General features: G+C 38.3%; 2 protein-coding genes across 3 annotated transcripts; one reads left to right on the top strand and one right to left on the bottom strand.

Moving 5' to 3' along the window:
• The first annotated feature begins 32383 nt into the window (after positions 1 to 32383).
• LOX (lysyl oxidase) lies at positions 32384 to 45639 on the top strand. 2 transcript variants are annotated; one of them, XM_056513472.1, is made up of 7 exons: positions 32387 to 33448; positions 33843 to 33951; positions 35244 to 35381; positions 37694 to 37850; positions 40158 to 40253; positions 40399 to 40514; positions 41943 to 45639. In XM_056513472.1, the coding sequence occupies exons 1-7, from the start codon at positions 32737 to 32739 to the stop codon at positions 41947 to 41949; spliced, it is 1335 nt and encodes a 444-aa protein (XP_056369447.1). In that variant the 5' UTR covers positions 32387 to 32736; the 3' UTR covers positions 41950 to 45639. The 2 variants fall into 2 exon arrangements, with proteins under 2 accessions (XP_056369448.1, XP_056369447.1); XM_056513473.1 differs by lacking the exon at positions 41943 to 45639 and having other exon boundaries at positions 32384 to 33448; positions 40399 to 40518.
• Positions 45640 to 48911: 3272 nt separating this feature from the next.
• Positions 48912 to 113328, bottom strand: SRFBP1 (serum response factor binding protein 1). The gene is made up of 8 exons (XM_056513474.1): positions 113080 to 113328; positions 92887 to 92975; positions 91855 to 91927; positions 71994 to 72065; positions 52478 to 52559; positions 50819 to 51560; positions 50380 to 50417; positions 48912 to 49686 (listed from the first exon to the last, which is right to left on the bottom strand). Exons 1-8 carry the CDS (start codon positions 113107 to 113109, stop codon positions 49496 to 49498), a joined length of 1317 nt encoding a protein of 438 aa, XP_056369449.1. The 5' UTR covers positions 113110 to 113328; the 3' UTR covers positions 48912 to 49495.
• Between the last annotated feature and the right edge of the window lie 19473 nt (positions 113329 to 132801).

The following is a 132801-nucleotide window of genomic DNA, read 5'->3' as shown; positions in this document are numbered from 1 at the left end:
AAGATTATGTTGCAGCTAAGAACACAGTTCAAACATGTACAACCAGATTTCCCTTTGAAGCTGGAAGTTTTCCCAGGAAGATGGATATGGCTGCAGCTGAAGCAACAATCGTTTTTCATGAAGTGAAATACTGCCACACATTCCTAGGCTGGACTACTCCAAGCAAATTACACAGTGTTAATGACATTTCCCCTTGTGACCACCTGAACATACCTAGTGCTTTTTTCACCAGAACTGTGTTTATCTCACTATTATACTCCCACAGTACCTTTGATAATATTTGTCAGTAACAAAGATTGGTGGAAAAATTTCAGGTCCTCTGAATTATTGACTTTAACAAGAGGAAAAGAAAATCTTCATTTGAAACTCCAAAATGCAGTAAGAAGAGGAAGGCCCCTTGTGTTTGAACAGAAAAAAAACCAAACCCAGTATTTAGAAGAAGTAATGGAAGAATAAGTGGCAGCATGAAGATTTAAAAAGCATGAACTTCTCAAAAAAAAAAAAAAAATCTTCTGGAAAGAAAAAATTTAATTAGTGCATTGAATTTCTCTCTCTTGGCAAGTTTGATTGAATAACCAAATCATTGGTTATTAAAGACACCTATACATGAACTATTCCTGTCAATGACTGTGCAGTGCTGTAGCCATTAGTCTTACATTTCTCAGTCCATCACAAAGGAGGCATATTATATTGCTCTGTACACTGCTATTAGTTTATGCTCCCTCTTCAGGACTGTTGTTGCAGGACATGGTAGCCACGTTTATTGGCCTGCCTTCCCAGAAGGCAGCCTGAGAATCATCACTCCGCACACACCAGAGCTCTCTGCTGCGAGTTTCCTCCCCTGACTGCCAAGAATATCAGAGGAATTGGATTTGCAGAAACCTGAGCTCCTCGCCTTCAGCTGAGGGCAGCCCAGGGCTCCTTTACACAGACTATACATTTCTTCCAGCCCCCTTGGAGTGGCTGACTCATTGCAGCCTCACACAGTCTGCCATTTTGTGTTCTTTCCCTTCTTATTACATCCCACATAGGCAGCCACCATGGCCAAAAGCTGTCCCAAGAGCTGGAATCACCTTGTCTCCAGTGCAACCCCCTTTACCCTGCTGTCACAGTTTCTAGCCATCAGCGAGCTTGTGGCCCAAGCATCAATACCTAGATGCATATTGGAACAGTGCATCAGCTGCAGGGGAGCCTAGCTACATACAGACGGTATACTTCAGGATGAGACAGTTTTCTTGCAACAGATGTTCACCATTCCAGTAACTCATATTACTGCTACCTGGATGCCCTTTTTTTTCACATATCTTTTGTACCTAGCATACACTTTTCATTTCATGAGCGTCTTTCACATCAAGAACATAATAGATAATGAAGTCTTCTGACAAAGCAGAAAAAGCTTAACAGCAACAACAACAAAAGTAAAAATAAAAAAGAGGCTGAACTGTATAAAGTTGAATATAAGATCAACATTATAAACAAAAAGGAATAAACTACCAGAGGAGAAATTTTACCATGCATTGAGTTAAACTCTTCAAATCTCCATATCAAGCCCACCTGACTTCAGGAAATACAGGCTTTAGGCTAGCTGCAAAATTAGTTGGATGAAATACTATGGTCATGTTACACAGTAGGTCAAACTAACAATCTGTTGATCCCTTTTGGCTCTAAAATCTATGAGTCAAGTAATTCTTCCTAAGTGGCCCCCACAGGGATTTGAGCCTCTGTGTCTTAAACCCCTACCATTTCTTTTTGCATTTGCATACTAAAAATTCTTATTTTTTTTATTTTACCAGCCTTTTTCTTCCTATTTTGTCACAGTAGCCCCACACAGAAGAGCTGAAAGTGATTCCTTATCCTCTGTCTTTTTCCCTCTATTCTCTGCATTGGAAATAAATAAGCCAGAAATAATGGCAACAGAAAGGACTGATTTCCAGTTCTTCCTTAAAAAATCTCTCACAAGCAAGATCCAGAATTTAATTACATCCAAAAAAAGTCAAGAACTGCACTTAGACCAGTTTTTATCCTATGCTTCTAAGCCAAGATGTCACTAAAACAACAGCTGCATATTATAAATGGCACACAGAAGGAGATCAAAGGTTTTCCAGTCTTCACATGGGTTCTGAAAATACTTGAAGGCCTCCTATGTGCAGTCTGTCAATGCATCAGGTACCAAACATGTCAAACATCCACTGAGCCTCTCTTGAAAATCTGGATTTATCTTCTGAAAGTGACCAAGCAAAATCTCAGTGTGAGAAGCAGAGTGGCCACTTTGCAAGATCAACAGACTTTTTGTATTAATAATGAATGAAAGAATCTGTCACTGTCTCATTGGTCACTATCTCCCTTTCCTCTGTCTGCTTCTTCTTTCCCAAATTTGTATCTTCCTTTGTCTTTTACTTTTTTTATTTTTCTACTCTTTATTCTCCTAGCACTTGACTTTGCTAATGTTTTGTTCTGTGGCAAACCTGCCAGTGCCAGCTTCCTTTTTCATCATCTTTCTCTTTTCCCCCAGTTTGCTTTCTCTCTCATTACACTTTGCAGCATGCTCACCTTTTTTCTTCATTGCCCAGCTGCACTGTTTGAGCATTTTCTCTCTCCTTTCTAAGCCACTTACCTATTTCAGTCATATGTTCATGTCCCCAAACAACTACACCTATCAACTTTCTTTGTCTGTGATACTCTTTTAATTGTTTGTTTTATGCAGGCCCATATACAGATTTACTATTCAATATATGTGAGTAACTTGTAACTTGCAAGCACTGTGTTGATCTCCTAATTTGCTCTTGTGAAAAACACTTCCAGTTCTCCTCCAGTATTTCTTCTACTTCCTCTGAATAATCTTCTAGATCTCCCTCAGCCTCTCTAGATACCACCACAGGCTTCAAGTTCTCTAGGATTTCCCATCCTTCTCATTATTTTGTAGTCAGTTTTTGCTTCTGAGGAGAAGCAGAGGAGTTGAAGACAAGGCATGTTAGCCATTTCCAGTTGTTGTCACCTGCTAAAGTCATCCCTCCTGTTTGTGGGAAGCAGGAGCAGCAGCAGCCACACCCTTCTTTGCAGCCTGATCAGGAGAACAGGGCAACATGACAATTTGGCTAAGCACAAGGAGGGGATCTGCAAGGAGATGGCAGGAGAGATACAGTCTAGTTTTATGAAGAGATAGGGGCCAAGATTACTGCAGAAGAAACCAGAGAGTCTGTGGGGAAATAAAAGCATCCACAAGATGCTTCATAAAATCAGAAAGCTGGGTGAAGTGAAGGGACATATATCCCTTTCCTGTAGGAGGGGCGCCCCATTAATCTTCTTGCTATTTATTGGATTTCAGATCATTACAATGGAAGACAACAGAGACAACCTTTCACCCATTTTCTCCTCTGACATTGATCTCCACATAGTGACCCCTTTGTGTACCTTTTTGAGTATTTTCTCTTTCTGTATCTTTTCAGCTGTCGGTCTGCATGTCAAACTCTGCAGCTCACCTCACATTCCCTAAGCTCAGAGAATTTCCTCAGCCCTTCCAAGTCCTGTATGATACAAGCATGCCAGACAAACATTTAGCCCTCAAATGTACTTATGTAGTCTCTTGTTTTCCCCTTGTGTGGCTCTGAAGGGTTATGAAAATAAAAGGCCAAAAACTTCATGCCAGCAGTAATTCCAGCCCCACCCTGCAGAATGGGCAGACACCACATGGCCCAAGGAACAGCCAAATTTCATGATTATATTTAAATAAATGTTGACAGTTGAAAAGACTGCTCTGTTTCCCCTAGTTCTCACTCTCCTCATGTTCTTTCACTGCAGGGGGCTATCAGCACCTTGGCTAACTTGGCTGCAGCTGGACACGAAGAGACTTCACTCTGTAGGAACAAAAAGTTCCTTTGAAAACTTGAAAATACCCACGTAACAAAGCAACACTGGTAAACAGGATTTCAGCAAGGACTGCAAGGACTACAAGCCTTAGTGGTTTTGGGGGTTAAGAAAAGGCACAGATGAGGTGGGAAGACTGAACTGCTTTTCCAAATAGTTTAAGTTCAGTGTTTGCCAAGAGCTGCAGGAGGGAGAAACAAACAGAAATATTAATAACAAGAAAATAAAGGATTTAGAACAGTATTTCACTTAATTTAGTAGGCGGTTTGGGTATTTTGTTTGTTTGCACTGCTTTTTTTTCATACTTGGCTGAGGGTACCTGTGGTATTATCTAGACACACCAGACAGGAATTTATAGTTGCCTTTTATTGAATTGTCCACAAGCAGTATGGACAGCGTGTTTCTTCTAGTTCTTCTCATCCTTAGTTCTACAACAGGCTTCTATGCTCTGCTTCTGGCTGTATGTTAACAGGACTTTTTAATGTTATCCAGAATTAGCAGGAGCTTTAATGAGCCTTTAGAAGAGTGAAACCTTTGTTACCTGATTCAGAAAATAAAAGGAAGATATTGTATATACGTGAAACTAGTTTTTTAAGAAAATAATTAGGAAAAATATCAAGATTATTCTCAATCCTTTTGCTTTCTGACAACTGAGAATATGAATTGTTTGCACTTTAATTTCACTGTGCTCTGTGATTTGAATGCTGTCAATACAGATTAAATAGGGTATATGAGGTTATTTTTAATGAACATTGCATCGTCAAATAATTTAGAAAATTACAGTGACTGGAAATACAGCTGAAAATTTTGCAAAGCCTGTCTCCATAGTTTGTTTTACATTTTTTTGTTAATGGCAAATGCTGAATTTGATTTTTTTTAACTGTTACAGAAGAAGCTTGAAGTGTAGCTCAGATCTCACTGAGGGCCTTCTTGAGGTTGCCTGCGTTACAAAGAACAAAAATATTAACAGCCACTTTGTAATAGGTAGTTTTCAACTGTAAAAATGCTGTGACATATTTGCATTTCAACTTCAGTATTTTTTCAGAGGTCAGAATCGGGCTTATGCTGTTATTTACTTGGCATCAGTTATAATATCAGTACAATACCATGATTAAAAGTTTTGAGTCTATTAATAAACTGTGAGATCTTTGACTGCTAAAGATAATGTATAAGTTTGGCAGTTTCGGATATGCACTAAAGGTACATTACTTGTATCATCCTTTCATGCTTGTTTTTTCCTTTTCACCTCCCCTAATTCTCTTTGCAGGTATTGCCAGTAGAAGACTCTTGCAGATTTGCCTATAAGATGCTTAAGGATGTTGTTATAGGTAGTAAGAGAGCAATAGTATTGTGTAAAGGTTTCATGGACAACACAGTGCTGTTTGACTTTCATATCCTCCTTGCAGGTGGCAAGACAGCAAACATCAAGAAATCAAGTGTCACAAGCATAACATATTTCTCCATATATTTCCTGCTTGACTATTTGTCGGTAGTGGATCTGTGCCAATGATTGTGTCACAGAAGACAAGACAATGCTGGCTCTAGAAGAACCTATCCAATCTCCTTGGGCTATTATCTTTGGGCAAAATGCAGTTTATGCAGAGTGTAGAGTAGGCTTGGACTGGGTTTATCTCACTAGAGAGAGCCAGATTTGTTGTCTCTGCAAAGCACACACCAAACCAGTACTGTGGAACCTTCTGAAACTGCATCCAGCAGGCTCTTCTTTGCCAGCACGACACCAGCAGATTTTATGCACTTGTGTTCATGCCATATCAGGCATCATCTGGCTCCTACTGTGCTGCAGAGCACTCTGTATTCCTAGAAAGCTTGTTAGCTCTGTTGAAATGTGGTGCACTTCGAGATCAGTTAAGGTCAGGTGCTCTGCATGAATGAATGCACTACTCCTCCAATTTGGACTGTCAAGGGGTAAAGTGAAGGGATACTCCTAAGTCTGGCTGGTCTTGTGAGAACTGGTTTCTTGACTGCTCCTGGTATTTGCATCATCTATGTTTTTTTGCTATGTTTGTTTTTTTCCATCAGATAATGGAGAATTCACCATAATTACTTTTGGCTGGAATACTGCCATTAATAACTATTTCAAAGTGGTGTAATGCAAAATGGTCTCATGCCAGAGAATGGTTTCTTTGTTTTTGAGAAAATGGTGTTACTGAAGGTTAGACTAAGCGGCCAGAAAACCCAGTAAAAATTAGCATGATGCAGGAAAATGATTGAACCTACTTGTCACATCAGTGTCCCAGCACAAGGACTTAACCTGCTGTTCTCAAAATACATTGACAGCTGCTGGGAGAGAAGGATTCTGCAGCCTGGAGGTGAACGTGACCAGCTTCTGTGACAAAGCAACATCAGGCCAGGGTCTTTGAGAGCTCAGCCACCACAGTATTTCCTGGTTTGCTGAACAGGTCGTTCTTCTTCACTTCAGAATGTTCAAACCATAACTCCCATGACCCGAGGGAGGCATCGGATCTGCATCCTGCATATCACTGAATGCTCTGGAGGCTTCAATAATGATTAAAAGCACTGCTATTGGCACTCACTGTCTCAAAAACATGTGGACTACTTGCATGATTTTTTTCCTGGATGGGCAGTCTATATGCCTGTGGAAAGAGTGACAGAAAAAAAAACCAAAATAAATTACTAAATGCAGTTGATCTAAAGAATGCTTACATTTTTGCTTTTTTTGTTTAACTGAAGGAAAAATACCTTTTTTACACAATATAATTAATGTTTAATTGGTATGGTGTCCATCACCTTTCTCCTGACATGAATTTCCCTGCCACTGTATTCTTAAGCCTAAATGTAATAACTTTTGCAATCACTGCCTCTCTAATATGCCACAGGAAATGAAATTTACTTTTGCACACTTTGTGAAATAAGACAAAACCCCATTCTTTTTAAAGTTCAGTCACTGGACTCTAGCAAGGTGCTTTGGAGGAATTCTGTTTCAAAAGAATGCTACAAAAAATGTGAATGCACTGGCATAACATGAGAAGACCCTACAGAAATTGAAATGCCAGACTAGTGAGCTGGAATTTGCCTGCGTTGCTAGCTGGGAAGGGAGCAGGGGGAAGAACAGCACACATTCCTACTCCAGAAGGAAAAACCTGGTTGTGACTCAGACAGGGGAGAATTTTTTCCAAGAACAGTTCATCCTAGTGAAACTAAGACACTCAGGTTATGTTGCCAAGGTCATTGCCATTTTTGTTTATCTGATCCTTAAAGGGAAATTACCAAGTTAGAAGTTGTGGGCTATATCCGCCATAAGGCAAAATGTTGCACTCCACTGGAAGCACGTAATGAATGGCACTGTAGGTTTGATGCTGTCTCTTAGGAGTGCCTTTCTCATGTTACATCAGTTTGTATTATGTCCAGTTTTCATAATCTTTTCACAGTTGATTTCTGACTTTTCACAGTCTGGCTCCCCTATGTGTAATCCTATAGCTGCATGGTCATAAACAGAGTAGTGGAATGAAAACTTGATTGAAATCAAAAATAGTGTAACAAACATGCCGCTTTAGTGTCTAAAGCAACACTGGACCATAACTCCCTGCCACTTGCTGCCTCCTACCTCCCCCATTCCCAATCAGCTCTTGCTAAATGTCTGCCTTTTTCCTCCTTTCATGTACTTTCTGATAAAAAGCAGCTGTCTAATCCTCACAATTAAGCATCACATTTATTAAATGTTGAGCCCATGATCTCCATATAGAATAAGCTGCACAAAACCATCACCATTGCTTTTACAAAGCACAACTCCTTGCTGGAGGCAAGAATTTGAAAATAATTTCTTGCTCTAGATAGTGCCACTTTTGTTATCTCAGTGTGATGAGTTCCATCCATGGTCTGAAACTGTGGGATTTAACTCTAGCACAATAACAATGCTGACCTCTTCTTACTTGTCTTTTGAATATACACTAAAGCGACATTACTTGTATCATCTTTTCATAATTGTTTTATCCAAAGAGTGGACAAGCACTCTTTGCTGGCAGGTAAAGGATATGTAAGAGTAGTCCCAAATTCACTGGGTATATATTAGACCAAAGGCCAACATTTCTTTCTCCCTATTGCTTCAGCATTTTGCAGGTGTACAGTGAGCCAACAGGTCACCAGATTCAGCAGACTCCTGGGATCAGGAGTTACTTAACTTTTCATTAAAAGTAGTGATTCTCACGCTCTCAGACAGGTGGGGTTTTAAGAGCAACATCTTTCTCTGCCAAGAGTTCTCCACTTGTACTTTTTGTCTTTAATCTCACACCCAAACTATGAACTTGACAGGGCATGTCTTCTCTTTGCTATGACCAGGGTATGCAGGGACCTGTTTCTCACTTGAATCTGGTGGATGACAGTGATGTGATGCCATTAGTAAAGTATTAAATGTCTGTCAATAATGAGTAACCAACCTCCTGTGCAGCAGTCTGCCCGACCAGATCTGTGAAATCTGATGTCCCTTTAATGAGGTTCTCTAAAAGTGTAATCCTCCCAGGCATCATAGGGGACACTGGCATATACACTGACACGACAGAGAGTGTCAACACTACAAACATATTTCATGTTATAAACAGATCAAAGGAGTGGTTTATTCTCTGTGTCTTTGAGTCATTTATCCTACGGAGTGCAGTATGATAGTTCCTGGCAATACTCCTCAAGGAAGAGTTTCATGTAGGTTATCACTTCATCTTCTCATCAAGAATAGAGTCCAGATTTCCTCAACCACATAAAGCCAGTCAGTCAGAAGCCACTGTAATTTCATGTCTGACCTCAGCATTGCTTAACAAAACATTTTCCTGTTTTGGAAAACACTTGTCTATTCAAAGTACAAGCAGAGACCCTAGCAGTCCCTTCAAGCAGCCTCACTGTGGAAAGAGTACTCAAGAGAAAAGAACTGAAGGTTCAATAACAAACATATTTAGAAAACAGTAACTAATCAGATGGGAAACCACATATTTCAGCACATTACTCTATGCAAGATACTTTTCTTAAAGAGGAATTACTAAATCAAACTGTTGTTTATTAAGAGACAGATTTCTGTTATGACTAAACATTCTCCTTAATAAAATTACATATAAATCTACATGAAATACAAACTTTATCAGACTTCTTTGTCTGCAAACACCCTCTGCATATCCCTAAAAAATTCAATAAATTCTTGTCTGAATTTATTAGAAGGCCATGTCCATTAAGAAGTCAATTTTTGTTGTTCCCCTGAGAGACTGCTTGCGGCAAATTTTACTGTATTTCCTTTCCTCCTGGTATCGACTTATAATAAAAGAAAAACATTTTTCCCTGTTTAATGCATATTCCAAAATTACATCAGTATCCATCCACTTCAAACAATTTCTAACAAAGGCTTGGTCCAGCTGGATAAACAAAACGATTTTACATATATTTCATTGTGCATTTTAAAAGTTTTTATTGTGAAATATTGGAACAAAATTTCTTGCCACTACTCAGACAAAAACTGATTTACATGTTTAAGCTGAGGTGTAGGTGTTTTTGCTATCACAGTGAAAGTTAAGAAAAACATCCCAGTGTCATGAACTTGCAACCTCACATGAAAATAGGGCTTTAGTACGCAGCAAGGATATCTCTGGAACAACAAATACTGACTGAAAAAAGAAAATAAACGTCTCATGCTGGTACACCTGTAGTAAAGATGAGAAGCATAAGATATCTGAGCTTGTTTTCTTTTTCAGCAGATTAAACACAAATCATTACCAAAGCTGATGGACAGATTTCCTGAGTGCAAAACTATTCCCAAACAAGTAGCAGCACAGGCTGCCTACCCAGTGCCCCCTAAGATAAAGCTGTTTTCATCCCCAGCTGTTGAGGGCATGCACTTTGAATATGCCTAGAATGAAGCTTTAAGCACAAACTTTTGCGTTTTGTTTTCTTTTAATTAAAAACATTAAACCCAAAGAAACAAGCCCAGTATGAGACATTCGTCTTTCTTTGGTGCTCTAAGAAGATTCTGTTAAAGCTGCATTGAATTCCATTTTATGTTAAGGAAAGGAAAGCCTGTTCCTGAGGACAAGCTGAGTGGCAGGGTGGGCATGGCATGAATGCCACTGTTTCTGGAAAAGTTTAGGCATCTCTGGTCCTTTTATTTTTCCTTTTGTTTTAAGGACATAAAGATAGCTAAATATTAGTTGACAATACAGAGGAGTTTTGAGTTACTACATAACCCTGAAATATTCTTCAAATCAGGCCTTCGCTTCCATTATCATGATCTCAGTGGAGTAAAATTTTCTTGGGATATTCTGCTATTGACTAGAGAAAATTTAAGATAAGGGATTCTTCCTGTACTGATTTTTAAACTGAATGAGGACTCATAGCTGCCAGAATTATCCTGACTATAGTGTCTCACCACAGAAAGTCCATGGAGTCCAGTTTGTTGAAAGTAGTAATGTACATCAGTAATTACTTGTTATATGATGTACCAATTAAGAATGTTTTCTTTATGTCAAGGTTTCATTTTCCCCCAGTGACATGTATTTTAGAGCATCAGAGAAACTGGTGACTGTGTAACTGATTCACAAGCTAGTGACATAGGAATTCTGGGTTTTGCACTAGGGTGGTCTTCCTGCATAATCTTTACAGTCAAGGGTCATTCCTTGCCTGATGACAACTGTGACCTCTGCCTGCCACCATAACACAGTAATGCATTGTGGTGGCCTAGCTCTGGATAGCAGCCAAACTCCCACCCAGCTGCTCACCACCCCTCTTCAGCAGAACAGGAGAAAAAGTAGTTTGAGAAACTTCATTGGTTGAGATAAAGACAGGAAATTGCATACCAGTTTGCTGTCACGGAGAAAACATACTTGGAGGGAAAAAAATTTCTTTCATTTTCAATTAAAATAGATTCAGGTGGTGAGATACAAAGACAATCAGTGGAACAACTCTCCTACCCTTCATTCCAAGGCCCACCCTGACTCCTTCATTCCTGATTTCTCTATCCCACCCTGAATTGTACAGCAGGGGCTGTAGTAAATACACAGCAGTCAAACTTCCACCCAGCTGCTCCTTCCTCCTAACACTGTTCCCATGCTCCTGTGTGGGTAGTCTTCATGGACTCCAGTTCTTCCAGATAAATCTGGTCCAACATGGGTTTTCCAGGGTCTTCAGGGAATTTCTGCTCTGCTGTGGAGTATCTCCTTCTCCTTGTCTGACCTTGGTTTTTCCCTGTGTTGCTTCTCACTTTTTTTTTGTTCTCTCCTTCTTGTTTTATGGCTTTTTCTGCTCTTTTTAAAACAAGCACTCCCAGACACACCAGCATGGCTGAAGGGCTCAGCCATGTCCTGTGGCAGATCCCCTGGAGCTGGCTTGAGCAGCTGTGGCCAGCATGGGGCAGCCCCTGGTCTCCTCTTGCAGAACCACTCCCAAACCTTGCTTGGACACTGTTCCAATATTGTATTTCCTAACTGTACAAAGAAGTGCCTGCCATAATACGTGTTTTATCATATCACTCTATTCTGTGACATTAATGTAAGGCAAAGTGACAAAAATTTGTGACTAGAATGTGGCCTTAAGTGTTGAAGATTTGTGTTCTTTTTATTTCCAGCAAATTTCATTGCTCTGCATCCCTCTCTCAGCTTCCAGAAAACTTTATGAAAACTTACAGCTTCAACCAGGTGGGAAGACTAAACAGAATGAAATACTGTACCTACAGCAATTTTAATCATCCAAACAAAATTTGACAGCAAGTTATCTGTCTGTGTGCTTGTGTAAAAGAAAAGAGGGATGATAAAAGGAAAACAGAGATCATGAAGAGGAAGAACTTGGACATGAAGAAGGAGAACTTGAAAACATGTACACTCCAGACATTATGAGGCATTTCAGGCAGTCACAGAGTCACAGATCTATGGCAAAAAAAAGATCCCATGCACATGCGCATGAATGGGGCTAGGCTCAAAGAATATTCACCTGCCTGTAACTTAGTCAGTAAATCTGTATCATACAAGATCCCCCCATTTGTCTGCTGGAGTACCAAAGCTGGGAGGAATGTAGAGTTAAAATAAAAGTAATTAATGGAGTAATAACAGCATTTTAGGCATAGAAAGCGAGTTGTGGTGTCTGATCTTGGCTGAAAAATCAATCTGTTGAGGACAGTGGTAGTTAAAGTGTATTTGATCCAAGCTGCTACAATACATTTCAGAAAAATCGGCTTCTGTTTAATATTGCACCAATAATGAATACTTTAAAGGAAGAAATTCTGAAGGCGACTATAGAAACTGCAGATTTTAAAACAAGTTCTGAACTCTCTGTGTCAGTAATCCTTCCTGTATCAGCTCTGCAACACTAAACAGCCTGAACTTTACACAAATTATGAGCAGTAAAACGCAGTGTATCATACGGGCAAGAAAGCAGAAAAATCTGCAACTGGGAAACTTATGAAAGTTAAAAATTACATATTCAGTGTGAACACACTGTGGCTGCACTGGATCCTGAAGTATGATGAAGTAAACAAGGAAATGCTTTCACATTTAATTGCCTTTTTGAAGCACTTTAATGTTTTCAGAGGAAGAGGTTTCCAGTTCTCGTGTATTTGATTCTAGGAGATATTTATTTTTCCTAGTCTCCTTTTTTCAGAACTCAATATTTCTCAAAACAGAAGAGCAAAAAATATTTACAAGAGGAGATGAGAAAAAGATATTTCTGAAAAAGAGGCTATGTGTAGCCAATATGTCTCTAGAATGGTGCTGTCTTAAAGAAACTTCTCTGACAGTTTCCTGCTGACCCATGATTTGTACGTGGTCACTCAATGTATATATAAAATAAAACTCTCCTTTTTTAGCACTTACCGGCACACAAGGACTCATGCAATGGATCAAGTGCAAACTATTTTAATTCAGTTTTATAGATGGCCTGAAGGTCAGGACTGAGATAGATTAAGTAAGCATTGAGAGGATGCTGCTATGAATTCCTCTGCAGTAGGACAAGACAATTTATATGGCTGTCAATCTTTTAAATTTCATAGCAATAGAGATGCTCTTTGTCTGTTTTGCTGGAATGTTTACAATCAAAATAATTTCTTTATTAAAATGCCATGCTGATAGCTTCGGTCAGGTTTCTTGTGCCACCAACTGTTGCTGAAACTCTAACATAGAAATAATATACATAGAAATAATTAAATTGCTAAGTAGTAGTTTTACTTAGCAACTGAATTACTGTCTAATGTATAGAATGATTATATAAGATTGGAAGGGGAGCAAAAGGATGATCTGGCCCAACTTTCCTGGCAAAAGCACAGTGTAGACAAGATGACCCAGTACCACGTTCAGCCAAACTCCCCAGTCGTGCTGGGGAATTCATGACTTTCCTGGGGAGATTAATCCAATGGCTTATTGTTCTCATTGTGAAAAACTTTCCTCTACTGTCTAAACAGAATATCCCCAGGAGTAACTTGTACCGTTTGCCCCTCATCTTTTCCGTGTGACTCCTTGTGGAAAGAGAGTCTCAATTTCCTTTGTAGCCACCCTTTAAATACTGGAACATAAGGATTAGGTCTTTCCCTAAGTGTTTTCCCATCTGGCAGGCTTCCTGGTTCTTTGTCTCCCTTCTCTGGACTCTCTCCAGTCTGTCCATATCTTATGTTTTGTGTGGCAGGGGCCAAAATTGAACACAGTATTCCAGGTGTAGCCTGATGAGTGCTGAATAGAGTGAGACAATGACTCCTCTGTCTCTGCTGGTGGTGTCCTTGTTGATGCAGCCTGGCATCCCACTAGTTGTCCAAGAATAGCCAGGTCCCTTTCCACAGAGCAGCTCCTTAGCCGAGTTGATCCCAGCCCCAGCTGCACTCATGGATTGTGTTTTTCCGGGTGCCAAATCTTATACATGTCTCTATAGAAGTCCATAAGATTCTTGTTACCCCATTTTTCCAGGCTGTACAGATCTGGAGTGCTAGGGGCAGTTTTGAGCACCACAACACAAAGACACTGAGCTGTCAGAGAGTGTCCAAAGGAGCCGTGAGGGTGTGAAGGGTTTGGAGGGGAAGCCGTGTGAGGAGGGGCTGAGGGCACTTGGTCTGTTCAGCCTGGAGGAGACTGAGGGGAGACCTCACTGCAGTCACAGCTTCTTGTGAGGGAGCAGGAGGGGCAGGCACTGATCCCTGCTCTGTGGGGACAGGGACAGGGCCCGGGGAATGGCCTGAAGTTGTGTCAGGGGAGGTTTAGATTCTTCACCCAAAGGGTGTCTAGTTACTGGAACAGGCTCCGCAGGGAAATGGTCACCAGCCTGACAGAGATCAAGAATCATGTGGTCAGTGCTCTCGGGCACATGGTGTGATTCTTGGGGTGTCCTGTGCAGGCCCAGGAACTTTACTTCAATGATCCTCGTGGGTCCCTTCCAACTCAGCATATTCTGTGATTCCATGGTTCCTGAGGGGAGGCTCTTTCTTCCAAAGTGTCCCCATCACTCAGTTTAGAATCATCAGCAAACCTTTTCAGGTCACTCCTGGTGCCATTTTCTGAATGACTTACTGAATAGAGCACTGGGGCCAGTATTGATCCTTGGGGACACCACGAGTGCCAGCATTCCGGTTTCAAAGGGAACTATTTGCCAGCACCCCCTTGGTGCATTCAGACAGTCTCTCACCCACCACATGGCCATAACCTCTCCATCCTCCTCTAGGAGTAAGTGAGAAAGCTCTAAAATCTATTCACTTGTTTTAGATGTAAAATGACACCTACTTTAATAAAAACTGAGCATCTCATTTTTTCTGGTTTTCCTGTTTTTGTCTGGTTTACCTCTTTTTCCCTTATGCAAGGAAAGAAGTGAAACTTAGCCATACACATACAGCATCATGTCCTGTCCTAAAATGAGGTTAAGAATGACAGCTATGTGCAAGACTGTGTGCTCCAACATTTCTTGCTTCATATTGCTTGCTGGAGAATTTCCCCATCTCATCCTTGTAGATCTAGCGACTCATCCTTTACATCCAGCTGAAACAGGTGTGCTTTGCTTCACAAATAATAGCTCAGCTTTACTTTGACTCTAAATTGCAATGATATTTGGGAATAATGTTCTCTCCCTGTTAAATTAGGCAGGCCACTGAACTGAATACTACTTTTGTTTGTATTTTGGAAGTGGTTCATACTGACTAAAAGTCTGGAATGGCAGAGCGACCAGCCGCGGCACCCTTCATTGTCAAATTGTGGGAATCACAGCAGTACAAAAAATTAAAAAATCATGTCCATTTAGCCAGGACGAAGTTGATAGAGGCTTAACAGAGATGCACACTTGGAGTGTGTTATTGCAAAGAATAGCAATAAGTAGGAAAAAGAAGTGGTGGGAAAGCATAAAAAACATAAAATATGCCCCCCAAAAGATGAATAGTTCAGAGCAAATTTGTATTTTGAGCCAGGAGCGTAGAATCATCTTGATAAGAAATCACAGACGATCTGATTGACTGCAGTTTCAGAAAAATCTTAGTACCATTTACAGCTATAATTAAAGCTTTATATAGAGTTTTGTCTGGTTTCAACTGTATAAAAGTTCTTGAATTTAATTTGGACTGGGGACATTTCATGATAGTAATTGAGAGTAAATATACTATTCTGCTAACTTATTCATTTGAATTGAATAACTTTGGTGATGATTTAGGAACACTTGTTTGAATTTAGTAATTTAGGTGAGGACTAAGTGAAATATAAATACTACCATCACATCAGCTTTACAAAATTCCATCTGTCTGCTTATACCTGAAAAGTAATGTTTTATTATATACATATTATTTTGATGGGAAAATAAGTTATAAATAGTTTTTTTTGCATCAATTAGTATGATGCAAGTATCCAGGGGAATTTATGTGGGTGTAGTTAGTCATTCACATTATCACTTGGCTTTTATGCCAAGGCCAACATCCTTTCTTTCTTGAACACTTCTCGACATATAATGGCTGCAAGTTATTTAAGCCCCAGTTCTCCCCTCAACTCTCGTAACATGCTGTACCTGGAACAGCACAGCACTTCCTACCTTTGTGCTGGATGACAGGGTCAGTTAGCAGTGGTCCAGAAGAAGGCTGTCACCCACTGGGCTGTGACCACCACACAGTGCTAGTCCTTTGGAGTCTGAGAGCTGACCATATATTGTCTGCCTTCTTCTGGACTACATTTAACATATCTCTCCTCAACTATTCTCTTCTATTGTTTTGGCTAATCTTCAGCTCTCTGTTTAAAATTGGTTTGTGTTTGTGGTTTCTTAAGTACATTTAAAACACTGTTTAACAGAAAAACATTTGCACCCTTCAATCTCTAGTGGGCTTCCTGGTCCTAGTTAAATAAATCATAACACTTATAAATGAGCCTAGAGTACAAAATTATGTTAAAAATGTATTTTTAAAGCATGTTGAAAATCTCTACCTGAATATTAATTTGGTGCTACTGCTTGAAAAATCAAATTAGTTGGTCTTATACACACATGTGGACCTAGAGTTATAAGGAGACTAGCAAAAATCAGTCTGAAAAAATCAGGATGAAGGAGTCCAGAAAGACTGGGTGAAAGGAACTGTTAAATAGTCAGGAGCAGGCTGTCCAAATGTGTAGAAAGACAAGTTGTCAGGGGAGAAAACCAGCCTGATTAAACAGAGAAGTTAGGCTAGCACTTAGGGGCAAAAGGAGAATCTACTGTGTCTGTAAGGGGACCAGGTAGTTTGGGAGAACTATGAGGACATCCTGAGGTCATATAAGGAGAAGATTAGAAGGGCCAAAACTCAACTAGAATTTGATTTGGCAGCTACAGTTAAAGATAAGAAAAAAGTTTCTATAAATACATTAGCAGCAAAAGAAGGCTCAAGGAGAGTCTCCCTCATCTGTTGACAGCAGAGAGTGCTGTAGCAGGGTATGAGGAAAAGGCAAAGGAGCTTAATGTCTTCTTTGCTTCAATCTTTAATATCAAAACCAGTTGTCTTCCATCTCCCTGAGATGGAAATTGGTGATTGGTGATGGTGAAACTTGCACAAGTCTGGGAGGAGATGGTAAGTGACCTCCTGGAAGGAGGTTGTGGTGAGATGGGGATCAGTCCCTTGCACAGTGCCTGCAGGGAGAGGATAGGTAGAAAAGGCCTTAAATTGAGACAAGGGAGATTCAGATTAGATATCAGAAAAAATCTTTCCCTGTTAGATGGTCAGACATTGGAATAGGTTGCCCAGGGTTGTGAGGGATTCACCATCCCCAGAGGTGTTTAAGAGGGCTCTGGATCTGGTTCTGGGTGTATTCCAGAAGATTTACTAAAGGAAAGACAAAGTAATACATACCTTTCTAACCAATTTCATGCATTAAATTTCCGTAAGAGTCATGTAGTTTGTCATGGATTTGGATTGGTCTGAAGCATGTAGTCATATAACAAATAATCTACACATAACCACTGCTGGAATAGCTCTCTATTTTCAATAAAAACCACAAAACTCTCTCACCTTGGATGCAAAGACACTAGTGTGCCTTAAATAACCACTCCCTGTATATGGCACATGATACAACCTCTGTTATACTCTGGCTATGGATCTACCTAGAACAACATAGGATATGATGCCTTGTGGCTGGTATGCTAATAGTCACTGTGTATCTTTAGCAGTAGGACAACCAAAAGTTCTAACCCCTGTTAGTGTTACCATGTTATATAAAAGCCAGATTCCAGGATGTGGACATTTCCACTCAAACCTACCAGAATGTCTGTTAAATCTGGCAGACAGAGTATTTTGGGAGTACTATGAAGTTATTTTAGACAAATTCTTTAGTCTAAACAGTCAGTTTAAAGTCTCATCCCATCAGAAGTTAAAAGACTTTTCTTATTCCTGGGAGGTCCTGGAACTGCCAACATACCTCCTGGACAATTTGGGATCTGAATGGAATTATCTTCAAATGTAGATTAATACATAACATAGCTAAAGGAAAGGTAAAATTTCAGGAATGTCCCAATATTTTGGCTTTCACAACAACACTGCCTCTGCACATTTGTGAGAGTGTTTGAGTTTGTGAGATCCAAAGCTTTGCTTATGTAATTGTAGATGTTCATGGAAGTTTTCTAACAGAGCTGAATGATTGGGGATTTGATAAATTAAAAATGCTGATTTCACATCATAAAACACAGGGTCTTACTGTTCAAAGGAGCAAAATGTGGGATGATTCACTGCTATGTCTCAGTTACACACCTAGGCTTACTGCTGGTGTGACCCTTGTGAAGCTGCCCTTGGAGACACTGGTTTGCTCACTGTCACACTTCCATGCTGGGAGAGTTCCCTCAGGTGTGGGCCTTCAAAGCCTCTTTTACTACTTCTGCATTCTCATTTCATAGGAACAGGACAGAGAATAACTTTCTGAATGAAATGTACTGATTGGATTTATATTTTATACATGCACACATGCACTCATAACACACACACACACACAAAAGGAATGTGTGTAGAAATAAGATAGCATTGTGCCCTCTACATTACTCAGAAGGAGCAAGTTCACAAGGTAATTATATGCTAGTGTAAAAAAACTACATTAGCAATGGTCATATTTTTTAGTACTAAAAAATATCTCCCTATTTCCCTTCTCTGCACAGGTCATGACTTTTAATTTGTATTGTTCCTCTGAACACATCAGTTTTTTTCCTCTATGAAATGAAAGGTCCTATTCTAAGGAACAACCTCATCAAATTAAAACACAGGAAACTTAATATTAAGAAAAGCTATCTACTGCAAGGGTTCTGAAACAATTGAACAGACCCATGAAGCAAGAGGGGTGTTCATCCCTGGAGATACTCAGAACCAGTCTGGGCACTGACCTGAGCAAGCTGCTGAGACTGGGCTTCACATGATTCATGAAGAAACAGACACCTCTGCCCTCTGTGGAATCCCTACCTGGGATGAGCTATGATCTCACAACAGCTTCCTTTTGTTAAAGCATTTAAGGCAAGATGTTACCAAAAGCTTTTCTTAAAAAAAACAAAGAAATCAAGAATTGCCTGCATGGCCCAAAGTAAGTGTTGCAGACAGGTGCTGCAGCAGCATAGTGAGCAAAGAGCTCACAGGTGTGACTCCAGTGAAGCCTTTTAGCCTGGTATCTGCACCCTGATGAGAGGAGCTGTTTGTGCTCCCTGAAAAAATGTCTTCACGAGTGATACCTTCAACTGGCAAAGGCAAAAGATCTGTCCAAGAAGTGCTTGATGTTTTTAGGAAACCCATTTTGGATATATTAAACCTGAAAACTTACCAGAGGAAACCAGGAGAGGGCAATGATCACACAGAATATTGCTGATAGCTAGAAAGGCCCAAGTTACTGAATGGTATGCCATTTTTCTCTTTTTTATCAAAGGATAAATATGTATTTGCACCATCACTGGCCCTGAAGAAGCTGCAGTTCTGGGGTTAATATTATAGGTCTAAGGGTCTCAGAACAAACCAAAGGTTTCCTCATCCATCTTGCTAAAATAAAAAACAGTTCAGAGCTGTTGCTGAGAATTTCCTCTTGCGCTAAATGGAAGAATGTTTAACTGGAAAAATTCCCAGAATTAATGCCACAGAAATTTGCATTAGAAAACAACAAAAAAATCCCACCCCAACAATCAGCATTTAGAAGTGGAAAACCCATTGAAAAAGATCTGTTCTAAGAAATTGCTTTCACAACAGTCTTCACATGAATGCACTCTTGAGTTGCTTCTTTCCCCAGCACACATTCTTTTAAAGAAACCTATTTAGTTCATTTTAGTCACTTTCAGGAAGTTTAACTTTTGGTGAACTCTGAAAAATCTATGTATTCATTAACAAAAGGAGGACAGCATTTGTTTGGTTTCCCCAGAAAAAAAAAAAAAAAAAACAAAAAGCTTGCTGCTCTATGTATTGCTGTTAAGTCCACTGCAGACATAAACAACAATAAATTGTCCTGCTAGTTTGAGGCATATAATTTTTTTAGTTTAAGGAGACAGGGTAACTGTTAACTTCAAAGATGCTGTAATAAAAAAATTTTAAAAACCCCGAAGTTGCTTCAGCAGAAACAAAAATAATCCTCTCCAAAAGCAAATGAATAAGGTACATCATTATTCTCAGGTATAAACAAGTGCAGGGGTTTAAACTGGAGGCTTTTTATAGCTGAAGTGGAAATGTGCTCCACCAGAAAAATATTCTTCTAAGCTCAAGCCCTGATTTTTTATTTTTCAACCTTAGTAATTTAGGTGGCATGTGTTGGATTCCGGTTTTGTCCTAAAGGTATTGGTTTAATATTTTATAACATAATATTTAAAGTCCTGAGCAATTCAGAATACTTTTAGTATCCACGGGAGCAAACAAACACATATGCCTGCATACCTAATAGTCTAGTGATTTACTGCAGTGAGAAACTGCCCACCACATTTTATGGTTTAACCTCCGTGCTTAGATTTTTATGGGTTCAAATGAGTTGAGTTCATGTTTCTCCAGGATATTGTTTTCTCACACTCAACCCACATAGTTTGCTCACTGCTTGGAAGGTCCTTCTGACACAATGCATTTTAAATACCTGTTTATAAAAACGTGCTTTCACGGGATATGAAGAACAAGGTGACCACTTTTTTGATCACGGAAAATGACTGAATTAAATCTTGTACTCTTCAAGAGGACACACTTTACTGTTAACAAGAGCATTACTTTTACAATTGAAGTGCTGCCAGAGGGAGCAAAATAAAGATGAAGGCAGATTTTTCTCAGTGGTCTTTTTAAACCTAGGATAAGAGATGCTCTCCAGATGCCATACAGCCACCAAAAATTCAAAAGAATGGGAAAGAATTTTCCAGTAATCTCTATTTTTTTTTTTTTTTTTTGAGAAGTACTTTTCAGTAAGGGTTTTGTCACAAAGAGGTGGACGTGCAACAGACAGGTGCACAGGACTCTGTGGGACAGGACAGGACTGCCTGGGTCACACTAACCACAGTGGAAATCTGTACCTTGTTTCTGGCCTCTGTTTGCTTTTGGCCCCAGAGAAAGGAATCTGATCAGTTTATTTAAGTATGGGATATAGTTTGCCTGACATCTTTAAAGCCTGGGCAAAAGCTGCACATCATTATGTGCAGACTAAACATGAGGAGCTCTGTGGTCCCCCAATACCAGGTTTTTTATGAGAAGTCCCTCTCCCCAGTGTGCCTTTTGACTACAATGTAGATCCTAAATGTACTTTTATAAGCTACATTTATAAATGTGTCCTGAATATAAATTTTGAATGGTGAAGGAATTTGATTTTTTTCAAGTGATGCAGTACTTATTCTGATCCCAGTGTTCAGAAAGAAAAAGCCATGTAGCAAGAGAAGACTTAACAATTTATCCTAATTAATGTGTTTGATGACTCCTTGCGAAAAAGACATCAGACTATCTTCAGGTGCATGGATATGTAAACTTTCCAAAATGCTCCTAGGGGATAAGTGGATCTTTTCCTCCCAGCTGATAGTTACTAGTGGTTTTCTCAGCCCAGTAGCACTCCATCATTTGGCAGAAAGAATATAAAGTTAGAGAAAACATTGTCAGCACAGCAGAGTCTGCATCCAAAACTTCCTTTACAGCAATGTGCCCCTTTCTCAGTTAGGAACCCAGGGAAGGACAGTCACTCCAAAAACCAGATAATGGCAGGGGTCATTTTAGAAGGTATATCAAAGCTGCTGCAGCTCTTCAGCTAAAATCTGATCCTCCCTCATGAAGCAGCAGACAAAAAGGAGGGAAAAGTGAGGAACCTTATAAAAATGAGAGAACATGAACTGTAAATAAAACCTTGCTTTCTTTTTCTTAATTCCCTAGTCAACATTTTTCATTCATGCTTGTGTTAACAGAGGTTTTCTTAGTCTAGGTGCTGGCCTGAATGACAACTTCCGTGGAGGTGTTCAAATTATAAAAAAGGCATAGTTTGTTTTGTTTTGTAGGGAAGGGAAAAGAGTATTGCATCAGCTGACTTTGGGCTGTGGTGTGCTCTCTGTCATTTGACCTCTTTAATCCAAGACTGTCTTTCTAAAAAAGATATCTTAGCTCAGATAATTATGATCTTTATGCAGAAATTACTGGGTGAAATTCCATTGCCTGTGTTATGCAGAAGATCAGACTGTACAGGTCCTTCTTGGCTTTAAAATTTCGTAAATCCAAATTCTAACACATATAATCTTACTTACAGATTTCCCAAGGGCTTTCTATAAAAGAATATTTCATTTTCTTTCTGTCCAACACTGCTCATTTACAATACTTCAGCAGAGTTAACATGCTCCTCCTCAGTGCAAACATCAGTCATGGGAGAGATTTCTGTAACCTGCTTTTGAATGTTTCATGACATGATGCAAACCGAAGTTTCTTCATGCTGGTTTTCAGTCTTTGGCAAATACTAACCTGCAAGGAGAGTGCAGTAATGATGGAAGGGCATGTAGTAGTTTGAGAAATATACATTGCTGTTCTTAACTCAGGACTTTTAGACTGTGCTCTGATTTGACTTCCTATACACTTAAACTTAAGTTAACCAAAGTTTTACACCAGAATTTAGCTATTAACCGTCATAGTTTTAATGGGAAGCAAAAATCCAAAGCCAGATCTACAATAAACATTTTTGGGCACCACAATATAAGAAAGACACTGAGCTGTCAGAGAGTGTCCAAAGGAGCCGTGAGGGTGTGAAGGGTTTGGAGGGGAAGCCGTGTGAGGAGGGGCTGAGGGCACTTGGTCTGTTCAGCCTGGAGGAGACTGAGGGGAGACCTCACTGCAGTCACAGCTTCTTGTGAGGGAGCAGGAGGGGCAGGCACTGATCCCTGCTCTGTGGGGACAGGGACAGGACTCAAGAGAATGGCATGAAACTCTGTCAGGAGATGTTGAGTTGGATATCAGGAAAATGTTTTTCACCCAGAGGGTGTTTGGGCACTGAACAGGCTCCCCAGGGAAGCTGTCACAGCACCAGCCTGACAGAGCTCAGGAAGTGTTTGGACAATGCTCTCGGGCACATGGTGTGACTCTTGGGGTGTCCTCCTGTGCAGAGCCAGGAGCTGGACTGTGATGATCCTTGTGGGTCCCTTCCAACTCAGAAAATTCTGTGATTTTATGATTCTGTGAAGTAAGTGGAAAATACAGTACCTGAAGCAATTTTCATTCTTTTAAAAGTCCATCACAGGACACATAAAAACATCTTAAATGCTCTACTCTCAGCTGCAAAGTCCCACGCTGGTGTAATTTCCACAGGAGCTTTTCACTAGAACTCAGTATTACCCACAAAACTTTTAAAGGGAATCCAGACATACCATATTCCTTTCATGTCTATGGGGGAAACATTTGCATCTGGAACCAGACATGCATTCTCCTCAAGCAACATCTTTGCTTCTTAAACCTGCCAATGCTTAGTCAGGTTCTATCTTTCTACATGGTCTGTTCTGCTGATTTGATTCCTGCAGCAGCCCTATAGCAGTTTCTGTACTTTCTGCTCTTCATTCCTCAAGAGGTCCACAACAGTGAATAAAACAATGCCACCAAGTCAAGATCTTTGTATTCCTTGTGACTCTTTGGAAAAACTCTTTCTGGCTCATGCAACAGCAGCTTCACTGCAGCAAGCAGAGAAACTTCCACTTGAAAAAGCAGAAAACCTTGGAACAGGCACATCTCCCTCCAGCCCTGCCAGGCTGTTGTGCTGGAAGGTGTAGTCTGTCACATTGACACTGATAAAACACCCCAGGCTGCACTCCTGAGCTCCCCATAACAAAGGATGGAGGTGATCAGAAGTACAAAATCTCCTGAAGGTTAGGATTTTACGTGGGGTTTTTTTGGTGGCCTGTGTAGATCCAAGAATTTGATTTTGTGCCATCTGTGCTGGGAAATTGTGCTTATACCTAGATACAATGTAATATAGAGAACGTTGTATTAAACAAGAGCAAGCACAGAAGGAAATGACCGTGGCAAAACTAGAAAAAGAAAAGGCACTGCGGGTTTAACTGTAGATTTACTGGGGAGGATAACTAAGGCGTTTAATTGTTCCTGTTTTTCCCCATCTCATGTCCTCACATCATGCTTCCATGTCAGCACACAGATAGCTCATACAAACCCAGCCCCTGTGTGAAACCACAGCTTTTCCCCAGAGCCTTCCAGCCCAGAGGAGTGAGTGCTGCAGCGGAGCCAAGGCTGCTGCCTGTGCACTGCCTCAGCCCACTGCCTGTCCTTCCGTGGGGCCAGGGCTGGCCTGGGGCTGTCACACCACCCAGACAGCCCAGGGACACACGGGGAGAGGGAGAAGGGGCTTCCCTTTCCCAGGTAAAGGCAGCAGCCAGCCCTGTCGCTACAGGGGACAGCTGAATGTACACGCTTCTGGATAAAGTACCTCTTTTCACTGAGTTTGCATGGCATTGGATGTTGAGACAATCTTGAATACTTTGAAATGACACCCATAAGAGCAGTTTAAAACAATTACTGTGTGAGACTTCAACTCAGCATAAACCTAGTGAAATCAGCTTGGCCTACCACACAGGTTGTGAGCTTGCCCTCAAAGAATGGTCTGCAGTTAGGAGCTGCTTGAATCTGTTCACTGTGAGAGAAAAAAGTATTTAACATCAACTTTATTTCAGCTCATTAAAGTCAAACTAGTTCTTTCTAAGTATACACTTATCTTCTGCTCTTAGTTGGTAAAGCAAATATTGCAGTCATTGCCCTGATATACCTTCAACATATTTTTATAAACATTCCTTTCAATTTAACTGCATGACTTAATGTTTTACTTCAAAAAAACTTCCCCAGTCACTGAGAATATCTAAAGCAAAATCTGATAATTATGTGTGGATGAAAATAGGGATTAGATAAGGAATGTGTTTCAAAAAGGATCTACTATAAAGCAGAATAGTAAAAGAGTTCATAATATTGGTATGTAAGACAAAATATTATGATGAAATTTAGACCAAAGGGAAAACCACCATCGGTGTTTTATTTGAGTCAGAATTGCTGAGTGTCAGCTCTGTTCAATAATTCTCTCAGCTGCATGAGGGTTTTCACAAGTTCTAAAAGTTGCATTTGTTCAATGCAGCATTCTGTATTCAGGGCTGCTCTTCATATTGCAGCAGTGGCCAAAAGTAATAGTCAGACTCAGTGCCCAACTGTGAGCATCACTGAGCTGACACAGAGGAAGCCATGGTCCCTGCCCTGGGGAAAAAGGGACATAACAATTGGGAAAAAACAAGAGCAGCGAGGAGGAAAGATAACAGAACTGAGATCTTGTGCTTGATAGGATGAGAATCTGAACAACAAACAATTTCTCAATAGGTTCAGTGTTCTCTTCATCTTATAAGGAAGGTAAATAAATAAAGTCAGTTTTTCCCAAGACTTATTCAATTAGATACTACTTATTTCAATCTTCCTAAAATAGTTTAATTAGTTATGCCTAGACAAAGGAATGCTCAGAAGTCAAGAAATGCTCACCAGTCCAGGCCATCACTTTAGGCAAACTGGCATATTGTACTGTCGAATGTGCGCTGGTTTGTTTCAGGATTGGAAATGTGTCTGCTTTCACAGACTCTCATGATGGTTTGGATTGGAGGGGACCTTCAAATATTGTTGAGTTCCAGCTGCCCTGATGTGGGCAGGGACACCTTCACTTGACCAGGTTGCTCCAAGCCCATCCAATCTGGCCTTGAATTATTCCAGCAATGGGGAATCCACAGCTTCCCTGGGCAGCCTCTTTCCATGCCTCACCACCAGCACTGTGAAGAAATTTCTTCCTTGTATCTAACCTACATCTACCTGCTCTCAGTTTAAAAATACTCCTTGTTCTGTTGGTACAGGCTTCAGTAAAAAGCCTTCCTCCATCTTCATTGGAAGCCACTTCTATGGACTAAAAGACTTCTAGATGTTCTCCCTGGAACCTTCAGTTCTCTAGGCTGAACAACCCCAACTCTCTCAGCCTGTATTCAAAAACAAGTCCTCCAGCCCTCTGATCCTTTTGCTGTCCCTCCTCTGGACCTGCTCCAACAGGTCCATGTCTTTCTTCTAATGGGGACCCCAGAGTTGGACACAGTTCTCCAGCTGGGGGGACAACAGAGCAGAGGAGCAGAATTGCCCAGGATCCAGTTGGCTTTCTGGGCTGGAAGTGCATGTTGTACCCCTTCTCTCCAGAAAAGAAAACTACACTACTCAGAAAACTTTTCAAGAATGCCTTCCATCCCACTGTCTGTGTCATTAATAAAGATACTGAGCACTACTGGTCTAAATTTGGACCCGTCAGGGACATCCTTTGTTACTGATCACCACTGAGCTGTTGATGGCAGCTCTTTGGATTTTCCCTTGGTGAAGCCATGCTGGCTGCCTCTGATTAACTCCCTGTCACCCACATGCCTTGACAGATCATCCAGGAAGATGCACCAGATACGTAATCCACACAGAAAACCTTTTTCAGGGTTTACACATAAAACTTTCTGAACACAGCTGTCTGATAAGCAAAATAGAACCAATAGGTGTTAATAATATCAAACATCCATTGTGTTTGATAAAAGGTTGCCAATACCATGCTAGGAACCAAGACTGAGTTGCAAATGTGGGGTATTTATTTTAGGAACATCCAGCTCATGATCAGGTATTTCCATTTTGACATCCAAAAAATGTAAAGCAAAGCACTGCTACGGATATTCAGGAGGGATAGATGCCTAAGCAATGTTTTTCTATAGGAGCTTGGCTAATACAACTCACAAGTCAGAGCCTGCCTCTCTCATCAGAAGACCTTTGCCAGGTTCCTGAGTCCTGGTAGAAGCAGATCTCACTGTGGAGATGTTGGACCATTCAACAATTTCTATTCTACCTTATTTCTGAATGCAAACTGCAAACTATATCTAATGTTCTTTGTACCTCTAAACATTCTCTCTAATGCTAAGGTGCAGGGGGGTTGCTTGTTTTACTGTGTACATATTCCTCAGTGAAAACAAAGTAGCAGACAATTAAAATCCTAGACTTAGGGATGGATACAGGAATTCTTCTGCCAGTTCTTTATTTGCCATCAGCAGTGTCCCACTTTTTATTCATTCAGATTCACATTATAAAAGGCAATACTGATCACTGCTTTAATTGAGCCTTGTCATTATAGCACCAATTTTTTTTTCTAATCTCAGTTATGAAAATTCACCTTGGGATTTGAAACAGGCATTTTCTCCGGCATTTTTCCATTAGGCATTGCAGTTCCATATGTAAAGTTACCTGTCTCTGGCCATGCAAGTTCAGGGATGGCTATGAAGACAAAGGTGCTATTAAAAAAACCATCAGAGCCAGGTATTTAGGAGAGTTTTTGATGACATGCATAGGAAAAATGTTCCAAAATTTCTGCTGATGTGTTCTGTTCTTACATTGTATTGGGCAGCGTTCCTCCTTGTGAATGATCTACAGGGAGTCACACCCTGCTGAAGATGGAAGGAAAATGACAGATTTGGAAAGCTATCCATTTCTCTCCCTTTATATATAAGTTCAAAATCTCAATCTCGTGAATGTCTCAAAACTAGTTATCCTCTCAAGCCTTCCTCAGTTTGGATTTACTAGATGGGTTCTCTTGCCTTTGTGCAGAATATGCAGAAGGGAAGACTCGTTTTGGAGCACTGGCACAACAAAGATGTGCCTGTGTATAGAACTGCTCAGCCCAGTTTGTGTTTCCCACAGTAACCTCTCCTCAGTATTCGTAAGTTTCAATAAAATCAGGTGTTTGTGTCTGAGATGGTGTGCAGTCCTCTAGCAGGTGCTTAGCCTTTGGAGACAGCTCAGGACTGAACCCCCTAAGCAATAAGGCACTGTTTACCCATGCACGGTGCAAATCTAATCTGAATTTTATTGGCCTTGCTAAATGAAGCTAACTCTAGTACCTCTCACAGGTGTTAAGGCACAAATAATGGGCTCTTTACTTCGACTGCCTTGGATTTCTGTTCCTTTCCACCTGTCATCAAACAAGGTGCATACCATTGCAATGAATGCTACATATACAATAGGTAGGGAAGCTTTCGTTACTGATGCTGACTTATAAGAAAAGAAAAAGCTTTGGTGGGTTTTCAAATCTCTGACTGAATCTGCAGTGACTGCGTACTTATCTATTTATCTCACATTTTTAGAAATCTTGCTTTTATAGAAAACTTGGAAGACAGAAAACAAATAGGAAAGTTAGAAAAAATACAGAGATGGAACACCTTATAAATTTAAGAAGTGAAAGGCCTTTTGTTTAATATTCACTATGTTCTTTTAAAATCTGCGTTCAAGAAAGAAACCATATAAGTGCATCCATGAAAGCACACATGTTCAGCTTTAGCAACACATCAATAGGCTTAAAAAACACTGCTATTAAAACCTCATTGTAAACCTCTGATTTGACCAAAGAAAAATAAAAAATCCACTGGTACCAGAAGGCTTTGTCTTCAGCCCTCACCATGCAAGAAAAGAGCAACAGCTGTCTCAGGTCCTGTAGCTGCTTTTCCTGATCAAGCTGCCAGACCCTGAAGAGATAGCCAAGTGTGATTAGTTTACTTCATCTGGTGCAGGTATTTGCAATTCAGCAGTTGTACCCATGGTGTACAAAACAAAGCAATCACAAACTGGTATTGTAATGCAGATAGATAAACTCAAAATATTAGATAAGGGACAGGTGGGATTTTGGCTGTTAATTTTGAATAGAGGACATTACCTGCTAATAAAATTATAATAATTTTATTTTTTCAACAAACTGAAAAGTTCATTGAATCAACAAAAATCTGCTTGTTCTTTTATAAGCTCAGAGCAGGAAAAAAAATATCTGAAAGTTTAGTATGCATTTTACTTATGGTAGTGGAAAGTTGCCTGATTAGAGACTTCAAAATCAGACATACAAAGGGTAGCTAAATTTAACTAGAAGACTAACTTTTTTAAAAATAATAACTGTCTGCTCCAAAGACTACTGATGTCAGAACAAGTCTATAACCCTCGTCTCTAATTAAGTTGGTTTGTTTAAAAAAATCTCATTACAGACCTGAATCTGAAAGTGCTCAGTGTTCTTAGTTTCTAGTAAAGTTCACATACTGTAAAGAATACCTTTACATCTTAATCCCAATTATTAAGAAGAATTCATTATAATTAGGAACCTTTTAATCCAATTGACTTACAACTGACTTCCTAAATAAAGATACCTGGACCTTCTGTAAAATATGCTTCAGAAAAATTCTCAGTATTCTGGTGTGCAACAAAATTATACCATTTTTAATATTTGAATGCAAAAAAATGTCAAGCTATAAAAGGTATTATAAGTAATATCTACAAAATAAGATTAATTTGAGTAATCTAGTTGCAAGTCAGAAGAATCAGAATAAGTTGTTTGTCTATTCAAGCATAAATCAGATTAGTACACTGAATATTTCCCAGGTAGCAAAAGCTGAAACCAACCACTACTTTTCAAGACTTTTCTTGTAGTGACTCCTCAACAAACAACCCTTCAATTGCAAATGAAAAAATATCAGTTTATAAATATACTTAACACATGTTAAGTTTTCTAGTTTCCTGTTAGGATTTTAAAATATTTTTTATATTTCTTGTTTTATGTGTGTGACCCTAGCTAAGCATACCAGTTTATGACTAGAGAACACGAATTAACCAACCCACAGAGCCGATATTTTAAAAATAATATTAAAAGTAACAAATAATGTGATTGATGTAAACTGACATTTAAAATTCCTTCCCCTTTTTTACACTATCATACTTTAAGTATTTCAGAAATTCTCACCTCCACTCCTCAGGTCACAGAGCTTTTTGATGGTCTTTTCAGACCCATGATGTAAAAACCTGGTGTGATTAGGCAACCTGTGGGCAAAGGAAGGTAGTTAAATGGATACAGGCACCTAATGCTAAGGGAAGGACATGACCTCCAGGGATGCTAATAATGCTTTTCAGGCATTATGGACCCTAAATTAATTAACAAATGAAACTTGTACTGTGGAAAAAATGGCAAACAGTGTGAATGGCTGATAGGTGGGTGAGAATACTAGCCTCAAATAAGCTTTCTCCAGTTTCATGAAAAATAGTAACTTAATCAGGGTAACAAAAAAGTGGCTGGAATCCCACTGTGTGGAAACATTGTCTAATATCACACATTGGGCAACAACCTGCTGTTTGTAACATTAGTAAGGTTTAGAGGAAGATTAAAAAGACAGAAACCTCATTCCTTCAGTGTTGCATTTTCCCTATCTTCAACCTTTCCGCTTTACTCAGCCTTTAGTCACTGATTGTTCCAGGCAAATGCTTAAATCCAGAATAATATTTTCAAAGCCACAATGAGAAAGATCACAGGGGATGAGCAGCCTGCAAATACGATGAACAAGAGAACCCAGACCAAACCTCCTCTGCAGCAGACTGCCCAAACTAGCACACACAACCCACTTGTGGAAGGGCACCAGCAGATGCTCCTCTCCATCCTGGTGCTGCCTAGCAATGGTGACAAGCACCCACTTGGCTGTTGGATATGCTCTCAAGGAAGAGGGCTCTGCTGTGTTTGGAGCACAGGTGCCCTGTGTTCTCCAGACTGACCCTTTTTTACAATTAGGGCAGAGCCAGCAGGCCTGGCGTGGGGAGCAGCTGGTGCCAGCACTGGCCAGAGCCAATGACCCACAGGGGGATCTTTGACATGCAGGGTGGCACTGCTGGTTGCAGAGTGGTGAAAGTACTTTAAAGATGAGCACTGCAACTGGTAATCCTATGGCTGTGTAAATCAGCATTCACCATCCATCACAGCCACAAAGCAGGAACATATTTTGCTGGTTGTCTATTATTAAGTGTTTACCATTTAAAGTAATGTGCAATTAAAATAAACTACAACAGAAGAACTTATCTAAAATATCAAGTTGCAATATCCACCTGGCCAGCAACAAGTGGACTGTTAACTGACCTGGGGAAGCTGGCAGTGCCTCGAATCTGAGGGTGCCTTGAATCTACCTGAGCAATGTGAAAACCTCCAGCCCAGGCTGATCATCAGTGACAGGATTCACTTAAATATTCTCACCACCAAACCTTCGGGGAAGGAGGACTTCTGTGTATTCCCCCATCAATTCCTTTGCAAGGATTCATAAGCAAACAGCCTTTGGAAAAATACACCCAAAAGAAGTTTTGGCTGAATTCCATGGACCTTAATTCATTTGCCTTACTGGGTGATTGTACTTATCAAAACACACCCTTGATGAACTCTTGTAAAAGCAGGAAGGAAGGGAGAGGCTTTTGGCCAGAGCTTGCTCCCCTTCCCCAGCAAAGTTTTGGGGAGACACTACCCAAACTGGGTTTATTTGTTCTGGTGATGGGGCTAAGCCTCTCCCATGTGAAATTCCACTTTTCAATGAAAACCTACTCCGGGAGGAGCATCGCCAATATATTTCTCGTGTGACTCATATGCACAAACCCCAAAAGTCAATAGTCAAGAGTTTATTTGATGGAGGCTTTCTCCTAATTAAGAGGTCATTAAGAGGGGATCCGACTGTTACTCAGAGCTGAGATGGTCACCAGCAGCTGCTCCAGCCCGGGAGATGTGCCGGCCAGCACATTTTCCAGAAACATGTTTCCTCTCTCGCCAGCGGCCCCTTCCCCCTCCCCGCCACCCCGTTTCTAGTCTCTCCAGCGCTGATGAGCTAATAGCATTTTTCCTTTGCATACTTTGGCGCTGCCCCACCGCATACTCTGGCAGCCTACGTGTGTCTGAGCGCGCCCGCCCGCCGCAGGCTCGGCACGGCTCGGCGCGGCTCGGGGCGCGGGGGGAGCCAGCGAGGGAGGCAGGGCAGGGAGGGAGGAAGGGATGGAGGGATGGAGGATGGGGACCCCCGCCGCCGCGCCGGCCCGAGCCGCCCTGCTCCCCTTCCCCCCGAGCCGCCCCATTCCCGTTCCCCCCGAGCAGCCCCATTCCCGTTCTTGTTCCCCCGAGCCGCCCCATTCCCATTCCCATTCCCATTCCCTTTCCCCCGAGCTGCCCCATTCCCATTCCCGTTCCCATTCCCGGTCCCGAGCCGCTCCATTCCCATTCCCGGTCCCATTCCCATTCCCATTCCCCCGAGCTGCTCCATTCCCATTCCCATTCCCATTCCCATTCCCATTCCCATTCCCATTCCCCCCGAGCTGCCCTATTCCCATTCCCGTTCCCGTTCCCCCCGAGCAGCCCCATTCCCGGTCCCATTCCCATTCCCATTCCCGTTCCCCCCCGAGCAGCCCCATTCCCATTCCCGTTCCCGTTCCCCCCGAGCAGCCCCATTCCCGGTCCCATTCCCATTCCCATTCCCATTCCCCGAGCTGCCCCATTCCCGTTCCCATTCCCGTTCCCCCCGAGCTGCCCCATTCCCGTTCCCATTCCCGTTCCCGTTCCCCCGGGCAGCCCCATTCCCGTTCCCGGTCCCGATCCCCCCGAGCCGCCCCCGCACGGGGCGGGCGGGGGGCGGCCGTGGGGAACTGTCAGGGCCGCACGTTTCCAGCCGCATTACGTGAACAAATGGCGGGGGTGCAGCCAGCCCAGCCAGCGGGGCTTGTGTAACTTTGCGAGCGTGCCAGCAAGTTTAAAGTCCCTGGTCTCTCCTCCTCCTCCTCCTTCCCTCGCTCCAGACACCAGCGCGGGCCGGAGGACGATGAGAGGCTGATTGTTTGCTCCGGCTCCCATTCGCATCCCCTCGCCTATAAATACCAGGGAGAAGAAAAGCCGCTCTCGCCGCCTCCCCCGGGCCGGGTTTCCTTTCCGACGGCCCGACCTGCCCCGATGGCACCTCCCGGGTGCCGCAGAGCCTGAGATCCCGCTGCCGCCCGCCGCTTCCAGAGGCGCAGCCCGCACCCCCGGCCGCCCCGCACCGCCCCCCCGCTCCATCCCCAGCAGGAAAGGCGCCCCTCGCTCCGCTCTCCCCCCTCCCCTCCCGGTCTCGCCCGTGTCTCTCTGCCCGCCGGCGCCCGCCAAAGAGGAGAAGATGCGTTTCGCGCCGCCGGGGCTCCTGCTCGCCCAGCTTCACGCCTGCATCTACTGGAGCTGCCTCTGCCCCGCCGGCTGCCAGCAGCAGCCGCCGCGCCGGGATCCCCCGCCGCCGCCCGCCGCCTGGAGGCAGCGGATCCAGTGGGAGAACAACGGGCAGGTGTACAGCCTGCTGAGCCTGGGCTCGCAGTACCAGCCCCCGCGGCGCAGGCAGGCGGCGGAGGCGGCGGGCAGCCCCATCCTGCTGCTGCGGAACAACGGCACGCTGCAGCCGCGGAGAGCCGCCCGCCCCGCCGCCGCGCAGCCCCAGCCCCAGCCCCTGCCCGCCGCCGGCAGCCGCGCCGCCTCCGGCGCCCGGCACTGGTTCCAGGCCGGCTACCAGGCTCCCGCCGGGGGCCGCGCCGCCGCCGCGCCCCGCAGCCCCGCGGCCGCCGCCTCCGCCGCCCGCAGCGCCGCCCCGGGCGCGCCGCGACCCAGCCCCGCCGGCGGCACCGGCACCGACGGCAACGGGAGCAGCGCCGGGGCCGGCAGCCTGCCGCCCCTGAGCAGCTTCAGGCCCGGCCGGGAAGATGTCATGGTAGGAGACGACCCCTACAACCCCTACAAGTACACGGACGATAACCCCTACTACAACTACTACGACACCTACGAGCGGCCCCGCCAGGGCAGCAGGTACAGACCCGGCTACGGCACCGGCTACTTCCAGTACGGTAAGAGCCCTGCTTCCCTCCCTCCCTCCCTCCCTGCTCGCCGCCCGTCCCGTCCCGTCCCTCCCCTGCCGCGGCCCCGACCCCGCGCACGCCGGTCCCGGCGGGAGGAGCTGCGGGGCCGCCGGCCCTGCCTGGCCCTGGCCCGGGGCAGAACCGGGATCGGGGCAGAACCTGGCCCGGCAGGAGCCCCCCGGCTCTCCCCGCCTCGGGGTCCGCGTCCTGGCTGCGGTACTGGGGTGTTTGGGACCCGCCTGAGCAGAGGGGAATGCGAGGTTAACGGAGAGCGGGGGTCCGTAGCAAAACGACGGCCCCAACGACTGGGATGGTAGCCAAATATTTGCAAACGTGTCCTGGGTTGATCTTGCTGTTATGTGGTTGGTTTGATGAACTGCAGGTCTCCCTGACTTAGTCCCGGATCCCTATTACATCCAGGCGTCCACATATGTCCAGAGGATGTCCATGTATAACCTGAGATGTGCTGCCGAGGAGAACTGCTTGGCAAGGTAGGCATCGTCCCAGGATTTTGTCCATTTGCTGTGGGTTACTGTGCTCGTGTGGCCACCTGTGAGGAGTGAAGGGTGAGGCTGGAGAGGTCAAGGAAACACAGTCCTTTGTTAGCTCCTTCCAAGTCTGTGGTAGATGGTCTACCATCTACCATGCACATCAGAAAGCAGTTCTGGCATATTAGAGAGACAAGCTGCAGATCTCCTGAAGAACTTACATGCTGTGAAAAGTTGTATTACATGCTTCTATTGTCAGGCTCCCTCAAGCACTTCTGAATTTTGTGAAATGGAGGCACCTGGAAAACCACTTCAATCTGTTGATTTTCATCTCCCTCCTCTACTCCCACAAGATCATATGTTACTTCATTAAAAAAAAGAAATAAAAACCAAATAACAAAAATCCTATTCTTAACCAGCACAATCTACTATTGAGATTATAATAAGTTAATTGTTTCTGGGCCTATGCCTTTTAATGTCTTCTAAAACTAAAATCCCTCTGAAAAGTGTTTCAGAGTCTCTTAAGGGGTTGAAATAACGGCTTTGTTATGAAGTTAGGTCTTGTCCAGTTGGCAAGGAGGGATTTTTCCTGTTTTGTTTGGAAAGAAATCAACATGGCTGTTTTTAACCATTTTAACTTGTTTGATACCTTATCATGCAAAACAGATTTATTTATTAACCAGCATCATTACTTTTTGTCAGTCTGTTTCAGGGTCATCCTTGCTCTTCACTTACAGGAAAAAAGAAAATATGACATAAGAAGGAGTATTTTTTTTTTTTTTGCTAGCTTCACAGTGAAGACTCATTGAAGTGTTCTTGATGGCTATTAGTTGATTAAAATATTCCAGTATTTAAAGGACTGTAGATAACAGGAAAAGGAAAACACAGCCTGATTCATATACATATTAGGGTTTTTTACAATGGAATCAAACATCTGTGATCTTGCATACACTGGGAGTTATTTTGGTTAACAGCAACTAATAAAATTGTAATTTTTGCTACCAGAGTGATTTTACAGCTCAACAGTGATCTTCTTCATAGACAGAGTCAGGCAGTGGTCAAACTTCCGTTTGTAAAATTAAAACCAGATCTGAATCTTACTCAGGTCTTGGTCTGACACCAGGCATTTCCACACCATATGGAACTCCTGTGTGAATCTCCAGTGCACGAGGCTTATGGGGCCTGAGAAGATCTCTGCTCTCAGTTACTTCTGAGACTAAAAAAAGCATTTTTCAAAGTATTTATTGCACGTTTATGGCTTTCCCCTTTGTTTTCTTTGATTTGCACCATTGCAGTTCAGCTTATCGAGCAGATGTGAGAGACTACGACAATCGGGTGCTCCTGAGATTCCCCCAAAGAGTGAAAAACCAAGGCACATCGGATTTCCTGCCCAGCAGACCCCGTTATTCATGGGAGTGGCACAGCTGTCACCAGTGAGTGAAGTGCTCAGTGTGGCATCTTCTAATGGCTTTTCACTGACAAATTGTCACTTACAAGGGCACATTTTCTAAAACTAAAGTGCAGCAGAGAGAGACCATGTGGAAACTTTGGCCTTTTACTGTCTGATTAATTTTATGTAGTGGTGGTTGCTCTTTATACAGACACATGAAACAAAGATGGATACAGAGCTTATCCATATATATGAAGCTCTTGCAATGTGTAGATTAAATATAAGTACAAGTCTGAAATGAGCTTTGACAGTAGCACTTTGTAATTTTATTTTACATGTAGTCCACTTACATTTAAGTGTAATTAGTAAATAGAAGTCTGAACCATGTTAAAATAAATAGAAACCCTAAAATATACATTTACTAGCATATTCCCTATAATAACACATCATTTTAAACAGTGACCCATATTTCTTGAGCTGAATTTAATGAATTAGTTCTTCACAAGGAATGGTCTGATCAGTTTGGAAAAGGAAAGCTACTGAGTTGACTGATCCCATTGTCAATAATATTCTCTGTATATATATGATGATATTTTGACATAGCAGCATTGCTCTAGAAATAGTATATATGCTGGAAACACAGCAAGGGAAACACAGCAAGAACATTTTCAACATTTTGAGAGCAGGTAACACTGCAAACTTGTACCTTTTCAGAAAACTCATACGCAGCAGTTTGCAGGTTTGTTCCAATTTTTGCTATTTCTCAGTAGGAGCAGTTATAAAAAGCTAAAATTAATTACTCAAAATACTTACTTCCACCTTACTTAAGATATAACTCTGCTGTTAGTGGTACATAAATGATAACTTAATCTCTTTTAAAAATGGCATGCAATGTGCATTTGATCTGAAGGCCTCTGAGCCAATGGAATATTTCTCTCTGGTCTCAGATGTTTTAGGCATTGAATGAAAAATCAGTACCATTAGAACAAATTCTTTTAAAAAATACTCATATTATCAGGTTATAAACCTTGCAAGCATCAAAAAGCTAAAACTAAACCAAGCCTAACAAAAAAGCCTCCACAGATGCTTTAGTTAACCTCCATCCCTGAAAAATATCTTCACCAATAACAAAAATCCCCCAACCCTCATGTCTACAGACTGCATGATAGGATGCATATGCACAACTGCATGAAGGGATGAAATGGGTAGAGAGCAGTTGAAGTTTTCCATTTGTAGAAAAACAGTTTCTTATTGTGCCACAATAGCCCAGCTATTACTGTCCAGATGCAAAGTGTCTCTGATGTTGATTCAGTTCTTGGACAGAAAATACACTGCCTACAAAAAATGCATCTCTCGTGATCATTTCCATAACAGTGAAGCAAACTCATTTGGAAATGAACTCCAACTGCCAATTACTTTGGCTAGCCATCAGACCTCAGTGTTAGTCATCATCATCTGTGGACCTGTTTTAGTGTTCTGGATGTGCCTGCTCGTGAGGCTCCTGTGCTGTTTTGTTTTTCCAATATATTTGGAATTTGTTTAATTAGGCCTTTTTCACATACCTCTTGAGCTGAAAGCATTCAAAAGTAATGGCAGCCAAATGCTGCAAAGACATAGTGCAGGTAGAAAAGACAAGGTTATTTTTCCACACATTCAGAAAAAGTGAAATTACAAGAATATGAGATGTTAAAACTCCACAGTAAGAGCTAGAAGTCACTTTGTGTGAAAGCAAGAAGAATACATCACTTCACCCAAATCAAAAGCATATACAGTGCTGAAATAGACAGCATTAAGTATAGACTGCAAAAATAGTTGATATTGAATGAAATCTGCATTGCCTGTACACAGAAGCTGATTTCTTCATGCAGATTTTGTCTTCACCAATGTTATAAATGTATTACATTGTCTAAGGGCCATGGAAATGTGAAACCAAATTGTTGGGGTTTTGCTAGCAAGTAGCAAACTTCCATGGAATTTATAGTATGTAAGGTAAGCATTCCTAGCAAAACTCTCGTTAAAGTCACTTATAAGAGGTTCAATTCAAGTGTGAACTACTCAATACTTGCTATTGTTATTGGCAAAGAGGTGAAACAGAAAATTTTGGAAAAACAGTGCTGCTATGGAATCTTTCCTGTACCAAATTAAAACCTGTTATTTATCTAGAGATGATGACATGTAGTACTTGAAAATCAGAGTAATGAAAATAATTGAGTGGTCAGTAGTATGCTGACACACAAGTTTTGGGTAGTAAATAAAATTTGTCCAGATTTAACAGGCTGTAGGTCAAATAGGAATGTGAAAATGTTATTGCTAAGGGTCTGATCCATTTCTAATGATGTGTCTCTGGTTTAACAGACATTATCACAGCATGGATGAGTTCAGCCACTATGACTTGTTGGATGCGAGCTCCCATAGAAAAGTTGCTGAAGGACACAAAGCAAGTTTCTGCCTTGAAGATACTTCCTGTGATTATGGATATTACAGGCGGTATGCATGTACAGCACACACACAGGTAGGAGCTGCTTTGGAGACCACCAAGTGTCCTTCCCCTCCCTGGGTTGTATTTGGATAACTGCCAATCACGATGCCCTAATTAGCTCCTGGAATTCCACATCATAGAGACCAGGATACTAACCTGGAGACTGATAATTCACCCATGTGCTGTTAACCATGGGCTTCTTATTAAAGGGCAGTGACACTCACCAGTAGCACCACTGGTAGCTGAGCTGTATTGAAACACACCATGGGCTCTCCTGGCAGTAGGACTGGTCAGGACAGCCAGCAGAGGAGCTGTTCCCAGTGCTCATCCCCCAAAACTGACATCCTTGGCTGGTGCCAGAGCTCCTAGCTGGTATTTCTTCCTGTGTGGAGTCTGAAGCTGTAAGGTGCTGGATTCCATGAACACCTGCAGCTGCTGCCTGGCAGTCTGGCATGGGAATCTCAGAGTGTTGTTCTGTGCCTGTGCAGCAGGAGGCAGTTAAAGACAATGGCAGCTGTGGATATTATGATGGGCCATGTACAAATGTAAAGCCAGGTGCCAGGGCTTATTAGGGGAACATGGAAAATGGAACATACCATTAGGATAGACAAATCCTTGAATAGTGCATCACCACCTCTCAGCTCAAGAAAAATCTAAAAAATCCCAACCAGCCAACCCCAGCAGAACAAGGTTAATCAGCAGTGTAGTATGGCTAAGAGGTTTCATAGACTATTCCATTTGGAAAACGAGAAGTAAGACCAAAACTTGACTGGCTGTGGATTGAAAGAGGAAATAATTGATATTTACTGACAACTGTTGATGTTTCTGACAATATATGAACTTAAGACACATCAGGAAACAGCTTTAAAACAGAAAAGAGTGCTCTTTGGACACATGTATGAAGTATTAAATTCCTTGCCATTGGATGTTGCATAGATCAGAAATCCCCAGGGGCCCAAGAAGAATTTAGACAAAGTAACAGATATTATTAAACACAAAAATCTGATTGTACCCGATGCCTTAAATACAGTTAAATGCCTGGTGGAAGGAATTTGCCTGACATTATGCATCCTATTCCTTATGTTCTTTTCTCGTTAAGCATTCTCTGCTGACCATTGTCAGAGACATGACACGGAGCTTTGATGGATCTGTGGTTTAACTCAGCGTGGCCATACGTACACATAAACTTGTATCCCTTATTCTGCAGCTTTTAATCTGGAAGGTAGTTATTCTGTCACAGAGAAATGACAGCTATGTTTCACTGGCTGACGTGTCCACATTTGAATTTTAACTATAATGAATGATCTGCAATACATAGAGGCTTTGAAGAGGTTTTATAAATACCTTTGCTACTTCTGTAGACTGTGACATCTAACTAAGGAACATACATATTTTACAGCTGGAGTATTTGTGTCACTAGAATCAGCGGCTGTGTCAGCATTTCCACTGGAAGCCCATATTTCAGGGGTTTGTAATTGGACTGTAAAACTTTCCTCCAGCCTCAGACTTGGCACAAACATGCGAGAGTCTGAGCTGATCACCAGCTGGGTCAAGAGGGAATTCCTGCAGGACTTGGGTTTTCTGCACTCTGTGTGTTGCCAGAACAGATCAGGTCCGCCTGGAGCAATCTGTATTGGCCACAGCTAAAGACACTAGATTTGAACCACTGAAACATTCATATGTGGGGATTCTTACTAATGTTCCTAGCAACAAAGAATTTTTCAGAAAGATGCATCTGGAAAAAAGGCTACATTTTCAGTTCCTTCAGATTCTTGTGTCACTGCCTGAAGAGACACCATTTCCATGCAAAGCTCAATGTGAAAATGGCCCTTAACCCTGCTATTCAAAGATGGCACTTGGACAGGCTACATCCATAGCAAAAAGTTCCATCATTTCTAAGGGTAGAGAGGTTCCAAAATGATCAAGTTTGTCTGTACGCATGACCTCAGAAGGCATTCACTCAACATTTACAGATACTTACCTCCAGTCTTTGGTCTTTTATTGTATTCTGATCTTACATAAAGAACAGGAAATAACAGCATCAACAGCTTTTACATTAAAGGAGTACTGTAACAAGTGATTATAGGAAAATACAGATACCTCACAGATGAACAGCTGTCAATATTATAGATGTTTTTTATCCAGTGGTAATAAAGGGCAGTTTATAAAAGTGGTACATTAGACTTAGGTGTTCTAGTTTAGACACACAAATAAAATGCCAGCTAAAAATAAGACTGATTTTCTAAGTGAACTGTTCAGTCTGAGTGTCCCTAATGTCTAGAATGTCACTGTTTCTAAAGATCAGTGTTTTTTTACATCCATCTTAACTTCATTCTTAAGGGTCTGAGCCCTGGCTGCTACGACACTTACAATGCTGACATAGATTGCCAGTGGATTGATATTACTGACGTAAAACCTGGAAATTACATTCTGAAGGTAAGTGTATTGGGAATGGGGAGGTTTGGGGTTTTTTTTGGGAGGGTTTTTTTTTTTTTTTTCCTTCTATTTACATTTGCATCCTTTGAGTTACTGACTGAAACGTGGCAGTAGGCTTTCAGGCACTGTGCTTTCTCCCCTCCAGGTGAGTGTGAACCCCAGCTACCTGGTGCCCGAATCCGATTACTCCAACAACATAGTCCGCTGCGACATCCGCTACACGGGCCACCACGCCTATGCCTCTGGCTGCACAATTTCACCGTGAGTGCCTCCCCACTGATGCTTTTTTCTTCTTTCTCTGTTTTTCCTCTTTCACTGTGCCCCGCTCTTAGTGTTCTGTTTTGTGGGTTTTGGGAATTTTGAAATCTGTGGGCAGTTTGCCCTCACGAAATTGGAATATGTAACATTTTCAAGCCTGCTGTTCCTCTCTGGTCTGCTAGATAGTGACCTCTGGCTCACACACTTTCTTTGTACTTGCACTAAGACCTCTCTAGGATCATTCAATACCCTTTTATACCACCCACACACAACTGAGCAGCTACAGTGCTCTTTAAGACATTCTGCAAAATCCCACACATGCATGTTACTTTGCTGCTGCTGCTGCTTACACAGCAGCCACCCTCTCTGGAACAGTTCTTTCACACACCCTCCATTTACAGTTTTGCTCTTTAAAAGTAAACTATGCCAAAATTTTGCATTTTTTACATTTTTTCCTCCAAAAAGCAAATTCATTTAATAAATGTCATCATGGTAGATCTATTGTATCTTAATATCTGTGAAACACACAGAGAAAAAGCAGGGTAAGCAGTTCTCAGAACACTGTGTTAGTTGCTCATAGGAAATATTTATCAAGAGACTTCATTTGGATTGTGTAAGGAGTGAGTATTAACATTGTGTAGAGGTTCATATGAAACAAATTCCAGAGCAGTAAATGAAAAATAAAACAGATGACCAGTGTATTCTTCTGTAACAGTATCAGTGGAACCCATAGACTGAATTAATATGACTTGCTTAATTAGCCTGTAAAATATCAATTCCTCACTTTGCATTAGGAAATCAGTATTTAAATGAGGCAAACTTATATTTCACGCTTTTAACTTCTAGTCTCCCCATCTTACCTCTGAAAATGTTACTGAGTATATAGAATAATAGAATTGTTAAGGTTGGAAAAAAGGTTAGATGATGAACCTCGGATCACCACCATCCTCACTGCTAAACCATGTTACAAAGTGCCAAATTCATACAGCTTCTGAACATTGCCAGGGATAGCCACCCCACCACTTCCCTGGGTATTCTGCTCTAATGCTTTACAGCCCTTTATGTGAAAAAGTTTCCCCTGATATCCCATCTAAACCATCCCTTGAGGCGTTTCCTCTCATCCTGTCTCACTGGGTACACGGGAAAAGAGACCAACCTATCCCTCACCACGGCCTCCTCCTGGGCAGTAGGGAGCAAGGAGATCCCCCCTCAGCCTCCTCTCCTCCAGGCTAACACCCCATATATGTATGTATATATGTGTACACCATACTCTGTATTTCTCTCAGGTACATATTAATGCAGGGCTAGGGAACAAAGTGCCTGCTCCTGCTGGCTGACCTGTGCTTTCAAGCTGGCAAGTGGGTATTTAGCAGTTCCTCTCCCCGTGCATGCCTGCTCACCTGCATAAAATTGTTTCTCCTCTTTCAACAGATACTGAGAAAGATGCAAGAAATCGATGAGATGGTGCCAAATGTTTTGAAGTGTCATTATACAAACTTCACTAGGATGCAAACACAATAGAGACAAAGCTACAGAACATACACAGATACACCCACACACCTTATTGTGACTTTGAAGCACTTCTGCTGCTTCTCAACCAAAACTTAACTGGATTTTAAGAATCTAAATTGGCATTACTTGTATTGCTATTGAAATGTGTGAAACTGGTGCTTCATGTAGAGATATTTTAATTTTTGATAATCTAACTCATAAGAACACGGGACCATTTTTTAGCTCCTTCAAATTTGGAGTTTCTGTGATAATAGCCTTCAGTGGGAACATTACTGGTGAATGAGTTGAGCAAATTTTAAAATGTAGAAAAAAATGTATGCAAAATGAATTAAATAAAACTCAAGAGAAAGTACTAATGTCAGCTATCTCAGAAAATACCATAATGGAAAACAGATTAAGAGTAATGATACAGTACCATTAAAAATTCTTGCTAGGACACATTGGTATGAAAGAGAGAAGTATGTTCAGTTTTCAAGAAATATTAACATATAGCAGAGAAATACATATATATTATATATATCAGTTATACCCCTGAAAGAAAAGTTATGTTTACATTTTTAATACATTTGAAGTTTTTCCATTTTTTCAAGTGAAAAACAGATGGAATTTTGAAATACACCTTTCATCTGTGAAAATTAATTAAAAAGCTTACCCACCTTTATATGTCCAAGATATTTTTCAAGGTGGGACTTTTAAAAAACTTCTGCAAACTTGATGAGGATAAAAAAATACCTGTCAAGAAATGGGCTCTTGGAGATGATGAAGAGTCCCTGATGTGGTCTTGTGTGAAAAACATCCAACTTGAGCAGGTTAACCATCAAAATAATATAGGCAACTAACTCAGGTGGCACCACAAACAGAAGTAGGTCAGAATCTCTTACAAAGTATTTTTAGCGTGAAGAAAACCTACTACCTGCTTCCCCCTTAAGTACTGTAGTTGACTTTAAAATGTATATCTCAGTATTCAAAATAACAAAGTTTAAAATATACTATATAGAGAAGAAGAGCAAAAGTCAGTGTATATAACATCCTACTTTAGGCTGTTCAGGAACCAAATGCAACATTGTTAAGGGGAAAAACTTCCAGCCCAAATTAATGTTTTTGCTGAACTGCTTAACTGGTGCTGGGTATACTACTCCTCCTCCCATCCCCAAATTATTTTGCTTTTGCAGTGCACCCTGCTGTAAGCTACAGTAGCTGTGATTTTTGTTTTAAACTGTGAAATGACATATCACAAGGGGATCTGGCAGTTTTTTTCAGAAGATTTCTGATCATGTAAAATGAAGAATCTACTTTTGGAACAATGGGACCTAGAAATATTGGTTGGTATTCATTAAATTTGATCAGCAGTTCAAAACACATAATGACATATTGGAAGCTCAATAAATTAAAAAAAAAAAAAAAAGGAAAAAAATGTGCTATTCAATATAGTTAAAAATGATAAATCTGAGGAGTATGGAGAGGTTTTATTATCACTGTTAAGAATACTTCAGGCAGCATCTGGAAATATTTTATGCATTAGACCCCTATGGATTTAATTTGGAAGTTTGATGAATTACCATAATATCCTTCAAGGATCAGCTGTTCTTTAGTACATTTATTTAAGTTTATTTCCACCTAAATCATAACTTGGTTACAAATTTGCACAATTAGAACTTAAAAAGGACCTGAGAACCAGCAACCTGGTGATTACTACCCACCAGTGGGAAAGGGTGCAGAATTACATAATTTACACCTGCAGGTCCCTTTCTGTTTGCTGCGAGTTCCATTTTAGCAATCCGTAACCAGTATGGGCAATGAACAGAAGCAAAATTTGGAAAATTGATTTATGAGAAAACCATTTGTTACATACAGCTGGAAAAAGGAGGGCCTGTTTAAAGTCTAGGCTTCTGAAAGCTCAGCCCAAAGAGTTTTAAGTTTAAGAGGTGTTAAGGGATGCAAGTGCATTCACCTTTCTTATAGATTTAGGTCAAAATTGGGGTCAAAGTCCTGAGAGCAGCTTGGGCAATGGACACAAAAGCTACTGAATGGAAGCCAGGCTGTGGGCACGGGCTGCTTCCTGGGAAGAGGTGGTGTGCTCGTACCTCATTGTGCCTGATGCTGGATGTGGGATATGAGAGCACTAACTGGAGACGGAGCAGCCGCTGGAAGGGGGGAGCTCCTCGCTCTTGACACGCTCCTGCTCACACGTCTGTGCCCAAACTACTTGCAGAACTCCACTGAAGTCAGCAAGGAGGGCCTGGAGCATCTGTGTGGGTGGAACAAGTGGGAATGGCCTCGTTTGGAAAGGTGTTGAATGCTGTAACTTTGAATATTGGGGATATTGGAGCTACGAAAATGTAGCTTTTTTTTCCGTAGCAAAATATTGTATTTGTTTTGAAATGTGTGTTAAGCAACAGGACATTGATGTACAATAGCACAAAAATTGCCTAAGACATGAACAGAAAAACAAAGGATTTTAGGATTAAAAAAAAAAATGAAGGAATGTGACTTTAACCCTGTCTAACTATAGTAAATCACAACGCAGTAGAAGAGTTTATTATATAGCATGTGTAGAAGTAGTTCTAAATAGGGGAGCGCCAACCAGTATTTTCAGTATCTTGGCTCTGCAGATTTGACACCTTACTTTTTGCATACTGGAATATGTTTTTGGGATTATGTGCATTTTTGTTCAAAAGCATTTTTAAAAAAATAGTTTTGGTAAAAGCTTTTATTTTTACAGCAAATTGTATTTGGATTCCATTTTACCAGACATCAGGCTTATTCCCTTATCTTTTAAAAGCATATTGACATTGGTCTCAGTGGGAGCAAATTTAAATTTTGTGAGATTCCTACAATGAATTTGCTCAAATTTCTTCTTGAAAACCCAGAACGTATAAATGTGTATGAAATAATAACCTCCCACATTTCAAATCTTTATGTAAGAATTGCACATAATGTGTGTCAGGCTCATTAAAGGGTTTGTTATGTATTTTTTTTTAATCCTGAAATACATTTGGTATTTGTGAATTTCTAGACAAAAGTGTAACAAAAATGACAGACTGGTCACCAATGGAACCAAAATACTGTGTAGATGACGTTTTTGTGTTAGGAAGTCTACTCGTTTTTTTTTCTCTGCTCCAGAATGAATGCACATATCAAATGTACCTTCCTATTGTCATTCATGCATTGTTTGCAGTGTGCTCATTCAAAACCAGCAGGGTGGTTTTTATAAATGAGACATTGAAAGGTGGTTTATCCTGTGTCTCACAATTATGCCAAAAAGGCATTTTCATTTTCTCCAAATCCTAAAAGGTGCTGAAAGATTTTAACTTGAATTAAAACCAAAGAGTATGTAATTGGGAGGTTTTTATTATGCAACTAAATGCTACAGATACAGTGAAATGCCACTTGTTTTTGCAACTTTCTTGAAGACTTTTCATTATTTCCTTCACTTTTTTTCCAAGGATTCTTAATTTCAGTAACTTTGCATCTTTATCTGAAGAGCTCTAATTTATAATATTCAGGCACTAGCTTTGTATTCTTCATTGCACTTTCATATTCTTGTGTTACATGCCCGTATTATGGTTGCAAGTTTATGTGAAAATGACTTGAATAAAATGTTTCAAGCGTTCTACTTGTTGAAGTATTACACTTTACTGCACAGGCCAGATCCACCTCTCAGTGAGAAGGTTTCAGTTAAGGCTGTTATGTCTACATGAAAATTACGAAAATTCTGTATTGCTGACGTGGTCTCAGAAAAAATTTAAAGGTAGAAACAAGAAATAAGCAATTTCAAGGCATGATAAATTACCCCTTATACTATACAAAGAATTAAACTGTCAAGGCTTAACAGGGGAGGAGGCATATGGTTCATCTAGACATGCAATTTCCTTACCATACCTGTCTTGATACAAACAGGAACTTAAAAAGCACTTTCAGAATTTCTGCTCTAAAAACTGCTTTCACAAAAAGAACATTTGAGCAGTACCTGCTACAAAGTCTATGTACTCAAGAAAACTGACTAACATATTAAACATGCACTTACTCCAAGCACATTTTATCCTGTTATTTACATCCTCCATGTACAAGCCAGTGTCCTGCTGCCTCTTCAATCTGTATGCTAAACTGATGAAACAGTCTGAGTTGTGAAGCATCTCTTGTCCCTTCACTGAGGGACTATTACAGAAGAGCACAGTTAAAAACCTTGAAGATTTGTTCTAAGTCATCAAACACTTAAATTTCAACTAATTGGCACTCTTGGCTTCATGTAAATGGAGACAAAACCAATGTAGTCTTTTAAAATTCATAAAATAAATGTAGAATTATCTCAGATATAACCCACTTTGTGTAATGTCTCTCTATATAAAAAGTATTTCCTATCCTACTACTAAGAGCTTCAAACTGAGAATTCCTCCAAGTGCTATTCCTACAGCACAGAACTGCAGTGGATCAGAATCTTTGAAAATACAAAAATGCAGTAAAAATTGCATATGATAATTGCAGAAAGTATATTCAAATCTATTTAAAATAAAGCATCTCCCAGTTCCACCCATTTTTATATTAGATCACCTGCCTAGTATCACAAAATTATCTACCACTAGTCTACATTCACAAAGCATTCACTCAAGAAAGTATTGCTGTAACTGAATTTTCATTCAAGCCCCATTTTTTCCTGATGTAATAATTCCATAAAAACTGATTAAAGAAATATTTATGCCTGTTTGGAAGTCTACAAAATCAATAATATGCCTATTTGCTGTTAAAAAAAAACAATCACATTTAAACGTGTGATGACTGTCTTAAAAGAAGACTGAAAAATCTGAGATTGTTTGTTGGTAAGCCTGAAATGAAAAAATTGCAGCTGAAGCAGTCTAGTAGTATCTGTCGGTAAGCATCTGGCTAAAGACATTTCTTCTCTGGTATGGTGCTGAACTGAAAGGCATGGCTCTCAGCATTTTAAAGTCTAATCATCACAGAAAGAAATAACTTCCCATGTCACTATAAAAATAAATTGGTAGCTCTTTGTGAGAGGTCTCTGTCTAAACAGTGCTACAGATACGAGTTAAGTTAAAATCACATATATGCTGAACGTGTTATGTTGTTACAATGAAGAGAAAACATTCTAAACTTTATCAACAACCTCCAGGCAAGTTCACTTGGTTTATCAGTTCACAAATAAATTGCCCAGTTACACGTAAAAGATGTTATCAAGCCTCCACCATCACTACTCATTTGTGTAATGTATTAAGGCTGTGATCCAGGTGAGTCACTAAGCACCAGCAGAAAGTAGCAGTAACCCATTAAAATATGAAGCAATGCCAGTATCCTAATCTCTCTTCTTTCATTCATGTTCAGTATATGTTATCTTTTTTCTTTTCTTTAAAGTAAGAGCTCACAAGTATTTCTGAAGAAAAAAAGGGATGTTTTGATAAGTCAGGCTTCCTTCAGGGAGAATTCTGTGGCCACAAATTACAGCTGTAATAATGCAGTAAGAAACTTGCTCAAATGCCAAGATAAACCAATGCTCCTAGATCTTTTAAGCACATGCAAAAAAACACTTTACAACATTGGCTCCTTACAGTCTTGAGGTTTTTTCCCAAACTATCTGCAATCTTAGGGTTTTGAACCTTAAACAAGGCACTCATCTGCTAAAAGAAAGGTAATCTATCCATGAAAAACTGTTTACAGCTGATGTCATCTACCAAAAGACATCTCTTGCCTTACACTGGAAGCAGTGAAGTTACATGCCAAACCTTTGTTTGGTGTGGCATTCATCTAGGATTTACTTACTTTTTTAATTTAAAGCTTTAAGGATTAACATATACATCTGAAATCTTGAAGTCTGTAGAAAGCAGGTAAATGCATAGCTTTTTCTGTTAAATATAACCCTACAAAACCACAGTAAACATGTTCCTGTGCTTTATTTTGAAACTTCTGGCCTTAAATTCTGCTCCATACATTACAGTGAAAACAAGAGCAACAAAACCACTTTGAAATGGGAGGTTGTTTGAATTTCTCATTCCTCTGGGAGGCAATGCCATTAAATACAGTATTACATATACTGACATTTGTTCAGTATATAGAAAAAAAAGCCTAAGTGGGGCAAGCCATGCCTAAATATTAATACAGAACAGACCAACTTGAAGGTTTAGTCTTCAGGAACTTAACACAAGATGGGACGTGCAGTATTACCTGGCTTCAGTAAAGGGCTAGGATCCTCATACTGCTGTCAACATTTTCTAATGCAGCCCAGGAGCCTGCTGGCTTTGGCTGACACAGAAAAAGAGTGGGTTTTTCCAGACTGCAGTATGTAGGAAGGCCATCGACACCTTAAGGGATGACATATTCTACAAGTCTGCAGGGATTTAGGAGCAGACAAATCTGAAGAAAGGAAATTGATAAAGGATTATTAAACACCATAAGCTACACTATCACAAGATATCGTTGAGCTGTGAAACTGGAAGCTTGAAGAGATGGGAGCTGTATGACCTATCACTGTGTGCTCCCTCTATCAGCATCCCTTTCTGATTACTTTCAAAGATACCAAGTTAGATGGGCATTTGGGGTGATGCAGGGCTATCCTTAGGCATCTCAAAATGCTACATAAATAGTACAATCCAGTCATTTACCAAGCCTATGAATTGATGTGATAATGAAAGGTAACTATATTGAAATAAATGACACTATTAAAGATTAATTACATCTTCAGAATTTCTTTCAATTAGGTAGTAGGAGAAGCACCTGATCAAGCATTCAATTAACATTTTTGTCATATCCCAATCAGATGAACTCCCAGTGTCAGACTGGCACTTAACAGTCAGATGTTTCTTAGCGTAAAAACTTTTTCAGGTTTTCACATTCTTTCAGAAAGTGCAGGACACATGTATTGAAGAATCCAGACAAATCTACCAGAATAAGACGCCTTTTAATTTCTTCAAATTGGCAGTATAATCAGAGGATAAAGAACATAATTTAAAAGCATATTTTATTCTCTCCAGAAATTTTCATATTATGCTTACAACTGACTGACTTTTCCAGCTAACCAATACACTGATGAGTTTATGAATTCTCTTCAAGTTTAAGAATCTTTTACTTTGTCTCAGCTGAGATGATGTATACAATCCTTTCTTTTGACAACCAAATTATCATATAAAATATGTTTTTTTACATACAAAAAAACCCCTTCCAAACCCCTCTTCAAAAAATCTGTACTATTCCAGGACACAAATTATGTTCCTAAAACCCTTTGATTCACTTTTGGGTACATTTAATGAATGGTAGCACTACATAATGGGACTTATGAACCAACACCAAATGGCCATTACATTAATCAACAGACAGCACACAGAATGAATGAAACTTGGTATTTTGAGATGGCAAATAATACCAGTTGCAATTTTGCAGGTTGCACAGGACATAGACAGTACAACAAAGATGTTTAAACAGCAGTTGCAAAAAATTTTTTCTTTGAACCTCCATTTACATATAGTCTAGTCATCAAATTTAATCTTTTTCCCCTGGAATGCTGTAATTTGAGACATTTGCTCTCTGCGTCTCCTGCTTGCTTCCCATGAAGGATGAAGAGGCTGCTCCGAAAGTGTTTTCTTATTGTTGCATTTAATACCCCCTGAATCTTTTGCAAATGGTTTCTTCTTGAGCCTTGTTTCATTTTTCAGAAAACCTGTGCAAGTACAAAACAAAACATTAACTACATCATGAACCTCCATAAAAATATTCAAACTACCTTGGGATTGCAGGCATTTTCAAAAATTTCATAATGAGCCATGGGGAACACAGTCACCTGAATATTCACATTTTTTCATCCTGCAGCCTGGTAAATTGCCATTCGGTAGACTGCAGATAGTTAGGATTTATTAATATTGATTACACTCAAAATTTGTGTAGATAAACATTCAGCACATTATAAATGTTTTTCTTCACAATAAACAATGTAACTCAATATGACTGAAAATATATTCTCAATCCGATGAACTCTAAAATGGTACCACAGAATATAAACGGAATAAAATATTCCATATTCAGGAACTATTGAAGGAGTTACTTATAAGTTACTAGTTACATAGAACGATCTGGTATCTTTACCTGTGCACAAGTAACATTAACTGACAGATAGAAGAACACTATCCACTGTAAACCTTATATGAATATCTAATATGAGAAAATAGAAAATAGCGCACAATATCCACAGTTTCAAATGAAAGCTGAACAGTTTGACTACTTTAACAACAAATGTTAAAATATGTGCCACAAACTTGAAAATAAACAAATACATCCCATCATGAATAGACCCCAAAGCAAAAAAATTTCAAAATGTTTTTTCTCTCCTAATTTTATCAAGTTAAGTAATACATACCTGTTCTTTCATTTTTGAGAGGCTGGTCTGTAGTATTTCTAAAAACAAAAGAGAAATTAAGATTTTTTTCAAAAAAATTGTAAGACTACAAACACCTATGAATAAAGAATCATCACCAATACACTCATGAAGTAACTTTTCAAACATATAAGCTTCTTTAATACTGCTCCACCCATGTTAACAAAGAAGTAGAAGTATTCAGAAGTGATTGAATTTGGGTGTATGTCTAGTTAGGAATCCTACGGCTAAATTTGTGAATATAAAAAAAAAGTATTGACAAGGAAGCTTAAAAATACTATAGAATAGTTTCTATGAAAACGTTCTAAGGTTTAATGGGCTAAAATTCTCTTTGTTTAATAAAGACTACTAGTAATCACAAACATTCCATTACTGCAAAGAAGGGAGAGAATGGAGAACATAACATGGGGAAAAGGTTTACCTTCTTCTGTTCTGAGATTTCTGACTGGTGGTAGACAAAGAACTGCAGAACACTGACTCCAGCTTGCCTGCTTTTGCAAGTGGCTTTCTCTCTTCCATGATCAAATCTTGCACTGTCCCAGACACTGTGCTCTTTTCTGTTTTCATGACATTTTTCTGAACACTACCTTGTTCTTTTGTTGAAGAAACATTAACTGCTGCTGCTTTTTTCTTTTTTTTCACTTTGCCAATGAAGAAGTCATCATTGCTGTCACTGTCAGAATCTGATGACTCATTGTAAAACCTCTCTTCAGTACTATCATCGAAGTACTCCTTTTCATTGGGATGCTCTTGGTCACTATCATCAATTACTTCTTTTATTGCATTTAATTTGTTCATACTCATATTTTCTTTCCTTTTTTGATAGTCAAGTTTCTTTCCTGCTTTGCTTTGAGTAACTGTTTGCACTTCTACTGCCTGAAATGAAGATTCTTCTGGAGCACATGCCCTCTCCATTTCCACAGTTTTCTGCTTAGATTCACTCTCACAGATCTCTTCAACCACCTTGTCAGTTCCTATTTTCACGCCTGGTTTTGTTTTGTGTTCACATCCTTGCTGTTTCTGAGGCTGCTTATTAGAAGCCTGGTCATCCAAGTTGCTATTGGAATGTTGTGCTGATTTAGGCTGTTCTTCTGACTGATCCTTTTTCATAGGAGTGGCTTTGTCTGGATTCTTTCTTGCATCCTTAAAAGCTTTAACAGCAGCTGTACAAGAGGCAGAAAAATATTTTGTTGCAGCTACACATGAATTTACGTAAGTTATTTTTATATAATAAAATATTTTTGCAACTTATGTGTGCTGTATTGAGCATATTTTGAATGTCCTTATGAATTATTTACCAAACACATGGGACAACAGATATCTTAGAATACAGTATTAATGGAAGTGAAAGAAAAATCCTTGAAAACATTATGAATTAAATACACTACAAAATTTGGGTTAAACTGTAAACTCTTTCAAAAAACAATCTGCAGCTGATAATCATGTTCACTTAGGGCACTACTGTGTAAAATTGCAAACTAATATTATTTTTTTCATATATAATTAAATGGGTATATGATATGCTCATATCAATAACACAGCTTTGTTATTAATGAAGAAACTTGGTGACATTACTACTAGGCCTTGACTGTTTTAAACATTAATTTTAGGTGGAAAATTCCAGTTTCAAGAGAACAAGAGAAAGCCTACATAGCCAGGAAAGATACTCAAGTGATTCTGAGGACAGTTTTCAGGGAAGATTAGGAAAGTAATTCGCAAAACCTTTTAGGTGCCCTCAAAAACCCAGTTGTAATGATCCATTTATGTTCCTATCTAATTCAGAAACACTCCATTACATCTATTTGATTTTTAGAATTCCCATTATAAGCTCTGTTTGTTCAACATCCTGTATTGAATATAAGTAACATTGTAAGCTGTCATATATAAAACCATATAAATTTCAAGCCATATAAATGGTTTCAAGTTTGTGGCTTGGTTCACTTCTGCTAGCTAGGCTAATTACAGAAGCTTTTGGTTTTGTGGGTTTTTTTACTTTTGTTCACATCAGAAATATACATGAACAAGGTAACACACCAGCAACCTACAGATATAGTAAAAACTTCAATAAAATGTTTCATACCTTTAAGTTCAACAAATCTGGGCTTCAAGGTGGGGTGTGTTGCAAGTCTTGCCATGGCTCGCTCAGCTGCAGTACAGTTTGGCTGCACAAGAAAAATTCAAAGGTGTGAAGTCAACAGAACAGCCAACTTGCACAGATCTGTGTCAGTTATGATACAATGCATATTAATGGGATTCTCACCAGGAACAAGTATTTTATTTTTCATGTACTGCCGTCATTCTAAATGCATTAAAATCTGGCTGCCCAAACACTGACAGAAACGTAGCAGATGTACATGTGATATTTCTCACAAAAACATGATTTACATTTTCTTTAAAACATACTGGACACATCATTCACTGATTTTACATTTACTATTTCATACAAGTGCAAAGAAAATTCACAAAATTGCTGAATAAAGAACATCATACTGGTAGAAGGCATTCTGCCTTCAACAGCCTGCAAGAATTACAGTATTGATCCCATAAAAATTGGCAAAATGACATAGCGGATATTGAAGGAATATACAAAAAATGTTGAAAGGCAGCCTCTAACTTGACCAGACAGACTAATAACCTTAAACTTGATGTAGTAGAATACTGGAACTCTGCAAACTGATTCAAAGAAGAAATATGATCTTCTTGCTTCAATTCAACCACAAAAACAACAACAACAACAGCAACAAAAGAGAAAAGAAGGAATTGCTTCTATTCTGACTTCCTCATTTATATACTGGAAATCACAGGCATGACATGTTGTAAAAACCCTCATTTTCAGGTTCTTGTCATCACTCTGCTTGAAAAACAAAATGAAAGTTATCTAAGTCTTTTCTGAAGACAGCTGTCTTCTGTTTTGGTTTTTTTCTGTGTGACTGTTTGTTTGTTTCCTTACATTCTTTTTTGAAAGGAGGAAAAGCAGGTCTAACAGATTTGTAAAACATACGTTTATCAAGAAGATTTCTTAAAGCCTGCAGTGGAATTCTCTGTGAAAAGTCAGACAAAAGACATATCTTTCTCTGTTCCTCCTAGTGGTACTGCAATGAATACATGTCCAAATTATTTCTGTGATTCCAGCTTTGCACTATAGAAGTATCACAGCAGAAGCCACCAGAACCAAGAGATGATTAGATTCATAAAGAACCAGATGAATGCCCTGTGATGCAACCTGACCTGATTTTGGTGCCATCAACTCAACAGTGCATGCTGCCTCTCCTGTCCTAAGCAATCACCATAGCAGATGGAGCCCAAGCCACAGGTGCTACCTGGTAGATAACAAGAAGTGGTACTGGGATAGAGTTAACATGCTTCATAGCAGACAAGATGGTGCTGTGCTTTGGATTTGTGACTAAAACATTTAGAGTTGGCAAACACATCACTGTTTTAGTTACTGCTGAGCAGTGCTTGCACAGCATCAAGGCCTTCTCTTGTTCTGCCTCTACCACACCCCTAGCATGGCAGATCCACATGGACCAAAAGGACATCAAGTCCTTTTCAAGTCATGCCTAGCAATAAAAGTTTGAGGTAACAAAGAGGTATGGGGTTTGTGGTTATGATATTTAGCTTCCCAAGTAGCCATTATGTGAAGTGAAGCCCTGCTCTCTGGATGTGGTTAAATGTCTGCCTGCCAAAAGGAAGTGGTGAATAAATTCCTTCTTCTCCTTTCCTTGCACATACAGCTTTGAATCCCTCCTTGAGCTGTCTTTATCTGAAGAAAGAAGTTTTTCTGACTTCTGCTCTTGGGATGCTCTCCCCATCCTGCAGAGGTGGGGTGAGTGAGCAGCTGCTGGGTGCTTAGCTGCTGGCTGGGGTCAAACTATCACAACACACATGATAACCAATACATCAGCAATTCACATTTAAAGCAGCTGTCATGATCCTCGTAAGACTGCTCAGTGATGAATGTTACTTGTTTGCATGTCCATTTTCTTCCAGTAGGACCATGTGACTGTAAACAGTTACATATTTATTGCATAAAGACAGATGGGACACTTCCCACCAACTGCTAGTGCAGGACTGTCACTCTCAGAGCTTTGGTCTGAAGGAAACAGAGCAAAAGAAGGCACAATAAGAACACCAGTCAGTACTTCTAAATGCAAAAACATTTAATTGGTTTGCCAACCATAAATCTTCTTCCTCAACCAGTACAAAGCAAATCCCATTTTGTAATTCTTTTGCCATAGTTTTAGAGCTTTTAAAGTATAGTCAGCCATATTTCATGTTTGAAGTGCAGAGCATCGGGGAATTCTAGTACTTTTCTTTCCTCTCAAGTATCTGCTACTACAACATTATTTCTTAAGGTCAAAAAATGTTCTGGAAAAGTGTTCTCTCTGAAGACTGTCTATACAGCTATAAGCACTGGCCAGAGGGGATAGGTCAAAAGATGTGTCCATTTCCAAGGGCCACTGACAGGCTTATTTCCAGGCTAGCTTAGCTCTGAATTTTGATCCCCATGTGACAGTGCTGCATGCTGCCACCAGATTCTTGGGACAGAAAGCTCACATTTCTGAAGATCATATGCTATTTTCTTTGGAGATTTTCCTATAGCTGGAAAATCTATTTCTGAACATAATTAATACACTTTTCCCCTCAGCTACTTCCTGTGGGTTTTCAAAGAATATACCATGAAGTTCAGAATGCAGCAGCAGCTTCTGTGCAACATCTGGTGTCTTTTAATTCAAGTATTTATAGAAAAGCTTTAAGCATATATAGGCCAACCCATATGGAATAACCACATTTTTTCCTTAGATTAAAATACTTCACAAACACTACTCACACTGATAGCCACCAGCTAACAAACGCACAATATGATATTCAAATTCTCTGAAATTTCTCATTTGTCTGTGCATGGGTTTTTTGGTTTTGCTTTGGTTTGGGGTCTTTTTGGCACAGCCCATGCTCAATTTATTTTCCCACAAGTATTTTCCAGTATATAAAATGTTACAGAAAAAAACTTAACAAAGAAACATCAATTGTCTTTACAAGGAAGAACACTTTTTTCCCCCCTTCCCATCCCTTGGATGTTTCATTAGATACTAGAATTGTACACATTTATTCTGACACACTCCTGCTACTTCTTGTATTATTTTGCACTACTTATTTTTTATGCAAGAATGTGCTAATACTTTCTACAGGAACGTTCTTCCTTCTTCAGTGTGCAACTGAGGCACTGGAAAATGAACAAAGCAACAGAGCAGTGTATAGTCGCATTTCATAGTGAGAAATTTTAAGTTACTGTGCTGGTTGAGGCTAGGGTAGAGCTTATTTCCTCCCCAGTGGCTGGTATGGGGCTTTGTTTTGGATTTGTGCTGAACACAGGGTTGATGATACAGAGATTTTTTGTTATTGCTGAGCAGGGCTTATACAGAGCTAAGGCCTTTTCTGCTTTTGTATTTCCATGCTGGTGAGGAAGCTGGGGGTGCCTGGGAGGCTGGGAGGAAACACAGCTGGGACAGGTGACCCCACCTGACCCAAGGGTTATTCCAGGTATGGGACATCGTGGTCACTACATAAAGCAGTAGTAAGGGGGGCAAAAGGAGGAACTGGGGGCACACTGGAGTGATACTGTTTGTCTTCCCAAACACATCTTCCCTGTCACATCTGATGGAGCCTCCTACTCTCCTGGAGATGGCTGAACACCTGCCTGGCATAGGAAGCACTGAATTCACTTCTTGCTTTGCTCTGCTATTGCACACAGCTTTTGCTTTCTGTATTAAACTGTCTTTATCTCCCCATGAGTTTTCTAGCTTTTATCCTTCCAATTCTATCCCTGATCCTGCTGATGGGTGCAGGAGTGAGTGAGCAGCTGCCTGGTACTAGGTGCTGTCTAGGGTTAAACCATCTGAAGGCAATCTCCTCTATCTTGGTAAATAATGAATTATTTCTGCAAATATTATTAAAAGCATGTATTATCAAACACTTATGTAAACCCCACATAAGAAAGACAAAATTGGCAAATAGTGGCAATGACTACGAAGAGAATGGACATGACAAACTTACAAAGATGAAAGCAGATTCACAATGCAAGTTTTTCCACGTGCTGGAAAAGGGGTCAGAAGTTTGTAATGGCTCTGAGATCTGGAACCACAGAGTAAAAAGAAGGAGCAGTGGGATGTAAACATCAGGCAGAAGCTGTATGGGTAGAACCTGCTTCATAAAAAGCAGGTAATAAAGTGAGAATGAGAATGAGTGTCTCATGGTCTTGAGGCAGATGGGATTACAGGAGCTGAATGGTATGCCTTGGTAGTATGCCTGAGTAGAGCTTCAGGATGAATTAAAGGGCAGAAACCTGTGATTAATCTGAGAACATGAAATATAGACTTTTGACCATCGCTTTATTCTGAATAATCTTTCTGTTCCAAGACTACTTTTATCTGTACCCTCTCTGCTATAGTTATAATCAAAAACAGGAAAGAGGTCATACTTCTGCTCTTCAACTGACTTCTGCATAAAAGGGAATTGCCTCATTACAAATCTCATCAGAAACAAGGCTGCTATTAGAAGTTATCATAATGTTATTACTATAAGGACAACAACTAGAGTTGCACATGGGAGAGAGTGCTACCAAACTGGCAATGCTTTGTGGCTCTGCATCTGTCATTAGTCAGTTATTTAAAACAACAACATTCAAATGGAGACAGCAAGAAATCCCACCAGAAAGAAAGCAGTACATGGCAAAAACTGTGACACAGAAACCAACCTTGGAGAATGTCATACTAGTTTCTAAACTATCTAGAAGTGCAGTTTAATTTCAAATGTTAACAACACCCTGATTTTAAGAAGAAGAAGAAGAAAAGAAAAAAAAAAAGAGTCAATACTAACTAGAGTAAGCATTAAAAAGGTAACACCTCATTCTGGGCCAGAACAAGATGTCATTGCAATACCCTTTATAGCAGCTTGGGAGAAGAACTCTCTATTAAAAAACTGCAAAACCAAAAAAACCCAAAAAGCCTAGAAAACCTGTTAATCCACACATTCTTTATAAAAACTTATAAAACACTAACTAGTTACAGCTGTCCTTCATAACAGCAGATGTGATGAATGTGCAGTCACAGGGTGGTTGAAGGTGCCAAATCATGGCTGCCACCCAAGTCCATACCATGACCTCATACTACTTTGGAACAAGATTTGAGAGAAGTTACTTTCTGACTGTGAAATGCAGCTAGCTCTCCCTCTTGCTTTATGTCTGTAAGACATACAGCATGTGATTTGTGGCCTTTAGATTTGCTATGGGAGGCAACTGGTTCATGGTATCACTCATGGCAGCACTGCTATCTCTCAGCTCCTGACAGCAAAGGGTTAGTTACTGACTGTGTCTCACATAAATGATGACAAATTATTTACTCATCATCTGACAAAACCTCTCATTTTTATAATAATCTACTACTTTGTTTGCACTCAAGTTTTAACTACTTTGAACATAACACCAAAATGATCAAACAGCTGTTAACTAACATTTATAAAGGCTTAATAGCATGACAGGTGAGAAGTTCTTACAGAAATTAATTCTTTACATATCTCAAGAAATCATCCAAGTTTCAGCAGAATTTTTTTGAATTATATGATATAAAATTTTTAAAATAGGCTGATGAAAAATTTTCATTTGAAACTAGAAAATCTTAACAGATCTAAAACCTTTGCAAAAACTCATCAAGACAATGTTCTGTGATAGAACTACAAAATTAAAATCTAACAATTTCTTAAAAACATCAAGATATACAAGTCAGCTTGTTTATTATTCTTTTCAATGCTTGCCATAGTTTATATTCATTTACATTGTTTTCTTTTATCAAGGTAATTGAACCATGAAAGTATTTGGATATTTACTTTATTTATCTTGAAACCCATGGTGGGTTGACCTGGGTTGGATGCCAGATGCCCAGTGAAGCTGTTTTATCACTCCCTTCCTCAGCAGAACAAAGAAGAGAAAACACAATGAAAGATTCATGGGTCAAGATATGGATGGGGAGAGAACACTAACCAAGTACCACAATGGGCAAAACAGACTCAGCTTGGGGAAGTATTAATACAATTTATTGCCAATTAAATAAGAATAAGGTAATGAGAACTGAAAAATTAATCTTAAAATGCCTTCCTCTCCACTTCTTCCCACGCTCAACTTCACTTGCTATTTTCTCTGTCTCCTCCACCCCAATGGCACAGGGAGATAGGAAATGGGGGACTGTGGGTCAGTTCACATATTGTTTCTGCTGCTCCCTCCTCAGCTCAATGCCTGAAGCACCTCCTCCCCTCCTTCTTCATGGCTCTTTCTCCCACATATTCTCACTACTCTTCCCTGGCTGCAATTGCTCCTGTGCATCCCCTCCCCCATCCTTTTTAACTCTGTTATCCCAGAGGTGCTGCCATCATTGCTGAAGGGCTCAGTCTTGGCCAGTGGTGGGTCCATCCTGGAGCTGGATGGCATTGGCTCCATCAGACACAAGGCAAGCTTCTGGTCCCTTCTCACAGAAGCCAGCCCTGTAGCCAGCCCATTTACTAAAACCTTGCCATGCAAACCCAACACAAAACATTATAAAGAGCATTATGAAACTAAAGACCCATGGCAACATGAGGTGCATGGCAACATGGACAATCTTTTTTCTCATATGTAAAACTACACACAACAGAGGGCAGAAGTCTGAAAAATCTATGAGCTTAGGCTGCCAGCAGCAGCACTGATTCAACTCATCACTGCCTACCACAGACTTGAATCCAGCATCAGGGAACAGCATGAGACACTTCTAAATACTACCAAGGTGCTTATACTGCTCTAGTTTTATTTGGATGTCTGAACCAAAGGTATCCTTTTCCCAAGAGATTTGCTCACTTAGATTCACGTTCCTTTCCACATTCAGTTTGTCTTGTCTTGTTTTCTGGCTTGTCTTTTACCAACAAGAAGTCTGATGTATAAACATGTTTCTATCACTCCCCTTCTTCTTTTAAAATAAGAGCTCCAAATAGGTCATAGATTCAAACAAAAATAGATTATCTGCTGTTCTTTACCATATGCATGATAAGAAATACCTATAATCTAAGCATTTTAAGAGATTCACAGGCTCTTTAAAAAGCCTAGCACGTTGCAGATGTTAGATGACTGTATTTAATATGAGTATAAAAGAGTCAATAGAGTTTCTCTGGACTAACCTGTTACAATTAATTTAGCCAGGCATAGAGGTGTGAAGTAAATGCTTATTTTTCAGATTCAGAAATGGCCGAAGAAAAATGGAATCTTTCATCCCAAACTATCAGAGTGATCTACAGCAGAGTCTGGCATAAACCCCAGACCTGCCCAAGTACAAATTATATACTTAATCTTCTGTACTTCTCTCCTTTTTCTCTTTATGTAAAAAAACTATTCTTATGATTGTTTCAATAAAGAAAAGTCAGGAAAAAAAGGTCAAGATTAAAGTAGGCAAGAATTCTTAATTATTTCTTTATGGAGAACAGGGTCAATTCTAGGTGTAAGTGGAAATATCAAGATTGTGAAAAAATTCAGATGCTTCTAACTCATGATTTTTTCCAAGACTAGTAAGGCAATGTGTCTATAATCATCTCAATGTACACATCAAAACAAACAAACAAACAAACAACTTCTTAAGGTTATGAAAGAAGACAAAGTGAGCACTGTGACAACTCCTCCCCCAAGTTGACCTGTAAGAAAACCTAGAAGAATGCTGAATATTACTTAATGCAATAGAAAACTGTAGATAAATTCCAAGTGGAAGAGTTGTGAAGGGAGTGCTCCCTAAGTTAGAGTCTAAAAAAGTTATTATTAAATATCAGTGATCTAAAAAATATTACATAACTTAAATTGTACATGGACAATTGACCAGGATAAAATACATGCAGTTATGACATATAAATGTAAAATCAAACACAAAGTATAGGAGTACAAATTCTGTATGTTTTTGCTTATTTTTTATATATAGCTTTCTAGAAAATATATGCCTTTTATATATTTTGATATCTGAAGAGCTGAGGCATAGTATTATTATAAAATATATGCAACTTCTCAAATTGCATAAACAATTTTGGGGGAGAGCATAGCTGGCACTAAAAAACCCACCCAAACCTCACACAAAAAACAAAGCAAACACTCCAACCCAAAACGTCAATAGACAATCATATTGAGAGATTAAACTGTAAATCAAAAAAAGATTATACAGAAACCCTGAAAAAAAAGATGTACTTCAGCAGAATAGAAACAAAACACATCTTGGATAACAACAGGCAGTAGCTGTAAGAAAGTTCTTTGCCACAGAATTCAGGTAGTCTTAAGAGAAGAAAATTAAATTTGGAGAATGCATCATAAACAAATTAGCTGGACACCAAGTATATATCAGATCTGAAACCACAAATGACTTTTACAAAAATGTGAAGTTGAGATAATTTCTTGTAACTGGCAATCTTGAACGAGGGTCTAAAAAATAAAAACAGGCTGTTGTTTATTAACTCTGAATAGAGTCTAGCTAAGTAATATAAAAATGAAATCTGAAAGCAGCATTTTTTAGAAAAAAAAAAAATTATTATTTATACTTGTTATAGAATAGAGAGCAGAAACACCAAGGAGACTAACAACACTCAGGCAGTGCTGTAAACCAAGCAGTAAACAGAATTCTCTGACTTCGCTCTAACCTGAATGCATCTGAACTCCCATGAGTCAGATGTGCACTATGGGACTGTCCAAAGACTGAGTGGAGCTCATGGCAGCAGCTAAATCAGTAATACAGGGATGCCCTCTGTATTATTAAAACTATTATAACGGGCCAGAAAGTTCAAAATATTCTGTCTTGGATGAACCAAAGAAGTTTCACAACTGAGACACTCACAACTCTCCCTATGACATCAACATGCTCAGACAAAACTCTCTACCCAACTATGAGGGATGTAATCTTGCGATATCCTTACAATATTTCACTTTAAAACAGATGCTCAAACCTCAAGTCTGATACTGCACCATAAGTATAAATACATATGAACATAAGTTTATAGCAAAGAAAGGAGACGTAGTTGAGTTCTTCAAATTTAAAACAGATGTAATCCTTCAAAACCAGCTAATGTTTCAAAAACAAGCGCTACTTAAATCAGGTATATTTCAGATAATTTAGAACATAAAGGGAAAAAAAATTATCCCTGTGGACAAACCTTGTCTTGCTCAGACCTTTCCATCTGCGAGCATTACCACCAGGGAACATACCCATATATAACTAAAGTATTGTCAGGTTAATGTTTTCAGATAAAACTCTCAGGAGAGATGTACTTCTGTTGAAGGAACTAAGACAGCCAGGGATTTGGAGGCACAGATGACTTAAAAAACTTCACAAGCACCATATACACTAACCAGGGTTAGTCCAGGTTCTCATGTGCTACTCAAGACAGCATTTCTTGGCATACCACATTGCAATTTGCGTGCATGATTGAAAACAGACTTTTTTTTAAAAATATATATGTCTTTCAGACTTTTTCTGAAAAAGACAATGGAAATGCAAGTTCAGTTCACTGAAAAGCTATTAAAACATCAGAGTGAAATATGCCAGTTCTCTGGCCACAAAACCTAGATTTTCCGTCATTAAGTCTACTGACTTAATGCATTCGAGACATACTCTAATGATAAACACATGTCAGATACATATGTAATCCCAGGTATGACCTGAGCACATCAGCAGAGAATGGATGTAAAATGGAGATAATCCTGGGTGTTCAGATTTAAGAGCAGGCATTTCACTATATGCACCTTCTAGGCTATTACATAGTTATTACTTTGACATGCTGTTTTCCTAACGTGCAACAACTGAACCACTGCAATCATCTGGCAGTTATATGAACTCCAAAACCAAGAAAAACTAGATCATCATCACTTGAAATTTAATGCTGTCATACTTCCATTAAGTCACTAGTTACCTCCAGTTTTCCATACTTTGTTTTGCCTACCAATATTGCCAGAGAGGTGCAATAGGCTGTAAACTTATGCTGTTATTTTATCAAGCTCTAACATTTTCACGTGGATGGCCTTAGCAGCTATATTCACTGGCATTCCAATAAATGAGAATTTTCTTTAAAAATAATTCCAATAATTCAGGAACATCTTCTACAGTTTCAGGGAACAGTGGCTCTAGAACTTCTCTTCTAGTTTTCCAGTGTTAACAACAGATAGATGCGCTTCCTAACGAGTTGAAAAAGCCTTCTTAATTCCATAACATTTGTTTTAGTTTTTTTATTTTTAGAAGTATCTACTTCTTATTAGTGAATTGGGCACTTAAGAAATTTACCTGGACAGGAGAGATAGGAAGAAATCAGAATAATGTACTTTATTTTTACATAATATATATATGTAATGAAAAACTGATAGAGTTTCGTTTGTAAAAATAAGAGGAGCATAAGATACCAGCAGCTGGTTTTCATTTTCAGAAATATCAGGAATGTCAGATTTTTTTTCAGATTTTGCAATGCAATTCTGAGTCACACTACAAAGCAAATATACAGAAAGATTTTTCCAGTTAATAATGCACAAGGAACTGTTAGACTTTAACATAAGTAATCACACTTGTTTATATAATATTAAAGATATCTTAACACTTAAAATTCTCTTAAGCAAGCAACCACAACAATGTTTAAACTCATGTAAATTCTACCTTATGTTGTATCCCTGCATTTCTCTTCTAGTAAGGAGTGCACTCACACTATCATAGTGCCAACTCTATTGTGCTTCTCAAAACAAGACCAAGACATAATAAACTATGGCCATTTTCCCTTCCAGGGTTCACTGGTCTTTATTTCTCATATACACACACTCATGAAAAAAAGCCTTTCTGCTGGAAGTTAATGCTCTTAAAGCCAGCTACAGGAACCTTAATTGAAATTACCCAATGAGTATCAATTCTCAGAGGATTTACAGATAGATGACAAGAAGAGGAAACATTTTGCTTTGTCATTTGGTTGCACAAATCCATCTCCCTGCCCCTTCATGCGGATCAACTTTACAAACTGATTACTTTCCCTATGGATACATAAAAGATACAATACAAAATTTCTGGTTTTAAAATTAAGAATAACTGAATTAAGAATAACTGAAACCACTCACTCTTATTATCTGTCCTAAATTCGTAGCTTCTCTAGTCTCATTGAATACTGTACTTTTGTGACAGTTGGAACTTCCAGCTAAAACACTTCTGAGTGCTTTTTTTTTCTGGTAATATCTTAGAGCTGTTAATGTACAGTGCTTCACAGAAAGTACCACTCTTGTGCGTGTACATCACACCCCAATATCCCTGTAAAGATGGTAAATTGCATAAGGTATCTGAAGACCTGGTTGAAGAAGGGTATCTTCAGTGATAACAATACATGTCAGGAATTCTAGTTCCCTGCCATTATTGTTTTCAGTGCAAGGGTTAATGTGAAAGTATTCATAATTTACACTCTTTCCCTGTACCTTAGTATTGGAGGTGTCAGTCAACTGCAGCCAGTCTGATTTACCTTCATTACTTGTTGGATCCTTGGCCTGTAAAAGACATCCTGAAAAGCAGCCACATGCTCCCTGTGTGTCACATCAATGTTAATTTGATGTTTCTCCATGCATATAACCTTCTCTTATGCTTTAAAACATTATTTATGTCCTTTAAAATATTCAATGCCGAGAGCCCAGTGCAATTTTGATTATGCTGCAGGTCATCCTTCATGTCCAGCTTTTCCTGGCCCCAAACATACTACGGATACCTAAGTGTCTCATTTTTATACCATACACTCATCCAGACACTGATATTCTGTCTCAGGCATTGTAAGCAAGTCTGGAGAAGGACTGTGGCATCAGTAACTTGGCCTTCCTTTATTTAAAAAAAAACAAACCAAAACACTGAAACAACAAAAACCAAACCAAACCAAAAGGTTGCCAAATCAACCACAACACCCTGAGAACCTCGTTATGCCACTTTTCCTGTATTTTCTTCTAAGAAGGCATAGAAACAAGACTACTTCTAATATTCTCTTCTATTACTCTCATGACAGCTCATATCCAGTAAGATACTGATCACACATCACTCAAACACTCATTTAAAATAGGAATGAAAGTTGTGAGTCGCTTGTTTTTTGTGAGTGCTGTAACCTACAGCTTTCTGGGACTGAAGAAGAACAGCAATGTGTATGTGCAGCACCATGCATCACGACACCACTACCACAGGCGTATCTGACTCTAACAGCACTGTTCTTCCTATCCATCTTTTAATTTACTATACCCTCACAAGCATATTCATTGTGTTTCAATTACCTGGGGATCCAAGCCAAGTATCATTCACAAAAATGTGAATCAACTTCCTCTGAGCTTTATTAACTATTATATGCTTGCTCACATTCCGGTCTGGCACATCAAGTAAGTGAAAAGAGCATACTGAAAACAAAGGCAATGGCACCAGTTCTGAGTCTGAGCCTTGTCTAGGGACAAGATTGTACTTTAGCAAACTTGAACTGTTTAGCCAGACAACAAAATTAAGAGATACAGCCTCACAGGAATACAAATGAGTAGTAGAAAGGTTCTTGGAGTAGCAATTTAAAATCTGAAAGGAGACAGCCCTTTTGTGTCAGAGATAAACAATATCTCTGTGAAACACTGCCAAAGTTACTAGCAGTTTATTTCAATACTGAACTTAAAAGACAACTCCTTCCAGAATGAACAAAAGCAAAGCTGTGGTTAAACTGAGTTCTGTAAAATTGCAATTGTTGCTCTGAGGTTGAAGATGATGCTAGCTTTGGTCTAGTGTACCTCCCATCTCTCCATCAGTGGCACTACAGCGGAGTATGTCTGGCAGTCTAGTTCGAGTGCAGAGGGGCAACTGGAGAAGACATCTACAAATTGTTCCAGAGACAGTAAGGGAAGAGTGTGGTGCAGGGAAGGTGGGAGTGAAATGGACAGAACCCAGTACAACCCTGTACTCTCTCACTGGAAGCCTGGGGAGGGATTGATACTGGCTGGGCTGGCAGACAGATGGACAATTGCAAAGCAAGTGGGGAGAAGACTGGAGAGAGATTTGTTAAAAATTTGACAGACTTCATTTATACTGAATACATATATCTAAAATTTCAGTTGCAGCCACTGTAATGGATTCCAGGCTCTAAAATATAGCATGGTATATATAAAGGTCATGCTAAACAGCCTAAAGTTCAAATGATCAAATTTGGAAGATTAGGAATTTTCAGGAAAAGAAAACTAAGAACAATCAGTCATTCAGAGAAAGTATTTACACCTGAATGTGATATTCATCAATGAATGCAGAATTCTTCACTTCATCAGTAGTCTTAGGAAAACCACAGACATTCCTGTTTAACACTAACATCTGGTGTTTGACATGGAAAACTCTCGGGAAACTGTGGCTTCATACATTTAGAGTAACTTCCATTCAAACTGAGTAAAAGTAGTCAGGACAAAAAGAATTCAACTCTGTAACACTGATGTCCAGAATAAAGACAATTATTTTAGTCTGTGATGCACAAAACTGTACTATTAACTTAAAGCAACACATTTCCAAAAAATCTAATATGTTGACAGATGCATCTATTACAGAGAGAAAAACCTATCTGGCATCTAATATGCAAAATTAGTATCTATTGTTTTGTACTGAAACAAGATAGGAACGTAGGAAACGTAAGAAAATAAATAGTATATTATTATTTTACTATTTTACAAACTATTGTATATTATTATTATTTTACTATTTCAGCATAAACACTTCGTTGGAGAATAGAAAAATCCATGCACCTAGGAAGGCAATACATTCCTTCTGGAGAAAAAGGAAATAATACAACAATGTTTCCATAACAAATACTTACAGAGAAGGGGATGGGGAGTAAGATGGAGATTATCTATGGAATCTAGGTAAGCTATTAAATCATCAGAATGTAACAACCAAAATTTAGATAAAAAGGAGAATGAAGTTTTTCATGGATTCCTGAATAATGCCAGACATTTGCCCCCACATAGCCAAAATCGAACCACAGAATTACAAACGTATTAACGACAAGCATATTATACAACACTTATGGACTATCACAAAGAAAATAGTCTTGTCCCTATGGCTTATGTGCTGCAAACAAAATACTTCCAAAGCCAATATTAAAAATCTATATACAGAAGTATCTACTATTAAGGGCATTAACAACAGAAACAGAAGTTTTATGCCAATTATAACATCTATCCTAATTAGTATGTTTGTGTCATGAGTAGAAGTCTTTAGGAGGGCTGGTGGGAGGAGAAGGAAGGAGGTTGTGGAAAAATCCTCCAAACCCCAAACGAAAGACAGCAACTATTCTGTGTCTGATCCAAAGCCTTTGAAGCTAGCAGCAACTCTCCAATTAAAATGCAAAAGACCCTTTTTAGGGGCCCTTTTTACGATTCAATACATTTCCTCAGATTAAATCTACAGTGCATGCAGAGGGGGTTTGTTTAGATATTTTACTAGGAAGTACATTTTTAAAATAAATGAAGGCAAAGATCACAAACATACATTTAGGATTATCAGATAAAAGAGAAGCCTTTATATTTTTTAAAATTGGGAATTACAGATATGACTGTTCCTCTGTACATGTAGTTGTGGTTCTATCAAAAATTCTATTTGATTCAGAAATTACATCTTTTTTATCCTGCCACAAAGTTCAAAAGTATTAGGAGTACTAAGTTTAAAATTTCCTTTATAAATAAGTGTATTTAGCAGAACAATGTCTTGTATATTCCTTCAGCAAGAACAAATGTCTTGTGTCCACCTAGTGAGTTATTCAGGAACATCTGCTTCTCCAATTAATTATTCACTACTAATTAAAGCCTCAAAGCTAGCAGCTTTTCATAAACTGTCTTTCAAGTACTGAAAAATTTGGAGTGAAAAACTTTTTCAATATAAATCTAAAAAGAAGAACAAAACTAGCATTGTGACTACTCCATCCTTGCTCTTTTTTTGTTTACTTATGACAGAGAGGCTGTGAATTGACAGACTAATCTCAGGCCATCACCTACATAATTTAAAAAGGACATGAATATGACAAATTCTATTTTGATAATGGGATTAAAACACACTTTTGAAAGAAATAAAGTCAATACATATTTAGCCCTATAACTTCATCCTCCCTTTTTCCTGTCTGTCCTGGGCCAAAACACCTTTCTGCCTCTTTCCTTTTTGTCCAAGGACTTCCTTATCCACACACCAGAGATCGACTGAATTCAAGAAGTTTGGGCGATGAAACAGAAATGTTCTTCTCACATGTGAATAAGTCAAAGTCCTGTTACACACATCACACAAAACCCTTTCATATTACTATTAGTATTTTGCTCGGTTCCCCCATCCCAATTCCATTTAAGACATATAGGTAAAGTACCATAGATAGTAAATTTATTCACCCCAGAACTTGTAACTGTAATATATCAGCCCGGACATCTGTTAAAAATACTTGCAGTAGAAGCCACACAGCACTAATGTCAACCCCCCCAAAATCATGTTAAGCCCAGTTGTCCTCATCAGGCAACTTAGATTTTAAATGATCAAACTCATACTGTGTACCCAATTGCTTAGTTAAATTCTGGCATCCTTCCCTATGGCTGTTCATGAGCTGCCTGAGATCCTGTTTCAAAAATCTTTGAATTCCTTTTAAATTCCAAACAAGACAAAGTAGGTCCTTGTACATGAAGCAATCCAAAATAAGCTTGCCAGACCTTAAATTAGGAAAAACAATAAAAAAAGGGGAAAAAAAGCTTCTCAAAGCTACTAATCACTTACATTTCTGTGCTACAAAACATTTCTCAACACACTAAGAAACTGTGGCAAGCTTTTCCATAATCTTGTGATTCAGAGGGATGGGCCTCCAAAAAACTCTGAGGATCATAATATACTCAAAATCTGCTGTGCAGAATCCTCTTTGCAGATAAGCATCTACATGATTCAAACACAACAGGATTTGAGCTACGGGTGGAAATACAAGACTTATTAGGAAAAGGTAGCATTCTTCTCAAGGACCACAGATTAAAGACCAGTGTCAAAGAAGGGAATACCACACTCCTAAGGTTATGTGAAGATTGGATCTGGAGGCAAAAAATATGGGTGGTATTTATAACCTGTGAATGCTTGTTCTGCAAGTCAGAAACACATGCTCAATTCAATCTCTGATAATAATGTATACTGGTACTCTATTCTTCACTCAAAGTCAAAAACAATAGTTAATTGTTTCAACCCTACTCCCCAAATCAGACAGTTGCTGGATTTTGAAACACATAGAGTTTATTCTTTAGAAAAAATTAGAAGTGTTTTGACTTAAGGCAAGATGACATATCACTGCTTGTAGTAGAGTCCCATTATGCTGGAATTCTGTCATTCTCAAGTACTTAAAACACAGGGACTTATTCTTCATGTGCTTTACACCAAAGACTTACTGGAAGAACAGCTAGATGAGATGCTACAGTAAGTTAGCCAATATCTGTTAGCAAAGGGCAACAAAACCAACTGTGGTTATGATGACGGTGTTTGCAGGTGGACCAACGTCCTCTTTTTCTGAGGAAACGCCCAGATTATAAACACAGTTTTATAATACTGGAAAAAATATTAATACATATTAACTTACCTATCCTGCCTACTGCACCTATCTGAATTACCTAAATCTATGTTAGCAACAAGTTGAAGATAACAGTTAAGACTTGGCCAATGCTCAGTTCAGTTTTCTGCTTGTAATAAACAGCATTATTAGGATTAGCTTCCAATTTGTAACTTCAGTGTCCTGGAGCACAACACTTCCCATACATTGCAGGAATATACACTGTGCGCAACGGTTCAAAATGTGCAAACGTGGGTTTAAATTATGAGCTCAGTGACATTTTTTCTAATTTTACTAATGTCTGTCTAATATTTGTGGCAGACAATGCACAACTTGGTACAAAAAGTGCACGAAGACTTGGAGAAAACCTACAAAATACAGGTTCTGTTTTTCAACAGCTGTTAATAGAACCAACAATATAAAGCCTAGTCAAAGTTGCATGGTAACATTTATTACAATAGAACTTATCACCTGTTGTAACAATGCTGCCAGCTGCAGCAATATTAAATGGATCAAAAATATTTCAGCAGGCATGCACAAAGAACTGTTCACCTGCTGCTTCTTGTAATGCTTTTATAAAAAATCTTATGTCATGGGACTGGTAACTCTTGCCAACACCCCCTCCAACTAGATAAATCTGATCTGCTTATTATCAATACAGCCATATTGAAATATAAATCACAGGAACCCCCAGTAAATTGCCACTTGCTAAACACTTAGCACAATTTTATCGTACTTGATTGAAATATATGCAAACTCTTTTTACATAGAAAAGTATGCTTAGCTTGTTCTGAAAAATGCTGGGAAACAGTAATGGAACATAAAAGCTCAGTGAGCAGAAGCAATTAAAAAAGTATCTTGACTACATGACCACTATGCAAAACTAATATTCAGCATTCCACAGTGAATTAAAAGCAGATTGCCTTTTGTCAATGAAAACAAACCTATTCTGAAAATGAAAACAGCCACAGGATGTTTTCCTTCAAATATTTTGAAACTCAAGTTAATGAAAAGGTAAACAGTGTGGTCTGTATTTCATGAGACTACAGAATATTGCTGAGGATAGAAAATCAAATATTTTTTACTGTATGTTTAATGACTAACTGTGGGAAAATAAGAAAAAAAAATATTGGAGAATTAACTTTTGATTAAGCACAGAAGGGATGCCTTCTCCAGTTGGGATAAGCTATGGCTAACCAAAAGCAATCAATGAACTTGTCACACAATTGCACATATTCTTCCACTGCAGTGAGTTTAAATAAGGATTAGCATCCATCCACTCATGAGCTTGATTTCAAATGTAAGTTCCAGCCACTAAAAACTGTGAGATTAACAGATTTCCATTTCCCTGAAAAAGAGGACCAGCAGCAGAAAGTAACAGAAACAACAGATGAAAATCCCAAAACAATTCCAGGAAGATACCTGCAGTATATGTTTTCAAGAATTAAAGCTAAATTAAAGCCTATTTTAAGACTTAAGTAAATATGAGAAGCACACTGTCAGTCACGACTATGAATATATAAAAAATAATGGGGGGAAAGTAAGATTAATTCTATTCCTTCAAGCATTCTTGTCAATAAAATTGCCACCTTAGAAAATAAAATTCTGACTGTAAACCTGCAAACTCCTTTAAAAATAGCATCAATAACTGCATTTTGGTGATCCTTCACTTTATGAGATCAGCATAAGCCTGATGAATTTGAAATCTTGGCAGAAGAATCTCCTATGGTTAAGTGACAAAATGTCACTGTTTGAATTTAGCACACCTATTCAAGAATGAAATCCCTCTCCATGTGTTCTCATACATTCAAAAACTTCACGTCTGCCCCATTTCTAACCTTACAGTAACCAGTTTGTGACTACCTCATCTTCACACTGGAAAAATCTGGTCAAATAAATTTAAAAGAAGAATGCTTTTCAGCTTCACATCACTGTATCTGTGACCTTTTCCTCACTCTCTTCTATCACTAAGTGAGGAAAATCAGTTAAGATGCTTCTACCCAAATACTTCTCCAGAAATACCAAATTCCTATTATATTTTCCTATTAACTTGATTTTGCTGACATAAAACACTGAAAAATTCGCTGGACACTATGCTAATAACTGAACTATATCACACTGATATGACTGTAATATGCAACAGCAGAGTAATATTATAAACTAATGATGCCCTTACAGGAGTAAATGACCCAATTCGACATTAAAACTTAGCCTGTGTACTATAAACATTTCAGGTTTCAGCCCTCCTCAGTGGACCACCTGTAGGAATTAAGGATAAAGTGAAAAAACCCATAAAACTTCATGTATTGACATTTTTAAATTCAGAATTGCTTTCTGGCATCAATAATGTAGCATGTTCTTTAAAATGGTACAGCTCTCAGCCTCAGCTACTCCTTTCAATGAGTGTCTTCATAATTCTACGTCTTCATTTAACCTCTTACAGACATCATTAGTAAGGCAATTAATATTTGATACTCTACATCAGCAGACTTTAAGAGAAACATTACACTGAAATTAATGAGCCACACAGATGCTGGAATTACACTTTTATTACAAGCTAATGTTTGTCACATTTTGTACATGTGGAAACTTCTCTCTGCATTTAAAAGCATTGAGAACATTTTTCCAACTGTTGCTGAAAGCCTACTTAGATTATTTACACTAATGGAATCATGTATATATACTAAATAAACATAACAAATCTATTTATGAAGACTAAGAAATCACTACTATGCTTCCTGGTATTCTGTTCCAATTACTAGGGACTAGCCCACGAGACTAATGACAATTCATACTAGACAGTTATTAATTTTTCTGTAGATATGTCCCAGTGGATAAACCTCCTCAGAAAAGGCAGATCTACAATGAAGATACAACACAACAAACAGAACACACAGTGTCAAATCCAAGTACTTGCACCCACACATGCACCTTTTCACACTCAGAGAAGCAGGCAAAGGAAAACAAAAGCCAGCAAGTCTTACCTTTTTGCAGACACTTTCAAAATTAACTTCTGTCCTAAGAGCAAGTCTGGTAACTTCATCTGGTTTTATTTCCTGTAGATAAAAAATAAGTTTAGTCTTCTTATGATCAGTCTTTATGAAGTCTTTCTATGGTTCACCTTCCTTATAAACATTCTAATCATGGCACCTCCCTAATCTCTTAAAGGAAGAAAACCAGTTTGTTATGTGGCAAACTTTTTGGTGTGTATGTAAACACAACACTTATACTGACTTTCCAAAACACTACCTTATGCTTAATCTGACTGTATATACTAGGCACTGAAGGCAAGGGGGATTTTTCAACAGCAAAGTATGCAGAATGGGTGGTTTTATTCACATAAATATTTCAGTTGCCCATACTGTTGTACTACAAATAAACCTTGGAAGGCCTTAAATTCCTGACTTATCTTCTGATGCAGTTACATCAGAACTTATCAATGTACATGAATATATAAATTGAAGACAATGAAAATGAAGCTGAGACGAAAAAAGTGTTATCATTTTTCTAAAGAGACTGACTGAACATGCACTTTGCATTTCTGGACTTAAGCATTTGCATTGGCAGCTGAAATAGAAGAATGAAAATCCTGGACAAGTGGATTTTGTTAAAAGCTGAATATTTTATGAAACATGCCCCCACGACAGATTTCTTGCTACTTTAAGACACACGTTTTATGTAGGTTGTATTACAAAATGCTCTATTAACCTCATCAACTGAATTAACTCAACATTATTTTCCTTGTCAGGCAGTGCAACCAAAAATCATGTTACATACAGTTGTTTCCCAGATGGCAGTTTTAAAAGCACTTTAACTGTTCTTATGCCAGACCTGAATAATGTCCACACATTTTGAAAAGCTGAAATTCTGTACAAAGTAACTTATCCTCATGTTCAACATGAGGATTTCATGTTCAACAACTATGTTGTATTTGTTAATTTCTTTCTTTCCCTGCTTAAGCATTCTTGAAACCTATTCCAATATCTTCATTTTTATTCCACTGCTAAGTTCCATATTCTATCTCTTTTCTGATGTAAATCTGGAGCAGTCTGTACACTTCCTTAGAAATAACTTCAGGAAGAACCAAGTAGGTAAGTGTTTTATAAAAGGTCACAGTTTGCATCTCAAAACCTAATGTTTTGCTTCTTTGTATATTTATCTAGACCTTTAAGGTGTTGCATGAATTGCGTATGTCTTTAAACAATTACCTATTAACTGCAAACAATTATGTTAGCAATAGTAATGGGAAAAAAGTAACAGAACTTAGATAAATTAACAACAAAAAAACATTTCTTTTTATGAATGTCAGAAGAGCTTCCTGACAATGAGATCTAGAACTTTGCAAAATCATCTCCTAAAGGTACTATTGGAAGCTCAATCACGATCCACACTGGAAAAACACTGGTGATTGTAGGAAACAATCTTCTACTGGCAGATGGACACTTGGATGATCTAACAGAGATGGAAAAGACCTATGATTCAGTTTTCCATGACTTTCCAAAGTGTTTCACAGATGGTGAAAGTAGGACACGTTGTTTAAGTGACATGTTTACTGTCATATAGGAAGTTGGGGGTTACGAATGAAGCTCTGGAACCCAATATTATTCATTAAATCAAGCTGTTGGTTTATTAAAAAAAACAACCAAAAAATATAATTCCTATGATCTTCATCCCAAATAAAACTGCCTATTTCCTGTCTCCTTAGGATTTAAATGCAGCATCAGGGTTCAGGGCAGAGGCAGACAAACTTCAGCAATCCCTCCATGAGAATGGTCAGTTTAATTTTGATATGACAATATTGCAGAATTCCCAAGACATTGCAGAATCATGAATAATACTGGAGAACAAATTACACTTTGGAATGTGAAGTCATGAAAGCCACACTAAAATACCTAGGATACAGAATGAGGCCAAGAACCTTCTGTTCAGGCTTAAATTCCCAAATTTATAAACAATCTCCTTCACTTCTCCTAGATTTAAGGCAAACTAAGAATTTTTGACTCAAATATTCTTCCACAGAACTTTGGTTTTGTAAACGCCACATGGGTCAAGTTACTGTAACAAATACATGCTTTTTCTGTCTCTATCAATGGTCAGCAACAATAAAATAGAAAAAGGAGACAGTGGTATTTTTCTCAACACAGTTTTCTCAACCTTGAGAAGCACCTGACTCACAAGGAAAACCTTGGTATTGAATATCTATTATGGAACCCTCTTTCCAATTGTGCTAAGGGACATTATAACTGGATGCCCTCTCCAGCATCTCTGAGACCAGTCCAGGGATTCTTCCTACCCTGATGCTGCAGCCCAGCCCAGTGTGTCCAGGGACCCAGAGGTATCTCTCCCAGGTCCACAGATATCGCAGTTGCTTTCCAGTTGACAGGTTCAACGAGTAGTGAAGCTCAGCTATGCACCCTGACTCCCATTGCCTTATACCCCCAGTAGCTGGCACCTAGTCCTTACAGCACTGGCAGGCAGGGAACAAAAAAGTGAGATTACAAACAGGAAAGAAAAGAAAAGAAGATGACAGACTGTGTTCATCTGTCACACTGCTTAGTCAGGTAAATTTACTGACTAAAACAGGCTGAGACTGGCCTCTCAAATGCCTACTCCCAATTACGCCCCCTAAGTGCTGCTTATTAAGTTTTCTGTAATTCAGAGGTCCTCCCAATATCCCCAAATCCTCATGTTCCTGTTGTTCTCCCTTATCAGTTACAAAGTCAAGGCTGGCCTTCTGCAAAGTGCTATCAGTAGTTTTTTAATGGCTCATTATTAGTGAGTGGAGATGATTTGTCTCTGTCCCTGTCTGTTTATCCCTTGTCCCACCAGCTCTTTTACTCTCTCTTTTTCTTCATCCCTTCCTGTTTTCTTTTCTATCCTTTCAGCACTGAGAAGATCCACTTCTGAAGGTCCCTAATGAAGAACACTCTCACTGCCTTCCAAATACTCTCACAGATTACAGCTGCTTTCTGAAATCATATTAATGATTGGTGTCATCACTTGTGGCAGCTGGTTTCCAAGAGAGATGCTATGCTCCAGTGAACAAGGAATACAAAAGTTAAGAGGAAAAAATATAAATATGCTACTTTATTAAGTATACACCCACAATAATCCCAGATTAGGGATATATAGACAAAGGCATCCTATCAACCAATGCACACTTTCTTTCTCCTTGACAATCATCCCTGTTTTCCCAAACGTCTAAAAACACCCCAAGCCAAAGCCTTAAAAGTAAGGTGCTGACATACTGACTGCCTATGGAGGGATGATAAACCGCTGGGATCAAGAGACCCTTCTTCCCTACAGACTGACCACATCTTCTCTCATGGGAGAGAAACTACTGGAGACAATACACTGCCAGCACTACTGGCATTAGCGCTCCAGCTGGCAAATGCTGATGGATAATGGGCAGTAAGCAGCAACGGAAGATCTCGTTTTCTTTTACTTACAAACCCCTATCTCTACTTCTGTCATGAAATCCTTTGGAGTCAGGGACACAAGCAAGGAAAGACTCTCTGCAGGCTAATGTACATGAGACAAAGCACGATGGTGCAGCTGTCTGTCCTGGCAGAGCCCACAATGCCCACTGGAATGCCAAGATGACACTGGAAAGAGGTGGCAAAGGAGTGGCAGCAGTAGGACCAGCCTGACTCAGTTTTTCCAACAGTATGGGATTGATGCTCCTCCAGTCATTCCACTGCCCAGTTGAATTGCCAAAGGACAGTGGAGCGATGTCAGGAGAATTGACCTGTCAGCCAGTCGGATCCTCTCAGGCTGCAGGCAGATGATCAGGCCTTGGCTTAAGATTAAGATGAATAAACAGGATGTGAAAAGCTACTGGACATAAGAAAACTGCTGGCTGTGTTATAAAATGTTAGAAGATGCAGAGTGGCTGTACAGATCACGACGGCAGAGTTACACAAAAACCAGACAAGCTCCATGGAAAGGTGGAGCACAGGGCAGACTTTAGGGGTGGGCATATTGCAAGGTAACCCAATTAGTAATAGCACATGAAGCCAACACTGCATACAAAGTTACACTGTGGAAAAAAATAAAAAAAATCTGTGGAAAAAGTAACTATGGGTGGGCAAAGACTGGCCTGGTCCAGAAAAGTGAGCACTGGGGCACAGGGAGAGGTAGCTGTGAGCAGGAACTCATCTCTGAATAGTGTACAGGAGGCAGTGAGCCCTCCTTACTATTTACAGAAACTTAAAACAACAATATTGGGAGGAGGTGGTTTGTTTTTTTTTTAATAAACCGTAACTGTCCTACACAGAAAGACAAGACTATATAGAAGAGAAGCATGCCAAGCATAGATGGTATTTAAAAATAGGATTTCATGCTTATATTGATTGTGTCTACTCAGATGACACTTTATCCAAGCGACACTGAGCAAAACAGAGGTTCTAAACTAAAAGGCATGGAAATGTAATTTACTGAATAGCCTCTGGAAGACAGCAAAACCAAAAAACTCACTGTCAAATGAGGCTTCAACACATGTCAGAAATGCAAGATTTTTCATACAATATGTATTCCCAGCTTTGCTGTTTCAGGCAGTTTTAGATGACTCAGAAAAAAACCCCAGTCTGCCAGTGGCCTGTGGAAGCAATTTAAGAGTCCTCAGACTACTGAAAACAACATGATTTCAATTTTGTTTTGACTAGTGTTTTTTGTTTATCATAAAATTCATTACTTTTCACATCTCCTTAGCTGTGCAAATTTTAAGCCCTTCCATACGAAAAGATGACATTCATCTTAAAATGGTGAAACTTCTACAAAAAATAATTAATTGAATCAGGGTATACAGAAACAGAACACCCTTACCAAAAGTCGTATTTCTGGTGAAATCTCACCTATAGATTTTTACCCATTAACACACTTTTAGCTTTTAAAACATTACTGTAATTTTTACTCTTAAGCCTACGTTTGAGAATACTTTCTCACGAAGTTTCTTATATTTTTCCAGAGTATTCAGTCTGATTTTGCTACTTTCTGTCATTTTCCTAGGTTGCTTACTGAGCAGAAATGCATAAAAGAAAAAGATTCCAGAAAATTTTTCAGCCTTTTTTTTCTACAGTTTAATCCCTGTATATCTTCTTGTCAAAATCAATTTGCTCCCCTAAGTCTTTACTAAGTTCAGTGTTTTACTAATTCAGAACAAAAGCAGTCTTAGATTTATGGGTAAGTATTACCATTGTGAAAATACACAAAAATGGGATATCTTCAAAGTAGTGAAATAAATCAGACGTGGCTCACCTGAAATTTTATCCAGCTTCCAAAAAGAAACAAAATCCATTATAACAGCACAAATTTGTTTAACTTATGAAGGCATGTTTTCCAGAAATGCAGCACTGTAACCGATTATTATCAAACTGATTATGAAGAAAAAGAATATTTTCCTTCCCTAGCAGTTTATAAATTCAAATCCCTTGTCAGTAGCTGTGACCTAAATACACACAGAAGAATTTCCAGTGTAAGTCACATTAGTGGACTGCCACACCAAAGTAAATGGCACTCTGCCTATATAAAAAAATAGAATAAATAAATCCCAAGCCTCTATCTTTGCAAGTCCCTGTTTTACCAGATGTGCAACCAAGATGAACAGTACTACCAGAAGAAGACTTTGGATAAAATTAATAACCAGAATAACAAAAAATTTATCTGGTAAGTAAAATATGACATTGTCTAGTTAAGCGTGGTTTAAACTTATTAGGAAGCTTATTAAACAAATCAGTGCTACACTGACATACCTGCATTATTATAAAATTCCAATGTGTTTCTGCCACAGACAAAGCTAAGCTAATGTCAAGACTGTCTTACTGTCAGTCTTCATGAACTATTAGTAAAACATCTCTCAAGCTCTCTTCTGAGTAATCAGATGTCCTGAACTTCATCTAGCACAGAATAAAAGTTTAAAGATACCTAAGGTCTCTAAGTACTTTCTGTATCTACTCTCATTTTTTAACTACAGCTTTTAAAACAGGAATAATACGGGAGGCAGTATCTCTCTTGGTAATACTGCACAGAAGAAAAGTCTAATTCTAGACAAAGAGTCTGTAGCCTTAGCCCTGGAAATTTCATCTTCCATTTGGCTTTAGTTTTTTCCTCTATGGAATCCAGGCAATCCAGGTCACCCTCATCTTTATTCATCACCTGTAAATTACATAAAATCCTTCAAGAAAGGCATACTGATTTGTCCCAAATTTCCCTAACTCTACCATGATGATAGGTAAACTCAAAACATTGTACTTGCTACTTGTTCGAAACTGCTCCTTCTGCAGCAAAACATTTCTTACCTGAGCACTCACTTTTGTTTTAATAATTTCCTGCTTTGCTCACTGTGACAATTCCCAGTAACAATTTATCCCCCCCGGCTGAATGACAACATGATAACGCCCAAATTATGCAATTGATCAACTTATTTTACTTGGTGCTAAGAAACAGACCGGGTAATCATTAAGATATTGCATTCATTGCATTTCTGAAGCAATTCTAAAAAGACCTATCATTGCCTCCTTTCGCAGCAGACACATCTGTGGATGTGAAAGCATTACACATTTACCAAGAATTTCCTGCTGAGAAGGACTGAGGTTTTCAACCCACAGGTGAGAATCCAGTGGGAGCCAGTAACAGTCTCATGGGAGGTAGATTGATTTGACAGAACATCCAGGATGGTGCTGCCAGGGCCATCTCTGTCGAAGGTCTGAAGCTGACTAATGTCCAGAAAATTATGAAGACTGCCAAGTCATTTGTTAAGAATACTATAATCCTTCATGAATCTAGTAAATACCTATGCATCTCCATGCTAAAAAATTTCCTGTGTTTTTTTTTAACTGCCACTGGGAAAAAAACCTGTACTCACCCATCCTGAAAGCATCAGCCCACTACTGGCCCATGCAGCTGAAATGGGGACTCGTTCTTGGAGCTCTTGGATGAACCACACTTGGTGCTCAGGGCAGAGGATGTGCCCTGAGGGAGACTTCAGCACCTCAGCTCCCCTCTGCTATCACAATCCACTCACAGCACAAAGGGTAGGGCCTTGCTGTGCCTACTATGACACAGCAAATGCTGGATTTAAATCAAATGACATTAAACCCATTTACTTTTAATACTTGAAAAAGAAATAGCTACAAAGTTCATAGGAAAAGAAATAAAAGACAAGGTGTACCTAGTTTACTCACACTAAGGTTAAAGATCTCTCTGCCTCATCCAGATTGACTTGACATTCTTCCTGGCAACACAACATTTATTTTCAATGTTTGCGCACATTTATGCCAGAGCCTACACCTTTCAGATCGAAAAAATAAAGGAATCTATTTCTGGGAGCTGTTTTCATTATTTCTTTAGTGACTCACTCATAAATTCTTGCTTTTTAAATTACAGAATGGCACAAAATCTAAGTGGTGCTAACATGTACATCTTTTAAAAAAATACAGGACTCTACCATGTGGTAGGAGGCATAAAAGATAGAAACTAACCACTGTGGGGTGCATGTGTTTGGGAAGACCTTTTTATCTAATATAATGTAATATAGTGACAAAGTAAAGACTGTGTGTTGAGGCGTGAGTGCACTCAAAATTAGTATAAACAAAACAAATCAGCATATTACCAATGTACTCCTTATTCTAAGAAAATTAGATGTTACATTACAATGGGGGTAGAAATGTCTTTCCAACTAGCAATGCTCTGCACGTTGTGGGAGTTTCTCATTATCAGAGATATATGTACTAAGAGATTCCAAACAGAAATCTAATAGTGCTGAAATAAATACTATTTCAGAAGTTTGCACATATTCAGAAACCACATATTCCTTCAATAAAAAACTTCAGGAAATTAGCCTTTGCTAAGCTTGCAGTCAATGCAGAAAGTCTGATAAATGTCTGAAAATATGTGTATGTAGAGATGTAGCTTTCCATGGAAGTCAAGTTTTACTGTACACTGTACCTGTGTCACAAAGGACAGACAACTACATGAAAGTAAAAGCACAAAAAAAAAAAAAAAATTCCGTGGATATTTTTTTTGTTTGTTTGTTTCACTGGTGTAGCCAACAAAGCTTTTGCAGGCAACCTGACTGGATAACTTGGTTTTGTATCACCGTATACTGAAAACAGAGGTTTTATCCAGTAGCAATGAAGACATTTTCTCTCTAACTGGAGGCAGGTTAAGTGGATTATAATTTAAATACATTCCCCCGTATCACTTGGGTTTAAGATTATAATGATGTTCAAAACTAATTATAGTTTTTAATTTATAAATTATCTAGGGTCTGTATCACAAAGAGGAAGAAAAGCATAAGAAGAAATGGTTCTACAGTTTCTAATTCTCTTGAAGTATGAAAAGACATTTAATGTATTTTTAATGACTTTGCATGTTTTATCAACTGCCTTATATTTTCAAAAGTTTTACTGAACTTTATGTTGTATTAACAGGTCTTAGATTACTTTTTTACTTTGAGAGATCTTATATTAAAATCATTCTTGAAATCATTAATTTCCAACCTTGTTGGATTAAGAACAACTTGGAGAGAAATACTACAAAACAGTTTTAAGAAAAAAACCCAATAGAATTTAATTCATATTTTAAAGTAACAAAACTGAAGACATTACGAGAAGAAATTACCAGAATACAACTTCCCAAAAAAGTCAGAAGCTTAAGAACCACCTCACTTTAGATGAAAACAGGACAATTGATTTTGATGGGAATTAACTATTCCTAATCTGTCAAAAACCCAACCAAACAACAACAACAAAAAAAACCCAAACAAAAAAACCCCTCCAAAATAACACTTAATCATTGGGAATGTAAGAATGTACTTAAAGAGGAACTTGTCTAGCAATTGTTCTTTTTGTAAACTACACTGGTGTCAGGTTTTTGCTGGCACCAATTTTAAACATTACTAAATGTCTACAGTATTGCTGTCTCAGTTTAGATCCAAGTGAAATTCAGTGTTAACCTGTGGATTTTCATCTAGTAAGTTTCACAATACAAAATCTTATAGTTTTCTGGGTTTATTGTTTTCTAGAAAATTAAAGTTACAAAAATACCCATCTAACAAAACTACACCTATTCCTATAGACACAGTTTTGCATAAATTGTTACCTTCCTCTAGCTAAATACCCTCATTCCTCTATGCTGCATAACTTCGTCTAAAAGCAGAACAAGGAGCTGAGGGAAAGACTACTTATTCATGCTTTAGTAACAAAACAAAATGAAAAAAACAACTCCCCAAAAGAACGCTTAACATGGCTAATTGTTTGAGCTCTTGTAAAATACCCAAACTTTATTTGGCAAGTATAGGCTGCTCCTTTCTGCCACGTTTATAAACTAATTTAATATTTCAAGAGGTATGCAAGTCAAATGCCAGCAATTACATCAGTCTACTGAGATGAACACTGTGAACTTGGCATTTTATTCTGTCAATTAGATTAAATGAATTGTTTCATTTCGGAGGTTCACATCTGATTCAGTAGTCACATTCACAGAGCAGTTTTTACTATAGCATACAGAAAGCAATTAGCAAGTCGACAATCTCGTGACAGTTTCAGAGGTAGAAGTAAGCTACAATTACAAGCATATAAAAAATGACAAAAAAAAAAAAAAAGAGAAGGAAAACAAGATCAGAGGCACAGCAAGCATGATGCCAAAAGCTATCATTGGAGCACTCTTTTTGCTTCAACCGCCCCTTGTTTCTGAAGGCTGGCTCGCAGTTCCACCGCCGGCACAGCGCGCTCCGGACGCTGCGCCACCCGCCCCGCCCGCAGAGGGCGCTCCCGCCGGCCGGGCACCCGCGCGCTCCGGCATTCCCGAAGCGCCAGACCCGCCCCGCGACCCCGCCCGCCGCCTTCCCGCCGGAATCGGACACGGAAACAACGGCGAGGCCACAAGGACCCGCAGAGACCCAGCGTGACCAGAAGCACGTGAATACGCAGGCCGCATATGCACAACCCCTTTGTCTGCTTCCAGAGGGCACAAGGGTTCAAAGATTAGACACCATGCAGAAAAAAAGGACTTCTTGTTTCCACTCCTTTTCCCAGTATGCACTGTCTCCGGGAAAATCACTCCTCCTCTACTCCTTTCTTCAAGCTCCAATGGAGAAAAAATGAATTAGTTTCTGACCTTTCCTAGAGATCTTGAAACCTCAGCAAGACAAACCTGACACTGATTTGTCCAAGGTCAGGAATAAAGGTGGGAAGAAGAGAACATAACAAAACGCAAGAAAAGCTTTGCTTTTAGTATATGCAGATTTTTAAACTGGCTGTTAAAACCTCCTCAGCAAAATACTGGTACACAATATCTATCCTGGACAAATCTTGTGTAAAACTACGTCACTAGTTTACCTTGTATCCTGGCAAATCCTCTCCCAATTTTGTTGCACCTTATATAGATGGTGCACCATATCTGATCATTCTTGACACTCTTCTTTATACTTTTACTAGTTTATTTGGTTGGTTTTTACATACACAAAGATGATTTATGCAGTAGACAGTAAAATAATTATTTTTAATAGGAAGAGACTGTCTTCTGTCTGAAGACAAGGAGCAGCAATCTAGCATTTTAACAGATACCTATGGTAACTCCCATACCCACCTAGTGGTATCCACAAAAGCCAATTTCTTTCGATCCAGTAAAAATGAACTACTGGAAATGTAATTCTCACCAGCACCACAAGTACTACTTAGCATTTATCACCACTGAATTTCTTCAGTCGTTTTGTTGCCCAGTTGATCAGTTCTGCAGTGTTTTAGTATTAGTATCTTCCCTACCCTGAAATTCTGGAATCATCAAGCTCTGTCATTCACTTACTTTTTCTGAATCATTTCCAGCACTGATCTGCACAAAATGCTGTTAGCTTTCCAACACTACGAAAGCCAAGCATCTATTCTTTTTTGCCTACTATGTTTAACTCTACAACTAATGAACAGCTCTAAAAAAAAGAAAAACCAAACTAAAATCACATAAAACCACTAGAGGCTTTGGTGAAAGCTGGACAATGGCTTTTTTTAAAATATAAAACCATATACAGACTCAATCAACTACATTTACTATGTATTTCCTCCTTCCTCCTCTCACTGATTTGCAAGGCATGACTTTCATCTCCTAAAGGTACTATTATGGTATTTCTTACTATTCATCCATGTGTTCACTAAACCCTCACTTAAATAAAAGTGCCAATATGTCTGTCCAGCACTGAAGTCATATTTATATTAACATTACATTCCCAAACACACTTCATCTTTTTTTTTAATTTAAGCAGGAGGTAGCCATGGGGGAAATAAGATTTTACACACAGAAGGATCAGTTGGAATAAAGAGTCATAGCAGCTGCAGTTGCCATTCTGAATTAATTAATTTCCAAGTGACTATAAATTTCTTCCAATTTCTTCCTGCCTTCCCACCACAAACCCTTCAAATCGAAGAAATAGGAATAAGACCTTTACCACAATATTAAATAAGAACTTCTATTAGTAAAGAACAAAAGATCTAATTTCTATGGAAAATTTCTTCAGAAGAAAGAGGACAAAAAAGGACAGTTGATTAAGGATATTTAGACAGTTCAATATTGACCCACCATACTAAGCAGATTTACTATTTACTGCAGATATTATTCTTCACTTCTCCAGAATAAATTAAGTACAAAGACCAGGTAATATACAGCAAGAAATTATTTAGATTTGTCTCCGAGATCTCACAAGGATCATCTTATCTTGATGACTACTACACCTCAGCATAGAATGATCAAAATACAAAAGAAAGGTATGTAGTATTCACAGAAATGTTATTTTCTTTCTCAGGTTCTCATTAATTATGGAGACATTTAATAAAAGGCCCAAGTTGGTTCAGTAAAATGAAATGCATGTTAGGATGATGAAAGAAGTCAACAACAAAAAAGTATCTATCTGGAGTACACATAAATATTTTCAAAATAAGCACAGAAACAAGCTGACACTTCTGTCATTATTTGATTAATAGCAGATGTTTTGTTTTGCCGTCACTGGTCAATATTCACATATAGGCGAATCAGTTGCATTTTTTTTTATAATATTGCAAAGGCTGCCTCTTTATTAAAATAAAGAGTGAAAATGCACAGAATTCAGAAAAGAGATGAGTTCTCATCTGCAAGCCCTATTTTTTCAAAAAGTGAAAATGGCTTATTCTGCATCCTTACAAAAAATAAGATAGTAAAATTCTTATGCAAGACTTGATTAGAAAAAGCTTCATCTGCAAGCCATATTTTTAAGCTAGTTGACAACCTGCACTTAGAACATACTTTAATATTTTCCTTAAGTTGTCTCAAATCCAGCAAACAGCTGCCCTTGTGATCTGTTTTGACTTTGTAACTAGGACTCTAAAGCATAAGAGAAAACCATGATAGCTGCTTCTATTTAAGTATCTTGTCAACAATAAAGTTTTCAAAATGAACCTGATGATATTTTTACTGACTTTTATTTTTAAGAAATGCAGCCTGTTTTTAATGTAATCCAGTTAAGTATTTCAGTATATTAAAAAAGCCAAAAAACTTCTACTTTCATAATGTAATAAAACAGTAAGAATGGCTGTCAGCTGTTTTCTTCCTCAAAATTTAAACTTTACAGTAGAAGATCCCACACTAATTTTTCTTTCCTTTTTACAATTTTAAATATTCTTTTATGCTATACAGAAAAAAATTAAGTATCATATTCTACAGCCTTCTCATGCTGAGATTGCTCATTCAACGTATTTTGACCCTGCAAGAGGAGACATATTTATGTAGGTTTTTGATGAGGTGTTCTTTTCTCATTCTTATTCATCAGTTTAAAAAAAACTAAATAGCTTACCTTTTTCCATATCTCCACTGAGCTGTGGACCCTTGTTTTGCTTTAGCCTTACTTCTACTGCAAGTGTACCTACAGAATCCATTCCTGCAGAGCTTCACATTCCTCACTACTTCAAAATCCATCAGTTTTGTACTCAGTAACATGATCTCTGTGCATTCAGGCACAGTGTCTTCTACCTTCCTCACAGGCTGTTTGCTCTTGCTTCCACCTTTGGTGGGTTTCCTGCTTCTGTTTGGGCTCACGAACACACTGTTTATCCACACCTTCTTCTTCTCCATTACATTAAGAGGTCTTTACATTGTGTTCCCTACTTGGGAGAGCTTTTACTTCAACCTTGACATAATTTTAGATAGCCACTGAATTATTATGCAGTTTGCTTCACAAAAAGGCACGTGTTGTCCAGAACAGCCATGAACTGTCAATGACAAAGAAGAATGTGATGTTGAGAGCACAAGCAGCAAACTTTTTCATTTCCTAATAGCACGTGACTCCTCACACGTGTATCCCTGACCAGGGCACACCTGGATGTATCTGCCACTCAAAGCCCCATGCTTCCTGCATTACTGCAGAGGAATGCATCATGCATGGATAAAAAGTCAGACATGCACCACAGCAAGGATCTGGACTGCTCCACTGAAGGATGGCTGAGTAAGTTCTACCCCTTCTTCCTCCCCTGGAATGGTCTACAAGTGGCATCTGGTTCACACCATTGCAAAAGCTGAACCACCACTGCCTCTGCCTTTCACTGAGAAGCATCAAGGACTGTTCCTGGGCTGACTACACTGAAGTTTAAGCACTTCCCATTAGTCTTACAGAAACTTTTAAAGGTTTAAGATTCTGTAACATTAAGATGAATGTTTGTTATCTACTTTAAAAGAAAATACACGAGACCGTTAGAAACACATGCTAGGAGAAAAAAAAAAAAGGGAAAAAAAGTGCATTAGCTTCCATTCTGACAAGATAATTTTACTGCAAGATGTTGACTGAAAGCTAGGTTACAGAGGATGAAACCATTAACCAAGAAAGGAAACAGTACTGCTAGAAGAAAATTATAAAGACTTACGAAAAGGCCTGGTATTCCTGGATATAAGTATGCCATGCAAAAAGGCCATACTAAAATAAAGACCTATCAAGTTCCTTAAGCCTCATCAGTTACCCAGCCCTGTTCTCAACCTTACCACTACTACTTTCAGCAAATTGAATGATTGTTGTTCCAAGGACAACGAGTGTGAAAACATCCTTCAAACTTCAAAATATTTTATAAAATAATTTGGCTTTCAAAACCTTAATCATGGAGCTCATATTCAAGTGTACTTCTGTTAACATCTTGCTAGAATATATGACCAAGAGAAAATAATGTAAAGCATTATTTTTTTCTGAATCTCCTGTACTAAATTCACTATTCTGTGATAAATACTGTGGTTTAAGTGTACTAAAAACCCTCATTGTATTAACTAATCTGTTTCTCCAGTGGTAAGTTTCAGGACAGAGAACATATCTTTCCAAGACACTTGAAAATGACTAAAACCAACTGCTGTTCATTCATGACAAATGGAAGGCATTTTTCCTTCAAGCACTGCAAACTGCCTTTTGTCCATATTCTCTTAATGAGCATCCCCCAAACATGATATAGGAACACCTTCCATAATGCCAAGGTTTTTGTTGTAAGACAAAGGCAAAAGTACTCCTAGACACATGAAAGAAACAACGATTATATTAAGATCTTACTTCAGCCAAGAAATTCCAACAACTCAAGATAAGATACACATTGCCAAGAAATCACTAGACAATGTTATTTTTTTGGTCAAGAAACTTTCAAAAAAATAGCTTCTTAAATATGGAAAGTAGTACTCTCCCATGGATAATAATCCATTTTGATAGTATCATCAAGCCTGACGAACAAGTAAAGTATTAGCAATTTTGTATTTCATAGCAGTAGTATTATAGTAAAGAACTGGAAAGGATACCATTCTTTTTGTTTATCTTTCAAGAATTGTTGAATAGATATTTTATACAGTTTTGGAAAAATGAAAACTGAAGAACTCAAAAACCAGTGTATTCCAATAGCTCTGAGAACTCCTGCAAACAATTAACCCAGGTCCTGCATCCATGTAGCTTGAGCTTTCAAATGTTCTCATTTCTCACTATGTTTACTTCTGATTGTTGTACTTTTGAGACACTTTTAATCATATTTTCCACTTAAGTTTTTTAAATTCTTCAGTTATAAGAATTAAAATACAGGGAATAAAAAATTAAATGTCATTCTAACAATAATACAATATATACTATTTGCAAATTCAAGCAACAAAAGGTTTTTCAACATAGCCCAGAACCAAGACTTCATAGATTTTCAATATATATGCGGAAGTGTGCATGCGTTACTCTGTAGAGCATATTAAAAAGAGTCATGGACACTCTATCAAAACTAAAAAGTAAAACCATCCTCTACCACCTCACTCCTAGGAAACAGTGTGTTAAAGTGATATTCATCAGCACTATCTGTTCAGAATTTACTTGAGGATAGGAAAACAGCATCCCTCAGAGTTAGTGATATAACTAACAGTAACAGCAAGCATTTTGTCCTTTGTATCAGACTATAGTTAGCAAAGATACAAACTGGAAAGAGAAGTTAAAATCTTGTAATTGAAAGTTCAAATCTGTTTAATTGAGGAAAATCCTGTTGAGGTGCAGGCTCAAAAAGTTTGTGAGTTTACAGGCAGCTGAACTGAGAAATATAACTCTTAAGAAAGCAAAGAATTCTCTCTGATTAGGAATTCAAACTATTACAATTTTTTTTTTCTGAGTAAGAGAAACTTAAATAATTACATCAAAAACTTCAGTAAAACAGACAACTGTGTCAAGGAAATTCTGTGCAGTATTTCAGTCTTTCTTCCCTGAGACTGAAACAAATTCCCTGCAAAATGGAATCCCCCAATAATGCCTTTGGAGGTCATCAGAATTCATAAAGACTTCCAAAGACTTTGCTGCCAGCAGTCCTCAGGGGCCCTTTTTTTCCCTTCTGGATACATAATAAGGAGAAAGTAGGTCTGGGTCTGTTCTTGACGATGGAAGAAAAAAGACTGATGTTTAGAAAGAGATGTCTCTATGCACTGGTTTAACACAATGGCTTTTACTGGAGGTGGCTTCTGGAAGCTCCTCAAAGCTTCCACAATGCCCAGCAGAGCCAGTTCCTGAAGGCTCTGATGATAGACCTGCTGCTGACCCAATTAGAGAAGCTGGTAATGCCTCTGCATGACATATTTAAGAAATAAAAAAACTGCACACAGTCCTTCCTTTTCTTCCAAGGGGTGAGGAGGTGCCAGGGCCGTTCCAGTGCTGTGAGTGGCTGCCAGGGCCATGTGGCATGCCATCTTGGCACAGCCTGCAGTGAACTTTGCCTGCTGAGCTGCTCTTAGCCAGCCATGCTGTGAGCACAAGGGCAGAGGTGGCAGCAGCAGCTTCTCCTTTCTGGAGCCCTGCATGAAGAGAGGAGTGGAATGGTAACACCACCGCAGTGGACAGCACTGCCTGCACAGTGCCGGCGTGGCTGACAGCGAGGGGCATAGTGAGCAATTCCCAATACTGAAACCAGACAGGATCAGCCTTTCAGTGCTGCAAAACCCTGTAAGAATCTTTCAATCGACAGAACTTGAGAACAAACGAGCCTACGGACAAGAATTTTCTCCTGAGTCACAGAAAAGGAAAAGGTGAGGACACGTGAAGAGAACAACATAGCAACACTAAGGCTGGTGAAAGAAGGGAGAGAGAGGACATGCTCCAAACATCAGAACTGAGATTCTTCTACAACTTGTGGTGAGGACTATAACACAACAACTTCCCTGTAATTCATGAAGCACATGGGGGGCTGCAGAGATCCACTTGCAGCCCATGAGAAAAGGTGCTCACAGTGGAGCAGGTGGATGCCAAAAAGCTGTAATCTTGTAGGAAACCCAAACAAAGAGAGTAGACCCTTGCTTCCAGAAATAGAAAAAGAGACCCCTTGCTTCCAAACTACAGCAGCTTATCCTTAAAAGACTACATACACCCCATGAACTAAAATGACCTATGCCATATAGTTTGGGAAGATTATTTTGCCTGTGGGAGAGACTCATGTTAATGCAGGTTGGGCGGGACAGCTACTTGTGAAAAATTGCAACCATGTTGGAAAAGTTCACAGAGAACTGTTTCCCATGGGAAGGACCCCTTGGCATAGCAGAAGAGACTTCTCTCCTTAACTGAACTGAAGAAAGATTTTGAGTGAAAAACTGAACAAAACTCCCACGCTCTGGCTCCCTGCATTGTCAGTAGGAAAGAAGAGGCTGAAGGGAAGAAAAACGTGTTCTAACGGTTTATTTTAGTTCTTGTCATCATCTTTTAATTCTGTTTTTATACCTTTTAAGTTTTGAGCATGTTTTGCCCCTGGAGTGTTTTCTCCTAATCCTTATCTCAACTCATGAGTCCTCCTGTTTCTTTCCATCTCCTCTGCTCAACTATAGCAGAGAAGTATGAGCAAATGGCTTTTCTCGTGGGTGCTGATGCTTAGCCAGTGTCAAACCATGACACTCTGGCAACAGGGAAGAACTTGGAAGAAAAACTGTACTACTTCCTTCAACCTACAGAAGGCCTTCAGGCCTCCAACCAATAAAGAATTTCCAAAAGTTGTTAAGTTACCACTTCAAAAAATCTTTTATCCTGAAAATACACACACTATTGAACTCTTTAATTATTTTACTGCATTTTTGGCCTTTTCAGCTCCTCAAGACTAATCATTCAGTAAGAGAAGAGAGACATTTTTCTCACATAAAACATGTGAGAAGTTCATGGACAACTTCTTGGTGTTAAGAGAACATGAAAAATTGCTATATCCTGCACACAGTCCATCAATTTTGACAGGATCTTGAATTTCATCTGTCACGTGTTTGAGATCCACACACTAAAACTGCTAAAATAATCTAGAATAACTCATACCTACCTTAGTTGCTCTAAACTGCAACTTTATAGATAATTTTCTATTTCTATTGTGTCCAATCTTTTCTTAAAATTCTCAAATTCATAATTTCAGTTATGTGAAGATTTTTTTTATGAACATTATGATCAATAACTTAGGACAAAAGGTTGCTGGGAGTGAGGTTTCATCAATATAGAATCTTCCACTGATCTGAAAGAACATTACCACTTTGTGTGAAAGCTGTCTTTTTTACTTTTTCCATGATGAATGATGAATATTTCTATGCCAACTCTAAAAATCTCTGTTAGTTCAGAAATCAACAGTGGTTGAAAAAACATGTAAACAAGTAGTGCCTTTTAGGTTGTGATTCATAAGAAACAGGAGTTTTTCTTCCAACTAAGAAACAAATACACTGTAGATCTACTAAGTGTCAACTTGTGCATTTTTAAAGTCTAAAAATCTCCAAGTAACCAACCTTTTTCCTATTAAATATTAATATAATAATGCATTGTTCTTAACAATAAAGTCAAATTAAGCCACTTAAAATTTCAGATAAAGTGCATTTACCAGTTATCTACCCAAGAAGTAGGAGAGTTTTTCCTTCTCAGCAGCTTACTTTGAGGATCACTGCCTCTCTATAATCTATTTCAGAGCAAAATTTGCCTTCAGCTCTCTCGATTACAAATCTACTGTCCCCTGACAACCACTCTTAAAGCTACCACTTACAAGCCCTGTACATATTCATGCCTACTGAAGCAAGACTTGAATGTATTTGGCCCATATAGCCCTGAGTGCAGGCAGGCTTCTAGGTGTCTCCATGAGCCTATCCTGGAAGGAAAAGCACAACGTGGACAAAACAAAGACTCCAGGTAAATGCATGCAGAACAAAGTTTGCCCTCTCAAGTACACTCACAAAAGCCCCATAAAACATGGGCTTCTGAGCTCAGTGCTCCAGCACACCTGACCACTTGATCATTCTCTTAGAAACTGAGACACATACACTTGGCATTAAAAAACAATTAAAAAAAAATTAGGAAAAAAGGGAGAGAGAAGAAAAGGAGCAAATACAAGACCAAGTTTAAGACAGATGGGAAGTCAGTAATGCAGAGTGCCTCGATATTACTGTCATGGTGTTTGAGCAGTGCTGCCCATTTTTTTCCCCCCTTTACTGGTTTATGAAGACTCTTACTGGAAGTTTTAAGCTATCTGATCAATCTGGCACAAAGTACATCTAAATTGGTCAATGAAGCCTTTCCTATTATTAGCTTTTTTTGAAGACTAAGATCTCTGTAAGGTTGAGGAAAGAAAGAGACAAATGTTAAAAACACAATAAACCTCCCAGAACAGCACACAATAGTAAGAGTGATATAATCATTATGGCTATCAACTACACTTAACAAGGAAACAATCAAAACAGCCATATTGTGAGGAAACATTTGTGACAATTTATACTTAACTCTTTTGCACAAGCTCTATGATTGGAATTCATAAATCATTTCACCACACATACTTTTATGTAGTACCAATTAAAATTGAGAGATTAGCACAAATCATTATGAAATGACAAAATTTCTGAAGCATTTTATTGATGTCACAACATATAAGATACAAGCATTGTATCAATTAACAGCAAGGCTGAAAATTACAAGATATGACTCAAGCATAACCAGTCCTTGCAGCTACAATTTAAAACTTTTACAAGACCAGATACAAATGGTATGATATTCAGAGCTTGCAGAACAGACAGTTCTGACAACAGAGAATACTGTACTGTTAGACACACAAAATGCCTCCCCATACTCCTGAGCGGCACAAGAACTTTAAATTCTGAGCTTTAACTGTTACAGAGAAAACTTTGAACACCACACACTGCTAAGCAAATTCATGTTTAGCCTGGAAAGCTTAAGACTCAAATTTTTTAACACCTTGATAAATGCAAATACTCATAATTTGTTAGCTGTGTTAATGTTCGAGCTTACTCAGAAAATACTTAGTTTCAGTAATGCAGCTGCAGAAAACAGACAAAGCTTTTAGTTAGTAAAATAATTGTCTCTAATATTGAATTATTCAAACATAGCATTACCTTCATGGCATGGATTTCTTCTACTAATCTCTCAACTCGTTTTTGATTCTTTAATTTCAAGTCTTCTGAACCCCTGCAAGTGAAGTGTATGTTTATTAAGGAAAAAAATCTCAGTTTAGCTACTTTATTTCCTCTCTGGTAATACTAAGTAGCAAAATAAAAATAAAATGAGGAGATTATACATAAACACAATCCCTTATTGGCAAATGAACATTTTAGCAAAGGGCTGAACACAGCCTCATGCTTTTGCTGTATTGAACAGAAGAGTAAACACTGAGAATTTCACAGAACAATATGAAAAACAAATGTTACTGTACTAGAAAATACTAAACTACAATTCAAATCAAGAATAGGTGACACTGGTGTCTCAAATACAATTATATTTTAAGACCTGTAATATTTAAATATGGAAGTTCATTGGGCTTGCTTCTTATTTTTGACAGCTTGCTAAAATTGTGAGATCATGTTCAATTTATACTATGAACACAGTAACAGATGTCACTCACACCATCTCTAAGACATATGCTAAGTTATTTCAGGCCAGTAATCTTTAAAAATATAACCTACAAAACACTGTTTAAACTTTTCATATAAGAATTAATTAATGGTAATTACTAAAAATCAGTGACCTGATATCTATGCAAACGAAGTATTTTTGCTACACAATCCTGTAAACAACTACAGTAAGAAAAAAGAAAACTTGCTGCAACTTAAATTCAATGGCAGAATAACCTAAAAGATGAAATCTGACACTTTCAGACATGCTGTAAAAGGTTCTGTAACTGATCCAGATTACCTTCCAATACACTGAATCCCATTAAAAAAAACTCATCCCAATTCTGTTTATGAAAGTCCTTTTAGTTAGCATTTTTAGTCTAAAATGGTAAAAATAAGACAAATAGAATTTATGTGTTTTAGTGCTTTAAGTTTTAAATGTAGTATATTTTTCTCCCATTTTTTCACTTTTGTGAAAACAATTAAAATACTGCCTCACTTACAAACCACAAAAAACCCCAATTATTTCAAACTGACTTTTTCGATTTTAATTTCCCGATGTGTCTGGTTAGTCTGCGAATAGTGAGGACTCTGGCCTTCTTCACATCTTTTCTCATCTTCACAACCTGTGAGAAATATGGAAGACATTAAAAAGTGTTTTCCTTGATTATGTTCCATATACAATACATTCATTACATTGACTTAAATTTTAGAAATTAGCTCAACAAAGAGAACTATTTTGAAAATAGAGTGCTAACTAATTCCATTTCAAATGAATTCAGAATTCCATTAAAAATCAAACTGCTTCCAGAAACACCAGAGGAACAACTACCACCAGTCTAAAAATGTGTCTGAGGTCAAAACAGAAGACAAGACATTCCTAGCTAGCCATACTTTAATATTATTCTTAGAGCTAGATTGAGCTAGAGATTTGAGAAGTCTCATCTTCTGCCTCCACTTAGCTTATTTCTGTCCCAGTGAAACATCAGCAGTACATTAAGTCCATTGGTGCATAATACATAAAAGCATTTTCATTATGAAACATGTTGAAGTGTTAAGAAAAGACTTTCAAAATTAAGATTATTTATTATGGAACATAATTTGAGATATAGTCTCTTCATAATTTTGAATTCATTTTTGTTGAAAACAAAAATCAAGTGATTTCTAACTCACTACAGTCTGTCTCAACTTGCCATCCTACCCAGTACTCTGTAATCAAATTTAAAGCAGGCAGTTTTAAAGAAAATTTGGCAATGACATTTTGGTCTTAATTCTCACTCCAATAACAAAGAAAGAGAATTGTCATTATTATTATTATTAGACTGATAGGATGAACAAGAAATCTTTCCAATCTTTTGCAATTAAATTCCATAAAGGAAAACCTTAAACCCAGGTGCTGTCTAATGATGAATACTTCACATATACAGGGAGTCAACAGTGACCCTTTTCTTTTACGACTCAACTTCTCCCTTATTTATTCCTATATATCTTACTATGTCTATTAAAATTTTGTACGTAACAGTAAAACTTAGAATAACATGAAATACTAAAAGAAACAAAAAAAAAAAAATCTGTCTTCCTGACAAAAGCCAGATTTATCTTAACTTCATCCAGAGGAGTCTCAAAATGAAGTTGAAATTTCACCTTTCTCAATAAAATTCTTTACATCAGATTTCTATTCTAATTTCTCAGAGATAACATCAAAAAGAGAGATTGATGATTGCATTACCTAGTCAAGTAAATGAGGAATATTAGTACTATAAACCAAAGAAAAATCCTCAAAGCTCACAGAGCAATACTTCACACTTGTGATGAGGAGTCTGGCTAGTTCATATACACCCTGTGCAGAGACCATAAAGATGATGCTTTAAAAAAAAAAAAAAAAAAAAAAAAGAGGAAAGTAGAACACATACTTTGCATAGCTGACTATGTTTGTAGCTTAGGTTATTGATTCAATCAAGTTGTTAAGCCCTGAACAGTATTCAGCAGTGAATTAACTGAAGGCTGAATCAGAGCAAAACAAATTCCAGAGAGGGGCATGGGATGATTGTCAGCCTTACTTCTTCCAGAAAAGCAGAAGAAATGTGAAGCAATGCTCCTTTGAGAAGCAAGAGGGGAATTGTATGGGGGGCAATGTTAGTCACTTGCACCATGAGAAGTAAAAAGGTAAAGAAGGCTTCTGGGACAAAAACGATCGACCCAGAAGTGGTCTCTTGCTCCAAAAATTGTTTCAGCAAAGTACTTACCTTAGTTACCCTAGTAAAAGTACCTGTACACACAGGTCTACCTACAAAAGCATTTCTACTTCAGTTAACAGCAGAAACCGCATGGCAAAAAACATCAAGTGCCAAGTTTCTGCTACACAGCAGCACTGCTCAAGTCTTTAACATGCTAAGGAAGAAACTCGTAACATCACCATCTGCCATCAAGGCACACAGATATTTCTTTTTTATAAGACACTGAGTGAGATTATCATAGGTCTCTACAGTACATCTTCTAAAAGGAAGAAAGAAAATAATGCAGTTCTGGCTGAACACCTCTTTGATACTACGTACATTCAGTGAGTTTGGAATGCCAGATGCAAACTGAGTATGCCTTAGAATGTCTGGGGAGGGGAGGTTGTTTTCAGTTTGGGTTTTTTTATGCAACATTAAAAACATCCACAAGCTAGAAACATACTGGAATTTAAGTAACTCATACTTTACATATTATTTACTGTGCACATGAAGTATATTTAACTTTCCCTCAAAAATATTTTGTCAGGTATTTTTTAACAGAAATATTAATGCATACACAGCATGTTTCCAGGGCCTACAGGAGCCAAACTTCAGCCTCCTCTGCTGCCAGCCAGTGAAGGCTGTATAGACATGACAGCAGGAATGAGGGAAGGTATTCGCTCTTTGGCAGACTAGGAATATCAATTTATGTAATCCAGTCACTTCTTTCACACGGGACAGTATGCATCAACTCTGTTCTTGGAAGTACTCATAACGTTCTCAAGAAAGCAGTCAGCTCTTTGGGAAAGAAATCAAAAAAGTTAAGCTTCAGATTTACAGTGTGCCTGAAACAATGGGGCTTAGACCACCAGGGTAGGCCCTGGTCTCCTGTACTACAAAGTGAGAGAGGCAATTTTGCCATCAGTAGGAAAAAAAAAAAAAAACAGAGAAACTAAACCAAACCAAACCAAACCAAACAAAAAAACTCACCAAGAATTTCATGACTTTCAAAAAACAGTAAGGTATTTTTTATTAATAGTTAGAAAAAAAAAAAAAGAAAAAGGAGAAGAAGAAAAGGAGAATTCTTTGCACTGAAACATAAAAAGGCTGCAGCATAAGTCAGGATCAGACTTTATGCTTTAAGACTATGCAAAAAGGATTTTTAATCTACTCAGCAGCCACAGTAAGCACAAAAGAATAATTATAAATAAGCAAAACACAAACCAAACAATTTCCTCTATCAATAGGATCTAGGATTCCTGGAAATTAAGGAAGTCTGCAGCTGTATGTAGAAATAACCACTTCAAGGATTTCTTTGAACAAAGAAAAAGAGAAGCTTTCCTTTGTTGAAGACATTTCTTTATTTTGTTGGGAAATACTACTTATGAGACAATTAAGCCATTCCTACTCATTAATGCTACCAAATGTCAGTGTTCACAAATTATTAGTAGCATATAATACCAAAGTAAGAATATATATATACACACACACTACATAACAATTATTAAATACAAAAGAAATCACAAAAGAAATTAACTCACTTTTGAAAGCAAGCCTAGGTGGTAACATGAATGCACAGAAGCATATTTGAAAAGCTATGGTTATGAACAAAAATCATCCATTTGGCACTGTGCTTTTTCACAGAATGATGTATTTATATTGCTACTAATGCTAAACAAAGATGAAATCCAAAAAATTCCATGACTGATGGTACTCTACAAAGAGAGGCATCCATCAACCAAGAGCTTGCCACTTGCAGTAAGCACTGCCACCAAGCATGACACGTGCCAACCATCTGCACACAAATCATTTCAAGCCATATGCAGGTGGTAGCTGCTGCCGCCCTTTCAAGAAAGGGCAAGCAAAGAGCACAGCAGGGGATCAGCAGGTGACAAGCCAGACAAGAGCTAGAAACTATACTGCAACTCACCTTTTCCAATGAGTGCACATTACTGAGGGAGATTGTAACAGGAACTGCTGGCTTTAAGCACAGCCTGCATTTAAGTGATATTTGGCACAATGCATCTGGCAATGAAAACAGCCCCAAATTTAATGGACGGGTACCACTGACACAATACAAAGGTACCAGAGGGTACATATCAAATCAAGGGTGTGATTTCTAGCGAATAATAAAGAACAAGTGTATGTTTAAAGAATTACCAGAACTGAATTTAACCCAAAATTCACAGCTGAGACTACTTTGTCTTTTTATTTCAGGTTATACCTGGCTCCAAAGGGTTAACAGCCCTTCCTAGAGATTTGTTTTTTTGTGTGGTAGTCCAGTCAAACCTTCCCAATCCTCAGCACGTCCAAGCCCTTCTCCTGCCCAGAAAGAAACTGACACAAGATAACTTAATTGTACCTTTGATGTCTAAGTCTTCGCTACGTTTTTTTCATGAAATAGTTCCGTTGACACTGGTATTTCACTCATAGTTACAAATTAATTTTGACTAACAAAGGTCTTGGAAGCACTGAATCAGTTCCTAAATCAATGCAGACTGTCTGGAAAGGGCCTCTGATCGCAAACATTATCCCTTTTAAATTAATGGGACACTATAATTGTACAATGTAACACAAGACAAAACACGTGCAATAGAATAGAAAGTCAAGAGCCTCCCACAAAATTAAGCTGTTCCAAAAAAACTTGTTTGAAAATTTTCAAGTCTCTTCAAGAGAAATGTAAAGCATTTTTAGATAAAACAACATCAAGAAGTCTAGTTTAGGTTCTGAAAGTCTACATTACTAAAAAACAGTCCTCATATTAGGGATAGCAAGAAAAACACATCAAGGAATGTAGATAAAATGACAGTGTAGGTACAATTATACATTCAAATTCACATGACTAGTCAAAGATATTTGCCTTCACATTTTTAAGACAACAGCAGCAAAGTTCTCAAATGAACATTACATTTGAAAAAATGTTATACTTGGCTAATTCTGAAACTTGTTTTGAGGTCTGTACAAGCAACATGACTCCAAACTAAGCTAGTGTTCAGCCAATTAGAAAAAAATAAAGGAAAGTGTGACTAAAGATTTGTAGATGTATCAAGAAAGGTACGTGTCTACTCTGAACTATAGTATCAACTGTACTTAACCAAAAAAATCCCAAAACCAAACCCCCAAATTATTAAAAAAGAAATGCAATGGATTAAGAGAAGCACTAATATGTTCCTGCCTATGACTTGGTTTGAATACATTTTATTCAAAAAACACTGAAAGACTAGAACAACTGTGAAGGAAAAGTTGTTTTTTTTTTTTTCATTACCACATACAAAAGCTAATACTGTATATGAAAATACCTGAACGACCTAGAATGTTTTAAATTCTTCCTAACTAAAGTTAATAGAAGTTAACTTAGTCAGCCCCAGCTATCCAGAATGCATGAAAGCCAATAAATTGATGGACATGTCCTTTTCTTTGGAGCAGTCTGAAGCACATACAACTGTTCTTCTTGGACTTCAGCCCATGAGGTACTGAATACTTTGGTCCTGACCCAATAATGCACTTAAATTATTAAATCCTTAAACAACCAGCACTAGACAGACCAGAATTTCTTCATCCACTTCTGCTTTATGCCAGCACACAGTCTAGTTAGTCCTAGTTCTGGTACAAGCAACCAGAAAAGACAAATCATTCTGTTCTCTTCACAAAAAGGACACTGGATGTAACCTCATCTAGTGAAAAAAAAATGTAATTTTAAGATTTTGTAACATTGTGAAATAGCCATGATGTTGAACAGACACATGTCCGTTAAACAGAGGCCTCCAGCCTCTCCCCCAGCATGGTAAGGTCTCTCCTATATGAACACTGTCTTCAACAAGACAACTTTGCAGACACAACTGCAAACATATTTCTTCTATCATTTGAAGACTGTGTTCTGAAAGCAGTGTTCTGTAATTTTACATAGATACATCCAAATTAATTGTGCAATAATAAGGTCTCTTATGTCTTTTCTATTGCTTGATGCCTGGGAAAAAAAAGAGGGTAATTCTAAGCTTATTTTTCCATTTCAGTTTCTTCCTGTACTCTCCAGGCTAACAGGATTTATCTGACATGAGAGTCACACCTGAGAGTGGGATAACAAGGAGAAAACATCAAGAATCAAGGTTGTTAATTCTGTCCTAGGAAGAGTCTATTTTAAATATAGTCTATCATATTGCTATTGACAAATTACCATATACTGGGGTCTAGTGAATGAATGACAGGAAAAAGATGAAATTGCAGGTACAGGATATACTTCAGTTCTCATACATTCCCTTCATGCCAAGTGAACCCTAGGAGGTTGAAATGCAAGCCTGATCTACTAAGATGACTCAAATGGCTCAAAGCAAAAGGAAAAAATTATTTATATATGCCCATAGGTACACAATAGCTTTTAGATTTTACTGCAGTAAGATATTTACTTCTGAACTCCTTAATATTTAAACAGTGCTGCTAAAGTAAATGGGAAGAAGTCACTAAAAATACACCAAATTACAGTGACCATTTAAAAAAATTTTTACAAATTGCTTAAATTGCACATCAGCAAGTGTCAAAGCAAGAAAACCAGCTAAGAAAAAACCAAACCAAACAATAAAAAGAAAGTGAAATGCATTTAAGTTGAATATTCAAGGTCTCTCCAATACCTACAAAAAAACCATAGAGCTCAGTAACGTTTCAGTTCTCACTGATCTTCTTTCCCTTCCTCATTTTAGGGCACATCAAAAGCACTGGTTTCACTTTATAGTTAGTTGGCAGTCTTCTAACCAAGAAATTACCACGGCAACAGAGTATTCTCAATGTTAATTTTGGTGCTATTTGGCAACAGAGAGTTTTAAAATTTGAAACACCTGCAGTTGGATCACATATTAGCCAGAACTAACAATAGTACATAATCTTTTGAGTGAATAATCTAAGCAAAAAAAATGTTTCTGGAACTTCATTACAAATACTTCTCTCTATTATCTGGAATGCCAGTTTGAAAGATCTAATGATTTTTAGATTCTTAGGAAAAGTTAGCAGTTGCCAAATTTCCTTTTTTTCTCTCTTTTTTTTACAAAAAGAATTCCTGTATTACAGTATATATTTTATACATGTCAAAATATGTGGACATAGGCAGAAAGACAGCTTCATATATTTGCATTATAAAAACATATATAAGTAGGGTAGCAAAGGCAGCAAGAAACAACAAACATACTTGTGTAGAGTATCAGTGTTCAGTTCTGGAACATTTTTATATGAATATATACTGCAAAAATAATATATAAAAAAACCAAAACAACATTTTTCAGCCAGATCAGTTTCCTAAACTGTTTTCCCTTATGGTCACCTAAATGGTTAGCTAGTTCCAGCACGAAAGAGCTAAGTAAGAACATACAGAAGACAGAGAGATGGACCACAACAAATCAGACGACAATAACAGACAGTGCTAAGGAACACAGTTATTCTGTCACTGTTTGTGCCATACCAACATGGTGTTAAATCTTGCCTTTGCCATCTGCAGCTACATGAGAACAGATCTGAATCAAGTGGATTCAATTCTATCCCAGTACAACTATCAGAACATACAAAAACTCTTGAAACATGAGGTAAATTCTTCTGGATTAAACTATTGCACCCTGCTGCCCAAAGCAGGCAGAAATGCCACTGCTAGCTGGAGCATCCCAAAAGCAAAACACCTGCAGCTTCTCAGGCCTCTGGGTACTCACCCTGTCAGGTTTCCCAAGGGGTTTGCTAAGGATGAATGAAAAAAAGCACACCACCCACTTGGGCAAATTTCCACCTTCCTCACAAGAAAAGTAATGCACACACCCCTAGTGAGTTACTGTCAAACCCTTCCTCCACAGTCTGCCCATGCTGCTTTCTTTGTACTTTCCCAACTGAAGCACTAAAATATGGGTTTCTTTATTCATTATAGCACTGTATTTCCTCCTGCATGGAGAACAGTTGTCATTTCTAGCATAATTTCTCCAAGTGGAAACCACAGTAAGTACTTAGAAATACTAGAAAAGATCATTTTCATCCAAAGGTTTTGAAAAGCAATTCCAAATATCTAAGATAGTTGGGAGGGAGTAAGGCTATAGCCTAGAATTACTTGATCACTGCCAAAGACCAGAATTTAATGGATTTACTGCTTCAAAGTCAGTGTCTCACTGGATTGAGTCAATTCCATGCAGTACCTCAGAAAGCATTCAAGTCCAAACCAGGATCATGAGATGGCTAGACACATTTCTAAACCCTAAATACACATCAGTAGTTGTAAACATCCAGATAAGAAATAACTGTTATAAACTAGCCTCAAGATGGAGTTTTAGATGTATGTATACATATATAACACATGGAAGTAGAACGTGTTCTCCAAAACAGAGGACTACCTGAAGGTAATTTCTAACTCTGTATTTAATTGATCACCTGAATACAAGTTTGAAAACCCCCAGTTATCACTCTGCTAAAGATATTTTCATGGAATGTTGAAGGAGGATGTGATCAAGGCACCCAATACAGACAAACTCAAATCAATGGACTTTGATGACTAGGACTTCTTAATTAGACCAGAGCTTTAGCTAGAAGTCACATGTGAATTTCATGCCTCCTTAAGCTTTGATTTTACAGAAAGACAGTAAGAGCAGAAGCTGCAGTAGTAATGTAAGAATTATGAGGGTGAACACACATGAATAAATAGCAAGTGTGCTGAGGGCTTTTACCCCTCTTCAAATGGTGAGCCTGTTAAAAGCAGCTGTAAAAGAGCACCCGATCACATTATGAATCTCTACATTACTTGCATAATCTGAATCATGACAGCTTGACTACAATGACTCACAAACAATCTGGGTAATTTTTTACATTAATTATGTAAGTCACGAACATGATCCAAACCTGTAGAGCTGAACTGCCATCATGAAAAGAAAATTGTGTCAAAATTGGGTAAGGACCTGTCCCCATAACAAAATACAGAAATTCAACCACAGTGATTCCAGTATCAATTTGAAGCTGTGTTTGGTGGTGTGACTGCTTCGGCTTGAGATTAAGAGACGCTAACATAAATGGTAGTATGGTCTCCCTAAATCACCACAAAAAAATTCCTTGAACGCTACTATGTTGCTCAGCTATTCAGAAAGAACAGAATATCAAAACTCTGTAATCTGAAATTATATTTGTTAGCCTGGCTTCTGAGAAAATTAGGTTTGTCTGCACACTGTTTGTCTGTCAGTATCCACCTCTTGGTGGTAAATCTTGGGCTTATTGAACTGAAATCAAGGTTGACACATCACAGGCCAGAGCTCCTACACATTTTGTGAAAACTGTCAGCCATGTAAGAGTTGTGAACTAACATCAGAATTGCAATATTTGACAAATATTTGCATATTAATATTATCAGGAAATACATTATTATTATTATTATTGTTATTATTATTATTATATTATTTCATTCAACACAAACATTTAACACAAACACTCATTTTGCAAGACTCATCCATTTCAAAATTCATATTTCAATGTCACCATATAGTTGTTATTATTATACAGTAACATATAACATAAAGAAATAATTAAGAAAAAATGGTTTTGAGTTCATTAAATGAAACAAAACAGCATCAGGAGAGGAATGATGAAGTTGGAGAAATAACTACTAAATAATTTTCCATTTCTTCCTAAATCTGAAAGATAAAAAAATTAGCTAAATACCAAAATTTTTAGAATAACCGTAAATATACATTTAGCTTGCATTATGAAAGTAACTGTTGTAACTATGATAAGAAAAATAACTTCTTTCTTCTTATGACTGGGAAAAAAGCTATTGAGAAACAAATAAGAAGGATTTAGTATCCACATTTTTAAAAGGAAAAAATCCTTTGTTAAAAAAAGAAAAGAGAACAAGAAAATACGGAAATAACAGAAAAGATGCATTTGTGGTTTATGGCTTTCAAAGTATTTAGTACTTTTGCCTTTCTTCTAAAATAAAAAAAACAAATTTAAAAAAAAAAAAAAAAAAAAAAAAAAAAAGTCTTAAAAAACTGCTACCAACGCTAAAATTCTTATAAGAAGCTTGAGGCTCCTTTTACTAATAGACTAACAAGTCCAGTATCAAAATACATCCAGTGAGTACAAGTACAACCCCTGTTCAGACCTAGGGTATGCCAGTGACCAGCAAAAGCCATGGCCTCAGGAAACACACTCTGATAAAAACCTCATACAAAGGAAATCCAAATTTGCATCACAGATCTTTCTGACTTACACTTCCAAACAGGATGAATATTCAGCCAAATACTATGAACATCATCAGAATGTGAGGTAAACTTCCGTTGGCTTCAAACATGCTGCAGTATTATTGGCCTGACAAACTCTGAAATACTATCCTACTTTGCACAGAAAAACTGCTCATCCCTTAAGGTGCTTTCTGCTATTATGTCTCTATGACCTGTATTTTTTGTGGGAACTTTCAGTCAATTTATGCAAAAAAAACAAAGTTAAAGAAAAATTTTAAGTGGCACTACCACATAAGCTACTCTTCAGTCTTTTCGCAAGGATGGGAAGAATTCTTGCTAGTGGGAATAGAAAATTTCCTTGCTGCACCAGTCAGTGTTTCTTATTCCCTCAGTTCAGTTAAAAAAAAAAAAAAAAAAATTAATGATGAGAATTTTTCATAAATACAAACACATGGGAAAGTCAGTGTTTAAAAAAGCCCCAAAAATCTAATAATCTAATAACCTGCATTTTTCCTAGAAGTTTCTTCATGACATCAATAGAAACTGGGGAAAAGGACAAGTATGAAAAGCAGAAGGAATAAAGTACTTAAAATATCCATGCCAGATGTCTGACATTTATTCATTAATTTAAATACCTTTCCACAAGTTGTTCTCCATCAGCTGCCAAGATGCCAAATCTTCAAGAGATTTGTACACAACTGTCCCAGTATTACTAACAACTTGCAGCAATACTTAAGGGTTCTTGCAAAATCTTCTTTGTTGTGACAGAAAAGTACTCTCACCTGTCTGCCCAATAGTATGTTCATTGTCTAGCCACTGACAACTTCTCTTCCACACCAAGTGTTGGTTCTGTTGGAAGATTTTCCTCTTACGAAGCTTGCTACCTTCAGTCTCTAGGTTTTTCTTACCAAACTGATTTCCCCTGTCCCGCCTGTATAAGCTCTCTTCATTTCATCTTGTTCAACACACCTCATCACCCACCCATCATTTTCTAATATTTAAATACTTCCAAGCTCCTTCCTTCCTTCTTCTCTTTCCCTCACCTCCCCTGCAGGAACCTTATCTGCCCTGTTGTTTTATATTGTTTGGAATTCCTATCTGATCTATGTCAGGTATGCTCCCCGTGCTATTCACAACCTCTGCAGCATTTCCTCAGCGACACCTGCCTCTGAATGAAATTTACCATTCATTCCTTTGAACCACTTGCTATTCAGAACAGTTTTTACCAGGCTCTTTTGCAAATAGCTTTTATTTGTTCATCTCTTCCTTCATCTCCCTATGTTTGTACACGACCTTACGTTTTCTCATGTATCCTCATAAAACAGAAAAGAGGATCCACAGAATCATTTACACTGAAAAACACCTTTAAGATGATAAAGCCTAACCATAAACCAAACACTGCCAAGCCAACCACTGAACCATGTCCCTAAGTGCCACATCTCATACCTTTAAATGCTTCCAGGAATGATGACACAGCCACTACCCCGAGCATCCCATTACAGTGATCAACAATCCTTTAGGTGAAGAAATCTTCCCTAACAGTCAATCTGACACAACTTGATACCATTTCCTCTTGTCCTGTTGCTTGGGAAAAGAGACCAATCCCCACCTCACAGCCTGGAGCTGGACAACCTCCTTCCAGCTAGCGAAGAGAGCAATCAGCCTCTGCTTCATTTTTATGCCGAGTGCCATTTGGTATTAAATGAATATGAATAAACAGGTATCACTGTGACTCTACTTTGAAAAGGAAATAACATAATGGTAATCTTTTTCATATAAAATCAGTACAAGAATTTTAAATCTCTTTACTTTATATGACTTGAAAGACATTCAAAAGAGCCACTGAATTTAGTGTGTTGGCCACTTTACCTCTCCATTAAGAATTTTAGCATTGCATACCAATGAGCAATTTGCAATGAATTCATAACTGACTACTATCCTCCTTCTAGAAACATCTCCTCCTCCAAGCTTCCATATTCTATTATGAATATGTCTAACACTACATCTTCCCTTCTACACCCATTTCAGCCTTGCTCCATTCTTCATTTAGCAATAAGTTCCACACCAGCAATGCAAAGGCTGCTGAAAGACCTCTGCAAGGACAGCAGTAAGCAATTACGCACATTTACTGTAACAGAATCATTTTTAAATTGTGTTTTACTCAGGCATATACAGCCATAAATTACATTTAATAAAAAACTAGACTGTGTACTGCAAGTACCATACAGTTCCTTTAAAGTAAAAGTTACTATGTTTCCCATGACCGTTTGCATGTTTTTTTCATTATTGCACACTACCACACCAAGGAACCACAGATGTTTTTGTTTTATGAGAGCATCTTACTAGCCTACGTGGCCTACCACACACACTTTATATAAACCACTTGAGCTAAGAAAAAGTTTTCATTACAGTCCTCAAGTACAGTAGTCCGATAACAGCTGTATACAACACTGTCAAAAGTAAAAAAACTGCCTTGTTAGCCATGGTTAATTGCTTCAGTAATCTGCTGAAAAAAATCTGTGTGAAGAGCAAGCAGATCAGAATTTGCTGCTAATATTAGTAAAACTGATGATGTGGCAACTCTAGAAACTTTAGAAACAGCTGCTGGAACAGTTCCTAGGAAAAAAAAAAGCCACAATTCCTCAGAATTTTATCTCACAGAGTATAAGTTTGGAAATTTCATAAGCTTTCAAAAGACTTTTTCCTTAGGACATTTACATGGTCTGTAAAAGAATGTCAGCAATTTAACACTTGAACTGTTTCAAGCAGAAATAAAGCCCTATGTAGCACAACTTTCTTCTTCAAGAAACTGTTGTGCCTACAATTATTTATTAGTAACACAACTAATGCAAGAATTTTTACATGCATTTCCATAGAGCTAAAATGACTGCTGCCAAGTATTCCAGTTTTAAAAGAAAGCCGTGTTTGCTTTCCAACTTTGCATAGACTTGTAATATACAGAAAAAACGTAGTGATCTGCCAGTATACTAAGAAATGAACTGATGGAAAAGATTAGCTATTCAGTTTTGAATCGTGCAGAAATTTATCTTTTCTCAGTTCTCATAACTTGTTTACACGCCTTTCCAAGTCTTTAGACTGACTTTAGTCACATTTAAGAGAATGCAGAAGGAAGTATTTAAGACCATGTGCAAGCCAGGGATACACAGATTTTGGCAATGCCAATAGTCATCCACAGTTTCAATTTGACCACAAAGCAGCCTAGACACCCATACTCTTACAAAAGTATCGAAGTGCTAGCCACTCAACCTTAAGAATAATTCTGAAGTGGTCTCAGATGAACTTCAAGCCAGTTTAAGTTGTCCAAGAGACAGAGACTCTGGTACATCTGTAGAATACTGGCAGATAGCTCGGAAGAGTACAAAAACTGGTGTCCATCTGAGGAACAGTCTAGATGCTGGGGCACTTAACAGAACTGAAAAACATGATATAGGAGTCTAGGGTAAATAACTCTACTTCAAGTAAATGGCTTGGCCAGCATACTGTATAGATGCTGGATGAAATACAGCTCATAAACCACAGAGAAAATAGGAAAAGAGAGCTTATCTATAGACCAACAAGAAGTATTTTCTCAGGAGTAAAGAGTTCTGAGTTCCAGTTTTTCCTTTCAGAGAGCTCATGTATTCTATGCTAATTGTTGGATAAGCAGCCCTTGGAGCACGGTCAAGGACTTTTCCTACGGAAATGCTCCCACTGGTGAAATACATGACCAGGCTCCCCTAACTCCATAAAATCACCCTTCTTTGCCAGACAGTAGCCCAGAAACAGTATTTGTTAATATTTGCCATTAGTGCACTCTGCTGGTCATTGAGATTCACAGGATTCAACTCACTTCAGACTGAGGGAACCTATACATCAGATTTCTCAATTACTGGAAAGTTTTCTAACAACTAAGCCATTAAACTAAAAATTTTCCCCCATCATATAGCATCATGCCTTAAAGGACAAGATTATATTTTGAATTATGAGCAGTGAGACATCTCAGAGCTCAGTCCAATACCAGATAACTGGTCAGATGCCTCACTTCAAGTCTCACTTCCCCATTTATAAGAAGAGAGAAGACACAAGTATCAAATTGTCCCAAGGGATTCCTCAATTACTACATAGCCCAGGAGATAGTGTAAAAACAGATCTTTGAAGGTAGCTACCTTATTCCAGTGAGATGCTGGATCACTGCACTGGATTGGCTGCCCAGTATTTCGAACTACCTTACACACAGTGTCTGCAGCACTCAGTGTTATTGTGAAAGTTTCCATCTAGGATTCTTTTTCATCACTGTAAGGAAAGCTTAGCACTAAAAACCTGAATGCTCACATCAACTTGCCCACAATAGTGAAAAGCATTTTTAAAGAAAGTCCATGAAGGCCCAAGTGTTAAATTCTTAATTACAGTTGGAAATACAACTCATATATTACATTTTCCTTTACTTTACCAGACTGCAACTTGTTCTTTTGCAACAGGTAAAAAGACCATAAAGACCATTTTTCCCCTTTAGTCACTTTTCCCCAAAAATAAATATAAACATAGTGACATATAAGAGACTGTATGACCAGGTTCAAGGTCAGGGATCTTGGAAATTCCAGTACCCAGCTACAGCTTCAATTCTGACCACAGAGCATCTTAAGCACCTGTATACCTTTACACCACTGACATTCTAAGACTCTTCTTTCAATCTGATTTTTAACTACTCTCGTGTGAGCTCATTAGGTAAATCTATCAAGATCAGACAAATATATGGGTGCCTTTGCCATCCCCTTTGAACTCTGTAATTCTCCTGCCTTTACGGCCTTGACCACTAGTAAACTTCTGTAACAAACATCTACCAAACAACATAAATACACATTATTTTAGATACTCTCCTAAAATCCTGTATTTATTTTACAGAAAGTCACTGCTTAAAGAGAAACACACAAGATGAAAAACAGCACAGCTCTGTCAGCCACTCAAACAGCTCAGCTGCTGTGGTGGGATTGCCCATCTCTCCACCTCTGTGCCCATCCCACTCATCTCAGCTCCCATATTCCTGCTGCTCTCACTCGCTTGTAAGACCCTGCTACCATCAATCTGTAGTAGAAAACTACTCTAGCAACAAACTTCTTACAATCACAGAAGAACGAGGCAAGACCATGTGGCTGGAATGGGTAAGTGAGAAGCCCCACACTCAGAAGCAGCAAGTGCAGATGCTTGTGAAAACACAGTTGGAGAATCATACTCCTTAAGGGGCATGTCTCATCTGTCTGAACTCCAAAGAAATTCTCCACAAAAAGCCTTATATGAAAAGCACTTCAATGTTAAAAACACTCTTGGTTTCTATAGAATAAAATGTGTGCAAAAAAACACACCATGAATAAATAAGATTCTAAATTGTACATCTAATTTATCATCCTAAAGAGATACCTGTACCTCCTAGAGAGTAACATCACATCTGAGTGACATGCTAGTCATAAATAATGCTGAAGAAGGCTGAAAGTAAGGCAGATCTTAAGTAACACAGTGAAGTCTTAAACTCACTTTGCACTGAATGCTTCTTGCAAAAATGGTGACCACTCAAAGACTAAAACACTATTTATTATCAATTCAAAAACATTTATGCAAGCATGCTAGACATACTGCATAAAAACTCTAAATATATAATACACTAAGGACTAGCATGGGTATATTCTCAGATCTTTCACATTTAGTGCAACTTACAAAAATCATGAAGCAGTTCTTGGCTATAGAAATCAATTCAGCTTCAGGAAGAATGAATGACCCACTCAAATTTTCCCCTCCCTAATCTTTCCTGGTATTCTGTTCAAACCACACTCTCTTTACTGCTATACAGAAACTTTGGTGACCAAAAATTATTTACTTATAAAAGGATGTACTTGAACTAACTTTGAATTAACACAAGTATCATTTTGATAGCTCTTTCCTTTTTGCTTTTTATCATAGTTGTGTATGAACACACAAGGACAACACCTACCCTTGCTACACCAAGACAACTCATTCTTTATATAAGCATTGCCAAATATACATTTCCTTCTGTGACAAAATTCACCTGAAACCAAAGTTTCCATATCCTACCAAGTTTGGAAAATTTGATTCACATGTCCCACAAATAGAAACAAATCTCAACTCTAAGAATTTGCTTTATATAATATGATGCCCAATACTCAATTTTAGCCATTACAGCATTCACAGAGGTACACATTAGAACATTTAGTTTTAAGACACTGTACACAGATTTAATTTGCATTAGCTTCATGAGCTCTCTGCAGCATAGCCCCTTGAGGTATCTGCAAACAAAATACCATTCAAAAAAAAAGAGGGTAGAAAGATAACTGTATTTGTTGCAATAATACAATACTGATAGCAGATTATGACTGTAAAAACAGAGTAACATAATTTAATAAACACAAATTCTGAAAAAAACCTAGAAATCTGTAGGGCTCCCATTCAACAGTTTCTGTTTCATACTCTTGTGTACTGCTGATCCACAAGGATAATTTTTCACACTAAACATCAGCTATTTCCCTTTAAACTTGCCCTTATCCATGGTAGTTGACGATTACGTGCTGCCATCTAGCACGTATTTCCAGAAAAGTTTAACTTCTGGAGCTATTCTGTGGCAAGACACCTGAAATTTCTTAGAAAGCTTTTTAAAATAAGAAATATATTCAAGACAACAACAGGTTTTTAAAACAACTCCTTCAGCCTGCATGCTTGTAAGAGTAAGTACAATTGGAGAATACAATTAGGCTTAATAGAGATGAATCCTTAAAAGTAAGACCATATGCAGTGGTCATATGCAGTGATTATGTCATTGCAAAACTGAAACTTTCATTCTACGACTTATGTATTCCTTTGTTTCAATGAACGCAGTGAGTATAAAAATGGTAAGAATACTGCATTTTCTTCTTTCCCAAAAACTCTAATCTTCACTGTTTCACTTTGTTCCAATTTTCTGGTTTTTATTTCCTTTGCACCCACCCTCCCTCCTTCCCCCACACAATTCTTCTTTGGGCAGTAATCAAAATGCAGCAATTCTATACAGCAATATGATGCTCAAAGGACAAAAAAAGTTGTGTTTCTTAACCCTTTTCCCTCTCAATTGTTCAGACATGCAGTCACACTGAAACCATACCAGCAGCAAGATGGCTTCTAAGGACAACTGGACCTTGCTGACTGTGGGTTCTGCCAAGACCTTGCTTTATTTCTGTTATTATCTAGGTATATATTCAACTCTAGAAAAACAAATTTTTACACATTTTTGGCACAAGTCCTACTTGTTAACATGGAAATAGAGTGATGTTTTCTTCTAGCATTTACACTGCTATAAATAACTTCTCATTAAAAGAGAAATGAAATGTTTAAGCTAATTATTGGTGAATAATTGATTATTATTGGTTTCTTATTATTTCCTATCTTATTTCACCACATCACAACAAGTGCAATTTCCTCTTTTCACCCTAGGTCCTTAACATCACACAGTTACTTTAAATCTTTCAGTCATACTGTCACTTAAACAGTGTAACATTTTCGTTTTTTGTTCCTTATAGACAGAACAATTGGGAGAACATTGTTCCATGAAGGTACTATTCTTTAACTAAATTATAATTTAAAAACTCTCAAAGCCCAACAACTTTTGAGGTCTCCACTCCTTTCCAATTTCTCTGAAATTAGCCAATGAGCTCACAAGCTCTCAGAAAGGACACAGGCATCACAATCCACGATTTGTCTCACTTCCCTGGAGGATTTTTTTTCTTCATCATCATCATGCAATTAAATGTCCTCTAGTTTCGAAGCGCATATACACCTCATGCAGTAGACACTGCAGAACAAGCAAGTTTTTTGACACTTATAACTATTTGTTAGCTACTAATATCAAACATTAACCAGTAAGTAATTAAAATAAAGGTTAATTAACATTAAGTGCCAGTTTATACCACTGAGAAACACTGGTCTTAAGAATATTTGTTTTTCCTGTAAACAAAATATGAATTGGTAAAAAAAAAAAATTAAATCTATCATCCTAGAATTCCTTAAGATTCAAAAGGACATGGTATTTTATGTTAAATAAAAGCAGAAGTCTTTCTTTGCTGCAATTGAAACCTGAAATGTGTAAATATAATATCACAGAATTTCATAGAATGGTTTGGGTTGAATGGGGCCTTAAAGACCACCTGGTTCCAACCTTGCTGCAGTGGGCAGGGACACCTCCCACTGGGCCAGTTTGCACCCAGAGTGCATCCAACCTGGCCTTAAACACTCCAGAGACAGAGCATCCAAATATTCACAGGCCAACACATGCTAGTGCCTCACCACCCTCAGAGCATAGAATTTCTTCCTATCTAAATCTACTCTCTTTCAATTTAAAACCATTCCCTTTTGTATTATCTCTACATGACTTTGAGAAAAGTCTCTCTCCAGCCTTACTGTAGACTCCTTTCAGATACTGGACTCCTGTAAATCCAGCAAAGACAGCCAAGTTTATCAGCTATATAAGGGTGACAAGGTTGTCTCTGCAAGGAATAACATCATGCCTACTGTATATGGCCCAATGAGGAAAAACTTATATGATCCCTAGTATTGTCTGACTGCAAAAAGCTGAAGGTGCACAGAACAGAAATGCTCTGTAATTTGCTTTCCCTTAGGAAATAGGAAGAACACATAAGAAATATTTAATAGAATGCATTTTAAAAATTATTTCTTTAATCATGGTCCTAATAAAATTCCTCTATTTCATCTCTTATTAGAGGAAGATATGATTTTTTTCTCTTAAAATGCTTTCTTACAATGGCACCTCTGTAACAAATACACAGAGGGTATTTGTTACAGAGATATGAACCATTGTAGTACTGGTAAATAATTTATTTCACATTTTATCACTAAACACCAATTTCAATTAATACAGCTCTGACACTAACAAAAGGACATATGCACAGAAATGGAAAACACTTGTTAATCTATTCATGGTAGGTCTCCATCCTGCTCTAAGCCAGACTGATATCCTGTCCCTCTTGAAGAGATGGCATTCAGGATTTCAGTCTCTGCCCTACCAGACATCTCAGATGAACCTATTACTACAGTGCTTACTTTCTGTAGCAACTGGTAAAAGCTACCTCCTCCAGAACTTTCAGTTTCCTGTTAGGAGAAGGTTATGTTTGAAGTATAAGATGCAATTACATTCCCAGTGTCCTTACTGAAATCTTCCAAACTTTTGTACAGAAACATATCATACTCTTTTTGTGAAGAACTCCTCAGCCAAATAATGCTTCTGTTTTTATCCCCCATTATATTAGCATTTTTGTGGTGTAAGACTATGAAACGTCACCTGAACATGAATCAATCACAAGAAGTCCATGCTACAACAGTGGATGAAACATCCTCTTCTTTCCTTGGTGACTTACAGGTATATTTCAATGTCAAATCACTCATTCTGACCTTACACTTGTTAACAGCAAGAACCAAAATCTACTGAGTAAGTATCTTGATTTTATGTACGATCAAACATGAATAGGCTACACTTCACTAAACTCTTGACCAAGAGAACAATCTGCACCCCTCTCCAAGTTACTACATGCTTAAAACAAAGTAATTTTTGTTCTGCTGACAACTGTATTCAAGCTGTTAATTATGTAGGAAGTCTGGAAGTGTACAGTGCCAAGTGCAGGTGCTCATACCACACATGCTCAGCAGAACTGCCAGCTATTCCAAGCTGTTGGTGCAACGCCTAAAAAGAGGTTCCTTTAGCTGTGTCGGGCTTATTGGGCCCAATGAGTTGCAAATATGTAACCAATATCCACCACAAGTGAAACACACATGACGCTATAAAGAGAAAAGAAAAAAAAAGATAAATAAATATGAAACACCAAACTCCTTACAGAACAGGGAGTTAGGTGTAACCCATTAATTTTTCATTTTCAGTCCCTCCACGCCCAAGAAATTAAGGCAGTATCTTTGCCCTCCAGGAGACAGGCAGCTGGGGTCTGGTGGCTCCGTAGATCACCCACAAAACTCCAGGGTGAACACAAGCACAGCAGGATACGCGTGACGGAACGGCACTCAGGGACAGCACACGTGTCGAAATCCCCCTACAAGCAGCTTAACTTCGGCCGACGGATGTTTGTTTTCGCCGCAGCTGCGCTCCAGCACGATGGGACGCGGCTTCCCCAGGCCGACGGACGGCGGCACCACCCGGGGCCTTCCCTAGGGCTCCAGGCAGCCACGCCGGCCCCGAGCCGGCTCGCTCGCAGGGCAGCCCGCCGCCGCTGACCTGCCCCCGGCCGAGCCCCGGCCCGCTCCCCCCGGCGCCCCGAGTGTCTCACCTCGTTGTTGAGGTTCAGCACGGGAGCCATGTCCCCGCAGGCCCCGCTCCGAGCCGCCCCACGCCGCCGCAGCGCGAACCGAAACCCCGCGCAGGCGCCCAGAGGGCCCGGCCCGGCCCCGCCCCGGAGCCCTCGCTCAAAGGCGGGGTTAAAGAGCTCTCTTTGGGGTTTTTTTCTGGTTCTCCCGCCTGAAGAGCGGCTTGGGCAGGGGGCGGGCCCCTAGCCCGGCTAGCTGCAGGGTTCCGGGGCGTTCCTACAGGGCGCGTCTCGGTTGGAGCGGCGCGGCCTTGTGGCGTGCGCTGCATCGCCGGCCGGCTGGCTGAATGCAAACCGCAGGGCATGTACGCTTGTAAATCCTTAAACTGAAGTGGCCGCTGCCCCCACGACTAGTTCATAATCTTAGAAATATTTTTGGGTTCTTCCTTGTCCCCCTTTTTGCTGCGGAGTGGAGCGCAAGCCGTGAGCGCTGCCGTACCTCCTGACCTTGCTCTGTCCCCTCCGTGCTCAAAGTGCTTTGCATTTTCCAGAATGAGTTTTCCATTTGTGCTGAAGGGAGATTTAGGGTCGTGTAGAAACTGTACGTCTTAAAGCTTTAGCGAAATTTTACGTACATAATTATTTTTAAATAGGCGTGGTGAAGTGTGGCTGAGCATGTGGTTTGGACTGTCTCAGTCTGAGAAGTTTGGCCAAGTTTCATCGGAACTTTCCTCCTCATTTGCCTGTTCATTGTGCTAGAAGGACTTGCTGATTTAAATTTCTACAAATACCCTTCTCTCGAAAGTTCTGCATAACCCTTGCTTAAATGAAAACAAAGCTTAGTATGTCTAGAGAATGAATCAGGGATTGTTTTTTCCCCCCACATTTCTGTTTATTTGCTGCAGTATTCAAAAGAAGTGAGGCCATACTTGAAAATATTTGGGGGAATCGTTTGAAACAAACCGAGTTTTGTTTGTACAAAAAACTAGTAAACAGCCCAACAACACAAAAGACCAAAGCAAAACCAAAAATCACACAAAAAGCCTGCCCCCACAAAAACTGACAAACAAACAAACCCAAACAAAAATCAACTCTCCCCCCCCCAAAAAAAACAAACAAACCAAAAAAAACAAACAACAAAGAAACAAAAGACCACCCAAAACCCAAAAAGAAACAAAAAAATCAGTTCCAGGGAATTATTTGGATATTTACCAGCAATTAGCTGGCCCCTGGATGGCACTGTTGTGCCTAGAATTCTGCTTTGATGTCTGACTATTTAAACAAATACAGCTGTTGTCAGATGCCTCTGTAATACATTTTATCTGCAGGACCTTGCATTTGAATCTTGTTATATTTTAATGTTTGATTTCCAACTGGTGCTTAGGCATCTCCTGTGAGTGAATCACCTTTGACTGTGCTTTTTATCAAGCCGTACGTGCAAGTGAGGTTGGGCCAAGCTAGTCCTTTCAAAGTATTCCTTTTGAGTTCCATTTAGGATATTTCTGAAGGTGATGCTGGATGCTCAGTAGCAGTCTAGGTTTCATCTGGATCAGTAATACTTTGAAAATACTTTGAACTCATCCCTTCATCTTGTAGTAAAAGAATTTTGTTCCAGCAGGAGCTGAATTTCATTTAAAGTGTATGTTTGCTGAGAGAGCTGTGAATCTCACTGCAGATGAGAGGTGTTTACCACAGCTGCTGCTTCATAAAAATTCTGACTTGGACAGTTATATCCAGTTTAGTGAAAGCCAGCCAACCATCACAGAGTGAACTTTTCTTTGTAGTACCACCAAAGTCAGGCAGCTATAGTGATCTATGTGAGGAGGGGCTGAATTTGACTATATCTGAGTAAAGATTAGCATTGGATGTGATACACACAATGCCGTCAATACATGTTTTAAGAATTACTGGATATAATCTCACATCTACGTTGTATTTGTTGCAGTGAGTGTAAAATTGGATGCAAAAAATCCAGTAGGAAAGGTCTTCCACGGAAAAGAAAGAGCTCCTTCCTTTTGTCTTGATACTTCATGCAAAACCAATCACTACATCTGCCAGTTTTGAGTTCCATTGTGAATTTTAGCAAAGGGAAAGACAAAAGCCAGGAGCAGGGAGCCTGCTGCACTTCTGTTATTCCATTATAACCAGTGCCAACCTAGTCTCACATCAATTAGAGTTGTTGTGTAGCCTATTTGGTCATAACTTAAATTTTCCTTTCCATTAACTATGAACATGGAAATAACTTGCTTTGAAAGTTTCTTGTAGGCCCTGATGACATACTTCTAGCCCTTCATCCAACAATTTTGTTTTCTTCTCACTTAGTTATTGCTGAAAATAAGTGGTTTGTTTCTTTCTCACTTTTTAAACCTCAATGGCTTTCCAGAGTTAAGAATCTTAGTGCCTCATAACTTCCTTGTTGGCCCTTTGTCATACTAATTTTTGACTTAAATGCATTCAAAGTCAAGATTTTCTTGTCAGCTTGTCACAGTCAGAATGCTTTTAGGCATTGCCCCATATAACACTTTCTGTACTTTGATGCTGTGTTCTGACATTTCTTCCTGTTGTGTCAGTATTTCACTCCAATATTTTGGCACGTATTCTTAGTGTTGGAATGCATTTTTCTGAACTATTTTCTCTCCTTTGAGAACAGCTGTCTGTGTGGGTGCATTGCAGGGCAGCATATATGTATGAACTATGAAAATGGTGAAGGGCCTAAGGGGGAAGCCATGCAGGGAGCAGCTGAGGGCACTTGGTCTGTTCAGCCTGGAGGAGACTGAGGGGAGACCTCACTGCAGTCACAGCTTCTTGTGAGGGAGCAGGAGGGGCAGGCACTGATCCCTGCTCTGTGGGGACAGGGACAGGATGCGAGGGAATGGCTTGAAGTTGTGTCAGGGGAGGTTTAGGTGGGATATTAGAAGAGTGTTTTTCATACAGGGGATGGCTGAACAGGCTCCCCAGAGAAGTGGTCACAGCACCAGCCTGACAAAGGTCAAGAAGTGTTTGGACAATGCTCAAAGACATGTGGATTTAACTCTTGAGGTGTTCTGTGCGTGGCCAGGAGTTAGATTTGAGTGATCCTGGTGGGTGCCTTCCAGCTTAGGGTATACTACAATTCTGTGGTTCTATTTGTAGGACATAAGATGTTGCAGAACAATACAGGGGAGTTGAAAGTTGGAAGACTGTTTAAGGGATGGGGGCATTATGGCTGGGTCCTATTTCTTTGCCTTTATCTTGGCACTCTCCAGGTTCATGTGATGTGGTAGCAGCAGTGTAAACTATCTTGTAGCTACAACTGGCCTTGATCCCAGAGGCCATGCATAAAAACTACATTTTTGGAATACTTGCTGAAATATGTGATTATAGCAGACACTTGGATTTATATGCTCAGTACAGATGTAATGAAATATATATGAAGTTTGTTTTTTGTCTTGACAATAAGTAAATTTTAGAAATTTTAATTAATCATTCATGTTCTGTGAATCAAATTGAAACTTTAAGAAGTTTCATAGAAAAGAGTGCCAGTAATGTTAACTAGACACTGGGGACAACAAAACCAGAAGGCTTTCTGCAGCAAGTTTCCTGCAGCTTGTGCTTTGACTTTTGCCAGAGTAGTTTGTTTTTCCTGATACCAAGACATCTGTTCTGGGCTTGCTACCTTTCTTTCTGTCATGACAAAAATATAAAGATGTGGACACTCTAAAATTAGTTACCTCCCCCTAATCTCAACCAATCCCTTTCTGCCTATAAAGAACAAATATTAGTAGATCTAAGTTAGAAAATAGCAGTTTGTTAACATGCAAAACAGCAACAGGCCAAACAAATCCCCAAAACAACCAGTCAATAATAACACAAAATTGCTAAATCTCAGCAGTCCCATGGGAGCAAGGAGACTCTTAAAATGGCAGGGTACTGATCTCTCCCAAAATGGTGGCCCCTGCTGTCGACTGTGGATATGGAGACAAAGGGAAAACGGCGTCAGCCTCTTCCCCAAGATAGGAAATCTTACTTCCATAGGAAAAATATTGAAAAAATAGACAGTTAAAAGATTCTTCATCTTCTATAAATCCTGAGATGTTCCATAAAATTACTTGTTTTGACTTCAAAAATAATTTGCTCTTATTATTGCAGATGTTTTCCTTATTACTTTCTTCACTTTTGAATCTTCATACATGCTTACATGTGTTGCTGTCCTTATGTACACATTAAATAGAACACATGCTTTGGTGAAAGTCACTGTATTTACATCATAAGTGATCATATCCCTCTGTTATTGAGAAAGCAAAATTAACATTGAGGTTCCTTTCTACTTAGAATCCATTCAACATTCAGCAACATCTTGAGAATTTAGATTTTAAAGAACATCTGAATTTAAGGATTATTTTAATGTATATGAAGATAGAGCTTAGAAAGAAGATTTTGTGGTGAACTTCCGCCTGGGATATTAGGTTTAAATATGTAAAGCACATTGCTTTCTTCTATAACCCAGCATAAATGCATCACTTAATAATTCCTATATCCCACATTTTTCTTTTTTAAGAAGCAGTTCCAGCTGACTATTTCAGTTGCTTGTTGTGTGAGGCCAAAATTATATTATTATTATACAAAGGTAAAATGTTAAGTAAAAAATGGGATCCTAATATCTGCCTGATTCTTTAAGTATGATGATAAATTAAGAAAAAAAAAATCCCATGAAAGTGTCATGGGTTACTCAAAACATTCCATATCCAAAAATCGTTACAACCTCGTCGGTGAGTTTGGAGTAGAAAAAAACATCTCCGTGTTTCAGTCCAGAGATGACTACTGAATTTATGATAGCAGAAAAGACTACTCAAAGGTAAGACTTGGGGGGAGAAAAGGCAGGAGAAAAAGACCGTCTCTCTCTATTCTCTTGCAGGAGGGAAACTATAAAATGAGTTGCAGAAGCACTCTGAAGATAGCCCATGAGCAAAAGATGGACAGTGGGTCTTTGTCGTGGTGCTCAAACAATAGATGTCCTGGGAAAGATGAGGATGAAGTGGGTCTGACTCATTCACAGAGAGAAGTTGTTTGAATTCACAGTAAAAGATGCACAAGGGGTGCACACCCATGGTATCTACAGCTCTAGGATGAATCCTCGTACCAAGTCTTTGGAAAGGAATTTGGAAGTGGGTGATGGAGCATAGAAATGGATGGGGAAGGGGTTTATGGAATGGTACTGGAGTGGCTGATGGGATTAATGGAATTGTCTGCTGTCTGTATTGCAAAGAAAAAGCTGCAGAGAATGAGTGGTCAAGAAAAGGATAAATTGTAGTATGAAATCTTTAGTAAGTAGGATCAGGAATAGCATGGAATCGTTATTACAAATGGACAGGTATGAATAGACAAGTAGAGGAGAGACTTCTTGGCTAAAATGGAAGAGAATTTTGCATCCATAGAATAATTTTAGTTACACGAAAATATAAAACAAAGCATTGTTTAATTTTACTCTGACAATTCAGAAATAATTTTGTTCCAGAATTTAGATTTGGTAAGCATAAACTTTCTGTCTAGAAAAGTCTGAAGGCCAAAGTTCGTCACATCCAGTGTTAGGCTTTTAAACAGAATGTTTTATCAGGCAGGAATCAAATCAGGATTATTTGTTACTTCCATTGCCTTCAGAGGAAGACACTGGATGCTTCCAGAGAGCACTTAAGGCTTATCTAAGATCTTGTTGATGAAAGTAACAGAAGTCTAGGAGTGACTAGATTCTTAACCTAAGTGCCTCAAATAAAAATTAGTTAGGATGAATCTTAGCATGGATGTCATTGTAGATGTGATGAAAAGCTCAGAAATATGGAGAGAGAAACTGGTAGTTACAGTCTACCTAAGTCTGAAATCACAAACAGATGTATTTACTCCAGATACAAGGTGATTCTTGAGTGCTCCCTGCAGTAATTAGAAGCCGTTGAGTCAGTGTCATATTTCATCAGGTTCACGTACAAAAGCAGCTGGGGAATTGAAGTCTTAGGGTGTATTCCAGTGGGCAGCTGACCCATCAAGATTACTCTCTTTTCTTTTCCTTTTAGAACTGATCTAGGAGTTAAGTCTGATTCCTCCCTCAGGAGTACAGTCCAAGGAATTCATTAGCCTCCACACATCAGAAGGTGATTTGTGAAGCTTCCTCACTTCTAAAACTAATCTTTAGTTTGGTAAATCAAATGATTAAAGTACAAACAGTACTACTTTGGAAATCTCATATTTACATAATACTGTTATGTTGTGTTTAATGAGAATCATAGTTCAGTGTTGATACTAATAGTTTTGATATATAAGAAAGATAAAAGGCATACAAAAACAAAATTTAACAATGTAAGTTCTCTGAATTTCTTTCTGGCTACTGGTTAGCAGTTATTTTTACCAGACTGTGCAAAGGATTGTGGCATTTTAACCTGAGATTTTTTAAAAGCATTGTTTCCTCATATCTTATTCTTAAAGTAAACAATTTTTTTCCTAGTAAGAATTTCATGTTTTGTCTTCATGAAAATCAGCAAATGTAAACAAATGTTTGGAATGCACTGTAAGTTTCCTTAAAGTAATTAGTTATACGCAGTAATTATTGGAACACTCACATTTTCTGTCACTGTCATCTGACTTTAAAGAAATGGCTGCTGTCACTTAGATTATGAGCATAATCACAGAACTAATGGAAGTTCTAAAAAGTTTGGGTAGCCAAGAACATGAGCAAATATTGCAATATTAGGTGCACATTGCATTTTGTGATTTCATATATATTTCAGAAGCTGGCCTTATATATCTTAACTTGACCATCTGTTACGTCTCTGAATAGGAAAGTACATTACTGACCAATTTCAGGATACATATAACAGATCAGTTGTAGCAACCTGAGAGCAGAAAGTTCTACTTGCAAGTATGTGAATCTAATCAATGGATACTCATTTGTAGTATCAAGTTTTCAAGGATAACTGCATAATTTCTTTCATCAAAAAGAGCAAAAAGTTAAAACAATAATTTCTCTCCAATATGTGGTTTATGAAACAGGCTGAGTTTTGTTTTATACAATTTATAGGAACAAAAAAAACTGGGAGACTTTATGCTTTGAAGTTGAACAGTGATTTTTTGGTTCTTTTATTTTGTGTGTTCCTGGCTTAGAACTAATTTACAATTAGTCTTAGAAAGCTGATGTTAATACCTAAACATAATTTTATGATGCAAATTTGAGAGTAAGAGTCTGTGGTGAAAATTCTGACTAATGAATCTGTAGCTCCAGCACCATTAGCAGAATTGCATTTCAAGGTTTTTAAAGGTGGAGTTGAAAAATAGATGAAAAATTAATAAGTCTTTTTAATTTAGAAGGCTGTTGAACCAGCACAAGCAGTAAGAAGTGTTTCATTTAAAGGCACTCTGTGTCATTGCAAGAGAGTAGATTATGTGATATACCCAGTTTATATAACATGTGATCCTTTGGCAAAGATTAAACATACTGAGCTTTCAAGCCACAGAATGATGGAGAAAATCTGGTGTCTTTCCAATGTCAAAGCTGCTGCTGAATGTTTGCTGTGAAACCACTAAAAACAAGATAATTTTCTGAATTTTAAAAACTTGGGGCTGACACGATGAAAAGCAACTTGGCAGGAAAACATCTTGTTTTCCTAGTTGACCATGAGCCAGCACTGCACCCTCATAGCAAAGAAGGTCAGAGGTCTCCTGGGTTGCCTTAGGAATGACATTTCCTGCTGGTAGGTTGAGGGTAGTGTCCCTTCCTCTCTATCACATGTCAGACACATCTGAAGCTGTCAGTCCAGCTCTAGGCTTCCCAGTGAAAGAAGGACATGGACATCCTGGGTAAAATCAGGTGGAGGATGAATACAGGGCTATATCATCAAGGAGCATGTAAGAGAGCTGGGACTGCTCAGCCTTGAGAGAGCTCAGGAGGATCTTACCAATGAATATAGCTGTGTGATAAATGTAGTGCTGTCTGCTTGATAGGACAAGAAGCAGTGGGTGCAAACTGATAATAATATCAAAACCCAGTGTATAAGTACATGTTTTGTGTTTATTATTGTAGATTGAAACAGGTAAGTGATGGGAAGAAGAGTATGCCATTCCTGACTGATCAGTGTGTATATCTCAATTCTTTGGGTTTTTTGGGCACTTTGTCATATCTTGGGGGAACACATCAGTAGAATCTCATAATTTGGCCAGAAGAGCACTGCTAGTGTGATGAAAAAATGTTAGCCAACAGACTTGAATTATTTGAACAAAAGGGCACTTCTGCTTTTGTTTGTTTGTTTGGCTTTTTTTTTTCTGATGTGATTTTGTAGGTAGGTGGACTTTCTTTTTTGTAGCAAATGAATAATATTCTAGAACATGTGAGACTCAAAGATGTTGTTGCTGCATAAATATATTAGGCACGTGTCATGGTTTACTTCTTAGTGTCCAGATTAGGCCTGGCTTTTCAGTCCACTGAAGACTATTCCAAATAGAGATTCCACCATAGAGATTGTCAGGGACTTCCCGGTTTTTCTTCCTGTCTCTTTTTTCAAATTGCCTGAATTACATACATTTGTTCTTGTTTCTAACTTGGTCTAACTTCCATTTCTGAAATAAAAGCTTGTCTTAGATGCCATAAGCTGTGAAACAGAATATGAAAGTAATTATGTCTGTTGGCTTGGATTTTTTTATTTTCTTGCATTTCATTGATGTTTCTAATAAGCACTCCAGCAATTTTATTAACTTCTTTATTTTAATTTATTATAACTGTAGGAAGAATATTCTGATTTCTTCTTTGTTCTTTTTATTGATTTCTTTTAGCATTAGCAAATCTGTTAAGCTTACTAATAAAACATTAGTAGGTTGCATTGCTAATAAATAATATTTACATTGCTAATAAAACTTTAGTAGGAAAAGTAGTAGGTTTTTTCACTGCTTTGATCTTTGTGTATCTGTGCACATGTGTGTTATGGATCTGTGACACTGCTTTGATAGTGCATGAGAGAATAAACAGAAAAGTCTTTTGCACTACTGAGAAAAACTTAGAGGAATTCATTCACAGGGCCTCCATAGGACTACTGCAGCCTTTACAGGGCTTAGTTGGTGCAGACACAGCTTTTCACAGAATTTGCTTCTTTTGAAGCAAATAGAATAGGAGAGGAGCTTAATGAATAACTTGGCATTTTCTGTTGCAATAGAAAACGCTCAATGGTGTTGACAACAGTGTTAGGCAATCATTTAGTCACAATATTTTTGGGTTTTTTAGTTTTCTATAAGGATGACTGGCTTTATATAGTAAGTAAATTTGCATATAAGTTCTTGTGAAAATTGTCACCAGAAGTAAATATCCGTAAGTGGGAGGCAGTAGAGGTGATTAGTACTCTGAATGAGTAACAGTAAGTTATTTTAGGAAGAAATGCATGTACATAGAGAACTTTTCAAGTTCTCTGACATTGAATATACAAAATCTCTACAACCATTAGTAATATCTTGATCAGTACCTGGTTGTATTCTTCCATTCATTGCATCATGCTTGGAAAAAAACAAATGTATTCATGATGTTTCAATCAGAAAGAAGCATGTTTAAAGTGCAATTTTCAAGTGAATATATGAGTAAGAAATTCTGTGAAATGATTCTCATCGTCTGATTTCTTGATGTCCAATGATGAATACTTACCTCTGGAAAAAACTTCAGAGAGAAGGACTGTCATAAAATACTTGTTAAGAAGGAAGGTCTTTTAAGGCTGCTCAGGCTTGGTTTGCTCAAAGTTCTTGCTCAAATTTCTATTAAGCAAGGGAATAAATTTGGTTTATGCTTTTAGCTTTGTGGCCTATCTAATTGCCTTAGCAACATTTTATTTCAGTCCTTCTGATTTCTCATTAGTTTTGTTGATAGGGTGGAAGGCCTGACATTTGTGCAGTGCAATAGTCTTGGAAGACAGATAGAAAGTTGATAGCTCAGCCTCCATATGACTTCTTTGTATAACTTTTGGGGGTTAATTAATGGTAATAGATTCTGATTGTACTCACCCTGACATGGGAGCTCCTTGGGAAAGAAGCAAGGTTAGGATAGTCATTAGCCACTGAATTTTTTTCTGCAGTTGGTGGCAGCAGGCTATTAGGATGCTTAAATTTATGTGAAGGTCAAGAAAGCTGATTGCAGGGCTGCTCGGTGTTCGAAACTGAAAAAAATTCCTTGCTGAGCACAGCTCAACTGGGAACCAGAAAATCTAGGCTGAAATCATATTGGAAATCTGCAGTTCAAAAGCACCTTTCTGCATAGGCTTCACACATAAAAAAGTTTGGCTTCAGCTCATGTAAATAATTCATCCACTTAGCCATATCTTTTTTATACAAGTTAAATTCAAATATCTCATTAAAGCTCAAAAATAAAGATGGCTAGAGTTGAGCTGAGGGGTTTGGGATGGGCACAGGGTTAATCTCGTTATAATGATCTCACCAATGGGGATTTTTCTGCTACCACAAGGAGATACTTTCGGAGATGATGAGGTCTTTTATGATGCCATTAAAATGAAAACTTGGTGAAAAAGACCCGAAGCCAATTTCCACACTGATTTTTGAATGTTTATATAGTCATTAAAGTAATACATGGGCCTCCACGAGCTGTGCAAGTACAACAAGAGGAATGAGGACATTCGCCTTGCACACATAGCCTGAAAAGCACTCTTTGAATAATTTATTTTTGTGCCCTGGTGTCAAACCAGAAACCTGAAGGAAAAGTTCAAAATTACCTGTTTCAAAATTTAAAGTAATTGCTATTTATACCCATTTTCCACTTGACATTTAAACCAACTTTCCTGTTGTATTGTATTCCTATTGTTTCCTATTCTTGTGTAGAACAAGAACAGGAAGAACATCTAGAAAAGAAAAAATTTCTTTGTAATATTGTCTGACAGTTTGTGGAAAAGTTATTGATAAATTATGACTTCTTTATTCAAAGAAATTTCTCTACAGTCTTTATTTAGCTGTACTGGTTTTGTAACTGATGTCTGAATGAGGAAAAATCCCCATTTCTTCCATGTATGATGCTTTGGATGATCTGTTATTGACTCATAGAACATGTACTCCACTTGAGAACCCTGATTTGGGTTGTGTATGGTGGATTATGTTTGTAATATAATTTCTAAAGGACAAATTCTTGTTTTCTGATTTTCTAAAAAATTTGGATATTTTCAGGTTTCTTTCTGCATCCTGAAAATTAGAGAAAAACTATGTGTTCTTGATACAGAAAAAGGTACTGCCTGACATGCATAATTAACGTTATTGACATTAATATTAGTATTTTGAATATTTTCCTCAACTCTTTTATAGCAATTCAATATTAAATTTGACCATGCATAGGAATTATATGTTCTCTTGGTTGGTTCTCACAGATCTTGTGTATAAAATTCTAAGATCTTCTATGAATTGCTTTGCCTTCTGAAGTTACAGAGATTTGCTGCAAATAAAGTGAGTACAGCAAGTTCTAGAGTTAAGGTTTTGATATTCTCTGTGTTACATACTGAAATAGATGTGCTGGTGTCTATGGTAAAGTAGAAATAGACCCAACCATTTTGAGGGTTTTGAGTAAATTGTACAATCTCTTCTGTCTTTATTTCTGAATTCCAGCTTCTTCCCCTCTGGTTTACTTCTCTGAAATAAATAAGTTTAACCCAATGGGATTTAGGTTTTTTGGTAGCTCTGGATTTGCTACTGCTGGACTTTTTAATAAGTACTTTAATAACATTTTTAAATCCCCACAGCAGATCATTTAGACCCTCTATAACTAAACCTCTTTCATTGTTATGTTTGTTAGTTCAATGGCAGGAATGTTATGTGCATTTTGAACATATACAGTGAATTGAGGAATGACTGTACCAGCAGAAGATGTTAATACTTTTCCTGATAGTCAGAAAGATGAAAAAGTGGACAAATCTTGCAAAACATTATTTTATTTGGCTTGCAGTGGGCCTATATACAGTTCAGGATAACTCATGTCATTGAGGAAATCTTACGGTTTATTTTGGTTGTTATAACTAGGAGGTTCAAAAACCATTGATACTTATTTACATGGATGTTTAGATCTATTTTGTAGTATACTTTTAAGTATATCTTAGTCAAATGGATTTTCATTCTGCTTAAGTCAGGAGAGAGAAAATAGCTTACAGAAATTTTATTTTAATATTCGCCAAGTTCTATCCATTTAATGAATGCAAGTCCACACAAGTGCTTGCTAAATTATGGTGGGTAGGTTTTGAGTAATTTGTGTGATGTGTGTAGTTCCACGTTATTGTCTGTGAGTATAGTTAGGCACATAAAACAACTGGTGGGATGCATCATGTGTGTTGGAACAAGAGGTATTTTCTTTCTCTAAGAAGGAGTGAAACTGAAAATCTCATATTTGTAACTTTATGTCATGCAATTACTAATTAAGGTGGATATGAAAAACGTTCAGCTTTTATTATCACCAAGCAATGCCTTCAGACATCACTCAACAGTCAGGTCAGATCATGTGATTTTGGCTATTTTTACAAATTCTTGCTCACTAATAAATAAACAGACAGATGGTCTTCTACCATCATAACCTAGAAGCATCTTTGGTAAGGTGTTCACTGATTGAAGGAAACTTTCCGGTGTTTGTAAGCATTGTGTCATATCTTTTGTTCTATTGATACCAATATTCACTGTTGGTTGTTAAAGGATTTTTCACTGCTAAAATGTACAGCTTTCTAAAAGGTCACACTATTTTTTTCTGAAAGTTCACACTGTTTAATGGAAATTTTTTTGTCTACTTGATGGAAAGGGCAATGTGCAGAGATGTTCATGTTGAGAGTGAGATTTTTTTCACTATTACAAAACTCATAGCATATGTGTAATATTAGTTGATTTTTATGCTTTAGATTTTTTTCTTTTAACTGTTTAATATCTGAGACCCAGGTAAGTAAGTTAAAAATCTATGAATTATTTTTTGAAATTTAAATTCAATCACAAGATTCTTGATATTATTGGAAGTTATAAGTAACTGGCTAGGATATTTTACTTAGGTTAGAAGGAAATACTCTCTAGTATTACAAGTTTATAGCATCTGTTCTTCCAAAGTTTAGGGTCTGGTTTATTTAGAATAGATATTATTTGTGTATTATATAATAGGCACATATATGAAAGGCATATATGCTTACAATGTAATGCTTAGATATGATCTTGAGTTTAAGGCTGTATTTCAAAGTTTTTGTGAACAGCAAGGGACTTAGTGGTAAAACAGCTTTCTTACAAAATAGCTTGGAGCTTTGCATGTTATGTCAGTAGAAATCACTCTTGTACATACATCCTTAAATTCTATGCTTTCTTTTTATTTAAGGAATGCACCAAGGTTTGCTTAAAGATTACTTTATTATTCACCTTATTATAAATAAAAATAAATTGCACTTCAGAATATGGTTTTCCAAAATATGTTAAATTACTCCTTCTATCTACAGCCACTGTTACTCAATTTTAGATGTGAAGATGCTCATGTCTGTAATCTCTAATTCTCAACAGAATAGGAAATGTGAGGAGCAAAGTTGTACTAACAATAATATGATTGTGGATTTATTCCAAATTGCTTGATATCAAGGTGATTATTGCAGGAACTGTCTGTAGGACAGCTGTCATTACTAATGGTTGTTGTCAGTATGGATGTGGCAGTAGCTGAAAGCAAAATTGCAGCATCAGATTTCTCCAACTGAAGTTAGAAGGTAGTGTTCTTCAAAGACCTCTTCAATACTGCATGGAAACTCCATATTACAGTATGTGAAGCAGTGGGATACAGACTTTAATACAGCTCATATGAGAAATATATGTATTTGTATATGAAGCAGTCAGATATATAATCAGATACAGCTCAACCAAGGTAAGAAATATGTTTCTTCAGTTGTTCATTTTCACTTCTTTACAAGGAACACCACCAGGCAGTTATGAGAGGTGGCAATCTCTTCAGGAAAATAAAACTGGGCAGAATGCCCTTGAAAACACCTTAGATAGCATACCTTAGATGGCTCACAGCCACGTAGGTGCAACATATTATGATATAAACTTCTTGCAAGGGAAGAAGATGAAGGAGCAATGATTCCATAATCATATGGAATATGATTCTTCTCGAACTCATACATCATACGGAGCAGGAAGTATATGTTATGGTGTGATAGATAATCGGCCTTTTCATACATCCTCTGAGGTCCTCACTGGAGACATTTCTGTGTACATCTCTACAAAGAAGTAGTATATTAATGTCCTTACTTAGGTCAGTCTGCATTGCAGGTTTTGAAATATAATAGAATTTCAGTTCAGTCTTCATGGTCATAAATGAATTTATATTATGGTATTATACTTTCTCTACAGGTAATAACCCCATGATAGTCACAAAAGGTCCTCATGGAGCTGATGGAAAGCAAGCATTTCATTGGTAAATCTCATTTCAATAATGTTTACACCTTTGAATCTAATTTCAGAATAATTTGTTGTCTAATAACTTTAAAAAACATATCACCAAAGTCTTTATTGTTAGGCTAGAATTCAGTTATGTAAATAATAAATTACTTAGTTTATAAATAGTTTTTAAATATTAAATTTTGTTTTCAGAGGATTTTTACTTTATGAGGTTACTTTTAAAAGCTAAGGTCTTATTAGTTTCTATCATTTTACTGATATATGTGTTATAACATGTTTATGTTATATTCCTAATTCCTGTTTATTCTTACATTCCTGGGGTATTCAAGATACTGAAGCAAATGGCTGTTGAGGCATTGAGTATTGTTTCAACACTTGTTCCCAACATCTGTTTCTCATTTGAACTTTCTGTACTCCTTTATTTTCCTGCCCTGTCTGGGCCTCACTGTGAAGCAGAGCTGCCAAAAGGAAAAAGAATGAAAAAAGAAGTTTCTGGTCCCTTGAAACTCTGGTCAGGCAGCAATGTTCTGCAATATTTTCTTTTTACACCACCAGACATGAGAACATGCACTCTCTCTTATTCTACATTTTTCCTTGCAGGAAAAACTCTAGCCAACTTTATGACAGAAAAAAAGAAGCAAGAAAGGCTGATAACGTGATTCCAGGTTCCAGAAGATGTTTTAGACATTGTGGTCTGCAAATAGATCTGCCAGTCTATTGATCTGGACTAAGTCATCCTTCAAAGGAAAATAATTTACCAGGACTCTGTGAGTGGGCAGCAATTCTTTTGAGAGCACTTACCTTGAAGATATTCCAAAGACTTGTGCTTTTAGGGTTGCTTAAAGAATTGCTGGCAAAGGTATTGGCAGAAGCATGGTTGGTGTAAAAGCAAAAGCATTACAAAGTTCATGGCTCAGGTTTGTCCTGCTACTTACTAGATAGTTAAAGCACATAGAGAAAAAGCAAACACAAATCCAAACCTATTCAATCTGCAACCAAAATTAACCCAAAAATTACCCATGAGAAGGGGGCTGAGGGAGGGGGAGGAGAAGAAACAGTTGGAAAGGATAAGGATCAAAAGGAAAAAGGAATAAAGAAGGCCCTCCTGTTGACTCACAAGATTCAGAGTAGAGCCCCTTGCTAAACAGAGCCTAGGAAAATTTTGGTCTAAATGTTAAAACCTAAACTTAACAGCATTTACTCTTTTAGCTTAAATTAAACAATTGAATAATTCATACAGACTTTAGTAACTCAGGCCTAACTCACTTGCAAATCTAAAGTACTTAATACAGGAGAGGGCAACACTCTCCATATGTTAGCTGTGACACATTCACATTAGGATGCACTCAGACGTCACAGAGTACATGTAAAATATACACCTCTGAAAAAATTCCATTTCAGTGAAGTTCTTGAGTCAGATGCCTTTGCATCTTATCGGAGGGTGAAGGGTTGGGTCTGGAGGAGAGGCTGTGTCACCATCACTGTGTTTGGCCAAACTGGGAGCTTGGAACATTTCTCAGATCGTAGTTTGGCCTGGGCAGGGCAGGGGATGTACCACCACAAGTTGTCAGGACATGGCCTTTGCTTGAGCTTGGGCAGGTTTCACTGGACAAAAACTAGAAATACTACCCAAATCCCACTTCAGCAAGTGTCCAGTGGAGACGTTTTAAGAACACGCTAAGGAGGTTTAATGAAACTGACATATCTTTGGATTTTATTTATTTATTTTTTAAATAGACAAGTATTTTCTGAAAATTCATTTACATATAAATGGGCTGTGAGAATAAAAAATATCCTATACGAGGATATTTTTGTAAAAGATGAAAAAATTTTCTTAGAATTCTGAGGAACTGAAATTTGTCTAAAACACATTGGCAACCATTCATGGGATGTGGCAAAAAGGGACACAAACTCACAAACTTCTCTGTCACTAGGGATGCATTTAGGTGATAACGAAGTTGGTGCGTTTGCAGCATGGTTCAACACTGTAAGTGAAATCTGCTGGTAGTTAAAATGCTATGCACAAAGTGTGGTAAAGGGAGATTGGCAGAGGCTAAAATCTGGTTTGCCTTTTTTTTTTTTTTTTTTTTTTTTTTGGGTGAGTCAGTGTATGATGGCATTACAGTGTTCCAGTAGTTGACAAGGGAAGAAAAGACTGAGTTGTACCCATTATGCATTGCCTTTGCATCATTGGTCTCTGCTTTCCAGTTCCTTCTCTGATGAATTCAAATTTTTCAGTCACGTAGCACCAATTGGGTCAAAGAGAGAAAAGTTCACATTGGATTGTTGGACATGGCATTTGGAGACCCTTGGCTGAAACGGATGCCAGCATCTATCTGGAAACATATAATTTCCAGAATGCAGTACAGGGCCTGCCTGGTAAATGATAGTTAACTTTTTTTTTTATGTCAAAAGGACGTTTCCTTTTTGATGCATTGTGAGATATATGAGTCAGAGAGACTAACAATGAAATATTTGATTTTGACTTTACATAAGAAAAACAATTTTTCTGTGGAAAATTCACAATGAGCTTTTGTATTAATATCAGTTAAGTGACTGTTTATTCACTAAACATGTAGAAATATGCTAGCTTTAGTAATTCTTTTTAAATCTGTATCCAAGAGCCTTCAGGAAGACAAATATTTCAGTAGAAACTGGTGATCCAGCATCAGTTTTGTTCTTTTTAGTTAAAATTAATAAGGAACTTGTAAAGACTAGATAAAATTTCTGTCATATATATGTTTATGTTACAAGCATTGTGAGGACTTACACTGAATGGAAAAGAATTTTCCATGTCAACCATAAACATACAAAAAACAATTAATCACAGACTTTCCTTTGCCGTCTGCTCACAGTCCTTACATACAAGATCCAGTTGTTCCAAATTTTGATCTTGAAGCATTTGTAGACATAATTTCCTCAATAATTACTTAGTCTGGAAATGTTTTTAACTGGAAACTTATGTTTTCAGGCAATAATCCAATTCTGAGCTGTCAGTTCCATAGATGATAACTCCTTAGTTTCATTCTCAAATGTGGGTTGATCTATACACCTTCACACTTCACAACTTTGTTGTTGCAATTCTGTCTTGCAAGCAAGACAATACTCCCTTATGTAGAGGTATGCCAATTGTATGTTAAAAGTTGTCTGCATAGTTTGAGAGCAATAGCAGACAAGGTTAAAGGATTTTAGTCGCCAATAATCCTACGTTACTTCTGTAAATTAGAGAAAATGCTGTGGATAGCAGGTGAGGCCTTCTCGATTTCTGCTCAGAGGAGCAGAGAACTCAAATGATACTGCAAAAAAATGTTAAAAATAGGAGAGGCCTAGGTATCAGATTTAAATACTTGTAGACATGAACCAGGAAGGAAAAGTGGTCAAACTGACATCATAGTTCTTCTGGTCCTCTCCATGTGAAAGAATAATGTTGTGTATTTCATTGTCTTATGACAACATTTCATTGCTCTTAGTAGCATTGAAGAATAAAGCACCACAAATACTTTTTGCTAGGTAGTTACTATCATAATTTTCAAATGCAAAAAATATCCCAAGGTTATTAATGACCTGAGACAGAGCTGGGGAAAGGGCTCAAAATTCTTGAATTCCAGTCCTTTGACTTAATCAGATGACCTTTTAAAGGCCATATCTCCGATTTCTGGGTGTTTTGTTAGTACACAGCGGAAGGAAGAAAAGGGTTGATTTGGTGTTCATTACTTCAAACTTTTCCAGTTAAGTCTGAATCTCCTGAAGGTAATGTGTGGGCTAACATATTTATCCTGTATTCCTGGATGAACATCAGGAGAAAAACACTGATGAAGAAATGATAAAAAGACTTTCAAAAAGAAATTCCTTCAAAAGGTACAGTTTCTGTAGCTCTTGTGAATCAAAGTAGCAATGTGATCAAAGTCTGTGAGTTCCCACACCACAGATTCTAAACAAGCGGCATGTGCAATTGAGCCTCCTGTTATGTGCACAGGAAATTCCTTGCTCAGTGCTGTAAGTGTAATGTTACAAGAGTTAGCATCTGGAAATCTGAATTTTATTACTGCTTTGTGAAGACTAGTAGTATTTTCACAGGCCCCATCATTGGTTCAGCTCAGGCTGTTGTATTACAGCTTTCCACTGGGAATTATAGAATGGCTTGGGTTGAAAGAGACCTTAAAGACAATCCAGTTCCACCCCGCTGCCATGGGCAGGGACACCTTCAACTAGACCAAGCTGCTTAAAATCCCATCAACCCGGCCTTGAGCACTCCTAGGGATGTGGCATGAACCGCTTCTCTGGACAACCTGTTCCAGTGCCTCACCACTCTCACAGTAAATTTTTTTTTCCCCCAAAGTCTAATCTAAGCCTATTCTCAGTTTAAAGCCATTTCTCCATATTCTGTCACTACATACCCCTATAGAAAGTATCACTCATCCTTTTTACAGGTTTCCTTCAGGTACTATCTTGAGGTGATATCTTGAGAGGCTACCTAGAACAGAGGCTAGACAGAGTTGAAGGAATGAAGTAGGTGTTTATTAAAAGGGCTTCAAAGGACACATCTTGGGCAGTACAAGAGCCTGGCAGAGGCTAGACCCAAGATGGACCCTGGTCATGAGTTTTCACACTTTTATAAATTTTGGTCCATTTACATATTGGTCCCTTTACAGCTTCAGGTAAAGAAGTTTGCTCTCCTCAGTTTGCTGTTGTTTATAGTTTCTTGGGCTGGAGAATGTGACCTTGGTTTTCAGGCTGCAAAACTAAACCGTGGGGAGAACTTGCTAACACTCTATACGTAGTTCAGAGTTATATACTAATGTAGTACAGAATCTGAAAATTATGAGAGCTAAAACTTAAGGCATTACTGGAAGGCTGCAATTAGGTCACCCTGAAATTTTATCTTCACTGAAACCCTAAAACTCTTACACAGGATCTGAAATACAAATGAAGACTTCTCCTACTTAAGCATTTTTTATGATGTGGCAAAGAATGTGATTTTAAAGCAAGCTCTGTGTTTCAAACTCAACTTTTGTGAGCTAGGGCTGTGGAAATAGGTTTAGCATTATTACCTAGAATTTCTGCTAGCCTTCCTCTGTTTGAAGAACTGCTTTACTAGCTTTTGGAAGGAATTGAACTGGCAGCCCTGTAGAGTCTGGATGAAAAGATATTGCTGATGCTAGCCAAATGCAGTCTTTTTATTCAAATAACTTGGAGTTCTTTGGAGTCTGTGATTTATTATTAAGACAAATGAGTGTCAAAAGGAGGTTGCCCTATGTTCATTTAATGAAAACAGAAAGTGCCATTGAAGCAATTCCCTTTTACTTGGGCTAGATTATTGCATTTACTCAAAATAAACCCTTAAACATTACA

Source organism: Oenanthe melanoleuca, chromosome Z (genome assembly GCF_029582105.1).
Source record: "Oenanthe melanoleuca isolate GR-GAL-2019-014 chromosome Z, OMel1.0, whole genome shotgun sequence".
Lineage (NCBI taxonomy): Eukaryota > Metazoa > Chordata > Aves > Passeriformes > Muscicapidae > Oenanthe > Oenanthe melanoleuca.
Note: the sequence above shows the minus strand (reverse complement) of the source record. Positions and strands in the feature narration are given on the sequence as shown.

Coding starts and splice junctions, on each gene's coding strand:
- SRFBP1 (XM_056513474.1), bottom strand. CDS start 113,109: ATGGCTCCCGTGCTGAACCTCAACAACGAG. Junction 91,928..92,886: donor GGGAAATTAAAATCGAAAAA/GTCAGTTTGAAA, acceptor CTTCACTTGCAG/GGGTTCAGAAGACTTGAAAT. Junction 72,066..91,854: donor AAGAAATCCATGCCATGAAG/GTAATGCTATGT, acceptor TTTTATCTACAG/GAAATAAAACCAGATGAAGT.
- LOX (XM_056513472.1), top strand. CDS start 32,737: ATGCGTTTCGCGCCGCCGGGGCTCCTGCTCGCCCAGCTTCACGCCTGC. Junction 35,382..37,693: donor GAGTGGCACAGCTGTCACCA/GTGAGTGAAGTG, acceptor CTGGTTTAACAG/ACATTATCACAGCATGGATG. Junction 37,851..40,157: donor CATGTACAGCACACACACAG/GTAGGAGCTGCT, acceptor TTCATTCTTAAG/GGTCTGAGCCCTGGCTGCTA.